Source organism: Vulpes vulpes, chromosome 12 (genome assembly GCF_048418805.1).
Source record: "Vulpes vulpes isolate BD-2025 chromosome 12, VulVul3, whole genome shotgun sequence".
Taxonomy (NCBI): domain Eukaryota; kingdom Metazoa; phylum Chordata; class Mammalia; order Carnivora; family Canidae; genus Vulpes; species Vulpes vulpes.
The window spans coordinates 171,330,417-171,462,918 of NC_132791.1; the positions used below are offsets into that span (position 1 = coordinate 171,330,417).

The 132,502-nt window shown below is 42.0% G+C and overlaps 2 protein-coding genes across 6 annotated transcripts; one reads left to right on the forward strand and one right to left on the reverse strand.

Moving 5' to 3' along the window:
- Positions 1-9,251: 9,251 nt before the first annotated feature.
- HSD17B2 (hydroxysteroid 17-beta dehydrogenase 2) lies at positions 9,252-95,702 on the reverse strand. Of its 3 annotated transcripts, none has more exons than XM_072731450.1 (5): positions 95,248-95,702; positions 47,104-47,316; positions 42,967-43,152; positions 20,910-21,044; positions 9,252-15,458 (listed from the first exon to the last, which is right to left on the reverse strand). In XM_072731450.1, the coding sequence occupies exons 1-5, from the start codon at positions 95,675-95,677 to the stop codon at positions 15,115-15,117; spliced, it is 1,308 nt and encodes a 435-aa protein (XP_072587551.1). In that variant the 5' UTR covers positions 95,678-95,702; the 3' UTR covers positions 9,252-15,114. The 3 variants fall into 3 exon arrangements, with proteins under 3 accessions (XP_072587551.1, XP_025844838.1, XP_072587552.1); XM_025989053.2 differs by having other exon boundaries at positions 20,910-21,047; XM_072731451.1 differs by lacking the exon at positions 42,967-43,152 and having other exon boundaries at positions 20,910-21,047.
- A 19,229-nt stretch (positions 95,703-114,931) lies between these two features.
- On the forward strand, positions 114,932-124,148 carry SDR42E1 (short chain dehydrogenase/reductase family 42E, member 1). 3 transcript variants are annotated; one of them, XM_072731454.1, is made up of 3 exons: positions 114,932-114,990; positions 120,409-120,502; positions 121,071-124,148. In XM_072731454.1, the coding sequence occupies exons 2-3, from the start codon at positions 120,435-120,437 to the stop codon at positions 122,182-122,184; spliced, it is 1,182 nt and encodes a 393-aa protein (XP_072587555.1). In that variant the 5' UTR covers positions 114,932-114,990; positions 120,409-120,434; the 3' UTR covers positions 122,185-124,148. The 3 variants fall into 3 exon arrangements, with proteins under 3 accessions (XP_072587555.1, XP_072587553.1, XP_072587554.1); XM_072731452.1 differs by lacking the exon at positions 114,932-114,990 and adding an exon at positions 114,997-115,084; XM_072731453.1 differs by lacking the exon at positions 114,932-114,990 and adding an exon at positions 115,108-115,218.
- Positions 124,149-132,502: the final 8,354 nt, after the last annotated feature.

Below are 132,502 nucleotides of genomic sequence, written 5' to 3' on the forward strand. Positions count from 1 at the left end.
TCCATAGGACTGTGATACCATTGTAGCCACCTTCAGAAGAATTGCTCAACAGATTATGGTCTGGATCCCCTTGATTCTGAAAACTTGACATCTGGATTTTTAGAAATTACAGGCCAAGTGGCCAAGTGTGCAATTCTAAGGTTGCTACTATTGTCTCTACCAAAAGTGATAGGAGCACCTGAACTCCTCCAGCAGGAATCCAGCAAGTCCCACTGGATCAGAAGCCTCAATGGAAAAAGGAAGGCTGGAACATTTATCTTCATGTTGAGGCAGAGATAGTTGGGTGATAGCAGAGGGCTTCAAAACAGCCTCCAAAACTCAGGAATTGACACCAATTTTCAAATGAGAAGTTAAGTATTTCCAAATTTTATACCTGAGAGCAGGAGAGCAGAAGAGCAGAACAAAGAAATGCCTGAAGTCTTCCTGAGCTTGCTTCACATGGATGCAGAGATCACAAAAAAAACAAGGTCACTAAGTAGATACCAATGATTTCAAAGGTGGGAAGAAAAAAAAAGTCAAAGGTGGGAAGAAGTAAAAATTAGGAAGCTAAGAAAAGCTTACTTATGAATATGAATTATGCACACCAGAAGCTTATTGGCTTTAATACTTCAAAGTGTTAGAATTAGGGGCACCTGGCTGGCTCAGCTGATGGAGAATGCAACTCTTGATCTCAAGGTTGTGGCAATTACCTAAAAATAAAAAATAGAATTAGTGTGATCTTATTCCCCAAACTCCCAATTCATTTTAAATCAACTCTGAGTATAAAAATTCTAATATAAACTCAACTCTTCATTTCCTTGGTGAAGGAATAAACGTTCTCCTTCCTAAGAAAGGAAGGGAGGAGGAAAAATGGAAAGTTCCTTCTTCACTGAACTTCCCCAATAAGGGTCCTAGGAAGAAATTAGCTTCAAGCTGAAGAGTTTAAAAGTTTGGGACCAACTCTTGACTGTACAGCTCTCCTTTGTTTCAACACTCTGGTCAATCACTAAGATGAATCCTCTTTCGTCAGAGGTACAGGAGCTCCCCCCACTTCAGTTACCTGTAGTAAGTGGCAGTCCAGAAGCAGATGATCCTCTTGACATATGGTCAGAAGGTCAATAGGAGCCCAGTGCTATGCTCCAGTGCCTCTCCTCACTTCATCGTGTGGGCACGTCGGCTCACGTCACGACGAGAAGGGTAAGTTCAGCAGGAGGCCAGCAGGCAAAGGAAAGACTCCCTCTATCAGCAGGAGTAATTTTCATGGACTGTTTCACAGGTTGCTGTTGCAGAATGGAGACACTGTAAGGGATGTATGGTACTCAGGAACTCACCAGGTCTCATCTTGGTGACCCCATGTTCAGGGAAAACAACAAATGGGAGTTGTGTGCACCATTACCTCGCAAGGGCCTGGTAACCAAAGGTTTGCAGTTTTCAGAGAGGAAGCTCTGAGTTGCCTCACTGGAAAAGCAACTGAGACCTCTAGAAGCTCTGCCAAGTGACCAAGGACTCTAGAATAGTGGTAGAGGAGGGAAATAATGCAGCAAGGACTGTGATTTGTCTCACTCATCCTCCAACTGTAAGCTTTTATTTTTCACATGGTGACTTGCCACCACCTTGAAGAAGCACTGACAGGATGGAGAGAATTAATGTGGAGTGCAAGCAGGTATGAGTGGTGTAAGCAGTGTCTGTGCTGGAGCAGACACTCTGGCCCTACCCATTTTCTTTACATCTCCAGCCAACTGAATCCACTTCTCTGTGGGACTTTACTGAGGTTATGGGAAAATGCTCTCCCGTGTTCTGCCTGGGCACAGCACACTGGGAGTGCCAGAGATTTTGCGGCTCCTGGGAGCAGCCTCAATCCAGCCCTGATCAGAGTTGGTATCAAAACACCCCACCACCACTAAGGAGGGGCCATCTGGAGGTATGGGTTTAACACCATTTTGGAGAATCTCCCCAGCAGTTGCCTTCACCGATGTGTTTGATCACCTAATTGGCTGTTTCCTTTCTCTGTTTCCTTTCTCATCACTCCCCTACAAGAGTTTCCTGCATCTCCAAAGTAAACTGCCTGCACTTGAATCCACATCCAAGGGTCTGCTTCTAGGGAACTCAAATTAAGATAGTATCTCTGGAAAAAAAAAAAAAAAAAGATCGTATCTCTAAGCCCAGCATTTAAACAAGTGTTATCCGGCCTTAATGCGCTTCATTCAGCCCCAGGGCCTGATCCTGGAAACCCAGGATGGAGTCCCACGTCAGGCTTCCTGCATGGAGCCTGCTTCTCCCTCTGCCTGTGTCTCTGCTTCGCTCTCTCTCTGTGTCTCATGAATAAATAATCTTTTTAAAAAATAAAAGAAGAGGTCAAAAAAATTTTATCCAATAAAAGACTAAAGAAGAGAAAAATAAAAACTGTATGGCAATTGCATAGGATAGACAAGCAGATCAATGGAATAGAAGAGAGTCCAGGAATAGATCCATATTATCCAATTATTATGGCCAGTAACTTTTTTATATAGATAATAACAGCAATTCAGTGGAGAAGGTAAAGTCTCTAACAAATGGTATAGGACAGGGACAAAAGTGAATCTTGATTCCTACTCTCACCAGTGTGGGCTAAACAGGTGCATTCATTTCTCAAAATTCACTGAACTGTATACTTGAGGTGTGTGTGTGTGTTTATCATACATAAAACCTCAATTTCTAAAAGCTCTGTTAGAAATGATTACATCTAATTTCAACATTTGTTCTCAGCCCAAATGTCTTCCAAAACCACTTTAAACTTGGCACCTTTAGCATTCTGATTACTAACAACTTAGAAAAGGTAAAGTGTTATCCAGCCAAGATTCCTCATCTCCCTGCTCTACGACCTTCCCCCATCTCCCACACTCACTCTTCTATCCTTGTTGAGCCCCTCCCCTCTACATTTGACCCCTTCCTTCTACATGCTTCCAGCATCTTGCTCCACCCATTCTCTCCTTGTCTACCCAATCCCAGTGACCTCATTCTCTTTCACTAGAAATGCCTGCTAGCCTACCTAATGCAAGCCATTGAGGATGGCAAGGCAAGAGGTAAGAGCAGCCACTCCTGGTTGTTAGTTTGGGCTTTAGAAACTAGACTTGCTTGCCCTGCCTTCTGGTGGTAGTCTTCTCAGAGTCTATGTGGTTATTCCTTACCTGATAAATTGCTGTTCAGGATCCAAAAATCATTTTTGCTGCCCCCTGAGCAGAAGACCATGCAGGGAGGTAGAGTCAAAGCTGATTGCTACATTTTCTTCTCCAGTTGCTACTTGCTCATCCTCTTGAGTCTGACACTACCTGGGGCATTCCAAGATGCAATCCAAGGAAGGGATGATGGAAACTATCCTTGGAGGCCATAAAGCTGGGCAAGGCTGACATGCATGCTTATGCAGCTTGTGCATTTCACACCATACCTTGCTGAGACAGTAAGACTGGTGTGATAATCAGCCTTCAGACCCCTTACCAAGCTATGAATCCTTGGGACTGTTTATCTGGCAGACAATGTTAAATTGTTTACTAATTTGTAAAAGGCCCCATAGAAGCTAGTATCCATCCTGAAACTTAGCCTGGGGAAGACAGGAAGGGACATTAGCTTTGGCTGGATTCAGGGTCCTAAGGTCCTAGAAGGCAGTGGCAAAGTTTTACAGGTTTCTCTGAGTAGGTCTGAAGGAAGGCAGCCTAAAAGCATGAGCCAGTTTTCATTGAGGCCTTTTATCCCACCTGCAGCAACAGTGTAAAATCAGTCACAGCTCTTGTGCCCAAGTTCCATCATCCACTCACCCCTTGTTGGTCCTTTGCCAACTGGTTTGTGTCTTGGTGTTTCAAAACCAATTCCCGGATGAAACGGATTCTGTAACTTGTCACCTCAGACCAAAACACAGCCTCCTCCCTGTGGTCCAGGGCTTGTAAACCTGGGTACTGAGCCCCAACATTGGGGCCGACTTTAAGATCAAGCTCAAAAAAAAAAAGATCAAGCTCAGCAGCATCATTTGTCCCCAACAGCTGCCAGATGGGGATTTGTCACTTCTCAAGACTCTAGGAGCAGCAGACATCTGAGTTAGAGAGACTTTAGCAGCCTACAATGTCAGGGGAGAGCTATTACCTTCTTACACTTCCTGGGGCCCACTGTCAAGGTGTTATTCTTTGTGGGCTTCTTTTCAGAAGAGTCACTGGTGGTTGGCGTAGTGGATGGAGCCCTGGTACCAAACAGCTAAAATCAAGAATCTTTTGCTATTGGTGTTTGGAGCTCCCTAGGTACTCACACTTAATAGTACTGATCACACATTCCCATCAAACAACCATTTGTTGAGTTGCCGCATGTGTGTCTTCCCCATCATACTGTCATTTCCCAGGACAGCAGGAATCTATCTGACTTGTTTCCCCTGATAATCCAATTGATATGTCTCCCAGTGCCTAGTACCATGCCTGACACAAGGTAGGAGCTCAGGAAAAACTTGAGTGGGAGAAGGAACTGCTAATGCCATGGATGAGCGATGAAAGAGAAAAGGTAGGGTTTGATATTGAATCAGGACCCCCTCCTGCTAACAGTGTGGGTTGGGTGGATAAAGTCGACTGGGCAGATCAGAGAAGGCAGAGCAGCCAGGAGTCACAGAGCAGAAATCTTTGGGCTCCAGTTGGAGTGTGTGAAATAGATAATGTATGAAATGCTTCTTCCCTTAGACCTTACTTTGATATTAGTATAGCTACACCAAGTTACTTTTGATTAGTATGTGCAAGGATTTTTTTTTTTAAGGATTTTTTTTTAATCTTCTTGCCTTCAATCATAGGTTGTTTCTCATACCAATGCTCTCTCATTTTCAGTGTCTTTGTGGACACTGACAAAGAAGTCCAAGGAAAGTCTTGATATATTCCTGTCTACCACACAGTGAGTTCTGGGAAGACAAGGGCTGTCTTCATTATTCTGGACCCACTCTTACCTCCCACAGCTGTTCACCCAGTGTTGTTGCTTCAGAATCTAGAGGTGGAGTTGTCTCCCATACTTAAATAAGGCAGGAATTTCATTATTGGTTAACAATGCAGAAATCACAGGACACCAAGACAGAAAGATGAGCCACATCTTCCCCTTTTCCTTTACTGCATACAAATCATGACGCCAGGTATTACCTTCTCAGATTCTGGTTTCTGCCTCCGTGTGTTTTTCTTCAATTGTCCATTCATAGCTGTCTTTAGAGGTAAAATCTTCTGTCCCTTTTATTATTTCACTCAGGACAGAAATAAAATACCAAAACGACACTGAATTAGTGTCCTTTTGGCCTTGTTTGAAACATGGGTGAACCATCTTTTCCCCCAATGCTGCATAGCATTTATGTCAAGTATAATTTTTAAGAAGGAAATTTTGACCATTTAAACACTGCATAATTATAAGAAAGAACAAAGGACATGGACACACTGCTTAAGTCTTCTCTCTTAATAAAGATGGACATGTTTTTATTAGAAGAGCAACATAGACTCTGCTATAGCTCACTTAGAAAACTCATTACACAGTAATATGAGAAGGTCTCATGATCCTACTGGGAGAGACACTTTCTGACAGCTTCCAATGGGCTTCAATGAAGCTTGACATACCATAGGTAACACTGGATGATTATTTCTCCTCCTGGTCCTAATCTTTCCATTTCTCTTGATTACAATAGATCCGCTTACTAGATGGATGGACCATACATCTCTGTAAGTCCACTAGCAGAACCCATCATAACTAAAAACTAATTCCCCATCCCTTTCCAAGTTCTTCACACATTTCGCATGCAACTTTATCCTCAATGCAGCCAAAACAACCCATCAACATGAGATAAAAAGCCCTGAAGCCTTGGAGCTTGTCTATGAAATCACAACTTAGGAAGAACAAGTGAACATCTGTCTAGGATGGGGGAAAAATTAGCTCCCGTTGACCTCAAATTTTCTTTGCCCTCTCACTTTCCTTCAATGAGAGATGGTATTTATTTAAGTCTTTCTTTGTGGCTAAGCCAGAGGTTTTGCTGATTCTCTGGTTCTCCACTGGCCCTCTCATTGAGTTAAATAAAACTCTGATGTGTATTCATTGGGTATTTGTATGAGATTTTTAACATCTTCTGAAAATTATTCCTTGCTGTAGAAGGAGGACAGGGGTGGCATGGAAGTTGTGAGTCCTATATTTCTGGCCTGGAGTCCAGAGGAGAAGAGGGATTTGAGGAAGTCACCTATATAGGCTTGCATTCTCCAGATCATCCTAGATTCTCTGTCTGCAGGGGAGCCCACTTTCCAGGTAGAGATGAACATATGCATTATCAGTGTCCTGCTCGGGCTACCTAGTTATCTAGGGGTAGAGATCTTACTGCCTTTCAACAGCAGAGATTTTAGTGGCCTAGCGAAACCCAATCAACATTATGTTAGGAAGCAATATATTACCTCAAGCCCAAGCCCGCTTTGCACGGCATCATCTTTCATTCCTTCACACAATGTGCATATTCTAGCTCCCCACCTTCATTATCATAGCACCCTATAATTAGTATGGGTAGCAGTATGGAGTAATAATAACTAATATTTATTGTGTGCCTACTATTTCCCAGGGAGATTCTAAGTACTTAATACGGATTAAATTACTTAATACTATAACCACTCTATGAGATAAGTTGATAACAACCCTCTCCATGTACATATCAAAGTATGGAGGCACTAGAAAAATCAAGTATCTTCTCTAAGATCTCAGAGCTCATCGGTGACAGAACTGAGATTTGAACCTCAAAGGAATTTATGTTCTCAACCACTGTGTGATAATTCGTTTCACAAATTAGAAGTTGAACAAATTCAGCTTAAAAAGCTCAATCCTTGGGATGATGAAAAAGTCTGGAAATGGATGGAGGTGTTGGTTGTACCACATTGTGAATGTTACTGAATATCACTAAATTGTATACTTAAAAATGGTTAAAAGGATGTTTTTTATTGTATATATATATATTTTTTTTTTAAAAGATTTTATTTATCTGTTTGAGAGAGAGAGGGATTGGAGGGGGATGGAGGGAGAGGGAGAGGAAAAGAATCTCAAGCAGATTCTCCACTGAGTGTGGACCCTGACTCAGGGCTTGATCTCATGACCCTGAGATCATAACCTGAGCTGAAGCCAAGAGTCAGACGCTCAACAGACTGAGCCACCCAAGTACTCCGATATTGTGTATATTTTACCACAATTTAAAAACAAAACAAAACTCAGTCTTAACTACATAATAGCTTTGATGTGTTACTTTAAGCAAGTTCACCTTGTAAGCCTAGTTTCGTATCTAAAAAATGGAGATGAGGAGTACTTCATCTCCTCACGCTCAGGGCATGATCCTGTGGTCCTGGGATTGAGGCTCACATCAGGCTACCTGTGGGGAGACTGCTTCTTCCTCTGCCTATGTCTCTGCCTCTCTCTGTGTGTCTTTCATGAATAAATAAATATTTTAATAAATAAATAATAATTTAATAAATAAATAAATAAATAAAATGATAATAGTACATATGTCACAGGGTTACTGTAAGGATTTAATTGGTTCCTGGCACATAGCAAGTCATAAATGATTGTTAGCTTAAAAAAAAAGAGAAGACAATAGGGATTCTTATCATTGTCCATTAAGATTCCCTCATGCCCTTGTGGGGGGAGGAGCATTAGTCAATTGGCATTGAAAGTCCCCATTTGGATCAGAATGTTCCTAAAGTCCTGGCTATAAAAACATGGAGCCATACTGGCCTGCCCCTCTCCTGACCTCCACCTGGAAAGGACACACCAATGTGACTTATGTCCATGGCAAATGCACTCCCATGGAAAGGAGAACTAAACAACTTCTGTTACTGTTTACTTCTGTTACTGTTCATCTGTGCCCATGTGAAATGCCAGGCACTGGCTAAATCCTTTGCATAATTATCTGGTTTAATCATCACAACAACTGCATGAGATTAACCTTACCACTGCCCCTATATTTGGAGTAAAAAGAAAAAAAAAAAAAAACGATGCAGAGAAGTTAAACAGCTTGTGTAAGGTCATTCAGCTATTGAACAGCAGACTCAAGATTTGAACCCAAGGGGCAGCCCAGATGGCTCAGTGGTTTAGTGCCACCTTCAGCCCAGGGTCTGATCCTGGAGACCCAGGATGGAGTCCCACGTCGGGCTCCCTGCATGAAGCCTGCTTCTCCCTCTGCCTGTGTCTCTGCTTCTCTCTCTCTCTCTCTCTCTCTCTCTCTCTCTGTCTCTCATGAATAAATAAATAAAATCTTAAAAAAAAATCTTAAAAAAAAAAAGTTTTGAACGCAAGAGTGTGTTTTAGTCAGTTTTGGGCTGCTATAACAAACACCAGATGCTGAGTGACTTAAATGGCAAACATTTATTTCTCATAGTTCTGAAGGCTAAGAAGACCAACAGCAAGGTGCTGGCAGATCCTATGACTAGAGAAAGTCTGCTTCCTGGTTTGCAGATGGCTATCTTCTTGTATCTTCACATGATGAGAGAGAAAAGCAAGTTCTCTCCTTTCTCTTCCTATAAAGGTACAAATACCATCACAAGGGCTCCACCCTGATAACCTAATTACATCCCAAAACTCTACCTAATACTATCATACTGGGGATTAGTATTTCAACATAGGAATTTTGAGGGGACACATACCACTCATAACCCTGTGCAACTCCAAAATGCCACAGCATACCACCTGGCCACTCAGGCACCAAGAATGTGACATGTTTGAAGCAATATTAACCAGTATTCCAAACATGAAACAAAAACAAATCACTGTGCAGGGGGAGGAGAGAGTGGTCCTTTGATCTTAAAGCAAAGAAAGACTAGTAAAGCCACGAGCTCTTTGTAAAAGCCTCTCTGGAAAAGGGATCCCTCCGAAATCCTCTTCCTTTCATCTCTCCCAACCTGGCCCCTTACATCACAGCCCAAAGCCTTCTATCTGGGGATTCTAAAAGATGTTTCTCAGTAGAAACCAAAAAGAAGAGATGGAAATCCAGAACCTGCCTAAAGCCCCATCCTACTGCCATTGTGCAAGTGCGAGAGAGCCCTAGACAGAGCAGGAGAGGTGGAGAGGACTAAGCATAGTGTACAGGGAAAACACTCGTGCCATCCTTCTGTAAAGGGTGCATATCCTTTTTGGTGCCATTCGCCTTGAGGACCCGTGAAGATGTGGAGCTGTGTATTGAGAGTGGGTCTTTGAAAACACTGCGGTAATGAGGAGGACACAGAAGAGGATGTAAATTAGAATGCTTATGGTTGCAAGCAACAGAATCTGAGTTCTGTCTTTTTAAAAAGTTTATTTGTTTGTTTATTAATTTCACATAATCAAGGGAAGGTTGGAGGACCAGGCTTGAAAAATTGATTAACAGGACCAAATGTCTCCAAAAGGCTAAGCAACAGGAAACACAACTATCATTGTAGGAGACAGTCACCATCACTCTTCACATGCCTCAATTAACAGTCCATGTCCTAGGAAGCTCATAACATATGTTCATTATACCCAAATCCTAGAGGCTGAGAAGTGGGCAGAGGTAGGATTTAGATCTTCCGGCTTCTGTAGTTGGAGGAAAGCATTGCTTTCCACCAACATCTCACATATGGGGAATGGCTTCCAATAGGAAGGTAATTACATACTGGGCAACATCTGCCCCCCCGCCCCCCAAAAAAATCCAACGTTAGGGGATCCCTGGGTGGCTCAGTGGTTTAGTGCCTGCCTTTGGCCCAGGGCACAATCCTGGAGTCCTGGGATCGAGTCCCGCGTCCGGCTCCCAACATGGAGCCTGCTTCTCCCTCCTCCTGTGTCTCTGCCTCTCTCTCTCTCTCTCTCTCTCTATCATGAATAAATGATTCTTTAAAAAAAAATCCAACGTTACAATAGCAATGACATGTATTGGTCATTAGACCAATAGACCTCTGATGATTTTCCAGAACTGTTTTTGCTATTTACCATGGGTATTCAAGATGAAAGTGTGAATTTTGTGTTTATCAATGAAATTTTTTTGTGCAAACATGTCTTACCTAGAAATTGTACCCAGAACAAAATATACTGTGTTTCAAGTTAGGACCTACTTTCTATGGAATTCATTTTGAATAGTCAGGAGAGAAAACAGAGGACAATGCCAAAGAGAATGGTTATATTATACACATCAGTGGATCATTACCTAGTATGAAAATAGGAAGAAGCACAGAAAATAGAGCTAAACAGGTAAAATTTGCAGGGTCACTGGGCAACATCTGGTTGCAAGCAACAGAATCTGCGTTCTGTCTTTTTAAAAAGTTTGTTTGTTTATTAATTTCACATAATCATCACATAAACATCCTGAGCATGAATGGAATAATCTGAAAGTGAAATAATTTAGGACAAAAGCCTTGAGTTTGCTGTATGCTTATTAATCTTCCTGTTTCCCATGGTAAGCTGAGATTCTCACTTTAGTCATCTCTATATTTTGCAATATGGTAAAAATGTTTTATGATGAACCAGGACAGAATGTCTTATCACTTAGACACAATGTACCTTACACTGTTATCCTAGCCAAACATCATTCCAACAGTTTAGGACTGCCAGTGATCAGCTGAAATATTTGGTTTGCACCATGAGGCTCAGGAAGGATTTTTTCTTTTCACCTTATTCCAGAGGCACCATGCTCACAGACTGTGTAAAAAAAATCTTAAAAAAGAAAAAACTTAAAAGAAATTTTAATAGAAAAATTGCTTTTCTGTAGGAGAGGGCCACTAAATGGGAATACCCACTCTGTCTCATTTTCCTTAGTCTCATCAATTTCTCTCTCCCCTAGAACACTGTAACCACACCTATTTTCTCTGTCAAGCATTATTTTCCTTGTTTTTCACTGAACTCTTCCCTAGAGAGTGTATTTGTTAGGAATTAATTCTGTTGCAAAAGAGAGAAAGCCAACTTGAAATAGTTTAAAGGAAATGTATTGGCTCACCCAACTTGGAAATCAATCTGAATGGCAGATCTACAGGTGTAGTTAGATTGAGAGGCTCAAACTTTGTTATTAGACCTTGGTTTTTCTTCATCATTCTGCTCCATTTTTCTCTATACTGGCTTCATTGTTGGTGGGCTCTTGGTAGGGTCTAGAAAGCTTCAGTTAACATGGATACCCTTTTCTTCCCATTGCCTTAGCAATTCTTCCACTATTGGGAGCCATGACTGGTTCTTCTTGGGTCAGGAGTCTACCCCTGCACCAATCTCTGGAGCCAAGGATATAAGTTGATTGGCCAGCCTAGGTCACATGACTACCTCTATGGTGGAGAGATAGGGTCTCTTGAATGACAAAATCCCCCAAAAAGGAATACCAAACAGGCAGCAGAGTATGCAAATTAAGACAACAAACATATTGAGGTCTCCCTATATTCAGGCTCCAAATTAGTTTCTAATCTCCCTTCCTTGTGATTCTTATTTCTTGATGTGAATTCTGAGCTGGGAATGAACCAAGACTCAGAAACACCCATCCAGTTCTGCCATGTCATCCCCAAACCTGAGATCCTGGAAGGAAATATTGGGGTACAAAACAAATGGGTAGAGAAGTACTTTATTTTGAGCCCCTCCAGAGCAGTTGTCCTAAGCCCCTGAGTGAACCACTCTGTGTGGTTCACTGGACTGGGGATTTCCACGGAGCAGAAAGTGCCACCACTCCACAGAGCTGTTTGTATGGATTTATTCTTCCTCAGAATTGCACCATCCAGAATAGCATTCCAAAACATGGTCTTTACCACCAATAATGAAACGGATGAAATGTAATGTTCCATTCTAATAATACAGTAAAGTTTATTTGTAGGCACTTATCAGCTCCTCATGTAGTAAAGAAATCATATTTTCACTGAATGTTTTCCAATTTCCTCCTTCTTACCCTGGGTGTGTTGTAAGGTTCACCCACTTTCCTGCTTCCAGCATTGAGAAAATATAGAAAAGGAAGAATTAAAGAGCAGTGGGTGAGATTTTGTATGCAATTTGCGTATGGTGCTGTGTGACCAGGTATTACATGTACATTAGATCCTGCCCTTGAGCAGAAGAGCAGAAGTGGGTGGATGAAATACTTTTTGCCAAGAGTCCTGTTGTTAAATCACCTGTTTGTTCACCATGCTGTCAAGTTGTGGACATATTGAAGGCTCCCCTCTGTCATTAACTCTTACCAGTTTCTTAAGGTAAACCAGGGACACCAATACTGGGCAGACATGGGCAGGGCCTGGAGGTGTTTTATATGTAATACTTGTCTCTCTTGTTTTCTGAGAAATTATAAATATTGTGCTAAAATGAAATATGTTTGGGAGTACCTGGCTGGCTCAGTGGGTAGAGCATGTGACTCTTGATCTTGGGGTCATGATTTCAAGCCCCACATTGGGCATGGAGCCTACTTTTAAAAAAAGAAAGAAAAGAAATATATTTTAATGCTTATTGATACTTTCAGGTAACAATCTCTGCTGGTTTAAAACACGGTCTTCCCAATGAACATGCAGTGGCACACAAGATTCTCTCCTCTTCTCCTCTTGTCCTCAGAATCTGGGTTCATAAGGGTTGGTGTATTTGCATCGTCTCTACTCACTTGGCTCCCTTGGATTTCTCATCCTTACTTCAGCTGCAAGACTAAGGCTGTCCACCAGGTGGCCTCTACTGCAGCAGATGCCCACCTGCCCCACAGGTACCCTGATACTTCATTCTTACTTCTTTCCCCTATTGTCTCCAGGAGCCTGGAGTCTTTTCCAGACCTCCCCACTCCCACCCAGACCCCAGGGAGTCAAGATGGGAGTGGTGGGAAGAGGTTAGCAGTCTTTCTCTAGCTAAATAGACCACCTTGTGGTATACTTCCCTCCCAGGTAACCACAAGGCAATGTGGAAGCCCTCCTGGGGGAAACCAGTTAGGAGCTTCTCTGATCAGGATCCTCAGACTCTTCTGGGTCTGTATTGAGCACCAATACAATCAAAACTCTCATGGAGTTTCCATCAGAACATAAAGCAGGCCCCACACTCAGGTCTTAACCTGATGTCTCCAGCCCACTCCCACCCCCACTGTCCTCAGAGATCTTTCCCCCTCCTTCTGTGGCCAGACTGCTTACTCTGTGGCCTAGAGCAGAGGTTCTCAAATATGGGTATGCATCACCTAGAGGGTTCAGTACAAAACAAGTTGCTAGGCCCACTCCCAGAATTTCCAATTCAGTGCAGTAGAATAAAACTCCCTAGTAATGATAATGGTACATAAATCCCTGGAACCTGTGGCCATGTAACCTTATATGGCAAAAGGGACTTTGCAGATGCAATTCAGTTAAAGATCTTGAGATAAGGAAATTATTCTGGATTATGTGTGGGCCCAGTACCATCACAAGGGTCCTTATAAAAGGGAAGCAGAGTCAGAGAGGAGACCAAGGAAGCAGAGGTTGGAGTGATGCAGCCACAAGCAAAGGAATGCAGGAGACCTTTGGAAGCTGGAAGAAGCAACAAATGAATTCTCCCCTAGAGCCTCCAGAAGGGATGCAGATTTGCTGACAACTTGATTTTAGCCCTATAGGAGCCATTTCAGAATTCTGACATCCAGAACTATAAAATAATAAATGCATTTTGTTTTAAACTGCTAAGTTTTTCATAATTTGTTACAGGAGCCATGGGAACCTAAAATATGATTGCATTGGCTCCTGAGAATCTGCATTTCTAATCAGTTCTCGGGTGATGCTGATGCTGTGGTCCAGGGATCACTTTGAGAACTGCAGGCTTATAGTGAAACACATAGTCTTCAGTCCTTTAATCTCTCAACATCTGAAGTATGCAAATGAAAGCTTTGGCCTTGACAACTCTTATCTCCAAAAACAATGGAGAACTACTGGGCAGTTGGCATGACTAGCCATTAAAACTTTATCATATCAATACTATCATAACTATTTCTCTCACCATCTTATTATTTTCTTTTGAGGGGAAACTGCAGAGCATTGTCAGTTTATCTATTTCCCTAAAATCTCCAGGACATTGGAACATAGAAAAAGAACCTACACAACCTAGGAAGGAAAGGGGCTAAAGAGAGGTTTGCGATGTCTGGACCTCTGCTTCCCTCATGTCAAACTGCTATTTTTTCTAATTCCTTTTACATCCCCTCTGTTCACCAGCTCCCCCCACTTTTACCTCCCCTTGGTAAACTTGACCCCACCTCTCTTGGTATCTGACCTTGCTCCCTTTGGCTGGCTTCTCCAGGTAATGATGCTGGGTTTTCTATTCTGGGATGCTCAGATGGAGGTAAAATTGATGGCTACTATGGATACCAAACCAACAACTCACGTGCTGTGGGTCTGCCAAAAGGCCTCTGGGGCCCTGCTTGAGTTGGGAGATCTCATCCTATTATCTCCAGGGCTCCAGGTAGAGGAAAGGAGAGGAGGTGGACAGAGCATTGATTACATACAGGAATTAGTACCTTGTATACAGTAGGTACAGCAGGTTATCAGTTCACAGTGAAAAAAATGCCTTTTGACTGTGGTCCTGCCCAGTTCCTCCTCCTCTTTTTCCTTCTCTACCTCATTTTTCCCACCGTCTCTTCCTCTTCCTCCTCTCCTGGCAGGCAGTGAGGTCCAACCTGGATTTCAATTCTAACTGCCTTTGCCAGCAATGTGACAATGCACTAACAACTTACCCTCTCTGATCCTTAATTCCTTTACCTGTTACATAGGGGTGGAGATACCTACCTTGGTTCTTGGATGAGAACTGGATGAGAGAATATCTGAAATGTATCCATGCAGAGTAGGCACTCAATTAATGCCCTTCACGGTGGTCATTTCTACCCACCAGCCTTCTCACCACCAAGCCCTATTCAACCAACAGAATTCACAGGGAACGCAAGGTAGGAAGCCACAGCTTTGTCTACTTTTTTTAAAGTTTTCATTTATTTGAAAGAGAGCGATAACGTGCAGTGGGGAGGGGCAGAGAGAGAGAGAGAGAGAAGCAGACTCCCCACTGAGGAGGAAGCCTGACTCTGCAGGCTCAATCCCAGGACTGGAGCTCATGACCTGAGCCGAAAGCAGACACCCAACTGACTGAGCCACCCAGGTGCCCCAGGAAACCACAACTTTAATGGGAAGTTCAAGTTTCCCTTTCATTTCAAGACTAACATTTCCCACATATTGGCCCATATGGCTTATTCTTCAGTTAGGGCTGCTTAATGAGTGCTCTGGGCATACTCCCTCTAACTTCACACAATTTTTTGCTAAAATAATCAAATATGCCAGTAGGACTAAAGGAAACAAAGAAGAGCAAACAATAAGCCAATGCCCCCGGTGCATAAAAGGCAAAGGGGCTCTTAGCAGACACAGCATGTCGGATGTCCTGGAGCACAGGGGATATATCCGTGTTGGTTTTTATATTGATTAACTTCAGATAATTCCGTTGCTGGAGGATATAATCCTTGCCATAGTCCTCCTCCACGTCAGAGCTAAGGTGGTCCAGGATGTTCTTTTCCAGCTTACTCCACATTTCACTTGTGCCTGCGATATCTGTGGTATGAGAAGAAGGGAGGCTCAGGTACTGGGGAGGCTAGATCAGCACATCCATCCTCTACCAGGGAAGCAGGCCCCTGTGAATTGGCTTCTGTTGGAAAGGACAGCCATTCCCAAATGCCTTCTTTTTTTTCTTTTTAATGTGCCTTAAATGGTATTGAGTATATTTTTTCAACATACATACAGAAAAGTTCACACATGACTGACAGGGTTTCCACAAACTGAAGAGCCCATGCAACCAGCTGCAGAACGAGAAGACAAACTGGCTTTGGAGCCCTCACTCCCAGCCCTCTTCCCAGGAGCCACTGTCCCAATTAACAGAACAGATCAGTTTTGCCTGGCTTTGCACATTATGTAAATGAAATCATACATCCCGCTGTGAGAGTCATCCATATACTGTGTGGTCATTCCCACCTCTGCAGTTTTCCATTGTATAAACATGTCATAAACTACTTATCCATTATACTGTGATGGGCATCTGGGTTGTTTCCATTTTGGGACTCTTACAAATAGTGCTGCCACAATTGGGGCACCTGGGTGGCTCAGTGGTTGAGTGCCTGGCTTTGGCTTAGGGTGTGATCCCAGGGTCCTGGGATAGAGTCCCACATCAGGCTCCCCAAAGGCAGCCTGCTTCTCCTTCTGCCTGTGTCTCTGCCTCTCTCTATGTCTCTTATGAATAAATAAATAAAATCTCTTTTAAAAAAATAGTGCTGCCGCAAACATTCTATTACATTCACTTTCATGATTACTATATACAATATAAAAGGTAATATATACAATATAATATATATTAAAATATATATATCTAGATATATGCAGATACATATATACATCTACATATAATTTTTAATTGAGAAGTGAAACCTCTTCTATATATAAAATTAAATATACAATATTGACTATCATCTATTTAATAAATATAATTTAAGCAATATAGAATAAGTATAATTTAAGTATACATTTAAATTTTAACATATAAATTATATGTGATTAAATATACCAACATTTAATATAGAAGCAATGATTACTTATCATATACAATTTAATTATATATATTTACCTTAAAATATAGTAGCAATGCCTGCTCATTATATAAAATAATGAGATGTATATGCTTTTAAAATTAATCTGCTCCATGGTAACTTACAGTTTTGTGTATCTTTCTATATTCTCTCCTTGTTCATACAAACATATATACACACAGAAGCCTTTGTTTAATTTTATATTACCAAGAACAAACAAAAACCAAAAAGGATCATAGTTGACATGTTTTCCAAAAATTTGCTTCTTTGTTTGCTTAGTAATAAATCACAGACCTGCCTCCGATAGTCAATGGCTACAGATTTAAACCAGAGCAGCAGAAATTTCCCATTGAACAGCTTTTAGGCAACCACTTCTCTCTGAAAGGACTTTTCAGTCATTCCCAGGCTTCAACATCTCAGTTGACATTGCTATAAATAGCCCTGCACAATACATCCTTTTATATTTCAGCATTTTTTAGTCTACAGGCAGCTCCCACAATGTGGTTACCTGGTCAAAAGGCACCTGCATTTTGAATTTGAATACCTGCCAGATTACTTTCCAGAAAGAATGCAGCACCCCGAGCTCCCTCCTGCAAAGTGTGTGATTGCTCTGGGATTGCTGTGGAATGAGCCTTGGTTTACTAGTTTGGGGGATTCCAGGATATCAGGTCAGTGAGGGAGCCTAGTTGTGAAATGTAAGCCGGTGACATCCAATTATACTTGCAGAAATGCAAATAGATTTCAATTGCTCAGTTTTTTTCGTGAAGGCACAAGACCACACTTAAAGAATTGATTACCCTAACAATTGCTCTAGAGGCTTCTGGGTCCTGAATGAAATATTCCTCCATTGAACCATTGTTCCTCCAGCTACCTCTCCCTCAGTTTCTTTTCCAGGCTGAGGGATCCCTTTTCTTCTCTACTTCCTCCCTCTCTACACCCCGCATGGACTTTCTAACCACTTCTGTGGGTACTCTGTGCAGTCTCCAAAGCTCCCTTTATTGGTGACAAAGCCACCACACTTTTCTCAACCTTCATCTGCCACTTTTGACACCCACCCATCCATCCCCTGCCACTTTGGGGCTATGCACAATGAATCTGTCAGGGTGACCTGGATCCAAACCCCATCTCTGACTCATACTACTCTATGGCTTGAGAAATTTCTTAACTTCTCTGAGACTCAGTTGTCTTCCTACTAGATGGGAATATTATGATACCTATCTCACAGATGAGGATTCAGTGAGATTGTATATGTAAGGTGCTTAAAATCTGCTAATCATGGAATATGTTTTAGCTATTTTTCTTACGAGAACTAAAATATCTGGTATGTCTCCTTGAATGTCTTCAGAAGCTCTCCTTGTCTCCCTGAATATTCCTACTCTTGTTCTCCCATCCTTAATCTGCCCCAGCTTTGAGCATCATTCTCTAAACTAGAGTCCTCAGCCTTCCCCTCTCTGGCCCTTTGCCTTAAAAGAGCCCATCAGAATCACCTTTAGACTGAGGGCCGCCTGGTATAAAAGAAAGAATGGAGCACTGCACCTATGGATCTGACTTTCAGATTGCCTACCACCAAAGTGTGTCACATACCCAGACAGGGGTATGTATCACCACCCCACATTAGCATCCTTACCTGGCAAATGATGTCCATTCTTAAACCTATCCCTCAGAGCTGTGGTGAGGATTAAGACATATATGAGAAAAATGGGAGTATAAATTGGAACTATATTTTTAAAAACAGCTTGGGATTACCCAATAAAACTGAAGATAATTAGGGGTGTCTGGGTGGCTCTGTAGTTAAGTGTCTGGCTTTGGCTCAGGTCATGATCCCAGGGTCCTAGGATTCAGTCTCACATCAGTCTCCCTGCAAGGAGCTTGCTTCTCCCTCTGCCTATGTCTCTGCCTCTCTCTGTGTGTCTCAAATGAATGAATGAGTGAATGAATAAATACCTTTAAAAAATAATCCTGAAGATAATTAAACTCCGTAATCCAGTCATTCCACTCTTGGGAATGTGTCATCAGTAAATCACCTACATGTACACCGTAGTACATGTCATGTGCCAAAGAGTCCATAGCTGAATCGCTGGTAACTGTCCCAGAATGACCCAAATATTCCATCAATAATAGAAAAATTATAAATTAAAAAAGAAAAATAATAGAAAAATTGTGGCATGCTCACAGAATACCGTATAGCAATGAAAATGAATTAGCTATAGCTACAAACAACATAGATGAATCATGAAAACGTAATGTTGAATGAGAAAAGCCAGACAGAAAAGAACACATGCAGGCTGATTTCATTCAAAGTTCAAAAGCCAGTAAAGCCAAATTCAATTGTTTGGGGATTTATGGATGGACATAACAGTGAAAAGAAAAGCAAATGAACAATTGTTTTCTTACAAAAAGTAAGAAAGTAGGTACATGTCAAGGAAGGGGAGGGCTAGGATTGGAAATGACACTGGAGCTTCTGGGTGCTCACAATGCTTTATTTTTTTGATCTGGATGTTGAGTGCATGAGTTTTTATAGTTATTGTTAAACTATGTGTATATAAGATATATTTCTCAATTTTTAAAAATGGGGGAGGGCTCCTGGCTGGCTCAGATAGTGGAGCTCATGACTCTTGATCTCAAGGTTGTAAGTTTGAGCCCCACATTGGATGTAGAAAGTATTTTAAAATTTTTAAAAATCTTTAAAGACAAACAAATAAGTACATTTAAAAAATAAACATAAAAATAAGGGGCACCTGGATGGCTCAGTAAGTAGAACATGCAATTCTTGGTCTTGGGTTTGAAAGTTTGAGCCCCACGTTAGGTGTAGAGATTACTTAAAAATAAAAATTTTTTTTTAAGATTTTATTTCTTTATTTAGAAAGAGAAAGTGTGTGCGTGCCTGCATGCATGAGTGGGGGAGGAGCAGAGAAAGGAGAGAGAATCTCAAGCTGACTTCATGCTGAGCAGGGAGTGCCATGCAGGCTTGATCTCAGGACTCTTAGATCATGATCTGAGCTGAAATCAAGAGTTGGACACTTAACTGAGTGTGCCACCCAGGCGCCCCCAAAATAAAATAAATATTAATAATAATATTAAGAGCAACACAATCAGGAAATGATGTATGGAAAGTGACTAGTACTTGAGAAGATCAGGTCCCCCAAAATATCAGCTCTAACAATTTTGGGGACTCCTCAAAACTATAATTAACTGCAGGGTTGCCTTCTGGTCCAAATGGAGTCTTTTGTTCTGTGTTGCAAGTTTTCTTTGGCTGTGTCATCAAATCCTCAACCTTCCTACCAGGTTTCAAGTCAAATGAAAATTTTTTCAAGTCAAATGAAAAGCAAATTTTTGCTTTACATTACCTGTCAGCCAGCTTTCCTCTCTGCCACACCTTCTATCCCAGTGTCTCAGTCTGTCACCTTTGGTATCATCTTTGGCCCACTGTCCCATTCCATCACCTCTGCTCCACACTCCTCCCCGTCCAGGAAGTCTCTAGGTTGGAAACCTCTCTCAAAGCCTCCTCTTTCCCCCATTCCTATGTGATGGTCTAGCCTGACAACCTGAGTTGCCCTGGTTTCTTTCTCTGATTCCCTACCAGAACAACTCCTTGACTGACCCATGCTTCTTCAGGACAACTCTGTGGTACCCAGGCTGCCAAGTGCTTCAAGACAAAAGTTCAGTTTTTCTTTCAGATTTGTTGGTTTTGTTAACTTTTAGACATCTAGGGTTCTTCTAGTGTGTTAGCAAACCTTCCCAGTTTGTGGTCTTTTATTAGGCATGCTTTTTTTTTTCTCTAATTTTCTTTTTATTATTTTTAAAAAATATTTTATTTATTTATTCATGATAGACATAGAAAGAGAGAGAGAGAGAGGAGAGAGGCAGAGATACAGGCAGAGGGAAAAGCAGGCTCCATCCCAGGAGCCTGACGTGGGACTCGATCCCAGGACTCCAGGATCACACCCTGGGCCAAAGGCAGGTGCTAAACCGCTGAGCCACCCAGGGATCCCCCTCTTTTTCGTATTTTTTATAGGCATGCTTTTTCACATTTTCACTTAAATCACCAATTAAATGTTTGATGACTCAGAACTAAGGACCGAGACAGGGGTAGTCTGCATCTGCTCAGAGTTCAGGAATTCAGAGAGGTGAGAGGAGAGGATGGCCATCTCCTTTCAGGGTAGAAAGGGAGTGGGTTATATTTTTCAGAGAAGAGAAGATAGTGTTTGAAAAACATATGACATCAGAACTTAATTCCTTTGTGGAAGAATACAGGAGAGCAACCATATATTGAAGAAACTGGGCCCTGCTCCTTTATTCTTAAAAGAGGCGCATCTATCCCAACCCCTCTTTGGCCAAGCACTGAGGGGTTCAGTTTAAACTCTTTCAGAACAAAAGACTCTCAGCATCCCTTTTCAAGATGACACTCTTGGGCTTAGACACCTACTTGTTCTGAAGCCTCCAGGCTGGATGACAGAGACTTTAACTCCCCATTTGGAAAGCTCTTGTCTCATGACTGCTGAAAACATGGTCAGAGCCGCCTTGGATGAGCTATAGGCTGCCAGCTTTTCCATTGGGACCCCTGCTATGGAAATAATGAGAGAGAAAAAAAATCAGGTCTGATGTTTTCATTTGTTCATCCACTAAGTATTTAAACAGGACCTACTACATGCCAGGAACTGGAATCAGTGGTGACTAAGGCAGACAAGGGCCTTCTGTACCCAGGTGGGTGCCTATTCTTGGTCACAACCTTGGTTTGGCTTCCTTCGCTTCTGCCTTCTGTGCTGCACCATCACAGCTGATCCAATGACAAACCAAGTGTAAAGGTCAATCTATCCTGGATTCTAAGCTAAACATGATTCAGGCTGGGGCAGATAAAGAGGATCTGCCACAGCCTTGGACCTTCCAGTTTGGCCAACCACTATTCTGAGGTTCTGGGTGGACATATCTGGAGGAAGGGGTGGTCAGCCCAATCTAGCACCTGTAGTTGAACAAATTGGGTCTAATACTTGTCAAAACAAGGAGTAATGCACACCATAGGGAACCATGGGACTTCTTTGTATGAGGAAGTGAGAAAGGGCTTATTCTAGGAGAGCTAGTTAGGGCTGTGGAGATGCTCTTTATTGCACCTGGATCACACTTAGCTTAGAAGCTGGAAGAAACTGATCCTTAACCTGGGTCTATGATTGGACCACATGTGTAGGAGGAGTTATGAAAAGCAGAGGCAAAGGAAGCCAGAGAAGTCAAGTGACCTTAATTGGAATAACAGTCTGCAGATGTAATTAAAGGACAGATCTCAAGATGAGACCATCCTGGATCAGGATGGGCCCTGAATTCAATAATAGGTTTTCTTGTAGGAGACAGAAAAGAAGACACACAGAGAAACAGGAGAACAGACCATGTGAAGATGGAGACAGAGATGGGAGGGATGCTGCCACAAGCCAAGGAATGCTTAGAGCCCCTAGAAGCTGGGATTGTCAAAAAAGGTATTCTTCTCTAGAGCCTTTAGAGGGAAGTGGCCCTGCCAACACATTGATTTTAGACTTCTGGCTTCCAGAACTGTGACAGAATAAATTCCTGTTGTTTTATACAATTGTAATTTGTTATAGCAGCCCTAGGAAATGAATACACATGTATTCCTGGTGTTCTTTAACTGGAAGATAATTGAGATTGGGAAGGGCTGAAGACAGGGCTCACAGCATGCAGGGGACCTCGTGGGGAACCCAGGGTGACTAGACCAACAACATTAGGGCTCTCAGCTTTGGTCAAGATTTCTCTAGTCAAAGAAGCAAGCATTGGGTCAATCACTAAACCAATTCAGATACAGCCATGCAATGGAATACAAATCAGCCATTTTAAAAAGTTAATTAAAAGGAATGCACATAAAGGGCACCTGCCTGGCTTTGTTGGTGGAGCATGCAGCTCTTGATCACGAAGTTGTGATTTTGAGCCCCATGTTGAGTTTAGAGATTACTTAAAAATAAAATTTCTTAAAAAAAAAAAATAGGGACACCTGGGTGGCTCAGCAGTTGGGTGTCTGCCTTTGGCCCAGGGTGTGATCCTGGAGCCCTGGGATCGAGTCCCACATCGGACTCCCTGCATGGAGGCTGCTTCTCTCTCTGCCTGTGTCTCTGCCTCTCTCTCTCTCTGTGTGTGTGTGTGTGTGTGTGTGTGTGTGTGTGTGTCTCATGAATAAATAATATCTTTAAAAAAAAGAATAAACTTGATACATACAACAGCATAAATAAGTCTCAAAGTAATTATGGTGAATGAAAGAGCCAGACAAAAAAAGGGTATGTGCTGTATGATTCCATATATTTAAAATTTTAGAAAATGCAAACCAATCTATAGTGATATAAACAGATCAGTGGTTACCTGCAGTGGGATGGGGAAGGGTTAGAAAGGGGGACAAGGAAACTTTTGGGGATGATGGACATGTTCACTATCTTAATTATGGTGATAGTTTCCTGGTTATATACATAAGTCTAAACTTATCAAATTGTATACTTTGAAGATTTTATTTTATTTATTTAAGAGAGACAGTGCAGGAGCTGGGGGAGGGGCAGTGGAAGAGGGGAAGAAGATTCCCTGTGGGGCATAGAGCCTGATATAGGACTCGATCCCAGGACCCCTAGATCATCACCTAAGTTGAAACCAAGAGTCAGAGGTTTAACCAAATGAGCCATTCAGGAGCCCCACAAATTGTGTACTTTAAATATGACAGTTTATTGTATGTAAATTATATCTCAATTTTTTAAAGAAAGGGAAGGAAAGAAAAGAGAAAATGAAAGAAGAAAGGAAAGAGGAAAGGAAAGGAAAGGAGAAACAACCACCACCTGCCTTTTGGGACCATAGGCACATAAGGAAATGCCAAAGATGACTTCATAGGTATTTTTCTCTGCCTTAAATCCCCAAGAATATTTGCACAACTATCTGGGCATGGGTGGAGGATTTCCTGTGTTCTCTGCTCTTAACCTTTCCAGGCATCTCTGTCCCACCAGCTTTCCCAGCCTTCAGTGATTTCTCACCAAACCAAACATGGGTCCAGTTCCCCACAATTACTTGTCTTTGATTTTCCAACTTCAGAACTTTGAAAATGATTCCTTTCCTTTGCCAAAGTATCTTTTATTCTTCTAGTTGAGTATGTTTCTTCCATGGGAGAACATCTTCCTAGTCCTGAGTTCTCTTGGCCTGAGTCCTAAGTCTATCCCAAAATTAAAGTTGTCAATGTGCTTGAGACCACAAAATATGGCTCATATCCATATCTAACGTTTATTAAAGAGTGTTTATTAAGGGATACTTAAGTCATCACCTTATGGTCTGTAGAGGGTAGGACAAACCCTTATGTCTTTGATAGGCTTTCAGCTACCTCTTCCTGGACCCCATAAAACAGTGAATTCATTTCTGCACACAAAGAAAGCATGACTGCAATGACCATGCTCTGGTTTCTTAAAGAACAGTCTTAGTAGAGACATTGGCCATTTCTAGCCACTTAATGAAACCATGCCTTGAGTTTGATTATCTAGCCTACAATGCAATTAAAATGAAAATGAGGTGATAAAATGTAGGGAACCAAATATACACAAGTACAGATAAAATTGGGAAAATCTGAATAAAATTGGTGAATTATCATTATCAGTATGCTGCTTATAATATTGTACTATGGTTTTGAGAAATTCAATCATTGGAGGAAACAAAGTAAAGAGTACATAAGATCTCTCTTTATTCTTTCTTAAAACTTTAGATAAATCTATGATGATCTCAAATATTTCACTTAAAATAGAGCATAGAATCTTCACTGCTGTGTTCACTGCAGCATTATTTATAATGGCCAAGACATGCAAACAACCTAAATGTCCATCAGTGGATGAATGGATAAAGGAAACTTAGCATATATATGCAATGGAATATTATTCAACCATTAAAAAGAAAGGAAATCTTGCTGTTTGTATTAACATAGATAGACCTTGAGGATCTTGAGGAAATTGAGGGCAATATACCAAGTAAGATAACAGAAAGAAAAGAAATACTTTATGAGCACACTTACGCAGAAATCTAAAAAAAAAACAAATTCATAGATACAGGAAACAGATAGGTGGTTACCAGAAGTAGAGGGTGGGGTGAAATAGGTGAAGGTGGTCAAAAAGTACAAACTTCCAGTAATAACACAGGTAAGTGGGACACCTGGGTGGCTCAGTGCTTGAGTGTCTGCCTTCAGCTCAGGTCGTGATCCTGGGGTCCTGGGATTGAGTCTTGCATCAGGCTCCCCACAGGAAGACTGCTTCTCCCTCTGCCTATGTCTCTGCCTCTCTATGTCTCTCATGAATAAATAAATAAAATCTTTGAAAAAAATAACAGGTAAGTTCCAGGGATATAATGTACAGCATAGTGACTATAGTTAATGATACTATAGTGTATATTTGAAAATTGCTAAGACTAAATCTTAAAAGTTCTCATCACAAGAAAAAAAATGTATCTATGTGAGGTGATGGATGGTAACTAACCTTTTGTGGGCATCATTTTGCAATATATACATAGATCAGTATATTGTGTACCTTAAACTAATACAATGTTATATGTCAACTATATCTCAATAAAACTGGTGAGGGGGGATGGGGAGACCATAGGCATTGAAGAGAGACCTAAAATAATTCGTGTCAATTATCATCCTTATTCTTACATGATTATTAAAGCTTTGGCCTGGCTCACATAATTTCCTTTTGAGAAATACTCATCCTTACCTCCCTCTTTCTGTAGGAAGACTGTCGATCAATGGTTCTGCCTTTCTCATTGAAAGGGGTAGACTGGCCGATCACAATACTCCATCCCCTGGACTGGGAGATTTAGTTGGGGCTGAGCATGTGACCTCAACTGAGTCAGAGTCCTGATGATGGTAGAAGGGAAGGGAGATGACCTTATTGTTTATTCCTGGCTACGTAAGCATGATCACAGTAGAAAACCAGAACTCCCAGGGGGCACTTCTGCTATCACATTGGAGACAGTAAGCAAAGGAAAGCAGAGAAGCAAGAAAGGGAATGTAGAAGTTGTAAGGAAGGTGGGGGTTGAGGAGGGAAACAAGGAGTGCAGGTGGGGGATTGTTAAGATGATCCCTTCTTAAAACTTAGTTCCAGTCAGTTGGTGAGCTAATAAATTCCTTTTCCCTCTTCTGTTTTAGATAGTTTGAGGGTTTGACTCTGCCACTTAAAAGAAAGAGTCCTGAGGGTTAACTGATGAAATTTCAATACAGCATCTGGCAATAAACATTAAATTCTGGTTCCTGTCTTGCCTCAGATAACCAGCTGATTATTTTTGTTGTTGTTTGTGCCTCAGATAACCAGTTGATTGTTTCTTAAAAAAAAAAAAAAAAGTTTTAAATAGGCTCCACATTCAGCATGGAGCCCAACCTGGGTTTGAACTCACCACCCTGAGATCAAGAACTTGATGCTTAACTGACTGAGCTACACAGGCACCCCCAGCTGATACTTTTAAAGTTCATCTTTAGTTTTCCAAAATCTTAAGAGTACCACATCTAACTTTTTACTTTACCTGGTGAGAAAGGCCCATGAAGTTAAAGCAACATATTCTAGTTTGCAACCCAGTTTGCAGAGTTACACCCTTCTCACTTCTCCATGATTTTACAGATGAGGGGAGTTTGGCTGGCAACCATGTCAGTTAGCAGAAGGCCATGGTGAAGAGCAGATTTTTGGGCCAAAGCTGCTTAAGTTCAAATCCCAGCTCTGTCATTGACAAGTAAAATAAATTAAAATTAGGAAAGTCATTTTATGTTTATGCACCTCTGTCTTTTCATCTGTAAATTAAAAATGATAGTATATGCATCACTGAGCTGTTTTGAAGGTCAAATATATTAATATATTAGAATAGTGCCTGACATAAAGTAAGCTCCATATATGAGCTTTCTTGTGTTAGTACTACTCAAGGTTTTTACAATTTCTCAATAGCCCAAAAGACTCCATATGTTTGGTGTTTCTTAGATTAATAAGTCCACCTGTTTCAGGATTTCCCAGAGTACTTGTTTATATGGATTTCTAGGACCCACCCTAGACCTACTGAATCAGAATCTGCAACTGAAACCAATCCAAGTGATTCCCTTGAATACTAAATCTTGAACTAGTACATTAGGGGTTTGGCCCCATATTTCTGAATATGTGTGTGCTTTCATGGTGACCTCCTGTGTTATGGATGATATGACAAGTGGCAAGAATTTATCATATCCCATATTACCAATCTAAACAGAAAACATGCTTTGGATCCAACAGTTAAGACACATTTGTCTTTTGTATATTGAACCCTGTTAAATTGCCATTATCAGGCCATCATTGACCTACAAAATGGCAGTTCTATAAGGTTCAACTGCATAGATTCAATCTTGCTGTTAACATTTCCTGTTAGTGTCTAAGATTCCTGGGGGCATAAGATGAAGTAAGTGCAGACATCCAGGTTTTGCTGACTGAGAGCCTTACAGGATCTCAGGGCATACTCCCTTTTGACCTTTGCACCTCTTCATTACCTGTCCAGTTAGATTTGTAATTTCTTTTTTTGCTCTACTCAGGTTAAAATCCTATTGCCAGAAGGCAGCAAGGTAAGAAGAGGTTGCCAAGAACTTGGTAAGTTTTTTCCATTTCTAGGGGAAAACTTGACTTCCAAAATAGAGGGTTTATCTATTGGAACACAGGAGAACTGGTAAGGAATGTACAACCCTGGGTGTATGTGTGGGTTATAGCCTTCACGACCATCCAGAGTACTGATGTAATTCCAAGAAGGCTAAGTCTTGGGAATTTACATACTTATCCACTGGCTGACATTAAATGAAAACAGAATGCCTAGAGAGACAAATATATGCTTTGTGCTTATTGTTAAATTTTGTTTTTTCATTCTAGATCAGTGGTATATAATTCAGTAGGTACAATGGAGTCACCTTGGGAACATTAAAACACAACAAAACAAAAAACAAAAAAATTAATGCCCAGGCCATACCTTAGAGCAATGAAATTTAAAAAAAGAAAATTTGGCAGTGGAACCTGAACATCAGTATTTAAATAAAACTCTGCAGTTAGTGTGAGAACAGTGTTTCTGAGTCAGTGTTTCTCAGACTTTGGTGAGTATCAGAGTGAGTATCAGAATCACCTGGGGAGCTAATGAAGTATCCAGAGGTCAAGGTCCTTCAGGGAGGAATGAGCCTGGGGTTTTGTAGTGTTCCCATATTTCCCAAGTGTTCCTGATTTACATTCGTGACCCCAAAGTTTGAGACCCTCTATTGCAGCTAATTGTTTTAGAGCAATAGGTTTCATATTCAGTAGCTAGTTGGAACTGCCTGGGGAGCTTTAAAAAAAATCTATTCTTCCCCTCATTCCCACATGATTTAACTGGTTTGTGGCTCATCACAGGCACTAGAATTTTTTAAAGCTCCCCTAGGTGATTCTAATATGCAGACAGGATTGTTAAATACTTCTAGAGAACATTTCTGAAAATTTTCCATATATATTTCTATCCCCTGGACATGTAGATGCTAATACCAGCTTGAGATCTGAAAAAAACCTAATCTCTGTTTTGGCTGTAGAAGGCTAACATGATCTCAGAGGTTGCATAGAGACCTGGCAGTGTTTACCCTTGATCTAAGTATCACAGATGTTGGCGGTAAGATATTGTGTTCCAGGACTAGAATAAAACTTTCTAATGCTGTGCTGGAAGAAGGGAGTTTTTATAAGCTGTATAAACCTGGATCAAAATATATTCCTTTCAAATTAGTTGAATGACAGCCAGTCTCAAAAGGTTGCATATTGTATGCTTTCATTTATATAACATTCTTGAAATAAAACTATAGACATGAAGGAGAACAGATTAATGGTTGTTGGGATTAGAAATGGGCTAAGAGAATAGATGTGGCCATAAAGGGGTATCTGGGAGGATCCCTGTGATAGAATAGTTCCATGTCTCGATTGTGTTAGTAGTTACAGGAAGCCATGCATGTGATAAAGCTGAACTATGAACACACACAGTGCAGATATAACTGGTGAAATGTGAATAATTCTGTGCTCTGTAGCAATATCTGTTACATGGTTTTTGATTTTTTTAATTTAAATTCAATTTATTATTGAATTATTAGTTATTAGTATTATTAGTTATTAGTAATAATTATTATTTTATTAGTAGTATTAGTTTCAGAGGTATTATTTAGTTTCAGAGGTAGAATTTAGTGATTAGCCAGTTGCATACAACGCCCAATGCTCATTACTTCAAGTAACCCTAATGCCCATCACTCAGTTACCCCATCCCCCTACCCACTTCCCCTCCAGCAATCCTCAGTTTATTTCCTAAAGTTTAGAGTCTCTTATGGCTTACCTCCCTCTCTGTTTTCATCTTATGTTATTTTTCCTCCCCTTCCTCTAAGTTCATCTGTTTTGTTTCTTAAAGTCCATGAGTAAAATCATATATGGTATTTGTCTTTCTCTCACTTATTTCACTTAGCATAATACCCTCTAGTTCCATCCACATCGTTGCAAATGGCAAGATTTCATTCTTTTTGTTGGCTAAGTAATATTCATATACATATATATATATAAATATATATACTTCCGTAGTTTGGCTATTGTAGACATTGCTGCTAAAACATTGGGGTGCAGGTGCCCCTTTGGATCACTATGTTTGTATCCTTTGGATAAATACCTACTAGTGCAGTTGCTGGATCATAGGATAGTTCTATTTTTAACTTTTTGAAGAACCTTCATACTGTTTCACATTACATAGTTTTGTTATTCTCCTATAGTTACACGAGATGTTATTAGGGGAGAGGAGGTGAAGAGTAAACAAGACTTCCTTGTACCTATCCTTGCAACTTCCTGAGAATCTGTAATTATTTCCAAATAAAAAGTTAAAAAATACATACTTCCTTTAAGATAGGCTTAACAAGGGAGAATTGCTTAGCTTCCATATAGGCTGAATAAAGGTCCATAAAGTCTTCCATTTGGCTGAATAAAGGTCCATAACATCTCCTAAAATTTTGGTAAACAAAACAAAAAATTTAAGTTTTTGAAGTTTGGCATTGGAGGCCAAAAACTAAGGCCTGCTTATTTGAAATCTTCAAAGATGAGAAAAGCCTCATGGACAAGCTAGAGCTTTAGAGACACCTGCCAAGGCTGCAACCCAATTTAAAGTGACAATTTTCTTCTTCTCCAATGAGGAAGCAGGAGGCAAGCTGAGGACAGACCACAAGCTGACACCCCACAAAGCCCTCCCCCAACTCCTGGGTGGGATATGTGTGACATTTCTCCAGGAAGCTCCCAGCTGTCTTAATACCTTACTAGAGGGAAAAATAACCTTAGCTTGACTCTAGCCCTGTCTCCAGTATCCCTGGAATCTTCTTTATCAAATGAAAATTCTTTTAGAACTCCCCTTTATCTTTACTTCCCCCAACCCCAAAGTATATAATCAGTCGCTCCTCACAATCCTGGGATGCAGCTCTTTCTGCTCATAGGGTCCAGTCCCCGTGCTTTCCTAAAACCACGTTTTTTTGCACTGAAGATGTCTCAAGAATTCTTTCTTGGCTGTCTGCTCCAGACCCCAACACTACTCCAAATCATATCATTTCCACGCTTCTTAACTGCAAACTTAATATCCTTACTTAGTGTAGCCACCATGACTGTAGTGTTCCACCCCTCCTCCAGAAGATTCCACAGTCCCCAACCTAGTTTGTCTGTTCAGAGAAATATTCAATGACTTTGTTCCCTGGCAAGTGAATAAACTCAGCATTCATGTTGTTGATACTGTTGGTCATGGACTGAAACTGAGGAAGACTTGACGTTACAAGTTTAGAGCTTTCAAAAGAACCATGTAGACCCTCTCTCTCCCTCTTCAGTGTGCTCAGACATGGACTTTTTCTGACACCCTTAGTAGCATTAGCAATAAGTTAGTAACATTTCCTAAGGTTCTACCAGCCAAATGGCCTTGATGTCATTTGAGATCACACAGGACCTCAAAACTCTTCAGCATCATCTCATCAATACCTACCTGGAGAACCTCTCTTTTCTACCTAAAACTGGCATATGGGTATATAGTAATTGTGAGAGTCAAAAGGTTTTGCAAGTAAATGCCCTATTAAGACAGCAGGGGATAGAAATAATTGTAACCTTTCAGCCTGAAGCTCTATGATATTGTGATTTATAATAAGAGATATATATTTGGTCTTTGACCGGTTTCTAGCACAAAGCTAAACCCTTTGGAATTTCCTAAGTGAGGACAGCAGCAGAGATCTTTTGCTATGTTAATGAGGTGACTGGAACGTGCCTAAAGGTGGGAACTGGTTGCCAAAGGAACCAACCTGGAGTTTGGAGGAGCAGAACTTTCTGTCCTTCCCCAAAACCCCAGCTCCTGGGAGGGGAGCTGGAGATTAAGATTAATCACCAATGGCCAAAAGATTTCATCAATTGTGTAATGAAGCCTCCCTAAACACCTAAAAGGAGGAGGTTTAGAAAGCTTCCAGACTGGTAAACACATAAATTCAGAGAGTGTGGAAGCTCCCTGGCCTTTTCCTATGCTTTATTCTATGTATCTCTTCATCTGGCTTTTGATTTGTATCCTTTAATATTCTATATAATAAACTGATAATCCAGTAAGTAACCAGTTTTTCTGAGTTCTATGAACAGCTCTAGCAAATTAACTGAACTCAAGGAGATGGTCATTGGAAACTCTATTCTACAGCTGGTAGATCCAGAAACACAGGTGACAAACTGGCATCTGAAATGCAGGTTGGGGGACAGTCTTTTAGGACTGAGTCCTTAACCTATAGGATCTGATGTTATCTCCAGGTAGATAATGTCAAAATTGAGTTGACTTACGGGACCCCACATGGAATTGGGGAGAAGACACATTTGAAGGGTAGCAAAAAGAAAAACCATTGGCACAAAATGGAGCCATTTACGGTAGGCCACATCACCCAACAAAGGCTTGATACCTAACCTAATTATGGTTTGAACCTCTTCCAGAAATGTAGTCTTAACTGGGTCAGTCAAGAAGTCTTCTGGTCAATGCCAATGAGGTAATCTGTCACACAAACCCTCTGCATTCCCCCCTCGACCACCCTCAAGGAAGATGAAGTCTTGATAAGACCCTCTGCTTTTCCCCCTAAGGGAAAGTGAATTTAACTGAAAAAAAATCCTCTTTTGCTAATAATCTCCATGCCCCACCCTTCTTCCTATAAAAACCTTCCATTTTGTACAACTTCTTAGAGCTCCCCTTTACTTGCTAGATGGGGTACTGCCTGGTTCATGAATCAGTTAATAAAGCCAATTAAGTCTTTGAAATTTGCTAAGTTGAATTTTTGTTCTTTTGTTCTTTTTTGTTCACGGGGCCCCAAAGTCCCATGCCCACAGCAGCTGTCTTACTCTTTAATACCTTCCTAAACCAGAACTCAGATGACCTTATTTTAGGAGAATAGAATGAAGCCTCTCAGCCAGTTTCTCCCTCCTCCAAGGTCATCTGGAGTCAACTCAAGTAACCAAGTCCATTCCTTTATTGATCTTTTCCAAGTCGAAAATACAAACCAAACCCCATGTCCCCAAGAGAGGCAGATTTGCTAATCTTCTTTAAGCATGGTTAGCAGAAGTTTGAGACTTAATAGTGCCTGGTTGTTCTCCTGTAATCTGACAGTCTCTGGGGATATGATAAACTATTTAAGTATCAAAGTCAAAATCTGGGACCTGTTACTCAAAGTGTAGTTGGGAGCCAGGAGCAGCCCTGAAGCTATTAGAAGTGCAGCCAACAGGGGGGCTGGCTTAGTCCGTTGGACAGCTGCTTTTGGCGGGGGTCATAATCTCAGGGTCCTGGGATCAAGCCCCATGTCAGGCTCCCTGCTTCAGTGGGAAGTCTGCCTCTCCTTCTCCCTATGTCCCTCCCCCTGTTTGTGCACTCTCTCTCTCTCTCAAACAAAATAAATAAAAATCTAAAAAAAAAAAAAAAAAAAAAAGAAGTGCAAATCCTCAGGTCCCACTCCAGAGTTATATTGAGTCAGAAATCTGGAGGTGGACACAATTTTTTTTATTATGGTAAAATACATATAACATAAAATTCACCATTTAACTTTTCTAACAATTCAAATGGCATTTAGTACATTCACAATACCGTGCAACCATCGTGACTATCTAGCTCCATAACATTCTCATTGCCCCAGAAGAAAATCCTAGAACTATTAGGGGTACCTGGCTGGTGCAGTTGGTTAAGCGTAGAACTCTTGGTTTCAGCCCAGGTTGTGGTCTTGGGGTCATGATCTCGGGGTCCTGAGATCAAGAGCTGGGACAAGACAGCGTCAAGTGCTCTGTCAAGCCCCATGTCAGGCTCCGTGCTCAGCACTTGAATCTGCTTAAGTTTCTCTCTCCCTCTCTCTCTGACCCTCCGCACCCTACTTGCACACACTGTCTCTCACTCTCTCTCAAATAAATAAATAAATCTTGAAAGAAAGAAAGAAAGAAAGAAAGAAAGAAAGAAAGAAAGAAAGAAAGAAGGGGAAGGGAAGGGAAGGGAAAGGAAGGGAAGGGAAGGGAAGGGAAGGGAAGGGAAGGGAAGGGAAGGGAAGGGAAGGGAAGGGAAGGGAAGGGAAGGGAAGGAAAAGAAGAAAACCTATAGTCATTAAGCAGCCCCTTCTCATTCCCTCTTCTCCCACCCCTGACAAATGCTAATATGCTCTCCATCTCTCTGGATTTGCCTATCGTGGACACCTCATATAAATAGTGTGGAGGCCGAGAAAAATTAAGGCCATCCCACCTAAAGTTTAGCATTAGCACAAGTACAGCCATCTTAGGCCCTGTGAATAAGAGCTGAACTTTATGGGAAAAACTGCAGAATGTCCTCAGTGTCCTCGGCAGGTAATCCCATATCAGAAAGACAACAGAGCCCCCATGTAGAAAGTCCCATATTAGAATGAGAACAGAGCTCAATGCCCTTGAAAGCCCCATATCAAAATGTAAACAGAACTTGAGAAATTCCTCCACTAGGGGACTGAAAATCCCCTAGACCAGCCTATAAAAAAAACAGCTGTAACCCACTTCGGGGTCCAAGTCCCTGCTCCACTGTGTCGGGTATACTTGGACCCAAGCTCGAGCTTGTAAATAAACCCTCGTGTGTTTGCATAGGTGTCGGCTCCTTGGTGGTTTCTCGGATTCACAATCTTGGGCACTAGAATAGGATCATCCGATATGTGGCTTTTTATGTCTGGCTTATGTAACTTACTGTAATCTTTTCAAGGTTCATCCACTCTGTGCCATTCATTTTTATGGATTAATAGTATCCCATTGTATGGATAGATGATATTTTACTTATCATTTCATTAGCTGATGAACATTTGGGTTGTTTCCACCTCTCACTATTATGAATAATGTATGCTATGAACATCCGTGTACAAGTTTTTGTTTGAACACCTGTTTTCTGTTCTCTTGAGTATATACATAGGAGTTGAACTGCTGGGTCATATGGTAATTCTATGTTTAACTTATTAAGGAACTGCCAAATGTTTCCATAGAGGCTGGGCCATTTTATGCTCCCACCAGCAACTCATGTGTGTTCCAGTCTGCACACTCTTGCCATCAAGTGTCATTTCCTGGGTTTTGTTTTGTTTTGTTTTGTTGCCATCCTAGTGGGTATGAAATGCTATCTCACTGCAATATTGATTTCCTGCAGTTTTTTTAAGTAGCCCTCCTGGTGATTCTAATGCATGTGAAATGTGAAAAAGTTGGGGACTGGGAGCATCCACTCAGGAACTAGTTTTAGAAATGCAGAATCTTAGAGGATTAGGTCTACTCAGTCAAATTCTGCATTTTAATAGGATCCCCAGGTGATGACCACACCTGTGTTGGTGTTTGGGAAGTGCTGGTGAAGGAGACATCCCTAAATTGTTAACACTTCTAATCATCATTTAAATATACTAGAATTAGGGTCCGTGTTTTTAATGCTCCATTTGTCTAGTATATTCTTGTTGGGCAGACAGTCTGGAAAAGTGAGAAGAACACAGACAGAACTTAGAGAAAAACAGGCAAACCCAGTTTCCAGCCCTGACTCTGTCACTCACCAGCTGGATGACCCCCACTAGTGTGCTTGCTCTAGAACAAGAATTAATATCTGCATACTGCACACATTAGAGTTAAATGATGTTAGGCGTAGGTAAGCATCTAATCCAACTCAGCACAAAGATGTTCACTCATTCTGGTTCTACTACCTCCCCTTACCCTACACTAGCCCTGGTTATTTCATGAGAGTTTAGGGAAGCAGATGTCAGCTTTGGCCTCCTGATACATCAGTGAGCCACTGAGGGACTGGCTAAATGATTTGCCAGGTGATTTCTTTAAGGCAGCCAGCTCAGCAAGAAGTTCAGGACTGATCCCACAGTTAACTTCCCTAGATTAAGTAGGACCTTGTTCGAGGCTGGGAACTCTGTGGGATACCTATAATTTACAGACTTGCAAGAATCTCTAGGGCCACTTACTTTGGTTTAAAGTCATTTTAATGAATTTTAAATAATTCAATGGGGTGGGCAACTATTACTGTCTCTCAGTAGAGAGGTTCCTTTAATTAGGGTACTTTCTATGATGCACCAGTAACTACACTTTCTAAGCACTGAACCCACAATGCATTTAAATCTTTAGTCAAGACCAGAGGTTCTCCAATATGGGCAATTTTGCACACATACACCTCCCCAGGGGATATGTGGCAGGCAACATCTAAGGATTTGTCATCACGAGGGTGGGGGTGCTACTTTCATCTACTGGGTTGAGAAAACAGTTGCTGCTAAATATCCTCCAGTATATCAGACAGCCCCACACAGAAAGGATTAGCGTCCCCCCAAATATCAATACTGCTGAAGTTGAGAAACGCTGCCCTAGACTCATAGGCTACATCAGCCTATCACGGAGAGATGATAAAATGGACTCTGAGAAGTAGAGTGACCTGCCTGCGATCATCCGGCTGGTAACGAAAGAGCAGGATTCAAACCACAACTGGCTCAAAATCCCCGAGGCTGGAGTTGTTTTAAATTGTTTGTTTTCAACCGTTTTTGTTCAAGCACAGCTTGCAACTGTTTACTCTGCAATTTAAGAGGAAAACTGGCCAGAAAAGGCTTCTAAACCTCTCAAACAAAGATTTTTCTACTGCCCTTTGTACAATCAATCAGAGCCACCTCCCAGTTCCTCTGAGACTTGGTTAAATATTTATCCAACTGCCTTGCAGGGATTTAGGTTAAAGAGCTATTCCATTTCTCTGAGAGGGATGATAAACATGATGACAGGGTTAAGATTCTCTCAGAGCAGGTAAGGTCTGATGTGGAAGTAGTGAACTGTTGGAGTTATCGGCCCAGGGGCTAGTATGTGACAGGGAGCAGTAGGATGGAAGGAAACTCAGTGTCACAGTCAGGGGTGGTAGTACCAGTACATGGAGGATAGAAAGCCACAGGCACACATACAGCCAGCCTCTCCGCAGAGAGGCCCCTTAAGTCAGCCACCTGCCAGGTGTGATGCTCCCGCTTACGCACACATCATTGCATATGGTCTCACCATGGCCCTAGAAAGCAGCAATTCTTATACCCATCATCCTATGAGGAAACCACCACCCAGGGGCTCAGGACCTTGTTCTGGGTCACTCAGTTCCCAGTGATAAAGACAGTGTCAAAACCTGGGCAGTTTGTCTCCATGTTGGCTTCCTCTTCTTTTCGAAATCTGATTACCTGCATAGCTCCCCTGTAGCTATGGTGTCTCTCTTACTCTTTCTGTTACTTGTTCCTTCCTTCAGAGATGGGAAATGTGGAAGGGAAGGTTGTATTTAAAATGTGGTTGACTCTTCTGTGTATATCCTAGAACATAATTTAAAGAAGCTGCATTTCTTCCCTGCCCTGATCCTGGAACTTCCCATCCATAGGAGTAGATTTAGACACAGACTATGTTGACCTTATTCCCACCTGGGAATAGGGTTGAGGCTGGAGCAAACATCCAGCAGTGGGGCTAGTAGGAAGAGGAAGATGGTGGAGGTGACACCTTTGGGGAGATCTTTTGAGGCTCTTGGTTGTGTTTGACATGGTGGTAACACCTGAACCAGCTGAATCAGCAAGGGAGACTGTGGCTTAGTGAGACAAAATATGAAGCCAAAATTCAAATCACAGCTCTAGCTGGAGGGTTGATCACATAACTCTCCTGAACTCAGTTTTCATGGCTGCAAAATGGGGATACTAATACTATGCAGGGTTATTAGGATCATATATCTGATAGTACCCAACAAATGCTTCAGAACAATTTTTAATATCAGTTAGATGTCCACTACATGCCAGGCACTGTTCTGAGTATTCCAGCATTATAGTTAGTTCTATGGGTTACAACTGTCCTGAGAGGTAGGTTCAATTACTATCCTCATTAACTCTATTTTAGAAGATTAAAAAAAAAAAAATCAAAGTGCAAAGAGCTTAACTGACTTATTCAGGTCACAGAAAGTGATAGTAATAGCTAAGTCTCACATAGAATTTTCAGTGTACAAACATTTGCACGTGAATGTTCATTGCAGTGTTACTACAATAGTGAAAAAAAAGAAACCCAATGTCCATCGACTGACGAATGGATAAAGAAAAGGCAGTCTGTCTGTACAGTGGGAAATTACTCAGCTTTAAAAAGCAATGGAGTTCTGATACATGCTACAAAACAGACGAACCCTAAAAGGAAGAGGAGGAGATTGTCGAGCCAGCAGTGGGAGAGGGATCTTAACCAGAGGAGAGGTGGCTAACAGTTGAAGACCTTGGGGAGGAGAAAAGAAGCATCTAAAAGACTTTTCATTAAAATGAGTTTTGTGGTATAGAATATAGCCCTTTCTTCAATCTTTGCACAAAATCTTTTTTTTAATTTAAATTTTAGTTAGTTAACATACAGTGTAATATTGGTTTCAGGAGTAGAATTCAGTAATTCATCACTTGCATACAACACCCAGTGCTCATCACAAGTGCCCTCCTTTTTTTTTTTTAAGATTTTATTTATTTATTCATGAGAGACAGAGAAAGAGAGAGAGAGAGAGAGAGAGAGGGAGAGAGGCAGAGACAGGCAGGGGGAGAAGCAGGCTCCATGCAGAGAGCCTGATGTGGGACTCCATCCCGGGTGTCCAGGATCAGGCCCTGGGCTGAAGGTGGCGCTAAACCACTGAGCCACCTGGGCTGCCCAACAAGTGCCCTCCTTAATGCCTGTCACCCATCTAGTCCATCCCCCACCCACCTTCCTCCATCAACCCTCAATCTGCTCTCTACTGTTAAGAGTCTCTTACGGCTTGTTTCCCTCCCTTTTTTTTCTTTTCCCCCTGCCCATATGCTCATCTGTTTTGATTCTTAAATTCCATGTATGAATGAAATCCTATGATATTTGTCTCTGACTTATTTCACTTAGCATAATACATTCTAGTTTCATACACGTTGTTGCAAATGGCAAGATTTCATTTTCTGATGGCTGAGTAATATTCCCTTGTGTGTATATACCACAATGTCTTTATCCATTCATCAGTCAATGGACATTTGGGTTCTTTTTTTTTTTTTTTTTTTTTTTTTTATTTATGATAGTCACAGAGAGAGAGAGAGAGAGAGAGAGAGAGGCAGAGACACAGGCAGAGGGAGAAGCAGGCTCCATGCACCGGGAGTCCGACGTGGGATTCGATCCCAGGTCTCCAGGATCACGCCCTGGGCCAAAGGCAGGCGCCAAACCGCTGCGCCACCCAGGGATCCCCGACATTTGGGTTCTATCCATAGTTTGGCTATTGTTGATAATGCTGCTATAAACATCGAGGTGCATATACCCCTTTGAATCTGTATTTTTGTAGCCTTTGGGTAAATAGCTGGTAGTGGAATTGCTAGATCGTAGGGTAGCTCTATTTTTAACTTTTGGAGGAAACTTCAAACTTCCACAGGGGCTTCACTAGTTTTCATTCCTACCAATAGTACAAGAGGATTCCCCTTTCTCTATAGCCTCACCAACACCTGTTGTTTCTTGTGTGGTTAATTTTAGCCATTCTGACAGGTGCACAAAATCTTTAATAAAACCTATGCTAAAGATCTGAGCTAATCTGAAGTTGGCTTTGCTTTTGGGGAGAATGCAATAAGGTGCTAAGTGTTAATTCTGCACAATATGAATGGTGAGGAGAAAAGCTGTCCATGTGTTCCTCGGTTGCATAAGTGTGTTAGGGTTTAGAGAAAGTAACATGTTTGGAATAGGAAATTAGGTACAGTTGATAAGTTATTCATCAGAATTAATTACAGTTTGACATAGAGAAAGAGCCAAATTAGGATTGTAAAACATGTACTTATCACTGCAACAGGAACTGGTACCTTGCTATTTAAGCTGAATCGAATGGTAACAGTTCTCCAGGCATTTCTACCACAATATTCGAATTGAATACATTGGCCAAATAAAGTTGAAATTTTAAAAAAAAGAATTGATATCTTACTACGAAGGATATCTGTCTGGGAATTAAAACTGCCAAAAGATATCCTCCAGGAGTGCCTGGAAAGCCAGGGTCAGAGTGAGCCTTGGTATGGATAGCTGATGCTAGGTAATAGAAAGGAAGGCCAGCCCTACAGTCTCTCCCTCCACCACCACCATCGTCCCCGCAATCCCACTAATGTGAGGAAGACAAGGAGGAAAGGTAGATGTACCGCCATCCACCTTTAAAGAAGACCCAGAGGTGTTACTTTTCTGTTGCTGTTAACGGCAAAGTACCACAAACTTAGTGGCTTAAACAATAACAATTTCTTATCTTACAGTTCGGAAATAGGTTTCACTGAGCTGAAATCAAGGTGTCAGCAGGGCTGCATTCCTTCTGAAGTCTCTAGGGGAGAATCAGTTCCCCTGGCTTTTTATGCTTCTCAAAGCCACCTGAATTCTTTGGCTCTGGGTCCCTTCCTCCATCTTCTAATCTCTCTTTGACTCTAACCCTCTCACTTCCCTCTTAAAAGGACTCTTGTATCAGAACCATCTAGATCATGCAGGATAATCTTGGCATTTCTAGCTCTTTAACTCAATCACACTTGCAAGGCCCCCTTTTGCCAGATAAGGTCACATATTCCAGGTTTCAGGCATTAGGATGTGTATTGATTTGAGGGACCACTCACTAACACTGTACCAAACCAATTACCTACTCACACCAGCCTGAGACACTTTATTTGGGATTATTTGCTATGCAGCAGTGGATAACTGGAACAGATTTATCAATTCCAGCTCAGTTCCTCTTGGCTGATGCAAACATCCATGATAAAACTACCCCACTGAAATTGTTCTCATGCAGAGGATGGTAGGGGTACCAGGGTCAAGACAACCTAGTGAATTGGGTTACCATGAGCTCCTTTAGAGAACACTTATTAGTGACTGATTGCCTGTCTCTCTTTCTCCATGACCCCTACTTCAAAATGAGAAAAATACCAGGGATAAATTCCTAGATAAGCACATTTTCCAAAATTGCTATTATATTAACTTTGCCAAGAGACACGTCAAGTTGGCATTAAATTGGATGCTAATTTCTATGGATTGGTTGGTTACATATTGTCTTTTATACATGCTTGACTTTCCTGATCCTGTGTTACATTCTAGCTCCTTAACACCCTGCTCAAAATCTTTTCCATTGTTTTGTAAGACTCTTGTCAGCCAAATGCTAGGGATGCCCTTATTTTGTTTTCTGCTTAATTTCTCTGCTTCTCATCACTGATGGAAACTATAAGCAACATTTAAGAATTTTGCTCCTATCTTTTTACAAACACCTGCTCTATCAGGTACATATGCTTCCCATCTGTTCTGATTTCTTGCTACTGCTTTAACAACTTTATAATACACCTTAGGTGGCTTCTGAGTCCTACAAATGAACTTATTTCTGGAGCTTCTTTGGGACATAAGGATTTAAAACTGGATGTGATAAGGACACCTGAATGGCTCAGTGGTTGAGCATCTGCCTTGGGCTCAGGTCATGATCCCCGGATCCTGGGATCAAGTGCCACATCGGGCTCCCTTCAGGGATCCTGCATCTCCTTCTGCTTATGTGTCTGCCTCCCACTCAGTGTCTCTCATGAATAAATAAAAACAAATTCTTAAAAAGAAAAAAAAAACAACACTGGATATGATAGGGGAAGACTCCATACATCTTGGTGACTGACTGGGTGGGAGAAAGGAGGGAAAGGCAGAAGGAGGAACAAATCTAAGAAAGCTCAAAGCTCTGAAATTCAGCAGACAAGGAGAAGAACTGAAAGAGGAGCAAGCTTTGAATTGCTGATAACAACTTTGGTTTCAGACATGTTGACTTGGCAATGATGGTAAGATAATGGAATGGAAATAGTAAGGCTCATTGTAAAGAATTTGCACATCCAATGGTGAGACTAAGAGTGAAGGTATGTGATTTATTTTAACACTCAGGTTTCCCTCCAGTGGAAATATTTGAGGAGAGAGTATTAAGTCTTGTCTTAGAAAAAGCTATAAAGGGCACCTGGGTGGCTCAGTCAGCTGAGCACCCAACTCTTGGTTTTGGCTCAGGTCATGATCTCTGGTTGTGAGATGGGACCCTGAGTCAGCCTCTGCACTCAATGTAGAGTCTACTGGGATTCTTTCTCTCTCTCTTCCTCTGCCTCTCCCCTGGTTCATATTCTCATATTCTCTCTCTCTCTCTCTCCCTCAAATAAGTAAATAAATCTTAAAAATTGCATTAAAGGAGCACCTGGGTGGTGCAGTCAGTTGAGCATCCCATTCCTGATTTCAGTTCAGGTCATGATCTCAGGTCATGAGATCAAGCCCTGCATTGAGCTCTGCACTCAGCATGGAGTCTGCTTGAGATTCTCTCTCCCCCTCTCCCTCTGCTCCTACCCCATTCATGCATGCAAGTATATATAATCTCTCTCTCTGAATAAATATAAATCTAAAAAATAAAAAAGACCTTTAGAAGACAAGTCAAAGATGTATGAATGGGTACTCTCTGTACTGTAAATTCTTCACTCCTTCATTCATTCATCCATGTTTCATTCATTCTCACACTTGGATTTCTCCATTGAGCTCCTACATGCAGAAATTAGGCCTACAGCAGGTAGTATGCATATTTGGTGATAATTAAGTAAAACCTTCTGAATGAGCTGCTCCAAGTTGAGAACAAAGAGAGAAAAGAGAAAAATTTTCTTGTCAATGTGCCAAGAAGCAGGCAATTATCAGTTGTTTCAGTAAATATTTGTTGAATGAGTGAGGCAAGGAACATGGGAGACTTTTTCAGAAGTACCAGGCTATGCTAGGGCACTGAGAAGGGTGAGGTGTCCACAGAGGTAAAAATTCTGAAGGTGAAGTTCAGAAGAAAGATAAGGGTGAAATATTGCAAATGTGTTTTCCCAGGATTTGTTGACTTCAGCAAGGAGCAAGAAATTGGAAATACTTCAGTGTTCTCATACAAGTTAAAATATAATAATCATTGCTCTTAACCACATTAGACTTCTCTCTTTCCATTCTTTTCTTCTCCTCGCTCCCTCTTTTCCTTCCTTCCTTCCTTAGGCCAACCAACAACTTAGTAACACACATTCATATAACAGTTAAGTTCAAGGAAGTTGCTGAATGAAAGCCAGAAAAGGGAATATGGTGGACAATGATAATTGCCTAGTGAACATGAGGAACATCTCCTCAAAAAACAAAGAAGTAAAATAAAACAAAATAACTAGTAGATGCCTTGTTAAAAAAACAAAATCTTCTTTGGAACCAACTAATCAAACAGTGAAGAGCAGTATTCTTCTATTCAAAGGCAGGATCCTGGAGTCCAAGCCCCCACCCCCTTGGCTTCCCTTTCATCCATGCAGTGGCCTGAAAGACAATCCCATGGCCATACCCATAGCTGAGTCAGGATCAAAGAAACCCCAGTTTGAAAATGCCTGCTTAGAAAAAAGGAAGTGATATGGTGTACCTTAGCATTATTTATAGAAAGGAGGTTGTTAAACCTTGAACTCAAGTTATTGACTATCTGTTCTTTGAAATTGAAAAAGATGAGTCATTAAATGTCACACCTGACTCAACTATCTTAAGATTGCAAAATGATGGGAAAGATCTTAGGGAAAACACTAGTGGGCCACCAACCAAGGCATAGAGCTCTGGCAGTGCCAGTGGTGAAGACACTTGCCTACTCATCTCACAGGGAACAGCAGAGTGTGCTCAGTTCAAAGAGGGTTGGAAACAGATTACCAGTAACTCTATAAGGGATTTCCTGTCCAAATCTAGGAAGCTTATGTTTTATGAAGATACATAAAATGCTAAATACTCAGAAATGAATAGATGAATTAAGAAGTGACAGTTTGTACTGTGAAAGGATTTGAAAGGCAAGGTTTTATGTTATTAAGATCAATGGTAAACACACAGTTTGACTAATCCTAATCCAGTCCTGCAAGAGCAAGTCCTGTTTTCTTGTTTGGCTCACAAAGAATGCAACGAGCCACGTCTTGCATAACAGGTACCGCTCAAACTTGTGGGGAAAGGCCAACTCACCTGCCATGCTGCTGATGTTTACCAGCCTGCCCTTCGATTTCCTAAGAAGAGGCAAAAATGCCTTTGTGACCTCCACAGCCCCGAAGAAGTTCACAGCCATGCATTTTTTGTAGTCAGTCATGGGAATGAGCTCTCCGTCGGCTGGTAAGCAAATGACCCCAGCATTGTTGACCACAGCCCACAATCCTGAGGACAGAAAGGAATGGCTTTGATAACCAGTGATGCTGAAGAGCAAGAGGATTTTTAACACTTGATCAAGCTCTTTGAGATTTGGGATCTAGGCAGATCACTCAAACTCTTGGGCCTCAATTTCCTTGAATACTTAAAACTACTTTCTATAGGGGGGTTGAATGGAGAGTAAATTTGAAATGTTAAGCAGTGGGTCTTTGGAGATATTTTCTTTTCCTTAAAGCACTTTCCTGGACACAGCTAGATATTTGTTGTATCTGGGGACAGATGACACAGCAAGGGGGAGAGTATAAGAGCCTATGACATGTTTCTCCTTCAAAGGACTGTGTAGAGACAGTGTAATATCTTTAGGACCATGCAGGATTATATATGAGCCTGTCTTCCCTTTTCCCTAGAGTAGAAAAGATCCCCTAATCCAGAGAAATAGGAAAACTAGAGAGGTGCCAAGTAATAAGATTGCAGAGTCCCTGAGCCCTAGTCTAAACCCCAACCAGCCTAATCCGTTTGATTACATCAGAATCACCAGAGGGCTTGTACAAACAGATAACTGGGCACCACCTCCAGAAAGTCTCATTTAGGGTGTTTGGGATGGGGCCTGAGAATCTACACTTCTACCAGGTTCCCAGGTGATGTTGATGCTGCAGGTCTGGACCACACTTGGAGAACCTCTGTCCACAAGTAGTGGTTTTCAATCTTGACTACATGTAGAATCACTGGGGCGGGGGTGGGGGCGGGGGCTTTTTAACTCCACCCCCACCTCCCAAAGCCCAGCCACATCCCACCCAATTAGATCAGAAATTCTGGGGTAGAAGACAGAAGGGACCTTGACACTGAATTTAAAAATTCCCCAGGTGATTCCAATGTACAGGCAAGCTTGGGAACCATAGCCCTAAATGGTGGGAAAGAGGTAATACAAAAACTCCAGATATTTTTCAGGTGGCAGGATCTGTAGCAGAGGTGAGGTCCTCTTTACCTGCAGAGGTGACTGAATCTGGGGTATGTTTAGTTAGGCAAACCTGAAGCAGATTCTGAGTTCCCTGAGCCTCAGGTATGGTTTAGAACAATGATTCTCAAGATGTGATCCAGAACCAGCAGCATCAAATGGGAACTTATTAGAAATGCAAATTCTAGGAGTGGGTGGCTCAGTCAGTTAAGTATCCAACTCTTGATTTTGGGTCAGGTCATGATCTCAGGGTCATGAGACTGAGCTCCACTTTGGGCTCCGTGCTGGGCATGGAGCCTGCTTAAGATTCTCTCTCTCTCTCCCTCTGCCCTTCCCCTTCTCTCTTGCACGTGTGTGCTCTCTCTCTCTCTCTCTCTCTCTCTCTCAAAAAAAAAATGCAAGTTCTAGAACCCCACTTCAGACCTGTTGGATCAGAAACTGGTGATCAGAAATTGTTGCTGAAGCTCAGCATCTGTGATAGAACATGCTCTCCAAGTGACCCTGGGACACACTCCAGAGTGAGAACCTGTGGTATATACAGAAGCTGAATGAGCCTCAGTGCTAGCAGAGACACAAATGGCAGGAGGTCCAGCCTTTGATGGCATCAAAGAGGTGGGTGGGCCCCAAATTGCACAAGGACTGGACAGAGCATTGAACATCTCAGCAGGGGCCAGCATGAAACACTGATGATCGAAGATGAAATGTCTCATCCTCAAGAATTTAGATGCTACCCTGGGGAAATGAGGTGAAGCTCAAACTGAAATGGTTTTTGCCACATGGCAGAAAGAGGGCTCAAAATAGAAACAGAATTGAGTTGTAGAAAAATTACATTTCTCACACATACCTGAGCTGGTGGTCTGACATTTACACACAGTAATGACTGGGAGCATTAAGTTAGATAATAGTCTAGCTGATAATAAGAGCTCAACAATTAGTATGAGGATGGTGATGAGTGCAGAGTGCTCACATTTCCAAGTGATGGTTTTCATTCAGTCAGCCTGATGCATACCTTTGACAGGCAACATGCAAGGCAGCAGTTTGAGGATGCACTAGAATGGAGGTCAGCAAACTTTTTCTATGAAAGGTCAAATAGTGAATATTTTAGTTGCAGGCACTACTGTTTCAAATCTGCCGGCCATTATACTCTAAGAGCAGCCACAGTCTTCATCTGTAAATGAATGAAAATGGGAACAAAGCTCCAATAAAACTTGATTTTGGGACATTGACATTTGAATTCCATATAATTTTCACTTGTCAAAATAATATTCTTTTTCTGATTGTTTTAACCATTTAAAATTGCAAAAACCATCCTGAGCTCAAAGACTGAACAAAAATAGATGACAGATCTATATAATGTTCTTTAAGTGACAGTGTTAGAGAGAGAACAGATTTGTGATTGCCAGGGATTAGGGATGGAAATATGACTCTAAAAACATAGCATGAGAGGGGCACCTGGGTGGCTCAGTCAGTTGAGCATCTGACTCTTGATTTCAGTTCAGACTGAGATCTAGGAGTCATGAGATCGATCCCCACATTGGGCTGCCCCAGGTTTGGAGCCTGCTTAGGATTCTCTCTCTCCCTCTCCCTCTGCCCCTCCTCCTTAGCCCCCACTGCCTGCTGGCACTCTCTCTCTTAAAAAAAATTATAAAATAGGGGGATCCCTGGGTGGCGCAGTGGTTTGGCGCCTGCCTTTGGCCCAGGGCGCGATCCTGGAGACCTGGGATCGAATCCCACGTCAGGCTCCCGGTGCATGGAGCCTGCTTCTCCCTCTGCCTGTGTCTCTGCCTCTCTCTCTCTCTCTCTCTCTCTCTGTGTGTGTGACTATCATAAATAAATAAAAAAATTTAAAAAAAAAGTTCCCAACTTTATAAAAAAAATTATAAAATAATAAATTAAAATGAAAAATGCAGCATGAGGGAGCTTGGTGGTGATGGAACAGTTCTGTATTTTGATTGTGGTTCTTTGCACAAAGTTACACACACACACTTGTATGTATAGGTGGTGAAATCTAAATAAGCTCTGAGGATTATACTAATGCCAGTTTCCTGGTTTTGACATTGTATTATGGTTATGCAAGATGTTAACATTGAGGGTGACTTGGCAAAGCATGAACAGGATCTCTCTGTACATTTATTGACAACTTCCTGTGAAACCACAATTCTTTTAAAATAAAATGTTAAAAAAAAAAAGAAAAGAAAAGAAACAGGCCATAGTTTGCTAGCCTCTGCTTAGAATTTAAGCAGGCCAATAAGCCCATTACGCCTATGGGACCTATTGTTTAAAGATAATTAATGTTACTTAATTATTAAAAATACGTTAATACTTATGTAATAATATGCTGCATGGGAACATAGAGCAGGGCCAGCCCTCTTACAGGATCTGGGGTTTTGTCGTTTATCTACAGGTCCCAGAGGATTCTTTAGGACACATCCTTCTCAGTGATTTTAAACTCTTGTTTGACGGCTTTCCTTTCTGTTTGATTTGAGAGGCTGAGATTGAGAGAACTTCAAGGAAAGCAGACAGAAGGTGTATTGGCAATTTGGTCTCAGAAGAGGATTGCTCTTCAGAATTCTGGCCATAAAACAGCATGGACTCACACACTGGAAAGTTTTTTCACCACACCCTTACATCCCTGGTTGCTGACATGGTATTTCCATATCTAGAACCCATTGCTTTATCATTCAGTATGGCCAATGCTACCTCTCTGAGCCTCACCAGAGGGGTCTGTATTGAATATCTCCTTGAATAAGACACCATGAAGTCACACTCATAAGAGGGATAAGCATGAACCCAACAAGAGAGAAAGCAGAGCTAAGAAACAGAGACTGAGCCCTGATGACATTTTTTAAGGATCCAGACATGCCCAAAGCCAACAGGTGTCCTCAAGATGTGATCAGCAGCCAGAATGGACTAGAGAGTAGTGGTTAGGAAAGGATGGAATCTGTATGGGTCATTTGCTAGGAGAGTAAGTGGCAATTGAGGTCATGGACAGATGAAGCCAATACCTCTGTCCTGCAACTTTTCCACCACTTTGCTGTGGGCGTCTTTTATCTGTTGCTGGTCGGTGATGTCCATCTGGAGCACAGAGAGGCGCTTAGAGCAGGTTCTTCGCAATTCCTCTGCTCCTGATCCCTTTTCATCCAGAACTCCCACAAATACCGTGAAGCCAAGCTCATCTAGATATTTAGACAGAGCATGACCAAATCCGGAATCGCCACCTGCAAGGGATTAAGACAATACAAAGTGGATTCAAACCCAAGTGCCAGGAGAAATTACTTAATAAGGAAAACACTGATACTATGTATGATTGCCCATGTTTTCTGGAGAGAGTGGGACTTGAGGAAGTTTCTTTATCTGTTAAATGGGAAAATGGGCAGAGAAGCCAAAACAGACACACTTCTCTGTGTAAAAAGAAGTAAAGAGGAAGGAGAATTACTGATGGTGGGACGGTCTAGGAGTGGTTGGTGGCCAAAGAACTGAGGAGGGAGAGCTATGGTAAGACGTCTACTGGAAATTTTTCTATTAATCTCTGCTGTGTCATATTTAGTGTAACCTCCATCACTCCATAAAATCTTCAGTGACTCATTCATTACAAATTAATATTTTGGAGCTGGTTTTAGGTTTTAGAAATGTAATAAAATGTTAAGTCCTGGTTCGAGTGGACAAAAGTCATTAACAAGAAGCTTCCCAGTTCCTTCTAGGTTATGAAAGATGGTGGCTCATAGCCATCTGCACTTCTTACTTCCTTGGAACTTTTTCCCTCACGATGGCCTTCTCCCAAAGCACTGAATAGACATCAATCTTAAAAAGAAGCTTGCAATAGAAACCAGATAGAAAGCCCTAAATGCATTGCTTAGTGTAAATAAGCAGATGACATAATATGTAAAATACCTCTCAGAATTTGAGATGAGAGTTTACCCAACCCAGTCTGCAGGATATTATGGACCTCGTAAAAATTGTTTTATACCAACAAGTACAAAAAATAGGTATCTGAAATTCTGAATGAAGGCAACATAGACCTAAAATCACCTGTTGAGCCATAGCAAAATAAACATGTCACAGTTAATATGTCTCTCAAGCTCTAAAGATGAGAAATCATCTTCTTTTTTAAAAAAGATTTTTAAAGATGAGAGACACAGAGAGAGAGGCAGAGACATAGGCACAGGGAGAAGGAAGCTCTCCAAGGAGCCCAACATGAGACTCGATCCCGAATCCCAGGATCATGCCCTGAGTCAAAGGCAGATGCTCAACCACTGAGCCACCCAGCGTCCTGAGAGAAATCATCTTCATATTGGCTGTGTCATGTGGTCTTTCCTGTAAACCTTGAGAGCTCTCTCTCTCTTTTGTTTTTTTAAGATTATTTATTTATTTATTTATTTGAGGGTGTGGGGAGAGAGACAGTGAGAGCACTGGGCACCAGCAGGGGGAGAGGCAGAGGGAGAAACAGACTCCCTCCTGAGTGAGGAGCTCGAAGGCACTGAGCCGAAGGCACTAAGCCACCCAGGCACCCCAAGGCGTCTCTTTTATCAGCAGCCAGGGGCTATATATAGTCAGGTATCTATCTAGGAATTGGAAAATACAGGAAATCAGAGAGCACACTGACAATCAACTCAAGGATCAGTATGTAAGTGATCAGAAAAGACATTTGACTTCCAAGCTAATAAGACCTGTCTGCAATCTGAATGGAAGTGTTACTCTTCCTAAGAAGAGGATGATCACCATCAAAAGACAAAAGGACAAACTCAACACCATAAAATCAAACAATCTGATTTAAAAATGGGCAGAGCACTGAATAGACATAATCCCAAAGAAGACATCCAGATGCCCAACAGATACATGAGAAGATGCTCAACATCACTCATCACCAGGGAAATGCAAATCAAAACCACAATGAGATACACCTTACACCAGTTAAAATGGCTAAAGTCAAAATGACAAAAAAATAAGAAGTATTAGCAAGGATATGGAGAATAAAGAACACTCATGCACTGTTGATGGAAATGCAAATTGGTGCAGCCACTATGGAAACAATATAGAGGTTCCTCAAAAGATTAAAAATAGGAATATCATATGATGCAATAACCCGACTATTGGGTATTTACCCAAAGAAAGCAAAAACACTAATTCGAAAAGATACATGCATCTCTATTTTATTACAGCATCGTTTATAATAGCCAAGAAATGGAAATAACCGAAGTGTCCATCAGTAGATGAATAGATAAGGAAAATATGTTTTACACATACAGGAATATGACTCAACCGTAAAAAAGAATGAGATCATGCCATTTGAGACAACATGGTTGGATCTACAGGGTTTTATGCTAAATGAAATAAATTGGACAAATACCAAATGATTCCATTGATAAATGAAGTCTAAAAGAGCAAATGAATAAACCAACAAAAAAAACAGAATCAGACCTATAAATACAGAGAACAAACTGATGATTGTCAGAGAAGAGGGGGACAGGGGTTCGACAAATGGGTAAAGGGGAGATGGAGATACAGACTTCTAGTTAGGAAATGAGGAAAAATGTAGCATAAAGAATACAGTCAACGATATTGTAATAGTCATGTAACAGGACAAATAGGAGCTACATTTGTGTTGAACATCATATAGTGTATAGCTCGTCAAATCGCTAAGTAGTGCACCTAAACTAATGTATCACTGTGAACCATACTCAAATAAGAAAGAGAGAAAGAGAGAAAGAAAAGAAAGGTTAGAGAAACAGGCATTTACATGCATTGCTTATAAATGTGAAAGATTAAGTCGATGCCCATTTTCAATGTGCATATCTTTTGTCCAAAAAAGTCTCACTATCTGTCCCAGAGAACAAACACATATATTCAGAGATACACTAAGCGATGTTCTTTACAGCACTGTATATAATAACAAAAGAAATGACTAACCTAAATGTCCACGAATGGGAAAATGAGGACATAAATTATGGTCCCTATAATGGAACATGACAGCAATTTTAAAAGACGGGGTAGAACTATATAAACGAACATGGATTTTGCTCCAAGATATTTTGTGAAGCAAAATAAGTTACAGTATAATGCTCGTTAGATAGAATCCAATTTATGCCCTCCAGAAAGGGAGGGAGCTAATTCTATACCTGTCTGTGTGGGAATGTAAAAAAAAAAAAGAATTTGAAAGGAAAGACACCAAAATGGTAACAATAGTTGCCCTTAGAGGGAGAGGCAGGATGGAAGGGGTCTGATTTTTAATGTCTTCCATTTTGCTATAAGAAAGTACTTATTTTTGGATAATTTCTCTTGTTTTTTAAGATTTATTGAGAAAGAGAGAGAGAGAGAGACAGCACACACAAGCTGCAGGGAGGGAGGGGCAGAGGGAGAGAGAATCCTGAAGCAGATGCCCTTTTGAGTGGGGAGCCAAGGTGGGGCTTGATCCTAGAACCCTGAGGTCATGACATGAGCTGAAATTACCATTTAACCGACTGAACTACCCAGGCACCCCTAATTTCTCTTCTTTTAAAGATCATTCCAATTAGAATGAAAATTAGCCAGCCCTGTAAGTGTAGGAAAATGTGCAACAGAGAAGGCTACATGGCTGGTGTGTTCAAACACTGCCCGAGAGAGAGTGGCAGCCTTAAGACAAAGTGTGGGCACTCTTGTTCCTTCTGTTGTAAGATTCCCCCGTAGTCTGCTCTGTTGTGGATCTGGACTGAGCGGCACCACCGCGTCACATCCCACGTGTGGGGTCGAGCATAGTCTCTCCCTACCAGGCCGGGTCTGGCACATCTCACCTGGGCCTGTCTCCTGAATGCACTAGGTCCTTACCATCATTTGGGGGAAGACTGTATATTTTTTTCATTTGGCTTTTACCAGTTTCTGGCTTTTATTTTCAATATATTTTTGCTAAACTTGTTTCACAAATTAAAAAAAAAAAATTTCATAGTAGGCATCCCTACTATGAAATGAAGGCATCTAGTTGCCATAGTTGATTGCATTTAACTTCTTAAAAGTTATAGTTGACACTATGTTACATTAGTTTCAGGTGCATAATATAGTGATTCCACATGTCTATACATTATGCTATATTTACCAACTACCATCTGTCCCCATAATAGCACTGTTATAATACCACTGACTATATTCCCTATGCTGTTCCTTTCATCCCTGTGGACTTAGTCACTGCATAACTGGAAGAAGCTTGTAGCTTCCACTCCCCTTCACCCATTTTGCCCAGCTCCTAGCCCGTTCGTTCCCCTCTGGCAACTACCACTTTTCTTCTTTGCATTGTTGTATCTGTTTTTGGTGTTTTGTTTATTTGTTTGTTTTGTTTTTTTAGATTCCACATATAAGTAAAATCATACGGTCTTTGTCATTGACTATCTGATTTATTTCACTTAGCATGATACCCTCTAGGTCTATCCATGCTGTTGCAAATGGCAAGCTTTCACTCCTTTTTATGGCTGCGTAATATTCCAGCATGCATGGGGGGGGGGGGTGGATGTACCAATCTTCTTTATCCATTCTGCTATTAATGGATACTTGGGTTGCTTCCATGTGTTGGCTGCTATAAATAATGCTGATTGCATTTAATTTTTGCTCCATCTCCTTCCTCTTCATATATCCACGTGCATCTATGCTCAGGGAACTGGCCTCTGTGTATGCATGGTTCACAACCTTGGCCTGGCCAGAGGAAGAGACAGTAGCATTTGAAGCACACACAAGTATCTGGGCCATATGACAAATCTCAGCCTGTTAGCATGTTAGAATTGTGGGTCTTCTAAAATATAATAATATGCTTATACAACGGTTTTGAGAGTCCAGTGAATGTGGCTTTGCCCTGTAGAAATAGATCTACAGCTGGACAAATCCAACTTCTGAGTCTACAGCGGTGAGGCCAGATCCTAGACAGGAGCAAGATCATGAGACAGTAGGTGCAATGTGTGCAACCCTTTTCTGGAAACCCCATATGTCACTGGTGATCAGTACTGTCTTGCAAAATTATTCTCCAAATGTCAACAGTCAAGATTTCCTTTCCCATTTTACACATGGGAAACCTGAAAAGGAGAGATACTAGTGTCATAGAGATAGTAGGAATGGACTTTGACTCTTTGCCAGAGCCTAAATCCAAGTCCATGCCTCTTCATCATCTTGGACCAGCCACCTTCTCCTTTATCTGTATAAGTAGAGAGGGGAGGTATGGGGAAGCCAACTCCAGAATGGTCCTCTTGTGGCCCAGCAAGGAAGGGTATGATTCACCTGAAAATAACTAACTTAGAACCAGATGAGAGTGAAGAGTGGATCTGGAACTGGGTTATACATGCTCTGCCAATGAGGCCAGGTGTTGATGGAGGACCCCTCCCACTTGTGAAGCACCATTCCTGCACTTCTGCTTAGTGGTTGTTTGGCACAGATAGACATATTTGGGCCATGAATTTGAAAGCTTCCAGTTCCCCTGACAGGTTTGTGTCATATCAGGAGCCAACATATTCCCTCTCCACACAGAGAATCGTTCTGCAATGCGGAGATGAAGGCTGGGCCCTCGGTTCCATGCAGCAAATAAAATCAGCCAGGGTATGTACAAAGGAAGGTAAGAAAGTGTCATCCACCCAAATGTCTATCAATTGATGAATGGATAAACAAAATGTAGTGTATCCATACAGTGAAATATTATTCAGACATAGAAGGGGGAAAAGTGATACACATCACAGCAATGGTGAATCTTGAAAACTTATGCTAAGTGAGAGAAGAAGGAGACACATTGATCTTGACCCCTTGTTCTCTGAGCAGAGATATTTTTGAAGGTAGTACCTTTAACCAGCTTTGTGAATCCAGGACCTAACTCTCTCTGGAGAAAGTTCCTAGGAAGAGCCTGCTATATAGTAGATACTGGCAAACCTCAGAGATATTGTGGGTTCAGTTCCAGACCACTGTAATAAAGTAAACCATAAAAAAGCAAGTAAAACTAACATTTTGATTTCCCAGTGCATATAAAAGTTATGTTTACACTATCCTGTAGTCTATTAAATGGAACATAGCATCATGTCTAAAATAACAATGTACATGCCTTAACTAAAAAATAACTTTATGGGGGTACCTGGTTGGTTCAGTCAGTAGAACATGGGATTCTTGATCTCAGGTTTGTGAGTTCAATACCCATATTGGGTGTGGAGCCTGCTTAAAATAAATTAATTAATTAAAAAATACTTTATTGATAAAAAATGATAACCATCATCTGGGCTTTCAGAAAGTTATAATCTTTTTGCTGGTGGAGGGTCTTGCCTCAATGTTGATGGTTGGTGACCAAGTGGGGTGGTGGTTGCTGTGGCAATTTCTTAAAATAAGATAAAAATAAAGCTTGCCACATCCATGAACTCTTCCTTTTGAGAACAATTTCTCTGTTTCATGTGATGCTATTTAATAGCTTTTTACACACAGTAGAACTTCTTTCAAAATTGGAGTCAATCCTCTCCAACCTGCTGCTGCTTTATCAACTCAGTTTATGTAATATTCTAAATCCTCTATTGTCATTTCAACAATCCTTACAACATCTTCATCCAGAGTAGAAAGCACTTTCCTAAGAAGCCACTTTCTTTGCTCATCCATAAGTAACTCCTCACCCACTGAGAGTTTTATCATGAGATTACAGCGATGTGGTTCCATCTTCAAGCTCCATTTCTGATTCTGATTCTTCTGCTCTTTCTACCGCATTTGCACTGACTTTCTCCCCTGAAGTCTTGAATCCGTCAAGGTCATGATATGGGTTGAAATCAACTCCTTCCAAACTTCCATTAATGCTGATATTTTGACCCCTTCCCATGAATTATCAATGTTCTGAATGGCATCTAGAATAGTGAATCCTTTTTGGAAGGTTTTCAGCTGACTTTGCCCAGATCCATCAGAAGAATCACTATGGCATCTCTAGCCTTACAAAATGTATTTCTTAAATAATAAGGCATGAAAGTCAAAATTACTTCTTGATCCATGGACTGCAGAATGGATGCTGTGTTAGCAAGCATGAACACAACATGAATGTCATTATCCACCTCCATCAGAGCTCTTGGATGACCAGGTACACTGTCAATGAAGTCATACTTTGAAAGGAATTTCTCTTTCCTGAGCTGTAAGTCTCAACAGTGGGCTTACAATACTTGGTAAACCATGTTGTAAACAGATGTGCTGGCATCACGCTTTTTTGTCCCATTTGTAGATCACAGGTATTGTAGATGTAGCATAATTCTAAAGGGCTCAAGGATTTCCAGAATAGTAATTGAGCACTGGCTTCAACTTCAAGTCACCAGCTGCATTAGCCTCTAACAAGAGTCAGCCTGTTCTTTGCAGCTATGAATCCAGGTGTTGATGTCTCTCTAGCTATGACAGTCCTATTGTTGAGCAAAAATCTATTGTTCAATGCAGATGCCTTCCTTGTCTCTGTTCGATCTCTGGAGAACTTGCTGCAGCCTCTACATCATCAGCCCTTGCCACTTCACCATGTACTTTTATGTTATTAAGATGGCTTCTTTCCTTAAACCTCCTGAACCAACAACTGCTAGCTTCAGACTTTTCTTCCACAGCTTCCCCATCTCTCAGCCTTCATAGAATTGAAGAGAGTTAGGACTTTGCTCTAGATTAGGCTTTGGCTTAACGGAATGTTGTGGCTGATTTGATCTTCTATCCAGATTTTTATTGCTTCTATCCAGATCTTTATTGCTGACCTTTCTCCATATCAGCAATAAGGCTGTTTTGCTTTCTTAACATTTGTGTGTTAAGAAAAAAGAAATTTTTTTTTAGAGATCCTTTTTTTTAAAGATTTTATTTATTTATTTATTTATTTATTTATTTATTTATTTATTCATGAGAGACACACAGAGAGAGGCAGAGACATAGGCAGAGGGAAAAGCTAGGCTCTATTCAGGGAGCCTGATGTAGAACTCGATCCCAGGACCGTGGGATCACGCCCTGAGCTGAAGGCAGATGCTCAACTGCTGAGCCATGCAGGCTTCCTGCACTTTTAATTTCTTTCAAGAACTTTCCCTTTGCATTTACAACTTGGCTAACTGGTGCAAGAGGCCTGGCTCAGCCTATCTTGGCTTTCAACATGCCTTTCTCACTGAGCTTGATCACTTCCAGCTTTTGACTTAGAATGAGAGATGGGGGACTCCTCCCTTCATTCGAACACTTAGAAGCCATCCTAGGATTACTTACTGGTCTAATTTCAATGCTGTTGAGTCTCAGGGAATAAGGAGGCCTGAGGACAGGGGGAGGGATCTGGAACAGACATTTAATGGAACAGTCAGGACACATGCTCCCTTTATCAATCTTATATGGGCACACTTCGTTGCACCCCAAATCAATAACAATAGTAACATCAAAGATCACTGATCACAGATCACCACAACAAAAAAAAAATCATAATGAAAAGGTTTGAAATATTGTGAGAATTGCCAAAATGTGACACACAGACATGAAGTGAGCAGATGCTGTTGGAAAAACTACGCCAATACACTTGCTTGATACAGGGTTGCCACAAACCCTCAATTTGTAAAAATCCCATTATCTGCAAAGCACACTAAAGCAAAGCACACTAAAAGGAGGTGTGTCTGTACTGGATTCAAACTGAGTTATGACATGTTGAGCTCTGTCAGGCCCTATGATCCTGGAAAACAGCAAGTAGAAATGCCCCTGTTCTTTGTGTTTTGGGAAACAACTTAGTGCAAAGAAGTCACCTGCCCCATGTGAGTCAGATAAGACTTATGGATGCCCCCCTCATTTACCTATGATAAGGCCAGACCCAGATCCTCCAAACTTCCATTCATCACTTCATAGATGATTAGCTGAACTGCCTGTTGCCCGTGAATCATTGGAACAAAATGCTTGTTAACCAACTTTGGTACAGATTCTCTCCTTTTCCCACATCCTGGCCAACTCTCACCCTGATCCAGCAGACAGCCCCTCCTGAGAACCAGGCTAGTCTCAGGGAGAAACATTTTCTCCTCTGCTCTCTGGTCATGGCACTCCTGTCCATCCCAATTCCTCTTACCCAGTTTTGTCTGGACATGTTTACTCCCTCCTATGAAAGCAACATTCTTTTTTGGCCTAGCTGTTGAGATACTTGCAGACCTATGGTCAGAGTGTTCCCCATACTGCAACAATGCCATCTCCCCACAATAACCCTTTCAAATAAAGTCTCTCCTTACTAAATCTGTATTTGTTTTTATTCAATGGTGAATTAATGAAGCTAAAGTTCATAGGACTTTGAACTGCTTGTCCTTACCTATAAGGAAGCATAGTGTAGGGGCCTGGGTGTGAGCCTGGATCTGAGCCTGTCTCCCACTATCCCTACCTGTGCAACCCTGGTCAGTTAATTTAGACTCTGTCTCAGTCTCAGCTTCCTTATCTATCAAATGGAATTAATAAAGGTACCTATATCAGTTAATATTTGTAATGTGCTTAGCAATACCTGTTCCAAGTAATTATTATATAGATTTTTAAAAAATAAAACTGTCATCCTTCCTGATTTTCAGGCCTTTACATGCACAAATTGGTAGACAGGGAATTTGTGTCTAGAGAGAATCAGTTAAACATCTTGGTTAAGACCCAGGCTGTCTGCATTGGCCTCTTCCACATGTGACCCTTGGGGAGTTATGTGGAGCCATATTGGGAAGGGGGGTTATGACAGTACCTCCTTCTTAGGCTGATGTTGTAAGTGAGTGCTATCAGTATTCTGACTTTAACCCCGACGTCAGTTTGTGACTTACAATGTTAAAAATCAGGCTGTGCTAGCCCTTGTGGGCTCTACAGGTGTAGAGGGCCTTTGGAAAGTATATGGCTGGGGAGCCACTCCCTGTTGAAATAAGATGACCCTTGTGTACTCTGAAAACCCACAGACAAGGCTTGGGCCTTACATGTTTACCAAGTTCCAACCACCCATTCACATACTAACTCTAAATCCTCCCAACTACTCTGAAAGGTTAAGTCCTTTTACTGTCACCAAATACAGAGCAGAAACTGAGACAAAAACTGGTTAAGTCATTCAGCTGGGACATGGTGGAGTTAGGTTGGAACCTAGGCAGTGTTCAGGATATAACATCTGGGATGTTTTCTCATAGTGCAATGTCACCTCTAATAGTAGAATGCACAAACACAAACTAAAAATCTGCTATGTATTGATAAGAAGACATCATCTGAATATGTGTTTTGCTTGCACATGGTATTTTGTAGAAATCTAAACAAACACTTAGAATCAGGTGGTTTCACCTGAGAATCTAGGTCAGGGGTTTCTCTTGATGAACCAGGAGCTGGGCCAACTCCAGGCCTGCATTCCAACAAAAAACTCCTAAGTTGAAGCTGAGGATCCCGATGGCTGCTCCCTTCCATGGGCCATACTCTCAGAGCAGGGCTCCATAGTGGGCATGTGCCACTGCCAGCATTCTTCACTAATGATATCTGCCCCACCCCTGCAGCCTTTTGAGCCCAAAACTCCTGACACACTTTGTCCCACTTACAAAGGTCATCTGGGTCAAGAGCTATTTATCTCGAAACCTACAGAAAACTAAGGAGGAATGGACTCTCCTTTCCTTTGTTTAAGACTCAAGCAATCCACCAGATTGCCGCTCTCATGTTGACATTGCCTGTTCCCTATAAAATAGATCAGGGTATGATAAAATGGTAGATAAATAAAACTTTAGTGCACTTAAGACTTCCCTGAGGGCCACTTAAGTCTCAGGTCCAAATCCAAGAAGAGCAAATACTTGACAATTGTATCAATACCCATCTCCCTTGCCCATTGTGTTCTCAAAGTGTAATAACTGTTGGGTGGTGAGGCCCTGGGGAAAGTCCATTTTTTAATGGAAGTAAATTCATTTTTTTCCTGGAACATAATCTTTATGAGTGAATACTATTGTTATTCCTATCTTAAGATAGGCAACTGATGGGACGCCTGGGTAGCTCAGTGGTTAGGCATCTGCCTTCAGCTCAGGGCATGATCCTGGGGTCCCCAGGTCGAGTCACACATCGGGCTCCCTGCATGGAGCCTGCTTCTCCCTCTGCCTGTGTCTCTGCCTCTCTGTGTCTCTCATGAATAAATAAATAAAACCTTAAAAAATAAATCTTAGGATGGAAGGCAAGGGTACTGAATGGAGGTGAGGATTGGGAGAGAAGGCATTAGTGTTGGGTGACTGTTAGGAGGGTGCTGCTAGTTAGGAATATAAGGAATTCCAGAAGGTGAAGCAATCAGTGATGGATTTAGGGTGGCAGCAGATAGGTGCAGGAGAGTCACTAGGACTGAACAACCCCCCCCCCCCCAAAAAAAAAGGACTGAACAACCCAGGCATCCTCCATCCAAAAATTTTGACAACTGTCTCCACATCTTCTTTTCTGCATCTCATGACCAAAAAAAAAAAAAAAAAAAAAAAGCCAGGTCAACTCAGCTCAGCCCACCATCATATTGCCACCAATTTGGGGATATACTTTCTCAGGTGTGGCAGAAGAGGACACCATAATCATTCAAAATTTTCACATTACATTTGTTGAGGTTATGCCAATTAAGAAACAATGGACATGATTCTCAATACTGATGTTCCTGAAACTCATGCTGATGGGGATGATGTATGGTCAGCTGAAATGACCAGAATTTCAGAAATCCTTGGCCAAGACCAGAGGCCATTAGAAAGAGGTGACTTAAGTATTCAGATTAAGGTGGGAAAACTCCCTTGGCAGTGCTAGGGGACTTAGGCAAGACTTCTCAGCCCCATTTCCTCTAATGTCTTTGAAGAGGTTTGCAGAGTACTTCTTTTTCTCTTTCTTTTTAAATCTACTTTGTGCCCACCTCCGCACAAAAAAGAAAATCGGAAGAGACTATCCAACAGTTGGTACCCATGACCATAAAATAAGGTGGTGTGCTGGCTTTCCCCAAATGCCACTTTTATGTTTTGACATGTCTTCCTGTCTCTCTACACGTTAATTCATTTGCCATGCATCATTCATTCAGGGATCACTGTGTTAGGTACCAGAAACACCACCATAAAAGAGAGACATTTCCCCCACTTTCACGGAGTTTACTGCCTAGGACAGAAGTTCTCAATCCTGAGTCACACTAGAATCCCTGGGATACTCTTTTTAAAAAAAATGTCAGTGCCTAGGCCCAATGCCCAGACAATCTTGTTTAGTTAGTCTGGGATGGCCAAGTACTGGCAATAGTTTCTAAAGCTCTCCAGGTGATTCTAGTGTGCAGTTAGGATTGAGAAACACTGATATGAGGCAGGGACCTCAACAGGTGGTAACTTTGTTCCCCTGGATATTGGGCAATATTTGGAGGCATTTTTGTTCATCACAACTCTGAGAGTGTTACTGGCATCTAGTGGGTAGATCCCAGAGATGCTGCTCAACATCCTATAGCACAAAGGGCTAAGTCCCCACCACAAAGTATTATCTGGCCCCAAATGGCAGTAGTGCCAAGGCTGAGATATGCTGTCCTGAGAAGAGACAAACATTAGGTAAATCATTATAATACAGAGTGGTGAATGGTATACATAGAAAGTTCTAGGAACTGTGGGTCATAGCTTACATTTACAGGGAACTCCAAGTCCCTTCTGTAGTAAACACTTCATCAGAGAAGAATACAGGCAGGAAAGAGAAGGAGAAAGGCCACCTCCATCAGACAGGGCCTCTGTTGTGCTATCTAGTTCACTAATCGATCCCCTATGCCTAAAACAGCACTGGGCACAGTGTACTCGGTCAGTAAATATTTGCCGAATGACAAAACACCCAGCTGATTAAATGGAGGTGTCAGGCACCATCACCTTTTTGCTCTGTATGGGTTTTCTGGACTCACTGTTCCTCCTCCTCAGCCTGCCAGCCCCCACCTGTTATCTATTTGGGCCATGGTGCCAACTTCTGTCCCTGAGCCTATCTTTCCTCTGCTTCACAGCCTCAGACATTTCCACTGACCGTAGGATAAAATTTAAGTTCAGCATTGAAGACTGCATGATCTGATCCTAATCTACAACTCCCAGTTTAGTTCCCCCTATCCTTCCGCTTGCATTCTGAATGCCACACAGAACCATATCTGGAATATCCTTTGTACTTCCTTACCCACATCGTCAATTACATTGGCCTTTCTGCCTGGAATGCTCGTTCTTTAGCCATTTCTTAAAAACTATTCCCTACCCAAAAAATAGAGAATTGTATAATGGTCTATGTACTGGTCTTCCACCTACAAGACTTATCAATATTTTATCTATTTCCTCCCCATGCACTTTTCCTCTTTTTTCCTTCATTTTAAAGTAAATTCCACCCTTCATATCATGTTATCCATCAACCTGTAAATATGTCAGTATACACAACGAACAGACATGGACTTTTCAAACCCAGGTATGTGGTCATTATTAGCCTCCTAAAATGAACAATTCTTCTTTACTGTCATCTAATACCATACCCAGGGTGTTTCAAATTTCCCTGTTTATTTCAAAAATGTCTTTTTAATGTTGGTTTGATTTAAGTTACAAACAAGTTCCACACATCACATCTGGTTTTCACATCTCTTAAGTCTCATCTATTCTACTAAATCCTATTCTCTTTTCCCACGGCATTTATTTGTTGAAGTATGGCATTCATTTGCCCTTTAGAATATCCCACATCCTAAATTTGGGGTCTTGCCTCCTTGTACTGTTGGTTAGTTTGCTCTTCTGTCCTCTGTATTTCTGGTAAAGTTAGATCTAGAGGCTTAGTTTGGCTTAGGTTCATTTATACCCTCCCAGGACTGCCTTGTAGGCAGCTCTGGGTGCCTCCTGTTGTACCGCCAGCAGATGCAAGGATGAGTCATATCCCACTTTTAATGATGATGATTGATCAGTGAATTCAGGTGCTGTCAAGCCAACCCTATAATTCAAAGTTCCCCATTGACCTTTCACATGAGGCTTAGCCTACATTAATGACAGCAATAATTATTGCCTCCGTTCATATTTCATTTAAGATTTTAAAAAAAACAATGATTTTTCTACTTCTGTCACTTCTTTTGCATTTTTGAGCTAAAATTGTGAAGACTGACAAAAATTTTAAATTGCATTCATTAGCCTTATTATTATTATTGTAATTTATTATTATTTGGAACTGTCATATGTATATCAAGAATAAAGCAAATGAAGTATTATGTTAATGGTAGTAAGAACCAAGATTTTCAGCATTGAAGTAGCTCATTAAAAGTCTTGTCATCTTAAATTTAAATTGAGGGGCACCTGGTGGCTCAGTTGGTTAAGCATCTGTCTTCGGCTCAGGTCATGATCCCAGAGTCCTGGGATCCAGCCCCGAGTGGGACTCTCTGCTTAGCAGAGAGTCTATTTCTCCCCTCTGTTTCTGCCCTGCCCCCCCCCCACTTGTGCTCTCTCTCTTGCCCTCACTCAGTCTCTCTCAAATAAATACAACCTTTAAATTTGAATTGAAAGTATCAGTATGAATTCATTATTTTCCTCTTTCTAAACATCACATATTCCTTAGTCCTGTCCCTTCAAAAGACTTTGAAGCAATAATATTCCCCCAAATTCATAGTATGAAACCCTAATCCCAATGTGATGGCATCAGGAGCTGGGGCCTTTGGGCAGTGATGAGGTCATGAGGCTGGAGCCTCGTGAAGAGGATTAGTGCTCTTACAAGAAGAGGCCATAGAGCTAGCCTGCTCTCTTTCTGCCAGGGGTGTGGGACAGGATACAAGTAGAATCGGCAGCCAGCAACCCAGAAAGGGCCTTCTCAGAACCTGACCGTGCTGGCACCAGAACTGTGAGAAATCTGTTTCTATTGTTTTTTGTTTGTTTGTTTCTATTGTTTATAAGCTGCCCAGTTGATGGTATTCTGTTATAGCAATCTGATCTTAGACATCTGTGAAGATGCCAATGGCTTAACAATCAGCTCCCAAAATATCTCAACATTTAACAATTGACTCTCTAAAGCTGGTAGAAGCTGACTCCAGCATGCTACTGGAAGCACACAGCAGCTTGAGGAAGACTGCAGTTAGTTATCAGAAACCTAAAAAGATGTAGCTCAGAGACAAAAAAGAATATTAACTATTTATTCTTTACTGGCTTATATCAGAGGTATCCAAACTAAATTCTTTCCTACCTCAGGACCTTCACACATACAATATTTCTTCATTTACTTTATTTTTCTTTTTTGGCCTTGTTGGCACGTTCTCATCCTCCAGGCCTTTCCTTAAATGTTACCACCTCAGAGAGACCTTCTTAACTATTGTGTTTAAAGTCAATGTCCCCTGGGTGCCTGGGTGTCTTAGTTGGTTAAGCAGCTGACTTTTGGTTTCAGCTCAGGTTGTGATCTCAGGGTGGTAAGATCAAGCCCTACATCAGGCTCCATGCTCAACAAGTGATTCTGCTTCTCTTTGTCTCCCTCTGACCACCCACCCCTTCTCAAATGAAGAAATGCAAATCTTTAAAAAATATATGGTAAAGTATATGTCCCTTCCCTTTTGTGGTGGATGCTCCTGAGATGTAACACCCAGATTCCCTCTAAGGATTCATCCCAGATGCTGGGACTACTGTCAGCAGACATCCTTCAGAAGTCAGCTCCTTCACAGGGATTGTCTCAGCTACAGAGAGCCACCCTCACAAATGTGGTCCACATCCAACAATTGACCAGTGCAAGAGCACAAGGAAAGGCCTGGCCATTTCAGCCCAACCTGAAGGAAGAAATACCAAGGGATTGACCATCTTGCTTCCTCCTTCTCTTCCCACAAGTGCACATCCCAGGACACTCCTTGGGAAATATGTTGCATGCTTAACTCTGCCCAAGTCTGTTACACAGAGGAGCCAACCCCACCCCACATCTCACACCCTATTATTCTTTATCTCAGCCTTTTCATTGTCTTCTTCAATTCAAAAGTTATTGTATTTGTTGATTGAATTGCTTTTTTAAAAATCCCCTTAGTAGATGGCCATCTGGGTGGTTCAGTCAGTTAAGCATCCAACTCTTGATTTTGGCTCAGGTCATGATCTCAGCATTGTTTTTTGTTCTGTTTTGTTTAAAGATTTTATGTATTTATTCACGAGAGACACAGAGAGAGAGGCAGAGACATAGGCAGAGGGAGAAGCAGGCTCCATGCAGGAAGCCCAATGTGGGAATCAATCCCAAGACTCCAAGATCACACCCTGAGCCAAAGGCAGACGCTCAATTGCTGAGCCACACAGGCATTCCTTGATCTCAGCATTGTGAGATGGAGCCTCACACTCAGCGAAGAGTCTGCTTAAATTCTCTCTCCCTGGGATTGGTTGCCACTTTCTCCATTGTAGGAGGGCCAGACTGAGACTCCTCAGCTAGAGAATTTTTTAGAGTATATTTTACTTAGGTCATGGTTGATATTTTTTACTCTGCCTGCTCATATAGCCACTCTGCACTGGACAAAATGACTAGAAGGAAGAACTCATCACAAAAGAAAGAACCAGGAACAACACTCTCTGCCACAGAATTACAGAATTTGGATTTCAATATGATGTCATAAAGTCAATTCAGAAGTACAATTATAAAGCTACTGGGGGCTCTGGAAAAAAGTGTAGAGGACTCTAGAGACTTCGTTACTGCAGAATTGAGATCTAATCAGGCCAAAATTAAAACTAGTTTAACTGAGATGCAATCCAAACTGGATGTTCTAACTACTAGGGTTAATGAAGTGGAAAAGAGAGAGAATGACATAGAAGACAAGTTGATGGAAAGGAAGGAAGCTGAGGAAAAAAGAGAAAAACAATTAAGAGCCCATGAGGAAAGGCCTAGGGAAATAAATGACAGCTTGAGAAGGAAGAATATATGTCTAACTTGGATTCCAGAAGAGACTGAGAGACAGGGGGTACCACAAAGTACATTTGAGCAAATCATAGCTGAGAACTTACCTAATGTGGGGAAAGAAACAGGCGTTCAAATCCAAAACAGAGAATCCCCCCCAAAATCAATAAAAAGCATTCAACACCTGGACATTTAATAGTGAAACTAGCAAATTTCAAAGATAAAGAGAAAATTCTTAAAGCAGCTTGAGACAAGAGATTCTTAACTTATATGGAGAGAAATATCAGATTAATAGCAGACCTCTCCACAGAGACCTGGCAGGCTAGATATGTCAGGCATGATATATTCAGGATACTAAATGAGAAAAGCATGCAGCCAAGAATACTTTATCCAGCAAGGCTGTCATTCAGAATAGAAGGAGAGATAAAGAGCTTCCAGGATAGGTGGAAACTGAAAGAAAATGTGACCATCAAAGCAGCTCTGCAAGAAATATTAAGGGGGACCTTGTAAAAGAAAGAAGGAGCCCAAAGAAATAATCCACAAAAACAGGGTAGGTAATACAAAACTTACAAAAATACAAACCTTACAAAAACTAAGTAGGTAATACAAACACACTAAATTCATATCTTTCGATAGTTACTCTGATTGTGAATGGGCTAAATGATCCCATCAAGAGACATAGGATATTGGACTGGATAAAAAAGCAAGACCCATCTATATGCTGTCTACAAGAGACTAATTTTAGACATAAGAACACCTCCAGCATGAAAATGAAGGGGTGGAGAACCATTTACCATTCAAATGGTCCCCAAAAGAAAGCTGGGGTAGCAATCCTCATATCAGATAAATTAAAGTTTATACCAAAGACTGTAGTAAGAGATGAAGAGGGACACCGTATCATTCTTAAAGGGTCTATCCAACAAGAAGACCTAACAATCATGAATATTTATGCCTGTAATGTGGGAGCTGCCATGTTTATCAATCAATTAATAACCAAAGTAAAGAGATACTTAGATAAAATACACTAATAGTAGGAGACTTCAACACAGCACTTTCAGCAAACAACAGATTTTTTAAGCAGAACATCACCAAAGAAACAAGAGCCTTAAATGATACACTGGACCAAATAGATTTCACAGATATATACACAACATTCCATCCAAATGCAACTGAATACACATTCTTCTCAAGTGCACATGGAACGTGTGCACTTGACCAAATACTGGGTCACAAATCAAGTCTCAACCAATACCAAAAGATTGGGATTGTCCCCTGCATATTTTCAGACCACAATGCTTTGAAACTAGAATTCAATCACAAGAAGAAATTTGGAAGAAACTCAAACACATGGAGGTTGAAGAGCATCCTACTAAAAGATAAAGGGGTCAACCAGAAAATTAGAGATGAATTAAAAAGATTCATGGAAACTAATGAAAAAGAAGATACAAACATTCAAAATCTTTGAGATACAGCAAAAGCAGTCCTAAGAGGGAAATACATCACAATATAAGCCTCCCTCAAAAAATTGGAAAAAACTCAAATACACAAGCTAACCTTGCACCTTAAGGAATTGGAGAAAGCACAGCAAGTAGAGCCTACACCAAGCAGAAGAGAGGTAATACAGATTCGAGCAGAACTCAATGAAATAGAGACCAGAAGAACAGTAGAACAGATCAACAAAACCAGGAGTTCGTTCTTTGAAAGAATTAATAAGATAGATAAACCCCTAGCCAGCCTTATTAAAAAGAAAAGAGGAAACACTGAAATTAATAAAATCACAAATGAAAGAGGAGAGATCACAACCAATACCAAGGAAATAAAAACGATTTTAAAAACGGATTATGAGCAGCTATATGCCAACAAATTAGGCAATCTAGAAGAAATGGATGCATTTCTGGAAAACCACAAATTAAACTGGAACAGGAAGAAATAGAAAAGCTGAACAGGCAAATAACCAGGGAGGAAATTGAAGCAGTCATCAAAAACCTCCCCAAACACAAAAGTCCAGGGCCATTTGGCTTCCCAGAGGAATTCTATCAAACGTTTAAAGAAGAAACAATACTTATTTTACTAAAGCTGTTTTGAAAGATAGAAAGTGAAGGAATACTTCCAAACTCGTTTTATGAGGCCAGCGTTACCTTGATTCCAAAGCCAAAGACCCCACCAAAAAGGAAAATTATAGACCAGTATCCCTGATGAACACAGATGCAAAAATTCTCACCAAGGTACTAGCCCATAGGACCCAACAATACATTAAGAGGATTATTCACCATGACCAAGTGGAATTTATCCCAAGATGCAGGCTGGTTCAACACTCATAAAACAATCAATGTGATAGATGATAGATCACATCAACAAGAGAAAAAACAAGAACCACATGATCCTCTCAATAGATGCAGAGAAAGCATTTGACAAAATACAGCATCCATTCCTGATTAAAACTCTTCAAAGTGTACGGATAGAGGGAAAATTCCTCAATATCCTAAAAGCCATTTATGAAAAGCCCACAGCAAATATTCTCAATGGGGAAAAACTGAGAGCTTTTCCCCTAAGATCAGGAACACGACAGGGATGTCCACTCTCAGCACTGCTATTCAACATAGTACTAGAAGTCCTAGCCTCAGCAATCGACAACAAAAAGAAATAAAAGGCATTCAAATTGGCAAAGAAGTCAAACTCTCCCTTTTCGCAGATGACGTGATACTGTACCTAGAAAACCCAAAAGACTCCACCCCAAGATTGCTAGAACTCGTACAGCAATTTAGCAGTGTGGCAGGATACAAAATCAATGCCCAGAAATCAGTGGCATTTCTATACACTAACAATGAGACTGAAGAAAGAGAAATTAAGGAATCAATCCCATTTACAATTGCACCCAAAAGCATGAGATACCTAGGAATAAACCTAACCAAAGGGGTAAGGGATCTATACCGTAAAAACTACAGAACACTTCTGAAAGAAATTGAGGAAGACACAAAGAGATGGAAAAACATCCCATGCTCATGGATTGGAAGAATAAATATCGTGAAAATGTCTATGCTACCCAGGGCAATTTACACGTTCAGTGCAATCCCTATCAAAATACCATGGACTTTCTTCACAGAGTTGGAACAAATCATCTTAACATTTGTATGGAATCTGAAAAGACCCTGAATAGCCAGAGGAATATTGAAAAAGAAAACTAATGCCGGGAGCATCACAATGCTGGATTTCAACTTGTACTACAAAGCTGTGATCATCAAGATGGTGTGGTACTGGCACAAAAACAGACACACAGATCAATGCAACAGAATAGAGAACCCAGAAATGGGCCCTCAACGCTGTGTTCAACTAATATTTGACAAATCAGGAAAGACTATCCACTGGAAAAAGGACAGTCTCTTCAATAAATGGTGCTGGGAAAATTGGACAGCCACGTGCAGAAGAATGAAACTAGACCATTTTCTTACACCATACACAAAAAATAAACTCAAAATGGATGAAACATCTAAATGTGAGACAAAATCCATCAAAATCCTAGAGGAGAAAAAAAAAATCCTAGAGGAGAACACAGGCAACCCTTTTTGAACTTGGCCACAGCAACTCTTGCAAGATACATCTATGAAGGCAAGGGAAACAAAAGCAAAAATGAACAGTTGGGAGTTAATTAGGATAAAAAACTTCTGCACAGCAAAAAAAAAACAGTCAACAAAACTAAAAGACAACCTACAGAATGGGAGAAGATATTTGCAAATGACATTAGATAAAGGGCTAGTATCCGAGATCTATAAAGAACTTATTAAAGTCAACACCCAAGAAACAAAAAATCCAATCATGAAATGGGCAGAAGACGTGAACAGAAATTTCACCAAAGAAGACATAGACACGGCCAACAAGCACATGAGAAAATGCTCCGCGTCACTTGCCATCAGGGAAATACAAATCAAAACCACAATGAGATACCACCTCACACCAGTGAGAATGGGGAAAATTAACAAGACAGGAAACAAATGTTGGAGAGGACGTGGAGAAAGGGGAACCCTCTTGCACTGTTGGTGGGAATGTGAACTGGTACAGCCACTCTGGAAAGCAGTATAGAGGTTCCTCAAGAAGTTAAAAATAGATCTGTCCTATGACCCAGCAATTGCACTACTGGGGATTTACCCCAAAGATACAGATGCAGTGAAACGCCAGGACACCTGCACCCCAATGTTCATAGAAGCAACTTGCACAATAGCCAAACTGTGGAAGGAGCCATGATGTCCTTCAACAGATGAATGGATAAAGAAGATGTGGTTTATATAATACAATGGAATATTACTCAGCCATCAGAAAGGACGAATACCCACCATTTGCTTCGATGTGGATGGAACTGGAGGGTATTATGCTGAGTGAAATAAGTCAGAGAAGGACAATCATCATTTGGCTTCACTCATACAGGGAATATAAGAAATAGTGAAAGGTATTATAAGGGAAAGGAGGGGAACTGAGTAGGAAAAATTAGAGATGGAGACAAACCATGAGAGACTCCTAACTCTGGGAAACAAAGGGTTGCAGAAGGGGAAGTGGGCAGGGGCTTGGGTAACTGGGTGATGGGCACTGAGGAGGGCACTTGAACTTAAAAGAAAAAAATGAAAATAAAGAAATAAAAATTCTCTTTCCCTTCCTTCTGCCCCTCCCCCCCAAAAATAAGTAAATAAATCTTTTTTTTTAATTCCCTTAGGAGAATATAAAGTGATGATTTATGCACAGAAACTGTTCTTATATCCCTATACTTTCACAGTGGTCAACATGTAATAGGTATTTAATGATTTTTTAAAAAATAAATTCTCCAAGAATAGCCAATGATGAAAGGGCTGATGGGCCACAAACAGACCAGACCTCTCCTCCCCAAATTCAGATCCATTTTTAAGGACCATTTTCATCCATTCATTTTTTAACATACACCTAACTTATTAAAGGTTTCTCAAATTTTATATTCACAAATGAAATTAGACTACACAAATGACTCAAACATAGCATTTTATTGAGATCTGGTTGAAAATATGTCTTGCCTCTAGGGCATATAGGAACCAATAAGAAGCAATGAATGGAATAGGTGGGCCCTAAGGAATTTTGCAACATTTAAGGCAACAGGGTCCCAAAGGTTTGAGAGCCTTATGTTTATATTTATTATCAGGGTGCCTGGGTGGCTCAGTTGGTTAAGTGTGTAACTCTTGGTATCAGCTCAGGTCTTATCTCAAGGTGAAGAGTTCAAGCCCTGCATTGGGCTCCATGTTGAGCATGGAGCCTACTTAAAAAAAAAAAAAAAAAAAAAAAAAGCCTACTACTATCTCATTTCATGCCTCAGATCTCAAGGTAAAGTAAGTCTTATTTTTTTTTGTAAGTCTTATTTTTAAAAAAATATTTTAATTTTTGAAGTACCTGGCCAGCTCAGTCAGTGGAGTGTGTGACTCTTGATCTCAGGGTTGTAGAATTTGAGCCCCAGGTTAGGGGTAAAGATTACTTAAATAAAATAAAATCTTTACTGTAGACAGTTCCCATATACCCCACATACAGTTTCCCCTATTACCAACATGTTGTGTTAGCATGTGACATTTTCTACAATTAATGAATCATTATAGATACAACACCATTAACCAAATCCCATCTTTATTCAATTTCCTTACTTTTTACTCAATGTCCTTTTTCTGTTGCAGGACATTCCATTTAGTGATCAGATCTCCTAGGGTTCCTCTTGGCCGTGGAAGTTTCTCAGCATTTTTGGGTTTTTTGTTTGTTTTGTTTTTGGGATCTTTGATGGTTTTAAAGTATATTGTAAGATGGTTTTCAGGTATATTGTAAGATCCTCCTCTCCTGGAATTTGTCTGATGTTTTTCTTATAATTAGACTGCAGTTATGGGTTGGACGAGATGACAGAGATAAAATACAATTCATCACATCATATGAAGAGTATATTGTACCAGAATGACTCAATGACTGTTGATGTTACCCTTGATCACCTGGGTGAAGCAATGTTGGCAGGTTTCTCTCCTGTAAAGTTATTGTCTTTTCCCCTTCTGTACCGTACTTTGGGAAGCAAGTCTCTGCATAGTTCACACTGAAGGCAAAAGGAGTTATCTTTCCTTCTTTTAGAATGAAGTATCTACATGAATTATTCCACATGGGAGATTTATCTTTTCTCCCTCATTTATTCATTTATTCCATCATTTATTTATGTCACCATGGACTCATGGATATTCATTTTATACTTGGGGTTATAATCTAATATCATTTTATTGCTCATATTGTTCCAGCTTTGGCCATCTGGAGTTCTTTCAGTCAGTTCCTGTAGAAGTATATCTTTTTATTCCTATTTCAAAGATGAGGAAAGGAACACCTGGGTGGCTCAGTGGTTGAGTGTCTGCCTTTGGCTTTAGGCATGATCCCAGGGTCCTGGGATGGAGTCCTGCATCAGGCTTCCATGGGGAGCCTACTTTACCCTCTGCCTCTGTCTCTGCCTCTCTCTCTGTGTCTCTCATGACTAAATAAAATCTTAAAAAAAAAAAAAAAGATGAGGAAACAAAGCATCAAAGAATGTAATGCTTCCACCATCACTCAACAAACAAGAATTGAGGTACAATGAGAATCATAAGATCCTTCAACACATGTTTTTGGTTCGGTTTTGGCTTTGGTTTTGGTCACCTATTTATCATGTTTCAACTGAATATAGTCAATCTTTAAAAATCAACAACTAGTGTATATTTCACCTGACTGGAGTTATTTAAGACAATAGCAGTGTTGAGATTATTAATGCTCTGTGTACATTATTGGGGAAGTTTCTTAGGTATTGCTTTGCTTGACTTTTTATAGTGTACACCTTGATGAATTTTCACAGAGTGAATCCACTCAAGCAAAGATCAGGAAACAGATCATTACCAGCCCACCTAAACCATCTCTGTGCCCTCTTCCAGTCATCCCCTACCCCCAAGGTTGCCACTATCCTGACTTCTAAAGCATAGATCAATTGTGCCTGATTTTAACTTTAAATAAAAGGAATCATAGATTAGTCCCTTTTGAGGATGGATTCTTTTACTCATTCTCCTGTTTCCATGTGGTTTGGTTAGGGGAATCTTTTTTCTTTTTTGAGTTTCCAGCTATATATTTCACAAGAAAGGTTACAAGCAAAGTTATACTTGTAAAAACATGTTAAGCAACTACATAAAAAATACCACACTGCCACATAAAAAATAAATTTACTTAAGAGGAACATAACACAAAGAAGGGGAAACTACCTAGAGCTGTAGCTAAATTGCCCCATTATCCTGAGGTGACTTAGTTCCTCCTCCCTGTAATTATCTAAAATTTCATCTACAAAGGGCTGCCTTAATAATGTCTCCCTGGGTCTTTTTTTGCAGGAAAGGTGTTTCCTGACTGACAGGATGACATTCGTGCCAATATATAGACCAAATCTCATCTGGCCGCTTCTAACATGTCATGGTACAAGACACTACCTGCCAAATTTGACTAAAATGCCACACAGAAATGTGAAAGATCCCTGATTTACAACAGGGGTGGCAAAACTTTGATGCCTCTGCCACCACACCCTTCTAATGCCACCATGGACATTGTTAATTCAAAGCACTCTCTCCTTTAGAATGCACTCACCCCAACACTCCTAACCGAGCAGAGATGGCACAAGAGAGAAAACCTATGTGGCACCCCTGCCCACATACAAAACATTATGTTAATTTCTAGGTGGATCCAGGCTTTCATTGCATTTTTTTCCAGTTGGGCTCAGGTGTCTCATCTCTACTCCATCCTTATCACAGCTCTCCCTTACTCATGAAGCTACTCTGACTCCTGCTTGTCTGATAGGTAATGGATGAATTACCTAGCTTGGATTTCAACAATAACTGGATTTGTTCACACCCAACTAAGCACAACTTCCAGACCTGCTTTTATTCTAGTTCAGCTGGTTTCTTCACCATCTCAACTATACTCTGCTTTTTTCGTCCTGTGTGTTCCTCTCATGCTTCTCGTAGTCACACATTCATGCATTAATTCATTCTTTCAACATATATTTATTAAGTGCCTGCTACGTGCTACACAGTCTTTTAGATCATGAGGGTACAGCAGGACATAAAACCATCCAAGTCTCCGTCCTGTGAGGCTTACATTATAGAGGAAGATGTGGTACATCCAAAAAACAAACAAATGCATTTGGAGTCAATGGTGATGAATGTTAGAAAGCAGAATGGTGACTGGGGAGGGAAATGTTATGTTCTTTAGGAAGTCAGGGAAGGCAATGAGCAGGAGCAAATAGCCCAGGGGATAAAGTTGACCAAATAGCCCAGGGAAGGCTGCACCAGGCACAGGGAAGGGGCAGGGCAGGGATGAAGGCTCTCCAACAGGGTCATAATGTTGGAGGAGGATAAAGGAAGCCATTTTGGCCAGAGCAGAGTAAGAAAAAAAGACAATAGTAGAAGGTAAATCAGAGCAGTAGTTCAAAGTCAGTTCATATGTGGCCTTTAAGCCAAGGACTTTCAAAGGGGGTGATTTTGTCCCCCAGGGGACATCTAATGATATCTGGAGACATTTTTGGTCAGAGCTGGGTGGTGCTACTGGTGTCTAATGCATTGAGTCTAAGGATGCTGCTTACCATCCTACAACACATAGGACAGCGCTATAACAAGGAAGCACCCAGCCCCACTGTCAACAGTTGCAAGATTGAGAAACCTTAGTCTAAGGTTAAGACTATGGCTTTTATTCTAAGTGTGATGAGATGTCATTAGAAAATTTGAACAAAGGAGTGATATGAACTCACTAAAATTTTAAAGGATCACTTTAGATACTGAGGTAAATCATACCTTGAATAATAAGAATGATATAAAACAGTGATACCATTTATTGAGCATTAATATTTGAGATACTGTGCTGTACACCTTATCTAAAACATTGTGGTATTTTTCTCCATGGTTCCTACCACTGCCTGACATTGTATTTACATGGTGGCCCATTAATTTCTAAATTTTTGTTTCCCCCAGTAGAATGTGCACTTGGTGAGGGCAAGAACTTTGTTTGGTGATGTATTGAACCTCCAGTTCCAGGACAGTACACTGCGCACTCTGCATCTGTTGAGTGAATAAATGGCTTGTAGGGTCAATTTGTTCATCCCCATTACAGACAAAAGAACTGAGTTTCAGTGTTTGTTGCCTGAACCACAGCTGTGAGCAAAACTGCATCTTATGGCTATCCTGCCATAAGACTGGCTGGCTTGAACAACAGAAATCCATTCTCCCACAGTTCTGGAGGCCAGAAATCAGAGACCATGGTGGCAGCAGGGTCACGTACTGGTGACATCTATCTTGCTGGCCTCACGATGTCCTCATATGCCAGAGAGAGAGAAAGAGAAAGAAAGAGTGAGGGTGAGACAGAAGCCCTTCGGTATCTCTTCTAATAAGGACAGTGATCCTATCATTAGGGCCTCACCCTCATGACCTCATCTAAATCTAATTACCTCTCAAAGGCCTCACCTCCAAATGCCATCTCATTGCTAGTTAGGGCTTCAACAAATGAATTTGGGGGGAACACAATTCAGTCTACAGTATCATCCTCACAAAATTTTCCATCCAGTGTGGAATATAGACAGTAATATATGCCCAATGTAAAAAAGAAAATCATGAATTGTGGTAAACACTACAAGGAACAATGGAAAGGAAAAGAGTGTTGTGACCGATGATGAAAGAGTCAGAAAGGAGGCAAATCATGGAAGACTTCCATAAGGAAGTGACATACAAATAAATCATGGAAAATTTAGTACCATGAAAAATACCTCATTAAGAACTTTCATACTGATTACGTGTTGAAATAATATATTGGGTATATTGTGTTGTATAAAATACACTATTAAAATATTACCTTTTTTTTTTACTTTTAAAATGTGACTACTAGAAAAATGTAAATTACTTATATGGCTTGCATTGTGTTACTATTGGACAGCACTGCCATATACTATTTCCTTCCTGCTAATGACACCAGTGTGGAAGGAAAGAGTGATTTCCCCAAAGAGGCAAGACAGGATGGGAATAGAAACCAACATGGTGGGGGAGGTTGGGAAGTCAAGTTGGCAGAATTACTGACATTTTAAGAATAGGTAGTCTGCTAATGGTTATGGGTTTCTTTTAGGGGCAATGAAAATTTGGAATTAGTGGTGATAGTTGCATAACGTTATGAATATACTAAAAATCATTGAAGTGTATACTTTAAAGGGTGAATTTCATGGCATGTGAATTACAGCTCAGTAAAAAGTAAAATAAAAAAAGAATAGGGCAGTCTAATAGTTACTGCATCTGCTGTAACAGAAGACCTTTGTATTTTCTGGAAAGCTTCTACTTCTAGCTGATCTGTGTGTGTGTGTGTGTGTGTGTGTGTGTGTGTGTGTGTGTGTGTTGAGGGTAATTAAGGAAAAAGGACTAGTATATGTTTTGGCTGAAAGCAAGGAAAGAACCAGAAATCGCCTTCACTAAAAGTCAGAGTCAGAAGTGACTTAGAGGAAAATGAGCTTGGGAATTTTTTTTAAGATTTTATTTATTTACTTGAGAGAGAGAGAGAGAGAGAGAGAGAGAGAGAGAGAGAAAATGCATGAGCAGGGGGGAAGGCCAGAAGGAGAGAGAGGAGTAGACTCCCTGCTGAGCAGGGAGTCCCCTGAGATCATGACCTGAGTCAAAAGCAAATGCCCAACCGACTGAACCACCCAGGAGCCCCTGAGTTTGGGAGTTTGCAAATGCCAGAGGACCTCTCACAGGGTATATGATAGGGATTCAAGAAGACCATATATAGAGATTAATGAAGCAGAGTTATTTTCCTTGATATCTGAGTCACTTTGATTATTAGGGACAACTGTTTAATTAAATCAAAATGCAAACTTCTATCTATGATTATATGTTCTAGGTTAGAACCTCCCTTGTGTAATGCAAAAGGGATACTCTGCCCATACCCAAAGGGCAGAGTATCCCTTTGGGGTATCCCTGTGAGTCTCTCCATGTCTAGTAGGAACCTGAGGTAAGCTTCCTCTCCAGGGGAAGCAGCACACACAGTCAAGAATTCTCTGTGCAGTCTCGGAGTTGATTTAGAACTTCTTCAGAAGCCAGCTCCAACCAAAGTGTCTCACTCGTTAATCCACTCAGCTTCTCTCTGCCCCACATTGGGCTTGGTACTGGGGCTTGAATGATGACCAAGAGGGACCCAGTTCCAGCCCTCAAGGGGCTTACAGTCTAGTGAGGAACTCAGAATTCATGACTGGCACTACAAACTTTTCCCAACCTTGTTAAATATCTTATTGGTTATACTGGTAATTGTCTTAGTTGACAATCTCTGCCCTTTTTTTTTTTTTTTTAACTCAGGAGAATGAAAAATGGTAATGATATCAATGACCTCTTACCTCCTCTGTAGACTCCACACAAGGAGTATGTTCATTTTCACCTGTGGAATGTGTGCCTCTTCCATATCTCTCCTGCTGTTATTTATTTATTTATTTATTTATTTGGGGGTTTGGCTTCTTTTCTCTACAGTCTGAGTACACACCCTGATTCTGCTGACTTCTGTACCTCTGCTCTTAGGAAAATGAGTTCTTAGAAAGAGCCTTCAATCAAGGAGTGATGACAATGAAGCACTGACTGAACTCTGAGAACTAGAGGTCATGACCAAGGTCTTTCATTTAGTAAATGTTTATTTGATGAGGAAATGACAGTAGAATGAACATTTCTTAGAAGTTTAGTGGACAGCTGTTGTTTTTCCTGATGCATCAGTCAGGATCCCTAGATCAAGGACACAGCATAGCAGGTAATGGCAAGAAAATCCAATAAAGGGTGTGAGAGGAGTTAGAGTACCCCTGGGCAGTGAAAAGTCAGGGTACCCTTTCCTAGGCCTGCGGGAGCAAGGGGAGGAATTACTGGGAAGGGAGTTACTGGAATTTAGAAAGTGTAAACAGTGACCTACAGGCGAGGGATATGAGCAGCCCACAGTGACCCTGCAGGGAGGGTGCCAATGATCTGACTTCACACTTCCTCCTTCCCACAACCTCTGTCCCATGCTCTCCATTGGCTGGAGTTGACCTCCAGATTGAGAGCAGAGAGGGGAAAATGAATGGGGAAGGGAGGGTACAGTATGAATTCACCCACAACTGACAAATCAGCTCATCTCCCATTCCCTCTCCTGGTAATGGGACCTTGTGTTGGTTTGGGAGAATGTTATACGTTAATTGTGTCCCCTCCATTCCCAAAAGATATGTTGAAGTCCCAATCTCTATTCAGTGTGTGATCTTATTTGGGGATGGGGTAGTTAACAGAGGGATTCTGCCAAGTATAAGGTCATTGTGAAGTCAGATGGGCCCTTAATCCTATACAACTGGTGTTCTTAGAAGATGACAGACATCTAGATGCAGACATGAAGGGAAGAAGGCCATACAAAGACAGAGGCAGAAATTGGAGTAATGCTGCCACAAGCCAGGGATCACTGGGGGCTGCCAGAAGCTGGAAGAAGCAAGGAAGTATCCTCTTCTAGAGACTTTAATAGAGAGAAGCCTTGCTGACATCTTGATTTTAGAGTTCTGGCTTCAGAACTAGGAAACAATTTAAAACGACTGTTCTGTTTGTGGTCCTTTGTTACAGCAGCCCCAGGACACTACAGAGGGCGCTACCCCTTCTCTACCACATGTGTTCTTGGTTGGACAGCCCTACCCTGCCCAGACTAGGGGAAAGGGTGCTTTTTCCCTAGAATGTGGATTTTGAGCATGAAAATAGAGGGATGTACAAGACCTAGATTCAAATCCCCGCTGCATTGCCTAGTGGAAGTGGGATGAGCCAGCCCCAAGTATATGCACACCCCGGAGCTAGCCTCCTCTAGAAGTTTTCTGAGCAGATAGGACACCTAGAAGGGCTACCTCCTGAGAGAGCTAGTGCTGTGAGCAAACTGGAACTCATTGTCAACTCCACTCATGAGAGCTCTTTGCTACATTCATTTTAAAGATGTGAAGAGTAGCTTTTCTGGCCAAAGCCTAGAGAAGAAGGAGGAAATAGTAGCTTCCCAGTTTTCTGCAAGAAACCAGAATGCCCACCTGAACATGGACCTACAACAAAGAGGGCTGCAGCCTCCCCAGCACCATGATCCACCAAAGAGGGACTTGGGATTGGTCATTTGCCCCAGGGATGAGCCCCACAAGAACCATCTCTGCAGACCGGCTGTGACACTGTGATTAAAGCACAGATACAACTTGACACCTGGTTATAGTCTTCAGTGGTCCCTGGCTGAGCACCTACAGTATGCTTAGGCACTGCGGGTACAGTGTTGATTCCCATCCTTGATGATGGTGAGCTCTAATGGAGACTTGCACCAGCAGCCAAGGGCATAGGAAAAAGCATAAAAATCACCTGGGATCTAGAAAGGAGCCAGAGAGACTATACAGCTGATCAGATGCTCAAGGATGGCATCCCCATTTTGCAGATGACTATACTGAGATGTTAACCCAGAACACGCAGAGTCGGAGCCAGAATTCACTGGCTCCAAAGTCCATGCTTTTTTTGTCATGCTAGATCATCCTCCACTCTGGAGAGAAGGCACTTGCATGTCCAGCAGTACCAGCTTGCTTATTCATGCATGTATCTGTTCAGTGCATGTTTACTGAGTATGTACTGTGTGCATCTGTATTAGATGCTGGTGTACAGATGCTGGTTAAATAAATAGTCAAGGTAGTCTAGTGGGGGGAGTGCAGACACTGATATTTCCTAGAGAAATAAATGTATATTTCATTTCAAGATGAGAAAAGTGCTACGAAAGTAGCAAATAAAATATGGGGATTGAGAATACCAGCTAGAGACTTAAAGCCTGGACACCAGGGAACATCTCCTCGAGAGTGCAATATTTACACCAGTAGTGTTTCAATTGGCCAGCAATATTGCCCCCATGGGACATTAGGTAATGTTTGGAGACATTTTTGGTTGTCACAGTCAGGCAGTAAGATGCTACTAGCTTCTAATTAGTAGAGGCCATGGATGCTTCTAAACGTTCTACAATGCACAGGACAGTCCCAACAAAAAAGAATTTTCTGGCCTAAAATGTCAATGGTGCCAAGACTGAGAAACCCTGATTTAGACTTACACATGAAAATGAAGAAGCCAGCCCTGTAAAGGAGCTCCCCACCCAAGCATTGCAGGTGAGAGGAACAGCCAAGGCTATAATGCCAGCAAAAGCTTGGTGTTTCAAGCAAATGAGTACAGGAGAGGGAAGTCAGATGGGAGAGGCCAGATCATGTAGAATTTTAGGTTTTTTATTCTTTACAGCGGGGAAAGCCTTTGATGGGTCTTAAGTCAGGGAGGAGCACTCTGGCTACTCTGCCGAGAACGGGTTGGAGGGGGAAGAGTGGAATCCCAAAGCCCAGGAGCAGACCAGGAAGAAATGCCAGCAGTTTGAACTAGCACGGAACTCTTGGAAAAGGAGAGCAGTGGGTTTTTGGAGATGCATTCTGAAAGTACCAGCTACAGTGCTAGGATTGAATTGGATATGGAGAGAGAAGGAGGAGAAACAGGGATTAACAATGACACTTGGAAAGTCTGGTCTCACCAACATGAAGTAGGAGGGGGCCCCAGATGAGGAGGTCAGTTTCAGACACTCAGTGGAATTGGGTACGTAAAGTGTTAGAAGAAGTGTTCATATAACACTTTGAGCTGTGGTTCATCCTCAACATGGGGCTATACTCTAGCTTCACCTGGGATGCAGGTGCTCTAAAAAAAAAACAGTGCTCAAGACACACACCTTAGATCAGGTAAACTTGAGCTCTGGGAGCTGGTGCTGGAACATCAGTGTGCTTTAAAGGTGCTTCTAATAATGCACAGTGATGACTGACATCCAACAGACTCCCAAGGTGGAGGAGTTCTCTGTGTGCACAGCAGCCCACAGCGGGCTGAGGAGCCTCGCCTTTGTGCATTACCAAAGAAACACTCTCTATTTTGTGTCTATTTAAAATTCTCTCTTGCTGCTTCAGTGGTTGTCTGAAGTCTATCTGTCAAAACAACGAACTGCTCATAATCTTGGGTGTTCTTCTGTTACCTGTGGTTCCAGAACTTTTGTTCTGTGACTCTCTTGTTTATAGCAATGTCAGCCTCCTGGCAAAGACCCAGGGCTGTTCATCTTTTCCGTCCCTTTGGGGATAGAATATATGCAGTTTCCTTTATAAATTTTCTTTCCAAGTAACTCCCAGCACCCTCTGCCACTGTGTACTCAAACCAGAAGAAAATACATTCAGCTCTGGCCTATTCTGCAAATGCCAGGCCAGTCCCCATTTCCTTTTATTATTATTGGGCGCCTATCATGGGACTTGCTCTGTGCCTAGTACTTGGGAATCTCATGATCAATGAAAATGAAATGGCCCCTGATCTAGGGAACTCATACTGTAGGACAGGGTGTTTCGACTCAGCAGCATTGACACCTGAGATCAAACAGTTCTTTGTGGTGGACCGACCTGTGCATTGTATGCTGTACAGATTTCCACCCACTAGATGCCAATAGCATGTTCGCATGTCTCTGAGTTATGACAACCAAAATATCTTCAGACAATGGTAATATGTCCCCTGAGAAGAAACATTTCTCAGTCAAGACCTGTTTTAGGAGGAAGGAGGCTTTTAAATTTTTTACTAACAAAAAGGGATTTATTCAGGAATAGCACAGAATTGCAATCTGGGACAAGATAGCTATAGCAAAACCTAAAGCAAGACCCTAGGAGGAAGAAGATATTAAACAAACACTCATAAAGGTTGATAAAGGTGACGAAAGGGCCATCAATAGGAGAGCTCTAATTTAACTTGATTGGAATAAAGAGATAAGAGCCCAACATGGAGACTACCTGTTCCAGCCCAGGAAATAACTGGGATTATTTCCCCCGTGATGCTCCCTCTGATTGCTTTATTGTCTTTTGTCTCCTCCAGTTTCCTAAGTAGCAGTCACTGATTGTGTACTACACAGCCAGGTGCCATATTAAGCATTTGGCATGCCTTATTTCACTTTATTCTCATAACTACCCTATAACCATAACTGGCATCACAAACTACTGAAGATTCGCGGTGTAAGTAAACTGCCTTTTTAACCAATAGTTTTGCATTTTTGTCTTGTAAAACAACTAGAACAAAAGCTGAGATACTCATGGCTTCTACTTTTTCTTTATCCCTTGGACGACAGCTTCCTACTTTATTTTCCACTGTCATTGTCTTCTTCACTGAGTCCTTCCCTCCAAAATCACTCCCCCAAATTTCTCCATCCCCCACATTTCTTCTTTTGATCTTACTATATCCTAAAGCTAATGTCCCATCCTGCTTCTTGCATTTTCCGCCAGTGTTGTCAAAATTCCAGGGTTGCCCATTAACACTATCTTCCCACCATCTTTGCACTGGGGCTCTCTCTCTCAGACACTTTACTAAAGCAATTCTCTCCAATTGGTACTTCCCGGGGAACTGAATCCAGATTTATCTTGTCATCTCATTCAATCTGTCCTTCATATTGAATGTTCTTTTTTTTTTTTTTTTCATATTGAATGTTCTTTATCACTCTTTTCCTTGGAAACTTTCTCTTCCTTGGAACCCTATAATATTATAGGTCTACCTTCTACCTCCTATCCTGTAGATTCAGGTGGATTCCACTGCTCACTTCCTCCACTGTCCTAAACTCTATACTTTTCTCTCACATGTCATTTTAGCTTCCAGTTTCATTTATCCCACCTATGTGGAAGACGAACCTAATGGTATCTCCAGTCTTGGGCTCATTCTTGGATTTTAAGCCTCATTTCTCCAAATCCATCTGGACGTCTCCAGCTGGATAGAACCTTGGTATCTCAAATTTAACATTCTCAAACAAAAGGCTTTATATTTTCTTCAAAGTCAGCATGTCCCCCTCAGTCTCTCAAAATCTATTATTTCTGAGTTGTGAGAATCATTCGCAGACCCTCAGAATTATTCTCTACATTCATTTGTTCATGAATTCATTTCTTGAGCCTGTTGTGGGCACCATGCTTTACACATTGCTGCCCTCATGGAGGGCATACTGTCTGTTAGTGAGGCTTTGATGAAGGTTACAGGAGGGAAAGTATGTAGTGGATCTTTTCTCTTCTTCTCTAGCTAGATCCAATGAGCCAGCAAGTTGTCTGGTTCTCCCACCATATTTAATTCACTGTTTGTTCAAAACCATGGCCTCTGCCCCAGCCTCCTGGGTGGTCCTCTCTCCTCTTACTCTACCCATTTCTTTGGACTCTCACATATTGTATTGCCTTGTAATGTCCTGGCTTCTTCCTACCTCCCCCACTTTCTAGAAGTTTATTCCATGTAATGAATGCATGCTATTTGTCATGTATTCCCAGTACCTAGCACAGAATGCTCAATAATCATTCATGAAATAACGAGTGAATGGATTCTAATTCCCCTTCCACATTACCAAAAACTTCATACAGCTCAACAATACACAAAGTAGGTTTGAAGTAATAACTGGAAGGTAGCCAAGTGACAGCCCCTGGGCACAGCTGAGATTATTTGGAGAATGGTGACTGACTCCGTGAGAAATGAGAAGGTGTCTTGCACAGGACACTAATGGCTTCTCATTGGACACAAATAGCCCTGCTATGGAGAGCAACCCCAGGGAAGTCCCTGGTTGTTCAATCCTTAGGGTTGTCTGGAGCTGCCAAGGCAAGGTGACAGAGTCCTCCTTTTATTGCTGAAAGCCAGCTTTACCATAAGACCCTGGGTCTGGATGCAAAAGCCAGAAACTGCTTGGGGCAGCTTAGTAGAAATACTTGGCAGTCTCCGACCCTTTCCCTCAGGGGGCACACCTGTCATTCCCATCTGCACTGTTTGTGCCACCCCTTGAACTCTAGCACTGCTGCTGACATATTTTATGTTATGTTATCTGACCTTAGTTATATGCTCTCTTGAAAGCCTTAGTTTCTTCATCTCTGAATGGGATTAGCAATAGAAATGATCTCATTAATCCCTCAATTATGGTTGCTCTAGAATACACCTATTGGGCATGTTGTCAATATTCATTCTATTTTTTGCATACTTAAATGTTTTCATATGTTTAAAAATGATCTGGTAAGGTGTCTGTAAGAATTAAATGCAATTAGGTATGGAAATGCTAATCCCAGTGCCTGACACATAGAAGCCTCCAATAAAAGGTAGCTCTTAGTAGTACAGTAAAACCATTATCCATGCCTTCAAAGTCTGCAGTGCCATCAGTACCTTATCTATTGGTTCATTTGTTTTATACCTGCCTCCGCTAGAGTTAAGCTTCATGAGGGCAAAAACCTTATCTATCTCCTGTATCCATCATATCTCAAGTGTACACAGCAGACAATCAATACGTGGTTAATTAAACATGAACTGGGTCAATGCCTGTGAAAAGGGCAGTGATAGGGCACATCTGTTGCTATTGATGCATACCACCAGTCATTCCAGTTGTATAAATCAGGCATTGATTATTATGATCCAGACCACAGCCACAAAGACCTGAATCATGGTGTCCTGGTGGTTGGCTTTGGCTTTGAAGGAACAGATTCAAATAACAATAAACTCTGGATTGTCAAGAACAGTTGGGGTCCAGAATGGAGCTGAAATGGCTACATAAAAATGACCAAAGGCGGGAACAACCAATTGCTCTGCAATTGCCAGAGCAGCCAGCTATCCACTGTATGAGCTGATGGACCATGTTATTGGACAACTCAAGGGTAACATATCTGGAGGAATTTTCTCTTGAAACTGACCAAACCCTGATTGTGTAAGATGAGACACTTGAATGAATTGAGGATCCAAGATGTGACTTGAATTCTGTGACATTTTTATAAGGGTAAAACATTACCACTACTTTAATTACTGTTAGAAAAGCTTTAGAATGCTGAAGACTCATTACTTAATTCTATGACTTTTGAATTTTCATTTTTTCAAAGGATACATGAAACTTTACCTTTTAAAATAAATTTTAATTCATTATGTAAAAAACAAAACAAAATAAAAAACATGAACCATGTAAACCAGCAGCTGTGTCTCCTGCCACAGCTCAGATTGGTTTCATACACTCATCCCTCAGCACTACCACCCCCATCACAGCTTGAGCACAAATGGAGACTCAGAAGAAAAGGTGGCCGCTGAACATTTTACCCAAAGCAAGATCTTCATAACTCAGTGCCCTCAAAAGACTCTTTCTCCAATAGAAAAACTTAAAAGACACCTCAGAGGAAAGGGTTAAGACTGAAAAGAATCAAGGGAGAAAATTCAAAAGGCCAGAGTGGTTACCCAAGGAACACTTTGATTAGGCCAGACCTTACAGGGTGAGAGCCCCAGGTAGATATGGCACAGGAAGAAGGGTCTCCATGCATGAGAAGCCTTACCTATAGGAAAAGCATCTGTAAGGCAGGCCGGGTGGCTCAGCGGTTTAGCGCCGCCTTCTGCCCAGGGCCTGAGGACCCAGGATCCAGTCCCACGTCAGGCTCTCTGCATGGAGCCTGTTTCTCCCTCTGCCTGTGTCTCTGCCTCTCTCTCTCTCTCTCTCTCTCTCTCTCTCTCACCCTGTGTGTGTGTGTCTCATGAATAGATAAATAAAATCTTAAAAAAGAAAGGAAAGAAAGAAAGAAAGAAAAAAAGAAAGAAGGAAGGAAGGAAGGAAGGAAGGAAGAAGGAAAGGCATCTGTAGGCAAAAACTCAGATTAGACAGGCCTGCAAAAGTCAGCTAATCACAAAAAGAGGACTGACTAGTCAATGAATTGTCATAATACAAATGAACAAAGGAGCAGGGCACCACTGAATGGGGCCAGTGAGCTGACATTCATGAATAGTATGGAAGATAGAACTACCAAACTCCTCCTTTTTTGTATGTCTCCTTTGCCAAGAGGATTATTAGACAGGACATGATGAGGAAAAGGGAAAACTCATTATATTTCCTGAAGCATATACTATGTGCCATGCAGCATACATATATCATGATCTTATTTAATCCTGAGAAGAATCCAATGCAATCAGGATTCCACCTTTTACATGAGGAAAATTAATGTCAAAGGGGTAAAGTAGCTTGTTCAAGAGCCCAGAGCCAGTGAGTAGTCTAATGCTTTCATTTGGATGTGGTACATCTTAAGAGTGAAGCTTTGTATGTGTATTACTCTTTTTTTTTTTTTTAAGATTTAGTTCTTTATTTGAGATAGAGCATGCACACTCATGAGTGAGGGAGAGGCAGAGAGAGAGAATCTCAAGCAGGCTCTCCACTGAGTGCAGAGCCCAGCACAGAGCTCCATCTCATGACCCATGAGATTATTACCTAAGGTGAAACCAAGAATTGGACACCCAACCAACTGAGCCACCCAGTTACCTGTGTGTATGTGTTTCTGTTGGGGGGGGGGTGGTGGAGGGGAGGAGACTGTGGGCAAACAGCTCACCCTTGACCTCATTTAAGTTTGTAGTCACACTTCCTTGGACCTCTGTCACACAAGCTGCAGTTTTGAGACAGCATCCTCTATCCAGAGAGCTGGTTTTCAGAGCCTAATAGTAAGGGGAGCACTTCTTCCCCACTTCCTATGCCCCCTTCAATATGGCAGGATATCTATCAGTGTGACACTCCTGGCCCTTCTCTGTGTCCTGCTCTCTCCTCCCCTGAGGAGGTAGAGCAAAGTATCTGTTGAGTTTGACAGAACAGAACAAGAATATTTCAGTTGATGCAAAGATCTCTTCTTTCTCTAGCAGAAGAGCCAAAAGGACAATTCAGAAGAATTCACAAACTCACCACTTCAGAGCAATCAGGACTGAGAAGTAGACCAGAGAGCGCAAGAGGCCAGGTTGTCATGTGGAAGCTTTCTCCTCTTCCTCGGGATCTCCTAGCTGGCAAAAATGTCAGTGCTATTGGGCTGGGAAGGCATAGCCATTCGGCCCAAGTCCTTCCTTATGTGAGGCTTGAGACTTTTCAAATCTGTCTTGAGTGGGTGCACCATGAACACCACGCATCCAAGACACTTTCTCCAGTGCTTCTGTTGGAAATAAAGCTGATGTCTCCATCCCCACCTGCCTTGCTTCTCTATCTCAATCAGTTCAGAACACAGCAAGGGAGAAGAGATTGTTATGGATTGACCTCACCAGACAAAGCAACATCCGATGAAGAACCTCACACTCATTCTGATTTCATTTTACCTCATTAGCTCTAGTCTGGTTTGTGTTGCTCATACCAAGATGGAATATGATGTTAAGTCTGAGTCAACATCTCAAAGGAATGTCAAGAAACTGGAAATGGTCCAGAGAAGACTGAGTAGAATAATGAAAGTTCTGGAAACCCAGCTATGGGGGGAATGGTAAAAAGGAATGAGAAGATTTAGTTCAAAGCAGATTTGGTCATGATATGACACAGTTCATATCTTTCAAGGGCTCTCATGCAAGAGTGCTTTAATTAGATTATGTGATTCCCACAGGCAGAACTAAATGCATTGTTCCAAGGAGGCATATTTTGGCTCATTAGAAGGAAGATATTTACAACTATTACCATTATATAGGAGTAGAATGATTTTCCTGAAAAGGTAGTGAGTTTTCCATCACTGTGGCTATTCAAACAACTGCACTGGATGAAAGGGATAACCCTGAAGAGAACACTGGGAGATGATTGGTTCTGTAAACCCCACAGTGGCAGAGTGGAATGCTTTTTCCCCTCACTACTTCTCCCCTCCCCAATATCATAACTGACCTGTAATGAGGGGAATAGGCCAGGGGAAACCCCTTGCATCTAGCCAAACCCAACCCAAATGGGAAACAGGATGCAGTGAAATCCCAACCCCTTGTCCTATTATGATATTCCCCTAAGATGACTTACTGGTTTACTATCTGTGCATGAACACACATTTTTGTGGCTTATTCTAAAGCTTCTTCTCAAACTATAAGTGAGAAAAGGTGTGCGTGTTGGGAGGGAGGTTTCTGAGGGAGTGATTTCCTCTGTCTCATATTCCAGGGCCTGTTACAATCATGGTCACTCTTTCTTCTCTTTTCAGAGTTGGAGGGCTCTTTTAGCAACCTCATCCTTTGACTATCCTTTGACTATCTGATCAGCACCCTCAGGCAGCTCTGTTTGGCTCAGGATGAGAATAACCACCTACAGATGGCCCTTTATGTGTGCTATTTGATTCCATCCCGACAACAATCTCAGTGAGATCAGTCTTATGATTAGCTCCATTGTACAGATAAGGAAACTAAAGTTCAGAGAGGTTAATTCATTTGTCCTAGGTCAGAAAGCTAGTGAATGGTGAGGCATGAGTTGGTAGCCAGATAGGTCTATGTCTTAAGTGTGTAGTCTTAACCACTGCACCCTCCTTCCTATCCCAAATGACAGTGACCAGACCTGGGATTAGATGCACATATGTTTTGGTTTTCTTTCTAATTTAATCATCTTCTTTTTTTTTTTTTTTTTCTTAAGAGAGGGAAAGGGGGAGGGGGAGGGACAGAAGGAGATACAGAGAGAATCCTAAGCAGGCTTTACACCCAGCTTAGAGTCTGATGTGGGGCTCAATCTCATGACCCTGAGAGCATGACTTGAGCCAAAATTAAGAGCCAGAGGCTTAACCAACTGAGCCACCCAGGCACCCCTCTTAATGATGCCTAGGTTTGATTTGACTCTGTAGGCCTCAGGACCTCAGTAAACACAAGTCTTTAGAAAATAGGATTCAATGAAACCCAGTTCCTTCCCAGTGTTTCAGTTTATCTATCAGAGAGTTTGACCCATAAAAGTAGAATCTGGGTTCTATTCAATCTAAGACCATGTTGGGCACTGACTCAAATTAAAATGCCCCTGATCCAGGACCTTGAGTCCTCTGCACACAAAGTTCTTAATGGCTTCTATTCTTGAATTTTAGAATTGTTTTTCAGTGAACACATATCTTTCCAATGCCTGGCTTATAGCGTGAAGTCGATGGAAGCTGGTATTTCTGAGCACAGAGGAAGAATCTTGTGATGTGGAGGAGTCAGGGAGTGCCAGAGTATTGCATGTAGTAAATCCTGTATTAAAAAGGAGAAACAAACAAACAAACAAAAAAACAAAAACAAAAAAATAAATAAATAAAATAAAAAAAATAAAAATAAAAATAAAAAGGAGAAACACCACTTTGTGATGATGATAGGTGGGATGGACGTCCCAGGGGTCACTGAATCATACAGGCTGGACTGGTTCCCCTCACTCCACTCCATCACTGCTTCACTCCATTCCATCACTTTGCCCCCATCTTGTCCTCTTGAGGGCCTGGATTTTCTGATTTCCCTCATTCCAGGTCATCTGCTTATCTCTGTTTGATTACATACAACAGAACTAGCTACCCACTAACTGGATGCCAGTGGCCTTGCCTCAGAACCTTTTCCCATACCATGTCCTAGTACATACATGCTCACACCCTATGATCTAATCTAATTCTGGACTCAGAGAGCTTAGCATCAAACACCAAAGTCAAGAAGGTGGGGGATGGGGCAAAGGAATAATAATACCTAGAAAGAGTTCAACTTTAGGGCATAAATAGGAAATTCCAAAGTCTGCAGGGTAATTAAGGTTAAGATACTGACATAAACAAATGGACAAGGTGCCTATGACCTTGAGGGTATAGGCAAAGATAATTTGATCATTTTTGAGATAATAACTTATTTGTACCAGGAACCCTCTGAAAACTTCAGGTTTTACCTCCCTGGCAACTCTTGACCTATATCAAAAGGTAGGAATTTTTTTTTTCTTAAAGTACAGTGGCTGGGACGCCTGGGTGGCTCAGCAGTTGAGCACCTGCCTTTGGCCCAGGGCATGATTCTGGAGTCCCAGGATGAGTCTCACATCAGGCTCCCTGCATGGAGCCTGCTTCTCTCTCTGCCTGTGTCTCTGCCTCTCTCTGTGTCTCTCATGAATAAATAAATAAAATCTTTGAAAAAGGAAATAAAGTACAGTGGCTTAGATAGCTTACAACTTTTGAATAGCTACTAGATATCCACTACTTTCCCAGAAATTTGGGGAGTAGAGAAGTAGTATATAATATGATCTCTATTGTCAAGGACATTTGCACATAAGACATTCAGATTTCATAGGGAAATAGAAGGATTTTAATGGGGAAGTGTGGACTGGTTAGCTTTATTCTAGAAAAGCATTATTCAGGCTGCAGCATGAGGATGGAGAAATGAGAGGCAGTGAAAATGACTAAGACACTATTACAAGAGTCCACTGAGAAGCTTTGAACACAGAGAGTGGCAGTGAAACAGAAAGGAAGGGAAAAATTCAAAAAGCAGGGAAAGGTCACTGAGTTATGTATGAATAAAAGACTGGTTGGACAAAGTAGAAAGAGAAGAAAGAGTCGAGGAGAACTCTCCAGTTTCTGATTTGGGTGGGTCAATGGAAAGATTCAAAGGTGGCTGTGAATTCTTGACTTGGGCAGATGGTGGATGATGATAGCACCATCAACAGAGTAGGGAGTATTGGGCTGATGGCAGGATTTCAGGGACAGTTTCGAGTGCAGTCAGACAGGTGGACTCTTGTATATTTAGGAGGAGATAGGAAGGAGTAGGTATGTGCCACAGAGTGCAGGAAACAAATCTGGGCAGGACAAGACTGATCATCACCCAAATACAGGTGGCAAAGGAAGCCATCCATGGAAACTGCAAGATAATATGAGGTTAGAAATGCAGGGAACTTGGGGGTAGGGGGTGCTGGCACATAGGAGGCTAGGCCAAGGAAGATGACCCCATGAAGAAATCATCAGTAAGGGAGGAAGTGGTGACATAAAGAAGTGGAAGCAGGGATGGGAAAGAGGTAGAAGAGATAGAGTTGGGAGAAAGGTGAGAACCAGAAAAGTTAAGAAAAGGAAAAGGTCAGAGGAGAACATGATAAGTTTGTTTTAGAATATGCCAGATTTAAAGTTCTACCTTAAAATCCTGGGAATGTGAGCCAGAAGGTCTCATATGGAGACTGTTGAGATCACAGGAGCAAGTGGGACCTCCATGGTAGAGAGTGGAGTGGGAGAAAACAGACAGGGAGAGTCATAGGGGCCTCTTATGGGAGAGATAGGAAGTGGAGCTTGGAGGAGTCTGGGGACAGAGCAGGGGAGAGAAGCATGGAATGCAGTGTCCTAGAAGGCAAAGGAGGCCATGTCAAGAAGGAGAATATGGTCAGCAGTGCTGGAGTGGAAGCCAAGTTCTGGTGACTGGGACATCAGCGTCCAACATTTTCCCTTGGGAAAGCAGTTTCAATAGCCTGATCAGTGCCAGGGGATGTTCTGTTTGCACCACATCCTGGGTAGACAGGCGCATACTTAGAACCAAGTCATCACAAAGGTCTGTCCAGAACAAGCCAACAATTAAGTCACCATAGAACAATGGAGCCTTCAGAGCTTGGCCGTGCTATTCTGTCCTTTCTACACGAGTGACCCTAGCAAAAGGAACCAGTAGAGATAAGTACTGAAGCCAGTGGGCAGATTGGGACAATACTAGTGTATCTAACCAATAACCACAAAGAGGGGGGAGGACGTTACACCAGCTTGCTTTGTTCACTTAAGGCTCATTCACTTATTAACACTGTATTAGTTCTAGTGGGCTCAGAGACCGAGAAGGAGGACATGGCTATAAAAGAGACCTGGCTCCTGCCTTCAATCAGCTTACAATACATTTGGGGGGGGGGGCGGTATTTTCATTCCTCAGTCAAAACACTCCATCTAGGGACATCCGGGTGGCTGAGAGGTTGAGCATCTGCCTTTGGCTCAGGGTGATCCTGGGAGTTCCAGAATGGAGTCCCGCATCAGGATCCCCGTGGGGAGCCTGCTTCTCCCTCTGCCTATGTCTCTCATGAATAAATAAATAAAATCTTAAAAAAAAAAAAAACACTCCATCTAGAATGCCTAACAAAATCGCGATTCCAACTTTTACAACATACCTGGGTTAGCAATACCTTTTTAGGCATCTTTGTAGAAGGCTAAGGTAAAGCTTAAACTGAATGATAGAACAGGATATATGCTCATATTTTTTTAAATGAAATAGACTGGATTATAGGCTCACTGCAGACCATATTGATTCCTTACTATATACCTCATTTTTAAAAAAGGTTTTATTTCAGAAAGAGCATATGCACACATACACACAAGCATAAGCAAAGGGAGGGGCGGAAGGAGAAGCTCCACGATCAGCAGGGAGCCTGATGCTGGACATGATTCCTTACTATATACTTCAAAGACCTCTTCCCTTGCAGCATTAACCATCACTATGTGGCTCATGTTCCTCCAGGTTTCTTCCCTAAGCTTCACCAAGGCTTCGTTCTATATTTCCAACTGCCAATGACTTTCCACTTGTACTGCCCCCTGCCCTCAAAATCAAACCTGAAGTCAAATTCACCATGTGGCATCTCTGAAATCATTATCCTTTCCAAACATCCCTATCTGTCTCCATGGTCCCTTCATTTTATCTTCTATCATCTGGATCTCTTGCATCCAATCAATTGCTAAGTTCCGCGTCAAGCAGAGTTTTATGAACAGAATAGATCTTCAACATTTACTTGCTGACTAAATGAACACATTTTATAGCCTAGACACTATGGCTAGTTAGTAACACTGGTAATGACAATGGTTAAGAGCATGGCTTTGGATGGCAGGTGGGTCTGATCTGGTTTTAGCCCACCTTTGCTACTTAGTAGCTCAATGACTTTGGACACATTCACAAAATGTAAGTTATTAGAGTTGTGAGGATCAAATATAAAATGTAAAACTCTGAGCACAGAGATGTTATTTCTTCATCCCATGGCCCACTGTCAATATTTATCTATTTTAGTAATCCAAAGGACCCCAAATCCCAAGAGGGTGCCAATAGTATTAACTTTTAGAACCTTAATGAGACTACTTAATAAGTCCCATAAGGGGTCACTATCCAACTAGGAAGGACCCTTTGTTTGAAGCCTAAATAAGGACTTCCACATTCTTCCAAATTTTATCCAACCCCCATTTTACACTGTTTTGAAAATTCCCATTAAAAATTATCCAATTCAACAAGTTTTAATGAGTAGTAGTTGTTTATGTAGTAGTTGCTGAACCAATTAGCCTGGAAAACCTTCCAATTTTCCCTCTAGAAAACTACTTTTTAATTCCTAATGAGGTTCCTCTTTTGTCAAGCTTTCCATAGCCTCCAGCACTACAGCCTCGCCCACCCCTGGGCTCTAGACACTTGGGAATCCATCCTGAAGGCACCTTTGTTCCAATGCACAGCCACACTTAAGTATGGCTGTGAAGCCCTCAAGGTGTGTGTCCAGCACCCAGTGGATGCTGAATTAAGGTAGGTGGGAAAGATGGAGTCCCCTGCATGAAAGGCCTGAGGGCAGAAAATCAAGTTACCTTTGCGATTTCCACCTAGGTCAAAGGGTAGGCTGAGAAGGTTAATGCACCACCTCAGAGGAGGAGGAGAAACTAGTGGTCAAAGGTCAAGGGAAACTGGGAACTTTGATCCACTCACTTGATAACATAGCAATTGCGGTCTTTACTTTCCTTCCCCCAGTACACCACATATACTGAGCACTCAATAAATAGTTGTTGTATAAATACATGACTATTTCTTCTCTCCGTTTCTTGGTCAGATTTTTCTTTTTATGTTCTTTCAGTTCTATCAACCTTTCCCCTTATCACCTAATGCATAAAATCACCTCCCTCCCTCCTTCTTTCCCTTCCCTCGGTCTCATCCACAAATGCCATTATGAGAGAGAAAGAGAGAGAGACAGAGAGAGAGAGAGAGAGTACTGTCACTCCAGTCTATAGAGGAGAAAGCACAAGTTCAAAAGCCCAAAGCTGGATACCAATGGTCACACAGCTACTAAGAGGTATGTAACAGGTAATGTCATATTGCCCTTGATCCTTTGGCCATTTTTGTGTGCTCCACTCCATGGAGTACTCCACTCTTAGCAGCCAGTACCTGGGATTTGGCTAGGGCTGCTCCAGGACACCAGAGCTCACTTTGCCAGTGGCCGTGGGAAGTCACAAGTGCTGGAAGTTTAAGCCTTCCCTCCTCCCCACCACCAAGGCAGGGTGACAGCCCTTACTTAACCAATGACTAATAGGTGTGAGGGCATTGGGACTACAGCTCCCTGGCCCCCAATGGGGAGAGCTCTCATATGTGACCCCCACTGCCTCCAGATCAGCCCAGGAGAGTAAGTCAACCTGACTCTCAGCCAGCTTCCCTTGAGGCTGCACCCCGGCTAGGCTGGCTCCCCTGCCCTGCCCATTTCCCTACTCCAGAACCAATGTCCCTTGGAAAGGTTCCTAATAAATCCCTTTCCCACACACCCTCATCTCAAGCCCTCCTTCTGGAGAACGCAGCCAAGGGCAAGCTAAATGCAGGATTCAAACCCAAGCCTGTTAGACTTCAACATTTTCTCCACTGTATTGTGTTTGAAATGCTATTGCAATCATATGGGCCTGCTCTTCACTACTTTCACATTTAAAAAATTGAATGGCTACTGTAGCTTCAGGTGCCTTGAAGACAAACATGGCATTTCAAAAGCTCTATGCTTGCGTATTTCTTCTTACTACTATTATATGTCTCTGAGACAAAAGAACTTTGACTATTTTAGCAAAATGAAATAACTGACTCAAAGAAAAAGGTTATTTTTTTGAACTTGTCTTTGTAATTGTCCTATCCTGGGTTCCTAATTAAATAGGCACTAAAATGGACTTCATCCTTTTAACATGATCTCTTCTTAAAATGTTTTCATTATAAAAGGAATTGAAGGAATTTTAGGGGAGAAAACAAATCCGGATGCTGGAATACAGCCATTCACAATTTCCTTAAGGGTTTTCCTATCCCTGTGACATAGGTACAGTCTTTTTTTTTTTAATTAAAGTTTTTTTTTATTTTTTTTTATTTTTATTCATTTGAGACAGAGACAGAGAGAGAGCATGAGAAGGGGGAGAGGCAGAGGCAGAGGGAGAGGCAGACTCCCTGCTGAGCCAGGAGCTTGACACAGGGCTTGATATTAGGACCCTGAGATCAGGACCTGAGCTGAAGGCAGATGCTTAAACATCTGAGCCACCCAGGCGCCCTGACCTGGATACAGTCTTATTCAAACACCTGGATCCCCTGGGTCTCCCATAGCCCAATTTTCCATTTTGTGACACCGTCACGTGGTTGTCATCTTTAATGCTTGTCCATTGTTACACCCAGAGGATAGGCCATTACCTGTCACCATTTTTATTGCTCTTGATATTTCATTATTGTAATGATGGCACTGAATAAATTTGTCAATATGCCATTTTGTTTTGTGTCTACCCTTTTTCCATATTTCAGATTATTTCTTTAAAAGAAGTTTCCAAATCTTGAATTGTCAGTTAAAGGAATAAAATGCAAGGCTTTTGATGAGACACTGACACGTCTTCCTTCCCCCACCACCTAACCACACTAAAATGCATAGCGATTTATAACATAGATCAACCTGAAACAAAGATTATTATTTCAAGTCATGGTGACTTATTTAATGAGTTCTAGTCTGACTAGATGAATTCATTTTAAATTTTTCCATTTAGTACAAAGGTCTTGACACCGTCTCTAGAATTATACTGAACCTGTGGCATTCCTCATGAAAATGACAAAGAACCCTAAGTAGACATTTCAGTTGCCCTTAAATGGGTACAGCTCCTTTCTTAATTCTAAGCTTTCTCATTGCTAAGCATTTCATGGAGAGATTAGTTACTGGACTTGAGTCTCTAATTGAATCAGTACTTTTACACAAAACAAAACACCAATCTGGACATTTCAATGGCTAATGTAGGCTAACTGACTTGGGTGTGTATTTTGTGCATTTCTGCATGCCTGCATCTTCAAAAGCAGAGGATGAAGCACATTGAGAAGATAAATAAGCAAGAGAGAATTCCTGTTTTCTCAGTCACCTTGAAGTTTACCACAGTTTACCCCAAGATTTAGTATTTTTACTTATTAGCCTGAGAAGTACCACTCCCTGAAATTTATTTTCCAGGACTATTTAGACCTCCAAGAGATTGTGTCCCATTCTCATCAAGCACAGTATGGCTGGTTTTGTTTTGTTTTGTTTTGTTTTGAACATGCTTAATTATTTTGTTGTCTTTTGCGCAAGTAGGAAAGCACAATAAATAAAAACCTGGAATTATTCTGAAGACCATGGGTACTTGTTATGACACATAGAACAGAGGATTTTAGACTGCTAGGACTGCTTTTCACTTAGCCCACCATAAGAATTCTAGTGAAAAAGTGGAAAACCCACCCAGTCTTCTAGATGCATGACTCCAGACAATACTAGACATCCATGTAGAGAAACATCCTATTGATCAACTGTATTTTCTACCTTGGAACTGTTTGGTGTATTTCTTTTCCCCCATTGAAGAAGCTGGTTTTCCATAGCATTCCAAAACTCCCAACAAGTGCCAATTTGCACTTTATCTTAAAAGAGAATTTCATTATTGGGTTAACGTAAAAGGCAAAATGTACAAGTCATGTGACGGCCCACTTATCAGTGAAACAAGAAGAGCCCTGATTTGCTTCCATCCACACCCCAAGTTTGCTTTCATACTAGGGGGTCACAGCCTTGGGTCAGCATGTGGGCAAATACTTCTGCAGCAGATGCCTCATCTTGGCAGGACTTTCTTTCTGAGTTAGGATATCGATGGGTAATCCTAAGTAAAGCCCCATCCAAGCTCAAACTTCACAACCAAACAAACCAGTTTTACAACACAGAGGAATTTAATTTGGCTTCACACTTGCAGTGGAAAAAGAAACACAAAGAAAGAAAAATGCTGGCAGCTGAGCTAACAAGCAACTGCCTCCTGGACATACTGCCAGCTTGATCCAATTAAGAAACATTAAGAACCTAATGACAGATTTGAAGACAAAAGGTTGAGATGAGGCACATTTTCTTGATAGCAGCCAGGCAGATTGCAAAATTTCCAACCAGGGTAAGAGTCCCTTCGATATTTAAAAAATACAGCAAAGTACAGAGAGGCAAACTTTGCAAACTTTCTTGCACATCTAAGGAGTAAGACCCCCAAGCCTAGAACACAGCCAAGCATTAATCTCTGAGCAAAATTCTGTTTAAGCCTTAAAAAAAAAAAAGCTATGAGGCTTTCCTGAGTACAACAAAACACGTGAAATACCAGAGTTTTACTTATTCATGTTTATCCTGGGAAATGAACAAAATTGTAATTTAGGTGCACTTCACCTTCTGTCCCCTCCTACCACCAGCGTCTTCAAGTTCATCTCGTGAAAAAAAGCAAAACAAAACACTGTAGTGAAAGACACGTGGGGATGTGCCTTCATTTACTCCATGCCAAGATTTTATCTTTAAACCCGATTTGAAAAAAAGTCCTGCGAAGGCCAAGCAAGTGCCAGATCCTGCCCTGAGTGAGAATTGCCCGGCCGTGCACTTACCTGTGATGAGCACCGCCTTTTGATCCACAGGTAATAACTCTTGACCAGACAAGTAAGTATAGGTGAGGACACAGGACAGGAAGAAGAGGATCAAGCCCCAGGAGAGGGACAGGCTGAACAGCAGGTAAGCCCCTCCCCAGAGGCCCGCCAGGCAGACCACCTTTCTCCTCATCTGCCCTGGGATCTTCCTGAGATTGCCAAGAGCTAGTCCTCCCAGCACTACGGTGACAGCCAGGCAGAGCCACACCGTCTCGGAGAAGAAGGTACTCATTCTCAGAGACGTGCTGCACCTTTGTGTGCTCAGGACCGGCGAGGCAAGTGGGCAAAGGCTGTCTGGAGGCAGCCCGGTTATATGAACAGAGAGACGAGAAGGGAGGGGGAGAAAGCAGCACCGGCACACTTCAAATGAGCGTGGATTAAGCACACTCATACAAGCACATATTTCCTGATGGGTCATTGAAACCAGTGAGCAGTTTCACATAAATACCAGAGCACTTCATATTCAATAGCTCCCCTGACGCCACCTGCACACATGACACATACACATACTCACTCACAACAAACACACACATTATTTTTTCATGACCTCTGGTGAGATAACTAGTTGGGTAATAATTGACAGACTCCATCCTGAACAGTGAAGCACAAAACCTTTACCCCATAGGAAATGTCTTCTTTAGGAGCCTGGGAGATAACTGTCAGTCAAGTTCTTTCTTGGATTGGGGGCAAGGGAGGGGGCGGGCGGAGGTGCGAGCGTGTGTGTAAATACAGGCAACCAGTGACATCCAGAAGATCTGGAAGGGGAGGGCCATCTGATTTTGTTTGTGTCTGCACGCCATCTCCCACCTGCATCGGGCTGAAGTGTTGGATGGAGATTCTGTATCCCTATAGAATACAGAGGAAGAGAGTCTTGGCAGATGGAAAGTGTTCTGGTCTTGCCAGAAGGGAGGCATGCCAGGCAGAGATCAGAGCAATGATAATGCAATTATAATGGTCAATATCTACTCGGGCTAATTTGTGCCAGGGGCCACATTTTGCTACTTATTCAGTCGTTCTCTTTATTGAGACCCTATTCTCTGCCATGCTCTGCTCCAGGCATTGGCACTCAGCAGTCAATACGCTCAGTCTCTTGAATACAGTATCTTTATGAGGGAGGTTCTACCTTTATAGTGATTTTACAAGAGAGGACACTGAGGCACAAAGAGGTCAAGAGATTTGCTCAAGGCACCTGGCTGGCTCAGTCGGTGAAGCGTCTGTCTTTGGCTCAGGTCATGATCTCAGGGTCCTGGGATGGAGCCCCACCCACATCAGGCTCCCTGCTCAGCGGAGAGTCTGCTTCTCCCTCTGCCTGTCCCCTGCTTGTACTCTCTTTTTGTCTCTCAAATAAATGAATAAAATATCTTTTAAAAGAGAGAGAGAGGGATGCCTGGGTGGTTCAGTGGTTGAGCGTCTGCCTTTGGCTCAGAGCGTGATCCTGGGGTTCTGGGATCGAGTCCCACATTGGGCTCCCTGCAGGGAGCCTGCTTCTCCCTCTGCCTATGTCTCTGCCTCTCTCTCTGTGTCTTTCATGAATAAATAAATAAAATCTTGGAAAATTAAAAAAAGAGAGAGAGAGAGACTTGCTCAGGATCACACGGCAGTGGAGTCAAGCAGCCTTGTTTCAATGGCTCTGAGCCACTCTACAGCCTGCTTTAGACAAAAAAATAAAACACAGTCAGTATGTTATGTGCTAGCCCTCCCCTGAATTAGCCTTGTTTGAACCTCATGAAACACTTCAAGGTGGATTACTATGCTCATTTACAGAGAGGAAAACTGCCCACAACCCGCTGGCTCAGAAGCCCGTACTCTGGAGCCTTGACATCTTATTGACCACCAGTGACAACACTGACAGCCCTAGAGATCACTGCCTCTGGGCTTAGGGCATGTTTTATCTGTGCTGGGTACCTGGCTGGGAGGCACCAGCGTTCTGATAAAGGTTAGGTGTTGGTGTAGCTGGAGAGACAAGAAAAGACCTCATTTGGAGGTCAGATTACTGGTATTCAAATCTCACCTGAGTCATGCCACTTAACTAACTAGGAAGTCATGTGTCTCGAATGTCCCTTGACCCCCTTCTCAGCTGTAAAATAATAAAAATACCAAGGTAAAGCACCTAGCTCATCCTGCCTGGCACACCAGAAGGAGTCTCGTAAATGCTGGCAATTCATGCTTTTTATTTTTTTTAAGATTTTATTTATTTATTAAAGAGAGAGAGAGCAGGGGGAGAGGCAGAGGGAAAGCAAGAAAGGATCCTCAAGCAGCCTCCCCACTGAGTGGGGGGAACCTGATGAGGGGCTTGATCCCAGGACCCTGAGATCATGACCTGAGCCAAAATCAAGAGTCAGTTACTTATCTGACTAAACCACCCAGGTGCCCAATTCGTGCTTTTTAGATAAGAAAGGAAGAACTTCAGGAGTAGAATAAAGTCCCCAATGGAATATATACTTGTCCCCAAATATGGCTGAAGTTAGCATGGGCTGAGAGGCCAAGAGGAGGCCAAGGACTCCAGTTACGGATGGGATGGGGAAGGCAGGAATTTGGAGGAAATGTACCCTGCAGTCTGTCTTACATGAAGGTAGAGAGAATTTTGGACAGGGAGTTGGGGAAATAATCTCTGACCTCAGATGAGCATTTGCTCCTCTGCCATTGGCCAGTACAGTTCTGAAGGCAGCCCTCCTGGGCTCCGAGCTATCTCCAGGCCCAAGGGAGCCCAGGTGGGAAGCGATGATCTGTTTATGTTACCATATGGTAGAACTGTATAGGGTGACAACAAAGCCCTTACAGGGGTCTTGTGTGGGGCAGCAGCACCTCTTGTCTACCCTCCCAAACACATGGACACCTGAGGTGGGGGGATGTTGCTGGCTCCAGGCCAGGAAGCATCAGGATGAGGATTTGGAATTCCCTTTGTGGACCTGAGATCTCCATACACGTACACCCCATTCCCTCCCGTGGGCTGTGTTCACACCCATCCCCGGTGCGGGGACCTCTACTGTGCCTCATGGCCTCACCATCCCAGAAGGATTGAGTCAGGATGGCTCTGGTATCATATAGCTTTCTAGGTGAGGATGCAGGATAAGTTATACAACTCTGCTGTGGGCCTTGGCACTTTCCTAGTGGCTCCCACACTGGGACTGGGACCAAATACCTTTGTGGGTTTCCTGATGTGTGCATCACATCACCGAAAATGGAGCAAATCTTCTCCTGGTGGCAGCCCACTTGACTTCTCAGCTACTCAGTCCTGGGGCTCCCTAGGAGAAGGGAAAAAACTTCTACAACATGGAAGTCTAAGTAAGGATGCTCCTTGCCCTTGAACGGGTCAGGGAGTGCACAAATAATAAGATGGTGAGTTGTAAAGCCTCATGGAACTGAGTTCAAATCCTGACTCTGCCACTTACTAGCCCTTCCTGTGGCTCCACTTCCTCTTCTAAAGAAAGGGAACCCAGCCCCTAGGGTTTGGGTTGTTTTTTTGTTTTAAGATTTATTTATTTATTTGAGAGAGTGCACCAGTGAGGGGAGGAGCAGAGGCAGAGGGAGACGATCCCAAGCAGACTCTGTGCTGATCATGGAGCCCGAAGTGGGGATTGATCTCATAACCCTGAGATCATGACCTGAGTCAAAACCAAGAGATGAACACTCAACCAACTGAGCCACCCACATAGCCAGGTGCCTGGCACTGACAGGAGGGCAGCAGCTTTCCTCACTGTTGGGAACACACTTTGCCTCTTAGCCCTTTTCTCCTGGGCAGAGGGAAAGGTCCCAAAGTCATATATTCATTTCTTCATTCAGTTCACCACGTAGCTCTTCCCTTTGGACATCTACTTCCATGCCACTTCTCACCACCCAGCCTGAATCTCTCTCATCTCCCCCATATTCACCCCTTCCTTATAGTTAGGTCCATTCATAAATTCTGAACACAGTTTATTTTTAAGACTGTTCTGTCTCCACTACTAGACCATGAACTTCATGAGGGCAAGAATCATATTGGGTTGTTGTTTTTTTTTAAATTCACTGTGCACCAGATGCCTAGCCTAGTGCTTGTCACATTGCATGTACATAATCAACATCTGTTGAATGTGTAAAGGAAAGAGCAAATCTTTACTGAGTGCCTTCTAGGTGGCAGATTCTGAACCAGTCATGGGGGAATTCAGCAGTAAATAATATGGACCCAGTTCTGACCTTGGGGAGTAGCTGCCATAGGAGCAGAGACTAGTAGGGCTGGATGGTGGGGAAAAGGAAGGCTTTTTACCAACTAGGAACACAGATGGAGTTGCAGAATTTTCCAGTGAGAACTGTCTCAACCTCTTCTGACCCCTGAATGATGACCTAAAGGTCCTGGTCTGAGGGCTGTTCTGCCTCTGACTGAGGACTTCCTCCAACTGGCTGAGCTGATAGTATCTCTTCTCTTTTTCTTCTCCTTAAGGAGCTGTATTAGAGCTGTCCTTAAGGCCATCCTTGCTTGAAAGTGTCCCATTTTTTGCAAGCTTGTTCTTAGCTTCCCCAGGGGAAGGAGCCAATTGGATCAAGTTATCCTTGCTAATGATGCCAACAGGTCAACGTGCTCCACTTCCTTCTGCTGGCAGAGGTGCCTTCCAAAAGGCACTCTGAAGACAAGATATCTTACCCAAAAGAGAAGATTTCCCAATCTGGGCCAAAAACACAAACAAACAAAAAACATTGCTGAGAATCCTAGAATGAACACTTTCTTAGAACAAGTGGCCCTTGAGTTTAGAAAGGAATTTGAAGTAACTTCCCATTGGATTCTCTCTGTAACAACTCCACCAAGTGGTCATCTTGTCTATTGTCAGTACACCTCAAAGCCTTTGAAGGCTGATATTCCAGTTGAGGACATTATTAGAAAGTTCTCCTCTAGACCAGGTTTGATCATGCAATCTGTCCTTTCTTTGCCACTTGGAGTCACACAGACCACATCTAGTCCTTACTTCTTTCAGATATTTGAAGACTGATCTCTTCCTTCTCCTGGTGGAGAGTCCTCAAGTCTCTTAACTGCCCCTTATAGACCTCATAATATGACTCATCTGGCACAGAGTGTCTGAAGCAGCCTCATTGTTAAGAGTTCAAACACTTAAAAAATCATGTTGTTGTAGTAACTGAAGAACATATCATGATGGTGAGCGTGGAATGTTAATGGAGTTTCACCAACTAGGGAATGACCATGTGTTGATATCACTGTAACCCAAACTTCAAGGTATGGACAGGGTGGGAAAGGTAATAACAGGTCATCTCATGGACATGAGGGCCGTCTTGCTGGTAACACAAGTTTTTTTATCTTTACCCTTTCAGATGATAACTAATGTTTTGAGTGTTGATTTGTAATTGTGTATGTATTTTATATCTCATTCTCTATTTCACACAGTGGTAGGGGAAGACAACCAGAAGTTGAGGCTGGATCAAGTCTTTGTTGTGTCATTGACATGTGTGGGGTGAAGATGTCTAAATTCCGCAATTATCATTAGTTCCAAAAAGGTCTCATATCTTATGAGTTGTATAGGATTTCAAGGATCCTTAGCAGCCTGGCCTTTCTCAGAATGGGATCCAATTAATTTTTCCCTGAAAGGTTGGACCTAGAACGGGGCACAGTATTTTCACTACAGTGTGAACAGTGCATAATAGCAAGATTATCACCTCCCCTAGCCCTGAAGCTACGTGTTTATTCATATGTCCAGAGACTCATTTGCTCTTTAGACAATTGATTCTTGTTGAGTTGACTGTCACTGTGTTTATGGCTTCCTTCTGAAGAGCACAGCATGGAGACAGGAAAACAGAGTAATCTCACACTGGAGAAATCCGACAAACACAACCTCAACCAGGTAATCAAGGTCAACATGGACAGTGATCAGTCATGTGATAAAAATGTCCCCTTTATCATTGCAGAACATTCTACAAAAGATCTGATCAGAACTGTCAAGGCTATCTAAAATAAGGAACTTTTGAGAAATGGTCACAGTCAAGAGAACCCTAAGGAGCCATGAGCAGTAAATGTAATGTGGGATCTTGGATGGAACCCTGGAGCCAAACAAGGACATAAGGTAAAAACTAAGGAAATCTGGAGAAACTATGTACTTTAGTTGATAAGGATGTATCAGTATTGGTTCATTAGTTGTGACAAATGTCCAACAGTAATGGAAGATGTTGTGAGTATGGGAAAGTGGGTGTGGGTATACAGGAACTCCATACAGTCTTCAAATTTTTCTGTAAGCCTAAAACTATCCTATAATCAAAAGTTTGGTTAAATGTATAACAATAGGTAAGTATGATAAATGTTCATATTTTTATAATAATATAATTTAATGCTTATGTATATACCTCTATATGGATATATTATAAGTATATTTATTTATATTATAATAAATAATAAATATAGCTATAAAAATTTATCTAAGTAGCTTTTTCATTTTAGAATAGATTTACAAAAACTTATGAAGATAGTACAATGTTATTTATACATATACATATGTAGCAATATATATACAGTAATATATATTATTATATATTATATAAAAACATAATTATATAATTTATATATAATTACTTGTATAACTATATATATATATATTTACTAAGGAATGAAAAAAATTATAACACCCCTTGATCAACAAGAAGAACATTGTCAGCAACCCCCAGGAACCCCTCTCATGCTATCTCCCAATTACTATCCTTTCTCTCTTCAAAAGTAACTACTATTCTAACTTTTAACAGCATAATTTAGTTTTGCCCGTTTTTTAAACTTTATATAAATAGAATCACATAATATTAGCTGTGTCACTTGACAACATATAGATTCATCCGTGTTGTATGGATGACTAATTTTCATTGCAAAAAGCAAGGACTGGCAAATTACAGCTGACAGGACAAATCTGGTCTGTTAACATGTTTTGATAAACGAAGTTTTATTGGAATTCAGCCATGCTCATTTATTTACTTATTTCTGTGTCTGCTTTCCTGCTACAATGGCAAAGTTGAATAGTTGGGAAACAAATCATAAGACCTGCAAAGCCAAAAATAGCTACTATCTTGTTTACATAAACAATTTGCCAACCCTGCTGTAAGGCATTTGGTTGCATAAATATGCCTCTGTTTCTTTTTCCATTGTATTAATAGAAAAAATGAGTTTTTCACTTTGCTAGCTATCATGAATAGTTGCTGCTATAAATATTCTTTTTTTAAAGATTTTATTTATTTATCAAAGAGAGAGCATGCACGTGCATGCAGGTGTATGCACATGCACAAGCTGGGTGAGAGGGGCAGAGGGAGAGGGAAAGGGAATCTCAAGCAGATTTCATTCTGAGCACAGAGCCCAAGAGAACTCAACCTCACCCCTGAGATCATGATCTGAGCCGAAATCAAGAATCAGATGCCCAGCCGACTGAGCCATCCAGGTGCCCCTGCTGTAAGTATTTTTATAAACGTCTCTTGAAACACATGTGTATCCTTTGCCGTTGGGTACATTCAATGGAGTGGAACTATGGAATCCATGGCATATGCACGAATTCAGCTTGGTGCCATATTTTCCCCCCAAAATGATTAAACCAATCCCAACTAAACTATGAGAATTCCAGTTGTTCTGCGTCCTTCCTCAAATTTGGTATTGTCAGGCTTCTTAATTTTAACTATTCTGATAGGTCTGTGGTTGGATCTAATTGAGTTTTAAATTTCTTTTCTCTGATGACTAATAATTTTGAAAACCTTTTCATATGTTGATTGTTCATGTGGTATTCTCTTTGTGAAATGCTTTATAAAATTTTTTCTGACTTCTTTAGATGTATGATTTTTTAAACCCTTTTTCTTGTTCTTAAAAAAAGATTTTATTTATTTATTTGAGAGCAAAAGGAAGAATAAGAGAGAAAATGAGAGAGCACCAGTGGGAGAGAGGCAGAGGAAAAACAGGTTTCCCGCCAAGTGGGAACCCCAACGGGGGGCTCAATCCCATGACCTGAGCTGAAGGCAGACTCTTAACCAACTGAGCCACCCAGGTGCCCCTAAAGCTTTTTTTCTTTTTAAATTATATGCATTTCAAGGCTATACAATATTTTTAAGTATGTCTGAGCTGCACTCCCAATGTTTGGTATGTACCATTTTAATTATTGTTCAATGAAAAATGTTTTATAATTTCTACTAGAATTTGTTATTTGTTACCTGGGTTATTTAGAAATATATTTTATAAATTTATATGGGAAATTTTAGTGATATCTTATTGCACTTTCTAGCTTAACTTTACTCGTGTTGAAAAGCATATTATATGTAATTTCAGTCCTCTGAAATATCTTGAGCCTTGATCTGTGGCCCGTCACATAGTGGATTTCATAAACATTTACATGTGCTTAGAAAGAATGTATATTCCGTGGTTGGTTCTGGTCCATGCATATCATTTAGATCTTTTCCATCCCTCTAGTTTCATTTGTGCTAGATTCTTACATTTCGGATATGTCTCTTCAAAGCACCAGATACTATGGTACTTTTTTCTTTTTTGGTATAACAATCTTTGTCTTTTAAGCAAACAACTTAGTTCATTTACATTTCATGTAAGAATTGATGTGTTTATCAATCCTTAAGTCTATCATTTTACTTTTTACCTTTTATTAGTCTTTTTTAAAGATTTTACTTATTTATTCATGAGAAACATACAGAGAGAGGCAGAGACATAGAGGGAGAAGCAGGCTCCCTGTGGAGAGCCTGACATGTGACTCGGATCATAGGAGCCTAGGATCACGACCTGAGCCCAAGGCAGATGCTCAACCACTGAGCCATTGGTACATCATGCTTGGACCTTTGAAACATATGCACACCATCCCCACCATCCTGAATTATATGCTATAGTCATCATAAATTTTTATTATGAGATATGTCAAATCTCACAGATTGTTCTTATATTTGCTTTATGTGGTCAACATTCATTTAAATTTTCCAAATAGTTACCCTTTTGTGGCTTCTCATTTCTTCCTATGTCTCCATGCTTGCCCTTGAGATCATTTTTCTTTAGTATTTCTTTTTTTAAAAGATTTATTTATTTATTTATTTGAGAGAGAGAGTTAAGTTCAGGGAGGAGCAGAGGGAAGGAGAAACTTTAGCAGACTCCTCACTGAGCTTGGATCTCAATGCGGGGTTTGATCTCACAACCCTAAGATCATGAACTGGATCATGAACTGAACTAAAACCAAGAGTCAGACGCTTAACCAACTGCGCTACCCAAGGGCTCCTTTCTTTAGTATTTCTTTAGTGTGGGTGCTAGTGATAAAATTTCTATTTTTGTTTTTCTGAAAATGTCTTCATTTCACCATTTTTGAAGGATATTTTCACTTCAAGGGCATAGAATTTCAAGTTGGCAGTTGTTTTCTTTCAGCAATTTGACGCCTTTGAGAAGATATGTTTTATATTTTATCTGGCTCTATTGGATAAGCTCTCAGCAAGAGAGTTGATCCTAATTATCTTCTCTGCCATTACCAGAAGCAAAGTTCCTAAGTCTTTTTTATACCATCTGGTAAGGCTCAGCTCTCCCTATCCTTACAAGACATTTTATTTGTATCAAAATGAAAACCCTGTTAAATTTCATGTTTTTAAGATTGGGTCCACTATGCCCTCCTCCTAGGACACATCATGGGAAAATCTAAGTGAAAGTTCATAGCTTTCTAAGTTTTGAAGCAAGGCATTTCATAAGATGTTCTTTCTTTTTTTTTAATAATAAATTTATTTTTTATTGGTGTTCAATTTGCCAACATACAGAATAACACCCAGTGCTCATCCTGTCAAGTGCCCCCCTCAGTGCCCGTCACCCATTCACCCCCACCCCCCGCCCTCCTCCCCTTCCACCACCCCTAGTTCGTTTCCCAGAGTTAGGAGTCTTTACGTTCTTTCATCTACCACATATTTACAAAGTTCCTACTAAGTGCCAGGTGCTGTTCTAGGTACTGAGAATCCAACAGTGAGTAAAATAATTTGGTTCCTGCCCTCACAAAGAAGCTTAAATTCTAATTAGAGAGAGGGACCAGTAAATAGACAATTATAATACAGCTATGAGAGATGTACCTCTTGAAATCTTAATCATCTGCCATTTCTCTATCATGCCAACAATGACAGCAGAAATGACCTTGTCAAATCCCTTGCTGAAATTCAAAATCTGTCTTTACTCATTCCACTAATCAGTAGAGTAATTCTAATCTGACACATCTACTTATTGGTCAGCCATGTTCGGTCCTAGTAACTGTCCATTCCTCTTCTAAGATTACCCAAACCACTCTTTTTCTAAGAGCCATGAAAGGAATCAGATTCCCCTCTGTTCCATGGTTTTCAGAAGACATTTTCTTTCTCTTTTGGAAAAAGACGAAAATTGGGAGTGTAGGGCTTTCAGAGCTCAGAAGCACTTCTCAGAGTAATTAGTCTATGAATATGCTCATGACATCAAAGGTGTTTGTTGATAAAAATCCAAATCTGGATTTTAGCACTATAGAGAAAGCTATCCTACCTTTAAGTTTAGAACTGTCTTACATTTTTTAGTTTCTATGCTGGAAAATTCTTCCTGCGTAATCTTCTTACAAATCTTTGATGTGATTCTGGCTGATAATTTCCTGGGACTGCAACTAAATAATTGGACTGCAACTAAATAATAAAATTGCCTAGATCAGTACTTCCCATTTTTTTGTACTTCATAACCAGTGCAATCTTTTTTTAAAAAGGAGAGAGATACACATTGAGACTCCACTATTTAACTTTGCCAAGTGAGAATGCATTTAAAAATCAACTATCAACAGTCTACAAAAGAAAAGGTATTTTAGGGCAGCCCAGGTGGCTCAGTGGTTTAGCATCGCTTTCAGACCAGGGCCAGATCCCAGGGACCCGGGACTGAGTCCCACATCGGGCTCCTTGCATGGAGCCTGTTTCTCCCTCTGCCTGTGTCTCTGCCTCTCTCTTTGGTTTCTTCTCTCATAAATAAATAAATAAAATCTTAAAAAAAGAAAGAAAAAAAGAAAAGGTATTTTAACACACGCACAAAAAAATGGACATGGTCTCAGAATGAAATGTGATCTCTTATACTGAATAAATTTAACTTTATGAGAAATGTTCAATGTTGTCCTCATTTTTCAGAGAGTACCCCAAACGGTAAAAGTTTTGTCACTAACTGACAGCAGGCAATGGATTGCCACTTGAGAACCGAAGCAAGAAAGCTATAGGACCCTGCTCTTAAGACAACAATAGAACTTCATACTCATGAGATTTGGGGAATAAGTTCTAGATTCTGTGAACAGGAGGTGGTAGCATTCTAAATCCTGATATTTTTATCTGTGCCTTTGTTCTTAGACTCATTTCTTTCTCTTCTTGGCACTAACCACAGCAAAGAGCAAAGCAGCATCAAGAATAGAAAAGTCGAACGCCAGTTAATCTACACGCCTTAACCCATTGTCCTTGTCTTCCATATATTGTGTATCAAAGCAATAACATTAGTAGAGGGCGAGCTTGAAAGATCCCTCAGTTCTATTTTGACATTGTGTTTCAAAACAAAAACATTAGTAAAGAACCAGATTAAAAGATCTCTGAGTTCTAGTTAGATTTACCCACTTCTTTACTGACAAGGGCTCTCCACCTATACAGCTCTATTTCTCATGAATACATTAAGGATTCAACATGGATAAAAATATTTCTGCTCATGTTTCCAAATCTCTCTCTTATTCTCCCTTAAATGCCTCGAAATTAGTCACATCCTCTGTGTTCATTTCCTTTCCTCCCTCTTGGGAAGGGCCAGAGTGTGAAAATTCCACCCTGAATGGTAGGGGATAATGGCACAAATGACCACTCTCATTAGGCTGAATGGTTTCAGCCAGCTTCTTCCTGCAGCAGAAATAAGGCCATGTATCTCCTTCCACGCCGGTCAGCCAAAGCCAAGCAACCATTCTATCAAGGCACCGATGATAATACAACTTCTGGAAGCAATTCTTAAATGTGCTCTAGAGACAATAACCACTTTTCACTGGCCCATGGTGAGATGATGGTCATCAGTGAGCACATCTTCTGAGTTCTCTTAAGACTGAATTCATTCAATTTCAAGGATTATCTTCAGAGACTAGAGCCTTCCTCTCTTTTTGGCATTAAAATATCTTTTGGTGAATGAAATGGTGGTGATAGGCTATCACAGTTTAGTTGTTGTTTCTTTTTGGATGCCCTTACTTGGCAAAATTAAAAACTAGCAAGCCTACATGTCTCCCCAGATTTTGGTCTGAAATCTTACCAGGTTCAAAATTCAAAAACATGGGAGCCCCATTAACAGACAATATGGTAGCTTTGAGTTAGCTGAGTTCAGGGTGGAAATTCAGCTCTGCTATTTACTCAACTGTGTGAACTGCCCTCTCTGCTCTGAGCCACAGTCTCTCAGTGGGATAATAATTCGTACCTCCTATTGGTTATAAAGGTAATCTATGTAAAAGTCCTGGCATATCAGAGTTTTCAATGGCAGCCATTATCACAAGAATCTTTTGGGTCTTGACAAGAACTCCTTTCTTTCAGTTTCTGTCCTTTCTTCTTGGGACTTGCAAATTGAGAAATACGGGCTGAAGGCAACCAATGCACAATTTGGCATGGCTTCTCCATATAGTCATGGCTCCCAGGCTGAAGGTTCACAGAAGGAAATACACTTGCATCTGTATCTCCAGAAGGGAGATTAAATCTAGGATGAGTCTATTAGAAAGACAACATTTCAAAATTTGGGAGCACAGCTGAATACCAAAAGTAAATTATGCCATAAGCCAGATGTTCCAGGAACTTCTTTTCCATTTTTTTCCTTTTGCCTGAAGGGAAAGTTTTAGTTCATAAAGAAAACAATGAGCAGAAATTGCTATCGCAAAATTGTTCATGGTTATTTAAAATGAGCCCGTTTGAAAATAATCAAAGATGTGCACAATGATTTATAGAGGAAGTTGTTCATTTCAGTGTTATTTATCATATGTAAAACACAGAAGCATCCTAAATGGCTAACCATAAAGGATTTGTTATATAAATTACGGTACTTTCATTTGATGGACTGCTATACAGCCATTAAAAATCATGTTGTTAAAGAATATTTAATGACTTGAGAAAATGTTTGCAATATTTTTTGAGCAAGGAGAGCAGGTTACAAAGTAGAATCTATAGTATGATCACATTTTATGTCCCTATAACACAGATATCAGCTGGAACATCTCAGTCAGGATCCAGATAAGACTGGCTCGAATTCCCAAGCCTGTGGCCTCGGGTCATAAAAGCCTTGCCTGGATTTCTTTGAGATCCTAGGGACCTACTCTCTCATAGTTCCTTTTGCTTCTTGCCAGTCACTCCTCTCTACCATTCTGAACTCAGTGTGAAACTCAACTTCTTTTTTCTGTTTGCAGAACAAAATATATAACAGTAAAATCAACTGTAGCAAAGTACCTCCTAGTTTGAATGACCCAGGAGAGAGGGAAGAGCGGAAGAATCATGTACCTCACTGTAGTGGGATGAATAGTGGCTCCAAAGAGATATGTCCATGTGCCAGCTATATGAACCTGTGAATGTGACATTATTTGGGGAGGAAAAAGGGTCTTTACCAATGTAATTAAGGATTTTTTTTTTTTATGGTGCAAAAGTTAATGTTTAGATTTAACCAGCTAGACTCAGTTTAGATGATCCCAATTTTGTTGGCAACCTCCAAAGCATCATAGTCAGGAGCCGGTTGAACATATGCCTCCTCCTCTCCTTCGGGCCTGATCCGGGTGTGACCTCGGTGACCTCAGTGTCTTAGAGCTTCACAGCCTGTTTGATACGGTGCTTGTTAGCCTTGACGTCCACCATGAACATAAGTGTGCTGTTGCCTTATATGTTGTCCCTGACTTGGGAGTCAGGGAGAACTTAATAATGACATAGTGGTCAAGCTTGTTTCTCCTACAGTTGTTCTTTTGAGGATATTTGAGCTGCCTTTAGAGACGCAGTGTCTCGGGCCATAGGAGGGCAAGTGACCTGTGGATCTTCTGTGTGTGGCAACTGTGGAGGCCTTTCAGCACTGCTTTCTTGGTCTTCAAAGCCTTTGCTTTGGCTGCTGGCTCTACTTCAGAATAAACCCACTACCTGACCACTCCACTGCTTCTAACCCAGTCCAAGGCACCATCTGTCACCTCCCACCTGGACTGCAGCAAGAGCTTCCTATAGGTCTCTCTGATTCCACTCTTGTCTCCTTACAGTTCCACCCTCCTCCCAACACCAGAAAAATCATTGTATAACCTCAATCCTGTCATGTCACCCATCTGCTGCAAACGGTACCAAAGGCTCCCCATCTCACCCAGAGTAAATGCTAAAGTCCCCGTGGATGACTCCAAGGCTAGATGTTTTGTCCCATGTAGCTCTTGGACCACATCTCTGATTTCCATTTCCTGTATCTCCCCATTCACTCCATTTCAGTCACAAGGGCCTTCTTGCCATGCCTCAAACATACAGGCACACTCCTGCCTGGGAGCCTTGCTCCACCTTCTCCCTCTGCCTGGAATGCTCTTGTCTACTTCCCTCCTCCTGTATATCCCTGCTCAAAGGTCTCCTGCTCAGTGTACCCTGCCCCCTCTGCCTTTCCCCTTAACATGCTCTACGTTTTCCCATGAAAATAATCTAAGCAACAAATACACGGCAACAACAACAAATTCTACAATGGATCAATCTATTTATCAAAAGCAAAATAGTTGCAGGAGGGTGCTGATATATTTATTTTAAATGAAGTATGAGGGGCACCTGGGTGTCTCAGTCAGTTAAACACTTGCCTTTGGCTCAGGTCACGATCTTGGTGTCCTGGGATTGAGTCCCAAGTTGGGCTCCCTGCTCAGCAGGAAGTCTGCTTCTCCCTCTGCCACTCCCTCCCACTCATGCTCTCATTCTCTCTCTCTCTGTCTCTCTCTCTCTCTCAAATAAATAAATAGTCTTTTTAAAAATGAAATATGAAATTGGTTTTTTTCCTAACAGTTAATGATTAAATATCAGTGGGGGCATATACCTCAAAAACAAAAACAAAAACAACTCAAATACTTTGACTTGACTGATTGATTTGGCAAGGTGGAATGGCTTTGCCAATTATATGATGAACATCTTCCATAAGTTGAATGAGGTAAATCGGTTACAAAGTTGTTGTAAAGTATATTTAAGACAAATTTGGTAAGACATATTTGGTCAAAGTAGTTTGACCAAAATATGTTGCTGACAGTACTGAATTTGTATTGAAATTAACTGTTTTGATTTATCCAACTCTGAGTACACCTGGTTAAACAAGATGCCTCTGAGTGAAAGAACAGCGGCCACCGCAGAGACCCTCCCCACTGATAGGCAGGAGCCTCTCCTTGCTCTCTCTCTCTTCCACAGTCCATGGGGTCTGTGTGGTGCCCTGGCATTGGCCCATTTCATATCCTACTCTCTTACTTGGGGCTCCTGCTCAGCCTTGCCTAACTTGACAGGACTCGAGAGATTGGTGTTTTTAGACCCTGGGAGGGGAAGAAGGGAGCCCGTGGCCCATCCTCAGGATGGATTGTCTCTAAGACATATTCACATTCTGAAGGTGGCCGAGATTAACTCGCTGACACTCTGGGAGTGTTACTCTTGTTAGGAAGCCATCAGGAAAATAGGAAGCAGAAGGAAAGAGAAAATGAGTCTGAGACACTTTGCAAGGCAAAAGGAAACGGATATAAGAATGAAGGAAAAGAAGCGGGTGTCAAAAGAACCCAGCCAATGCCAGGTGTTGCTGGACATAAGGCACATACCTCTGGCCATGAGGTTCAGATAGGTGGGTGTCCCCATAAGTACCTCCCAGGGACAAGATCATATACGTCTGGGAGTCCCTCATGCAGGGTTAAGAGTTGAAACCAAGAGAAGTAAAGAGTTCTTTGAGGAAAAGGATGTCGAAGAAAGGAAAGCTGGAGGTTGAATCCTGTGTTTTACCTTGTTACAAGCTGGGAAGAAAGTACAAAGGAGGCAAAGAAAGAAGCTGGAGAGGATGGGATGAAGGAGGAGGAGAAGGAAGAAACAAGGAAGAGCATACATGGGGGCGGGTTAGTCAAAAGACAAGAGGTTCCAAAGGAAAAGGGGGAAGGTGATACTGTCAGAGACAGAAACTCAAATACGAGGCAGCTAGCAAGGAAAGGTTCTTTGCAAAAAAGGAAAATCTAAACAAATGGTAAATTTTAATTTCTCTTGCATAACTGAATCCCTAATGAAACATCTGTGCAAGAATTGCATTTAGGATCATATAATGAACTCCTGGCACTCACAGGATTGCCTTTAGTTTTAGGGATACAGCTGAATAGGATACACGTTGCTCTTTCAAGAAACACCACCTGAATGTTCCTTACAAATGGGGAGGGAGAAATAAAAGGAATTTCATTTTCTGTCCTGTGCATACCTATTCATATTATATTGTACTGCCGTGCTCTCTGAGGGAGGAACACCTTTGGGTATGCTGTGAGTTAGGTAAACACCCACTAAATATTGATGCCTGCATAATTAGAATGACTAAAATAATCCTGGCATAAAATTACCCTCGCAGTTAGGAGAGAGACAAAATGAAGTAATTTGATCATGAAAATTAATACAAGTCGACTCAGTTTTCAATGCAGCTAATTGGAAACCATTTATTATTCAAACCCCACTTTTGCTCTTGGTTTGTATTCTTTTCTCCTTGCACTGAGAAAGAGGAAGGTGGGAACAGACTCGGGGGGCAAAGCTGTCATATTGGGAAGGTGGGAAGGAGAATTATGCTTATTTCCCAAAGGCAGTGGCTCCTCAGCAATTACCTGTATTGATTTTATCACCCATGACATGTTTTTGTGGGCATGTCCAGGAGGATTGGCCATTCTGTCCTCTCCTACTCAAATGACATTGCAATTGCAATGAGGCAGACATTATTGCAGGTATAATTTTTTAAAATAAGTTTCATTGAGATATAGGATTCACATATCATAAAATTCACGCATGGAAACGGTGATTTACAAATCAGTGGTTGTTAGTGCTCACAGAGTGGTACAGTCATCACCATATTTCATCATTGTAGAGAGAAACCCTATACCCATCAGCACTCACTTCCCACTGCACCCCAAACCTCCCCACTACTGGCAACCACCAATCTGCTCTCTATCTCATGGATCTGTCCATTCTGGACGTTTCATATAAATGGAATCATGAAGTACGTGGCCTTCCGTGACTAGCTTCTGAAATTAACTAATGAAAACATGAGAATGATGTTTTTTATGTTCATCCATGTTGTAGCATATTCAGTATAGACAGCCCCTGACCGAAGACTTAGGACGGTTCGACTTCTGATTTTTCAACTTTACCATGGTGAGAAAGCAGTGTGCCTTCGGCAGAAACTGCACTTCGAATTTAGAATTTGGAATTTGGACCTTTTCCCCAGGCTAGCCATATTTAGAATGATCTTCTCTCATGATGCTGGGCAGCAGCAGCAAGCCAAAGCTCCAAGTCAACCACACAGATCACAAACAACTGAGCCATTTACAACCATTTTGTACCCACACAAGCATTCTGTTTTTCACCCTCCATACAGTATTTGATAAATTATACAAGATACTCAACACTCTACACAAAATAGGCTTTGCCTTAGCTGATTTTGCCCAACTGTAGGATGATGGAAATATTCTGAGCACATTTAAGGTAGGCTAGGCTAAGCTATGATATTCCTGTAGGTTAGGTGATTAAATGCATTTTTTACTTATGATATTTTCAACCTACGATGGCTTTATCAGGACATAATCACACTGTCTGTGGGGAAGGTCTGTACTTGGTTGCTTTTTACAGCTGAATAATACTCTGTTTCTATGGATTATCACATTTAAAAAATATTTTATTTATTTATTAATGAGAGACACAGGGAGAGAGAGAAAGAGAGAGGCGGAGACATAGGCAGAGGGAGAAGCAGGTTCCATGCAGGGAGCCTGAGGTGGGACTCGATCCCGGGACTCCAGGATCACGCCCTGGGCCGAAGGCAGGCACCAAACCGCTGAGCCACCCAAGGATCCCCGGATTATCACATTTTATTTATCCATTTGCCCATTGATGGACATTTGGATTGTTTCTTCTTTGGAGCTATTGTGAATAATGCAGATGTGAACATTCCTGTACACATTTTGCACATGTAGTCTTGAAGGTAATCTATAATATGAACAGCTCCCATTGCCCAGGAGGGGTCTGTGGGTCCCATCAGTTTAGGACTCCTCTGTCCAGAGTCAGCATTCAAATTCCCACAGCTCTCACTAGCTCTGTTTCTTACTTCCTTGCTATACCTCCTCTAAGTATAAAGACTAGAAAGGTGGGGCCCCTGGGTGGCTCAGTGGTTGAGCATCTGCCTTCAGCTCAGGGCATGATCCCAGGGTCCTGGATTGAGTCCTGCTTCGAACTCCCCGCAGGGAGCCTGCTTATCCCTCTGCCTATGTCTCTGTGTCTCTCATGAATAAATGAATAAAAGCTTAAAAAAAAAAAACTAGAAAGCTAAGTTATTCATTACTTCATGTTCACTACTACACTGCAGGTAAGACATTAGTTCCGACACCTCCTAGCTGACCTTTACACGTGCTGTTTGAAAACTGCCAGCCCTGAAAGTGTGGCCTCCTAGAGAAATGATCTCGGGGGGCAGGAGGAGGCCTTCAAAGTGTATCAGGATAGTTTCTCAGAATCTGAAGTTCCCTGAAACCACAGCAGAGTAGGGTGCAGAACCGTATCTCCTTTTCCTTCCAGCACAGACATAGCCAGTACTTCTTCAATCCTCAGACATATCACTCAATCCTGACTGTACACTTTTGCCCTGTTTTTTCTTCCACCAAAATGTACCCTTCTTCTCTTCTTGGGCTAGCTCCTACTCTGTCATTCCTCAGGGCTCATGTCATAAGCCACTTCCTCGGTAGACACTTCAGGAGCTGTGCCCATGAAAATCACCAGGATTGGAGAGAAACCCCACTCCTCAGCAACCTCAATATGGAGCATCCTTAAAAGGCGCAGCTTTATAGGATTCTGGTGAGTAGCAGATGCAAGCGGTGTCCCACTGCCATCCCCTCACATCTACTGGAACTGGAAAAAAGAAGGAAAATCAGGGACACGGGAAAACATATGGACACACATAAATGTGGAAACTCAAGAGATAGAGTTAAAAAAAAAAAAAAACATGCCGACTGAATATTCTGGAGTCTTATGGAGCCTCATCGATCATCCCATCATCCGCAATCCATCCATCCATCCATCCATCCATCCATCCATCCATCCATCCATCCAAGCCAACACTGAGCCCCATTTATCAGGCCCTGTGTTCAGCACCTGGGTACGCCGAGATGGAGGCAGAAGCCTAAAAGCAGATATTGGAGGTGGGAACAGCGGTAGATGTGACCGTGAGGCTGGAAGCGGGCGGGCACGTCGGGGGCCTTCCTGGGGCGAACCCCAGCCCGAGGGAAGGTGGACCACCAGCCCTCACATCATAGAGACTCCGAGCCCTCCCGGCTTCCTAGAGAGGTCGGAAGTGGCTCCACGAGGCCGGGGGCGGGGCCGGGTCGGTGCGGGGGCGGGGGCGGGGCCGGGGCGGGGGGCGGAGCCTCCCGGCCGCCTACGGTCCGCAGCCGCTGCCATCTTCCGCGCTGAGTGGGCCGGGGGCGGGGCCGGGGGCGGGGCCGGGCCGGTGCGGGGGCGGGGCCGGAGCCTCCCGGCCGCTCAGGGTCCGCAGCTGTGAGTGGGCCGGGGCGGGGGCGGCGCGGGGGCGGGGCCGGGGGCGGGGTCTCCCGGCCGCTCACGGTCCGCAGCCGCTGCCGTCTTCCGCGCTGTGAGTGGGCCGGGGCCGGGGCCGGGGCCGGGGTCGGGAGGGCGGCCGCTGCCCCGGGGGGACCCGGCCCGGCCGGCGGAGCGCCCAGGGCGGCTGCGGGCGCCCCTGTCCCCTGCGCGCGGCGGCGGCGGCAGGTGGGCCGAGGGCGGGCGGGGGCGACGCCCATCCTGGCGGCGGGGCGGGGCGGGGCGGCCGCGGTGGGTCCCGGGGACCCGGCTCGGCCGCTGGCAGCAACGTCACGAGGCCCCAGACACCTGCCGCGCGGTTGCGGGGGAGCGGGTGGGCGGCGTGCGTGGCTTCTCTTATTTCTTGGTTTTTAAAACAGACCTCAAGCTCAGGAGTTTTCTCGGGTTTTGTTTTTTTGGGTTTTTTTTTTAAGATTTTATTTATTCATGAGAGACACCCAGAGAGAGAGGCAGAGACACAGGCAGAGGGAGAGGCAGGCTCCATGCAGGGAGCCCGATGCAGGACTGGATCCCGGGTCCCGGGATCACGCCCTGGGCCGAAGGCAGGCGCTAACCACTGAGCCGCCCAGGTCCCCGCCCCCCCCCCCGCCCCCCCGCCGGGTTTCCAACAGGCGTCTACCTGCATCTAGCTGGGCTTGATCATTGGGTTTCATCTCACGGTTCCTGGAAGTATGGCCTCCCCTTACCACCGACAAACGATTCCGGTTTCTCATTTAAAGTGGGAATGTGAGGTTCCCACTGAAAAGAAATGTATTTTTTGCAGAAAGTTAAACAGATTCAAACAAAATAGGATAGGTGAGTGATAGGATAGGCTGGCAAAGAGACCAGGTGTGTGTGGCAGAAATTGCGCAGGTGATAAGGAAACACTGCATTGTCCCAATCCCGGGGTGGGGGGCGGGAACCTGCAAGGCAAAGAGCCCAGGCTGGGGGGCAGTTGGATCCGCCTCCATCAGCCTCCTTCAGCTTGGGGCTCGGGGTCTCAGCTCAGGTCTGATCTCAGGGCGCTGAGATGGAGCCTGGAGTGGGCTCTGGCCCTCCCCGCCAAGCTCGGGGCTCTCTCTCTCTCACTGAAATAAATCCATAAATAAAGAGAGAGGGAGGTAAATAAATAATTAGCTAGCCAGCCAGCCAGCCAGCCCAGGCTGGGGAGTGATGCGCACCTGTCTTCAAACCCAGAGTCTAGCTCAGCCACTTATAACCTATTATTTGTGAGCCAGTTCTGCAGGGAGGTGGGAGGAGTTTAAGATATCTTTTCCTTCCAGCTTCATTGAGATAATTGACATAACATTGTAGTTGTAGGTGTTCAATGTGATGATTTGTTATGCTGTGAAACAATAATCAGAATAAGATCTGTTAAAATCCCAGGCATCTCACATAATTAGTGTGTGTGTGTGTGTGTGTGTGTGTGTGTGTGTGTGTGTGTGTTGAGAGCTCTAAAGGTCTACTCTTGGCAACTTTCAAGTATGTAATACGATATTGTTGACTGTAGTCACAAATACTGCTGTATATAAGATCCCCAGAACTCATTGTCTTTTATTACTGGAAACGTGTAATTTGCTTTGACAATCATCTCATTTCTTCTAATCCCCAGCCCCCAGTAACCAGGATGCTACCCCCTGGAGTATATCAGACTTTCCACCTAATGCTATGTCCTCAGCTAATCTTCTCCAATGTGTTTGGCCTTTTAGGTTTGTATACCTCACATCCCTTTTACCTGTATCAGGATTACTCCCCTTATCATCTTTAATAACTTCATCTGTATTGCCCTGACTGCTTTATATTACACACAAATAATTTTCAGAGCATGCATGGAATGTGAACAGCACCATTTCTAAACCCTCTAGCCTCAGTGTGTTTTCCTGATCTCAATACACCAAGTACACAGTTACCTTTTGCCTCTAGATAGTACTTGGGCAATAAGTTAAAACACACCACCACAGGGTTAAACCCACTTAGAGCTGTTTTTCTCTTCCTTGAAGCAAATAGGGTAAAATTTAATTTTTCTGAAAGCAGTCTTCAATTCTCCCATCTTCTCTGGACTCCAGCGGCACCTAGATTTGTATATTGCATTATAATACCAGAGGGTTAGTAGTGCCATCATCTTGAACTCATGGGATGAGGGAACCATGTGCATAATCTAAGGTTCTTATTACTGATCTTTGGCATTTAATTAGGTCTTTGTAAGTCTAAAGTACCCATAGCCATTTTTATGAGTTTTCTCATAACTTCCTGTGAGATGTCAACTTTATTACCCTCACTTTATCTTAGAATTATCAAGAGGTCAGATGGATTTAAATTTCATTTTTTCTTGTTTGTAATTAAGATTCCGTTTTCTGGATCATGTACTTAACTTTAACCTATATCTACTAGATTGACGGCCCAGGTCAGATGTAACCCTTCACCCTCCACCCAGAGGAAAGCAATTACTAAGCTGGGTTTTGAAAGAGCCTTTAAGAGCCGGGGTTTTGAAAGAGCCTTAAAGTGATTATAAACGCTGGTCTGAGTGCCCAGCCCCAGAAGGCATCAGATGGCAACTAATTAATAAAACAGAAGCCATAAAGTGTGTAAAGATCATGCAGCTGGTTAAGAAAAACTGTATACTCTTCTCCCTTCTGTCTTAGTGTTCTTGGGGGTTCCTTGCAGTTTTCTGAGAAATGTGTTTACTGCATTTTCTTCTGTGTTTATTGATGGCTTCCTAAAGCCAGGAAGGGAGGCGGAGGCTCCGGGTGGTCATGGTAATGGCTGGTAACCTGTGAAGGTTTTACCCACCTGGTGGAAAGGCTTCTTTTCCTTACTGTTTCTCTTGCTAAATAATTACTTTTTCCAAACGTATTGCCACCTTTCTCGGCTGACCCTCCCGATCAGGTCAGTTATACAAGTTCTAGCTTCAGATCATTGTGGAATTAGTTGGAAGATAATGAGGAGTAGCATGAATAGGCCTGGCAGGTACTCTGAAGCGTTCATAATTTGAACTCGTGCTTTTCCCAGCACGACTAATGTGCACGTGAGCCATCTCTGACCTGTGGTCCTGTGACTACACTGGAATGTGCGGTTTTAAAAAACAAAGAATAAATAGAGATTAGGAAGACTTTCTGTTGAAATTTTCTTTTTTTTTTTTTTTTTGTTGAAATTTTCTTAATTGGACTCTGAGGCCTGGTCCATTTTCTGAATCCCTTAGAGTGGAATTCTTGTGGAGATACTAAGACTGTTTTAAACTTCGTTATCTGACATCCTGTTCATCAAAATGGAACATCTATTCACCAAATGGAATGTTTCTAAAACCCTTGTGTGCCTTTTCAGTTACTGACTGCACGCTCCTTAGACTTCACCTGGGTGCTGCCCACTAAGGTCTCACTTGCTCACGAGCTCCTGTCCTGTTTTCAGCTCAACACCCTGGCATTTCCTCCTCGCAGATAAGCCTATAGCCCAGCCCCATCACCCCTTACCCAGACTCTTGGCTGTTTAAAGGCTCTCCCTCCTCCAGGCAAAGCTTGACCCTTAACCAGGACCAAGGGAGCATATCTGTTCAGTAAACTGCCAGAGGCTTTCAGCCATCTGCAGAATGGAGTTCCCCATCAGGAACTCCTTGGTGTCTCCAAGCTGACCCCAGGCCATCTTTCCCACCTGAATCACCAGCAATGTGTTGTGACTTCTTTGTGTGTGTGTGTGTGTGTGTGTGTGTGTGTGTGTGTGTGTTGTGGCTTCTATTTGCATCCCAGCCATAGTGGACTTACCATATTAATTGCTCAGTACAGCCTTCTTGTTGCTGTTCCATTCATTAGTGATGTTCTTCAGCCTGTGGTAACTCTCTGCCTCATCTCAGCCCCCCCAAATCTTCCTGTCATCCCAGTTCAGCTATAGGCTTGTCCCTCCGTGAAGTCTTCTCTGATAGGCCTTATAGAATCCGTTTCTCTTGCCTTTCTCTTGCCTCTCTTCCACAGCACCTTGCTTACACCAACAGGTAACAGTAATCTTGTTTTCTCCTTTTTTGCTTGGTGGTTTAAATATTTGCAGAAGGCTCTCTGTCATGAGTTCCAGAAAGCAGGAATTCTGTCTCATTTAGCTTTGTATTGTTTTTATCCCATAACCCAGAATTTCTTAGGAGATAGGTTAAATGAAAATAGCAGTGTTGGTTGGCATGTAGACTCTTATTTTTTTTTTCATGTAGACTCTTAGACACTGTAGGGCTCTGCATTATTTGTGCCCATCATAATTTTACTAAACTGGATGTATTTCACAGTGTTAAAAATTGACCAGAATTTCAACAAATATTTGTTGAGCATCTGCCACGTTCCAGGTTCTGGTACAGACACACCAGGGGAAAAGGCAGAATGTCTCATTTCTCATGGAACTTACATTCTTTTGGAAAGAGAGAGAGAAAAAAAAGTAGATAATTTTAGGTCGTGAAATGCTCCATGAAGAAACAAAGCAGTATTGGGACGCCTGGGTGGCTCAGTGGCAAAGCATCTTCCTTCAGCTCAGGTCGTGATCTGGGGGTCCTGTGACTGAGTCCCACATCAGGCTCCCCACAGGAAGCCTGCTTCTCTCTCTGCCTCTGTCTCTGCCTCTCTCTGTGTGTCTCATGAATGAATGAATGAATGAATGAATGAATGAATGAATAAATAAATAAATAAATAAATAAATAAATAAATAAAATCTTTTTTTTTTTTTAAAGCAGTGTTTAAGGTAAGGGGATCTCTTTTAGGGCAATCAGAGAAGCATCTCTGAGCAAGTGACATTCAAACGGACCTAAATATTGAGAAGGAGGCATCCAGGCAAAGATCTGATGGAACAGCATTTCTCACTAAGATGAAACAGAAGATGTGCATAGGCCTCAAGTCACAAATGGGGTTGGCATCTCTATGGAAGGAAAGCCCGGTGTTTGGAGGGTAGCATACCAGTGGCGAGAGAGCACAAGATGACGTGAGGGAGAGAGATTGACCACGTCATGGAGGTGAAGGGAAGAAGTCTGGGTTGAAGGATCAGTGACTGACAGCCATTGTGTTTGGAAACAGGCTCTGTAGCCACCACACCAACTGACTTCAGCATGAGGGACTGGTTAGCTCTCTTGGCCACTGATATACTTAGTACACTTATCCAGAATAACGTGTCAAGCTTTTTGCAACCCTGTACTTCTGAGAGGTGTATTCACAGTGTGTGGAAGTGTAATAGAACCATCAGTCCCCTGACTCTAGAGCTTGAAGAAAAGGAAATATGAGAAATGGCATCATGGAGTGCCCATCACGTCAGCCGTTTTGCTGGGTCTTCATAAGCCTGTGAGCCTATTAGTGCCCCTTTTTTGATGCAGCAATAGGCTCAGAGGGGTCAGTAACAGTGTTGCATACTTCTTTCTTACAGGTCCAGTGATCTTTTGACTGCCACATATGGAGGCCCAAAAATCTCCAAAGGAAACTGTCCTCATTACAGGAGGAGGTGGCTATTTTGGTTTCCGGTCAGTGCATGGATAAAACACGTCCTTGGAATTACTTTACTGGTCGTTGTTGGAAAAAAATAAACCTTTCAACTCTAACATAATACAATATAGACTTCTACTTTTTTGAATAGTGTTAAACCAAAAGTGAACTAGGTTGCCCAATGCTCAGATGCTGAAATTTAGAACTACAGATATATTCCACTTTAAGAAAAATTCTTTTGAGGGTATTAAATTAGATAACTGACATCACCAAAAACATTTAACAATAATAGTTATTCTTTTGCAGCTCTTATCATTCATAAACATTCCAAAGAATGGGTAGTGGCTTCTAAAATGGGGGAAAATGGAACACGTAGATGCCATCATCTTAAAAGATAAAGCCTCTCAGTGTAATTCAGGTAGATGTGTGGATCCTCAGTCTTGAATATTTGCGTACTTACCTACATAAGTAAGAGTTGCTCCAGTGAACATGTCAAGTGAGGGACTCAGGATAAACCCAGAAGACTTGGGTCAGCCCAACATCGATTGGTAAATTATTTTATGCATTTTTCCTCAATTTGATCTAATATAATTTTTCTCATTTCAGACTGGGCTGTACTCTGAACCAGAAAGGATTCCACGTGATTCTGTTTGATATCAGCAGCCCCACTCATTCCATTCCAGAAGGAATCAAGTTCATCCGTGGAGACATTCGCCACCTCTCTGATGTGGAGAAAGCCTTCCAGGATGCAGATGTCACGTGTGTGTTCCATATTGCCTCTTACGGCATGTCAGGGCGGGAGCAACTGAATCGAAGCCTGATAGAAGAAGTCAATGTTGGGGGTACAGACAACATCCTCCAGGTTTGCAGGAGGAGAGGGGTGCCAAGATTAGTTTACACTAGTACTTTCAATGTCATCTTTGGAGGTCAAGTCATCAGAAATGGAGATGAATCTCTGCCTTACCTACCTCTTCACCTCCATCCCGATCACTACTCTCGGACGAAATCTATTGCAGAGAAGAAGGTGCTGGAGGCCAGTGGTACCACCCTGGTGAGAAGTGATGGTGTCTTAAGAACCTGTGCTCTGAGACCAGCTGGCATATATGGGCCTGGAGAGCAAAGGCACCTTCCCAGGATAGTGAGCTACATTGAGAGGGGTCTGTTCAAGTTTGTGTATGGGGATCCTGGGAGCCTGGTGGAATTTGTCCACGTGGATAACTTGGTACAGGCTCACATTCTGGCCTCCGAGGCTCTGAAAGCTGACAAAGGTCACATTGCCTCTGGGCAACCCTACTTCATCTCAGATGGCAGACCTGTGAACAACTTTGAGTTCTTCCGGCCTTTGGTTGAGGGCCTGGGCTACACATTCCCATCTGTCCGCCTGCCGTTGACCCTCATCTACGGCTTTGCTTTCCTAACAGAAATGGTTCACTTCATTTTAGGGCGACTATATAATTTCCAGCCCTTCCTCACCCGCACAGAAGTTTACAAAACTGGCGTCACCCATTACTTCAGCCTAGACAAGGCCAAGAAAGAGCTAGGTTATGAGGCTCAGCCATTTGACCTCCAGGACGTAGTCGATTGGTTTAAAGCACATGGTCATGGCAGAAGTTCTGGGAATCGTGACTCTGAATGTCTTGTTTGGGATGGGCTGATGGTCTTTCTCTTGGCCATGGCAGTTCTCACATGGCTGCCTCCTTCTGCAGTTCTGTCACTATGAGGGAACTAGAACTAAGGAGCTGATCACACTTACTGAGATGGTTTTCAAGAAATACAGGTTTAAAATCACTATATAGGGGCACCTGGGCGGCTCAGTTGGTGAAGCATCTGCCTTCGGCTCGGGTCATGATCCTGGGGTCCCGGGATCGAGTCCCGTATGGGGCTCCCAGCTCAGTAGGGAGTCTGCTGCTTCCTCTCCTCCCCACTTGTGCTCTCTCTCTCGCTATCTCTGGTGCTATCTCTGTCTCTCTCAAATAAGATCTTCAAAAAAATAAAATTTCTATCTAGATCTAAATATATCTATATATAGATTTCAAATAGAAATAGATACGTGGTAGCGAGTTTTGGCTCTTCAGATTGCTACTTAAGAATAGATTCTTGGATTAAGTCTTCATTTCCTACCTTCTTGCACTAATCCTGAGGGGAGAAAAAAAGAAGCAAAGACAAGTTTGAAATGTAGTTTCTTGTATCCTTATCCTTTAGATAAGTACAGTAGAAGTCATATTGGTGCCACAGAGCCAGAATGAGGAAAATTGGAAATGTCTTGAATTTCTCTGAGCCAAAGATGTACTTATTTCTGTTCCCTACACTCTGCATCCACTTAAAATAGACTAAAATGTGCACTGATACGGGAATGGCAAAACACTAACAGGCTTGAGTATGTGTGAAAGACACCAAATTGGGTCAGATCCCTGCAGACCAAGCCTCTGAGGAGATGGTGGCTGTTGAGAGGCATTAACTAGTCATTCCTGTAGGGTTTAGGAATGAGTTTTTACCCTTTATAACATCAGGGCGTTGCACCCATGTGACCACGTGGTAATGTTTGATTTTTAAGCAAACAGAACTTTGTCTTACCTCATAGGATTCTTTTGAGGATTAAATTCGACAAGGCACATAAAGTGCCCCTTAACACAAGCAAGCCGTTGTTTTTGTTAATGTCCTTGCTATACATTCCTTATAAGGGTTTTCTTCCTCAGGGTGGTTCTGTTCAGAGGGTGCTGTTGCCACCAACCTTCCAGGAATGTCTTTGTGGTAAGCCTTTGAGTTTGTAACAAGCATGTTTGAATATACTCAGTGTGTGTAAGGTTCTGGTCTCTGAGCAGAGATGGAAGTTTAGGAAACAACTACAAATCTGATTAAAGAAGATGATCAAGCTAATGATGCCATATGGAATTTAAAAGTGAAACCTAACTCTCAACTAATAGAGTGGCTTTCTTCTGGGAAGACGTTGGGTTCTCTGAAGGCAACTTCCAGTGAGGAATGTTTTCAATAATGGTCTTACTGTGTAGCCACCCTGGAGGACTGCTGTGGACAGCATCCAAATTACACTGTTGCACAGAAACCAAAGGGAAAAGGAGAGTATCTTTATCCGTTCCATGATTTCGGCTTCAGAAAAGACAGTATTGGGACGCCTGGGTTGCTCAGCAGTTGAGCGCCTGCCTTCAGCCCAGGGCGTGATCCTGGAGTCCTAGGATCGAGTCCCACATCAGGCTCCCTGCATGGAGCCTGCTTCTCCCTCTGCCTGTGTCTCTGCCTCTCTCTCTCTCTCTCTCTCTCTCCGTCTCAGGAATAAATAAATAAAATCTTAAAAAAAAAACAGTATCAAAGCATAAGGCAGATAGATTGCTGTGGAAGGTTACATTAGAGTCGTGTTGAGATTACTTGTAGGAAAAGGAAGCTAGATGAATACTCTCTGCCTGGTAAGTGCTACCTGGATGTTTTGGAAATAATGCTCAACCTGATACGAGAAGACCTGCAACCATGAATGAAATATTGTGTAGCTTTAATCTAGTAACTGAAGCCTCTTACTTTCCTCATTTCCTCATGGGAATGATTTGTATTTGCCTTTTCTACAAACCCACCCATCTCACAGCATTTGTTGTATCAAATAAGATGTCATGAAAGCACTTTTAATCTATAAATCGCAAAATAAATAGGTGATGGTAGCGATCACTTCTGATGAAATGTTTTTGGAGTCTTTTCTATCTCAAGAAGGTTTGTGCGGGGGGTGGTTAGGGGGTGCAGGGCAGAGGAAGAGGGAGAGAGATAATCCCAAGCAGGCTCCACGCCCAGCGCAGAGCCCAATGTGAGGCTCGATCTCACGAACTTAAGATTGTGACCTGATTTGAAATCAAGAGTTGGATGCTTAAGTGACTGAGCCACCCACGCACCCCTATCTTAAGAAGCTTTTGCTTTAGTCTGGAGTTAACTTGTATGAGCACCTATGGCATATCCAATAGAACAGGTGCTACAGGTTCCTCCGTCCTCTGCAACTTACAGCCTGCTAATGACATGGTGTGTCCACACAAGAAGGTCAGTGATAGAGTGGGTGAGTTCAGGAAAGCACGCACTGTCATTGAGAGGCATCGCAGACTTTCAAACATGTTTTTCATGAAGTCCTTTAAAAGAATAAATACTCCTTAGTTTTCTTATACCAAGAACACTGAGTATAGCGAGGCATTTGGCTCTGCCACAGCATTTGACACCATTGCCCACTCTCTCCTTGAGACACAGTACATTCACTCTTCATGAACTCACTTTTGGTCTTTCTCCTTGTATTAATTATCTCTTGTATTACGTCAAGACCTACTACAAATTACCCTAAGACGTATCATCTTAATGAATCACCCCAAGACATGTCATCTTAAAACAAACATTACCTCCTGGTTTTTATGGGTCAGGTATTTGGGTGCCACTTAACTGGGTTGGTTTTGCCTAGGGTCCCTCATGAGGGTCACCTCAAGATATCTGGCACTGCGGTCGTCTGGAGGCCTGACTGAAGCTGAAGGATCCATCTCCAGGATGGTTCATCTACCTGACTGTTGGCTCAGTTCCTCACCATGTAGGCATCTCCATTGGACTGCTTGAATGTCTTCATGACATGGTAGCTGGTTTCCCCCAGACCAAGTGATCCAAAGAGCATGGTGGAAGATGCAATGTCTTTCAAGACTTATCCCCAAAGGTCAAATACTGTCAGTCTACAACATATTGTTTACACAAGTCAGTCCTATTTGGTGTGGGAAGGAAGTACCTGAAGATGTGAGTACCAGAAGTGGGAGATGTTGGGGGCCATCTTGGAGGCTGGGCTCTCAGTTTCATCCTTTGAGTCATAAAAGGTAGCCCATATTTACAGCTACGTGGTTTTCTCAGCCAGAAGAATTTGGGAGCTCCAAGGGCCTCTTTACATTTTGTCATGTATCCCTTTCAGCCCAAGCTGACAGTGCTACTGCAAGCATAGTTATTTTGAACACTGTGTGTCTCCCAGGAATCTTATTCCAGCTCCTCTATTAGGCAAAAGCCACACCCACACATCTCTTTGAGATAGTCCTTCTCTACCTTGGGCTTCTGCTGAAGGACAATACCCTTAAGATTCTTAAAAGCTTTATTATTTAGACAACTTTTTGAGGTCTCTCTGAAGCCTTAAGAGGCTTTATGGCCACAACCCTGGTCATGTGCTGTCATTTCCACAATACCACATTGGCCACAGCACTGGTTAGCCCTGTTCCATATGGGAGGAGACTACTCTGGACATAAAGACCAGGGGGTAGGGAATCTCTGGAAGCCACGTTGGAACCAGCTACCACATTCCTATGTCTCATCAGTTTCCTTATCCTCGCCCTCACTCCAGTCCTAAGTGATGGATTTCTTCAGTGCTCAATATTAGACCCTCTTCTAATACCATTGTTTCTTTGAACCCCTGATTTTGTCCAAGCCCCTGGCTTTCATTTCCATCTCTGTTCCAAACACATAGAGTTTCAGCCCAAGCCATTCTGAGGGCCAGACCCATCTATCCAAGCCCCTTGATATCTCCACCTTCTCAGTCAACATATCCATCATGGAATTCACAATCCCTCCAAATTCTTACAGGGTTTTTTTCTTTAGTAAAATGTCACCAGTATCCATTGCATTTCTTATGCCAGAAATCCGAAATAATCTTTGATCCCTGCGTCCCCTTGACACACTCAACGCCCCCCCCTTGAAGCTCATTGATTTCAACTTCTCCTCATGCCTCAAAGTTGTCCAATGAACAGGTGTCCCCTCTCTCTCCTATACTCCAATGATATCCTCTTCTCTCTTCCACCTTCATCCCCTCCTGCCTTCCTTCAACCCCTCCTGCCTTCCTTTTTTTTTAAAATAATAAGTTTATTTTTTATTGGTGTTCAATTTGCCAACATACAGAATAACACCCAGTGCTCATCCCGTCAAGTGCCCCCCTCAGTGCCCGTCACCCATTCACCCCCGCCCCCCGCCCTCCTCCCCTTCCACCACCCCTAGTTCGTTTCCCAGAGTTAGGAGTCTCTCATGTTTTGTCTCCCTTTCTGATATTTCCCACACATTTCTTCTCCCTTCCCTTATATTCCCTTTCACTATTATTTATATTCCCCAAATGAATGAGAACATATAATGTTTGTCCTTCTCCAATTGACTTCCTTCAATCCATCTCCACGTGGTAGGCAAATGATGCTATAAAGATGCAAATGCATGTCACTTCCCTGCTCAACACTGTCCTCAGGTGTAGGCTGAAAATCCTTTCTGTGAGTTCAAGGTAGGCCTTGTCTGATTTGGCCCCTGTCTACTGCTTCAAGATCACGACATACTCCTCTGCCCGAACTGCACCAACTTCTTGCTGGTTCCTGGCTTCCAAGCTTCTCACAACCCTCCCCACCTTGAGGACTAATTTTTTTTTAAAGATTTTATTTATTCATGAAAGACACAGCGAGAGAGGCAGAGAGAGAAGCAGGCTCCATGCAGGGAGCCCGATGTGGGACTTGATCCCAGGACTCCAGGATCACGCCCTGGGCCGAAGGCAGCACTAAACTGCTGAGCCACCCAGAGATTCCCGAGGACTAATATTTATTTCACGTCTCAGCTTCAATTCTCTTCTCCCAGAAGCCTTCCATGATCCCATCAGTTTAGGTGAGATCCTCCTGCTGCTACAAATTCTCAGCACCTGCTTCTCTTTTTAAGCCTTTACAACTGGATGAGTTTGCACAATTATTTGTCTAATGGCTGTAAGCTCCTGTATCCCTAATGCCTCACACAAAACAGGAGTTGAGTGTTTGTCAATGGACGTTATTTTTCTTTCTGAGGATGAACACTCCTTTCTGATGCATACATTAGTGTCTTTAATCTGTTGACTGAGAAAAATAGCCAACCTACTAGCATTGTGTATTAACTAAGTCAAGACTAGATGGGCTCCAGTAAATAAGCAAGGTCATGCTGCGTGTGATGTGGTGGAGCTATGATACGCTGTAAGAAGTTCAGGGGAGGGCAAGGAATGTGGGCAGAGTGGAAAGTTATTTGAGTTCCCTCCACATCTTGGCTGAAAACTAACCACTTTATTTTATTTTATTTTATTATTTTTTTAAACTAACCACTTTAAAGAAGTCAAGTCTATTTTCTTGACTCAGATCAGGAGATACCACAGTTAAGGAGTTCCATTACTTCTTTTTTTAATTTGAATTTTATTTATTTTTTAAAGATTTTATTTATTTATTAGAGACAAAGGGAGAGAGAGAGGCAGAGACACAGGCAGAAGGAGAAGCAGGCTCCATGCAGGGAGCTCAATTCCAGGTCTCCAGGATCATGCCTTGGGCTGAAGGCGGCGGTAAACCACTGAGCCACCGGGGCTGCCCTACTTCTTTTTTTTAAAATGGAACTTCAGGAACGCCTGGGTGGCTCAGTGGTTGGGCGCCTGCCTTCAGCTCAGGTCACGATCCTGGGATCCAGGATTGAGTCCTGCATCAGGCTCCCTGTGAGGAGCCTGCTTCACCCTCTGCCTATGTCTCTGCTTTTCTCTCAGTCTGTGTCTCTCATAAATAAATCTTTAAAAAAAATAAATGGAGTTTCAGATTTTTTTAAAAAATTTTATTTATTCATGAGAGACACGCAGAGAGAGGCAGAGACACAGGCAGAGGGAGAAGCAGGCTCCAAGCAGGGAGCCCGACATGGGACTCAATCCCGGGTCTCCAGGATCACACCCTGGGCTGAAGGCAGCGCTAAACCGCTGAGCCACCCGGGGTTGCCCAAATCCCATTACTTCTAGGGTTCCCAGCTGCCCTTCCATTCCCTCAACCTTGGATTGAATCCCCAAACCTGCATAAAGCTATGAAACCATGTTTATATTTGTGCACACAGGGGTGCTTCTAGACACCGGGGCACACACCACCCAGCCCTGCCACCTCGACCACCGCTTCCAAGGAATAGGTGGGCGATTATTGGGTAAGCGTGTTGGAGGATCATACCATGTGACAAAGAGCCTTACAATGAAACCAAAGATAATGCAAAACTGTCTACATCTGCAAAAAAAGGAAGAGGAGCCTTTTCAGTTCTGTGGAAAAACTTGATCTCCTTAGTGCTGTTCTCTCTTTTTTAAAGATTTTTTTATTCATGAAAGACACAAAGAGAGAGGCAGATACACAGGCAGAGGGAGAGGGAGAAGCAAGCTCCCTGGAAGGAGGACTCGATCCCAGGACCCCGGGATCATGACCAGAGCCAAAGGCAGATGCTCAACCTCTGAGCCACCCAAGTGCCCCTCCTTAGTGTTGTTCTAAACATGGGTGTTAGAGGGTGCCATGTGACAAACAGCAGTTTCCTGGGGGCCAGATGACTAATTCTGGCACCAAATTATCTAGGCTACAGTATTTCTCATGGCTACAGAGTAGGCCTTGGGGGGAACAATAGGTTTTGTTTTTCTAAATCACCTAACATGGCGATTATAAGGAAGCCAGTATTGTTTCGTTGTAGATTGTTTTACTGAAATTGTTGGGGCACCTCCTATCTTGTATTCTTTTCCAAATTCTATCTCCTTATGGACAGGGTAGAGGAACTAGCCAGCATCATTCTATTTCCTGGTCCCACTCAGTTGTGTACCTGGGGTTGGTGGTCCCCATGTCAGCTGGTCTTGGCAGCAACACCCACAATTCATGTCTTATTAAAATTGTCCCTGTTTGCTAGCCTTGGAGAATGACCTTCTTGTGCATGACCTGGCCAATCAGAAGGTCACTTGCTCTCCACTCATCTTTGTGCCTTCTGCATTGAGGGTTGTGGGGGCCGAGGGGAGTGTGCTTTTAGCCCCCTGGGGAAACCAAACACTTGCTGGCATTCTTCCTCCAGAATCGGACTAATACCCTTTTATAGAATCCCGAGTGTCTTGGCTGGTCAACTTTCAGCAACCTAGTTCAAACTCTTCGTTTGTAAGAAAATTGTTTGACAATAGGATTTGTTCCCCAGAGTTTTGGTATCCTAAGAGGGCAGGGACAATGTCTGTTTTGTCTTTTTTTTTTAATCCAAAGAACACCAAGTGGTCCTTTCACCTGCCCAATAAGTGTTTGTTGATTGGCTGAATGCATTTGTCAGCCAAGTGACCTCATCTGAGATGATAATTCTGTTGTCCCCTTTACCCCTTCCTGTAAACCTGTGGCTCCCAGCCCTCCCCAAAAATAACACAGGAGGCCCAAGTTAAAAATACAGATGCCAGTGTGCAGTATAGGATTGTTAACTGCAGCCACCATGGAGTATATTAGAGCTCTAGATTTATTTCAGGTGCTCTCATCACAAAAGTAACTATGGGAGGAGATAATTAGCTTGAGTCTAGTAATCAGCTCATTTCTTGTATGTATATAAAATCCTTACACTGTACACCTTAAATATATACCATTTTTATTAAAAAAAAAAAAGAAAATACAGAGAAGTGATATGAAGCAGAATAGCAGAAAGAGAAGCTTTAAGGGTTAGTTGTTTCACCAAAGCAACCAGTAAACTAGGGGGAAAATGACCAGAAACCAACAATTTCTGAACTCTGTGTTATGCATATACTTTACTACAATAAAAATTATATGCAGACTCCAAACTCTTCCCTTGGCAGTTCTGATTCAGAAGGGTTGCGTGGGTTGGGAATGTGCACTCCAGGTTTTTCTTGCCTTCCAACGAGGAGGTGAGAAATGCTGCCAGATTCTAGCCACGTGCTCCCTTTGCAAGATGCAAAGTGAGAGGCCCTGAATTCTCCTTGCTCTTCACCTTCTACCGCTTTGTGACATGAGGTGCTCAGCACACCTGTGCTGAAGGAATAAAGGGGGAAATGGGACTCACAAAATGACTTGAGATTCAGGTGACCTCCCACCTTCTCCCTTTCTGCAGGTGCAGTCCTTGGTTGCCTGACAAGCACGCCACACCTCTGTGCTGCGTCCCGCCTACCTGGAACTGGCTGCTTTTGGCCAAAGGGCTGGTTCCGCAATCCATGTGGTTGGGCCAGGTTACCTAATCTTTTAGCACAAAATAGCCATTTGCTATTGAAAATCTAGGGGTGCCTGGGTGGCTCAGTCAGTTAAGAGTCTGCCTTCAGCTCAGGTCATGACCCTGGGATCCTGAGATCGAGCCCCACGTCAGGCTCCCTGCTCAGAGGGAAGCCTGCTTCTCCCTCTCCCTCTGCCCCTCCACCCCACTCATGCTCTCTCTTGCTCACTCTCTCTCTCTCTCTCTCTCAAATAAATAAATTGAATCTGAAAGAAGAAAAGGAAAGAAGAAAGAAAGAAAGATAGAAAGAAGAAAGAAAAAGAAAGAAAATATAAGCAGGAATGGAGTCAACTAGACCATGGCATTTCTGAGCTGTGCAAATTACTAAGATGTTAACCCTCTATTTTAGAACTCATGCGCACCAGGAAAGATAGCTTTGTTTCTGAATCAAATAATTATGGCTGGGGCAAAACCTAACTCACAACAAAGAAATTACACATAGCAAAGTGACCCGGGTGAGTGTCTTTCAGCCAACAAGGGGTTTAGTGGCTGTAATTTGCAATGCTTATTTTTTTAACAGAGCTGGTTGAAGCATGCAAGCAATTAAAAAATTCTTCATTACTAATATGTAGGATTTTAATCTCATTGAATATTCTAGATGTCTTTTCCTCCAGTGTTCCATGGAGCCTTGCTACAGATCTAAAAGTAAAATACTGTCTTGCCAGTACATATTTTAAATTTTTGTTATGAGAAGGAGTCGTGGTGCACCCTTAAGCATCCCCTACGTGCTAGTGTCCTGAGTAGCTAATAGAGGTTTGAAGTGCTGCCCAGCTTTGAGGAGGAATTATTTGCTGTGTTGCTGGGACAATTATAACACCCCCACTGAGTTGTGGTCAAGTAACTTCCATAAGGATTTTGCTTCTAGGTGTGTTCAACACTGGGATAATGATGGATATTACCTGCCACCTTCATTAATTAAGTTACTCAAAGACAGTATTTTTTTCTTTTTAAGATTTTATTTATTTGTTTGACAGAGAGGAAGAGCATGAGCACAAGCAAGAGGAGTGGGAGCCTCCCTGCTAGGCAGGGAGCCTGATGCAGGACTCGACCCCAGGACCCTGGAATCATGACCTGAGCCAAAGGCAGATGCTTAACCAACTAAGTGCCCCCAAAGACAATCATTCCTAATAGTTAATTGCTCCTATTTGTTGACTGTTCACTATGTGTAAAACTGCCTGTACTTCTTAAGTTCATTTAGTTCTCTCAATGATTTTTAAAAGTAGATACATTTATTACCTCTAGGTTCCATATGAAGAAATGGAGGTTTAGAGAGATGGAACAACTTGCCCAAGGTCCTTCATCTAGGAAGTGGCAAAGCTGGGATTTGAGCCATGTTCACTTGAACCCGGACACCAAACTCTTGCCTGCCATGTCTGCAGCGTTTTTTATTGTTTTAGCATGGGCATGTATTCAAGGCCATATGTCACCCAACCACTATTTGCAATTAAAATACTATTATATTTGTTGCAAAAAACACATACCTGTACATCATGACTTGTGCTGCACAAACTCACAGTAAGTTCTATCAATAGGCAAAGCATTTTACCATATAAATGCACGCATAGTGGGGCTGGCATGTGTATGTGTACGTAGGTCAGTTAAGGAGTATGGCACATTAGAGCCTAATAACCCATAGAACATCGTCTAAGAATAGTTGATTTGTTTTTGCTCCTAATCATAAACTGGCATTGGTCGTGCTGAACACGTGCTAATCTCCTCTCCCCAAGTAGCTTTTTAAATCCTATCTTGGGAGCAGAGCCCAAGGATCACCCTCTGCTGACTGACATTTGCCTCCTCTGCAGTCGTTTACACTATTCTGGGTACCTATGGAGCGTGAGCCTAATAAAAACCTGCCAAAGTAATGAAAATGCAAAAGCTCCCTTCAATGATTAAATTCTCCAGAATTTAACAGAAAGGTGAATCTTTTTCAAAGCCCTTCAGAGGGAAGTTTTATATAAGCCCTGGGAAGACCTGAGACCTTTGGCCCAAGTGGAAAATAAGGATTTGGTGGTGGCTGTTCAAGG

Excerpts from the sequence above, each read along its gene's own strand:
- HSD17B2 (XM_025989053.2), bottom strand. The coding sequence starts at position 95,677 with ATGAGTGTGCTTAATCCACGCTCATTTGAAGTGTGCCGGTGCTGCTTT. Across the intron at positions 47,317-95,247 it reads AAAGGCGGTGCTCATCACAG|GTGGCGATTCCGGATTTGGT; the intron begins GTAAGTGCACGG and ends AATCCCTTGCAG. Across the intron at positions 21,048-42,966 it reads AAACATCAGCAGCATGGCAG|CAGGGGTCCCAATGGAAAAG; the intron begins GTGAGTTGGCCT and ends TTATTTCCATAG.
- SDR42E1 (XM_072731454.1), top strand. The coding sequence starts at position 120,435 with ATGGAGGCCCAAAAATCTCCAAAGGAAACTGTCCTCATTACAGGAGGA. Across the intron at positions 120,503-121,070 it reads GGTGGCTATTTTGGTTTCCG|ACTGGGCTGTACTCTGAACC; the intron begins GTCAGTGCATGG and ends TTCTCATTTCAG.